This window comes from Protomyctophum parallelum (genome assembly GCF_964188405.1).
Source record: "Protomyctophum parallelum genome assembly, chromosome: 5".
NCBI classification, from domain to species: Eukaryota; Metazoa; Chordata; class Actinopteri; order Myctophiformes; family Myctophidae; genus Protomyctophum; species Protomyctophum parallelum.
Window position 1 is genome coordinate 19,020,541 of NC_139702.1, and position 144,179 is coordinate 19,164,719.

At 43.2% G+C, this 144,179-nt stretch overlaps 3 protein-coding genes across 5 annotated transcripts; 1 reads left to right on the top strand and 2 right to left on the bottom strand.

The window, feature by feature from the left end:
* The first annotated feature begins 19,620 nt into the window (after positions 1-19,620).
* Positions 19,621-67,496, top strand: fam193a (family with sequence similarity 193 member A). Of its 3 annotated transcripts, none has more exons than XM_083765836.1 (24): positions 19,621-20,045; positions 25,443-25,517; positions 26,149-26,394; positions 36,189-36,376; positions 37,475-37,642; positions 37,933-38,179; positions 39,507-39,631; positions 40,353-40,500; positions 42,526-42,600; positions 44,831-44,905; positions 48,476-48,588; positions 50,141-50,386; positions 51,818-51,965; positions 52,736-52,927; positions 53,189-53,518; positions 55,763-56,141; positions 56,496-56,792; positions 57,650-57,941; positions 60,633-60,819; positions 61,545-61,799; positions 62,428-63,001; positions 63,514-63,978; positions 64,494-64,575; positions 65,981-67,496. In XM_083765836.1, exons 1-24 carry the CDS (start codon positions 19,785-19,787, stop codon positions 66,072-66,074), a joined length of 5,262 nt encoding a protein of 1,753 aa, XP_083621962.1. In that variant the 5' UTR covers positions 19,621-19,784; the 3' UTR covers positions 66,075-67,496. The 3 variants fall into 3 exon arrangements, with proteins under 3 accessions (XP_083621962.1, XP_083621963.1, XP_083621964.1); XM_083765837.1 differs by having other exon boundaries at positions 52,778-52,927; XM_083765838.1 differs by lacking the exon at positions 44,831-44,905.
* Positions 67,497-84,347: 16,851 nt separating this feature from the next.
* Positions 84,348-90,962, bottom strand: tnip2 (TNFAIP3 interacting protein 2). The gene is made up of 6 exons (XM_083764990.1): positions 90,269-90,962; positions 88,083-88,382; positions 87,317-87,403; positions 85,752-86,042; positions 85,060-85,176; positions 84,348-84,822 (listed from the first exon to the last, which is right to left on the bottom strand). The coding sequence occupies exons 1-6, from the start codon at positions 90,635-90,637 to the stop codon at positions 84,514-84,516; spliced, it is 1,473 nt and encodes a 490-aa protein (XP_083621116.1). The 5' UTR covers positions 90,638-90,962; the 3' UTR covers positions 84,348-84,513.
* A 9,462-nt stretch (positions 90,963-100,424) lies between these two features.
* On the bottom strand, positions 100,425-103,813 carry sfrp2 (secreted frizzled-related protein 2). The gene is made up of 3 exons (XM_083765338.1): positions 103,101-103,813; positions 101,777-101,857; positions 100,425-100,922 (listed from the first exon to the last, which is right to left on the bottom strand). The coding sequence occupies exons 1-3, from the start codon at positions 103,597-103,599 to the stop codon at positions 100,618-100,620; spliced, it is 885 nt and encodes a 294-aa protein (XP_083621464.1). The 5' UTR covers positions 103,600-103,813; the 3' UTR covers positions 100,425-100,617.
* Between the last annotated feature and the right edge of the window lie 40,366 nt (positions 103,814-144,179).

Here is a 144,179-nt window from a genome sequence, read left to right on the forward strand (position 1 = left end):
TCAGTAACAGTGTTAAATAGATATTGTGACAGTAATCATTGCTATATTGTGTTAAATAGCTCTATATTGTGACAGTAATCATTGCTATAGTGTTTGTTCAGTAACAGAGGTCTCCCGGTCTCTCCAGCTTTTTGTTAAACAGAAAAAGCATTGTCTGAAACTGCAATTTTATCCAATCAGGAACGCAGTCAGGATACAGATTAAAGAAGTGGAATTGTAATGACTGTAACAGACAAAATTAGAACTGGAACATTATAAGCTCATAAATAGCTACTTTCTCCTGATTGGCTGAAAATGTGTCACCTACCTGATTTTTTTAAATATCGTCACCTTATTAAACTAATTGCCTTCAAGGTTTTCAGGAAACACAAAAAACTGTGCCAAATGTAGAATAGGCCTATATTATATTTCTAAAATTATTTCAATTCCAAAAAATATGACTTGACATACAAATAAAGGTGTATGTCAATCATGTAACATGTAAGGATAAAATGACTTAGGCCAATATCTGAACATGCCATTTTAACTTAGGCAAATATAAACGTTATTTAGGCCAAATTACTTCTGCAGTAAGTGACTTAGGCAAAAAAAAATATTCCAATTATTTTTAATAGACCATGGTTTAGGGTCAGCCTCAGAGTGTTTAAAATAATATCAGAGCACAAAGACATTTGACACTGAAGGGGAGTTAATGGGAGTGAATTTCGAGTGAATGGGACTGAAAGGGAGGTACTGTTACTATGGGAGTGATTGGGAGTTAATGGGACTGAATGGGAGGTACTGTTACTATGGGACTGATACTATGGGGGTGACAGTCCCATAGTAACAGTACCTCCCATTCAGTCCCATTCACTCTGAATGGGAGTGAGTGGGAGTGACAGTCCCATATAGTAACAGTACCTCCCATTCACTCCCTTTCACTCTGAATGGGAGTGACAGTCCCATCGTAACAGTACCTCTCATTCACTCCCATTCACTCCGATTCAGTCCCATTCACTCCCCATTCACTTTTATTCACTCCCATTCAGTCACATAGTAACAGTACACCCCATTCACTCCCAATTCAGTCTCATTCACTCCCATCGTATCGTCCCATATTAACAGTACCTCCCATTCAGTCCCATTCAGTCCCATTCACTCCCATAGTATCAGTCCCATAGTAACAATACCTCCCATTCACTCCCATTCAGTCCCATTCACTCCCATAGTATCAGTCCCATAGTAACAGTACCTCCCATTCACTCCCATTCAGTCCCATGTACTCCCATAGTATCAGTCCCATAGTAACAGTACCACCCATTCACTCCCATTCAGTCCCATGCACTCCCATAGTATCAGTCCCATAGTAACAGTACCTACCTTTCACTCCCATTCAGTCCCATTCACTCCCATTCTATCAGTCCCATGGTAACAGTACCTCCCATTCACTCCCATTCACTCCCATTTTGAAAGGTGTGTTAAAATGGCCTAAGTCACATTTTATTATGACTTAGGCAAAATAATATGGCCTAAGTCTCCCTCTTGACATAGGCCATTGTTTGAATAGGGTGTAACGGAAGGCCTTTTACATTAGGGCTTGGGCGATTTTACCAGAGGTGGCCAGCATCACCAGGTGGTGATTTAGGCCAAAAGATTACTTAGGCCATTCGTTTAATAAGGTGACGATATGATATATATGATATGGTACTTTATTGTCAGTTCAGAAATTTATCTTGCAACACAGCAGCCAAGTATGCAGAACACATATACACGCATTTGACATAACACAAACAACACAATTGACATACATAAAGACATGAAGACAAGAGCAATATCCACCGCTTAGATTATCCTGTGGCTACTACAACTCCTGATTAAACCCTTTTATATTTATTAAAGAGCTGGAGAGACAGGAATATTCCTGTTACTGAACACACACTATAGCAATTATTACTGTCACAATAACTTTGTACTTTTGCTACTGATGTTTGTGTGCAACATTTGAGCTGGTGTCAAGTCACCTTAATTCAAGTGATAGATTATATACAGGGGCATGCCATATGGTCTACCTGCACAGCCTTTGTGATCTACTGGTAGATCACAATGTACCTTTTGGGCACCCCTGCAATACAGGATTCCTGTCCAGAATTGTTTTTTTATTAAATATAGAGGGTTTAAGTGTAGGGTTTGTCATGTTGGTGTTCTCTATTACTTTTCGTCCTGGGCATGACGTTAAACTGTCCAGTGTAACTCCAAGTTACATGGGGTGGGTATGGTTTGAGAGTTTGTGATGCTCAGTTCTTTTTTTGCGTCTCGGTTCCTCAGGTGGAAGCTGCATAGTTGGGTTTTTGATGGGTTGGGTTTCAGGTGGTTGTATTGTAGTAGCTTGACATTTCTTGGAGGGCACTTTCAAGGACAGACTCAATCTTCTGGAAGTCTGCTTGTTGGGTCGTAATGCAGAGGTTGTCGGCGTAGATGAAACGCTGGCATTAGGCATTGGGTAGTGGCTGGTCGTTTGTGTAGATATTGAAAAGGAGGGGGGCGAGCACGCTACCTTGTGGGAGGCCGTTCTTTTGGGCTTTCCATTTACTCCTCTGGTCATTTAACTGGACATAGAAGCGCCTGTTGTTGAGGAGGCTTTTCCTGACCATTGTGCGGTGTTGGACAGTGTCGTAGGCAGCAGAGAGATCTCTGAATGCTGCTCCAGTTATTTGTTTCCCCTCAAACCCATCCTCAATGTGTTGGGTGAGGTTGAGCTCTGTCCAGCACAGGAGCGGCTGGGACGGAAACCAGCTTGGTCTTTAGTCAGCTTGGTATCTATGAGTGGCAACGAGGCGTTGGAGTAGCAGCTTCTCATATAGCCTTGTAGGTGATGCAGAGGGAAATGGGTCGGTAGCTCTTTGTGGATAATGGGTCTTTGCCAGGTTTAAGGATTGCAACCACTTTGGCCTTTTCCCAGACAGAAGGGATGGTTTTCTGTGCTATGCATGTGTTCAGCATCCCCACAAGCCAGGTCTTTGCGTTGGGTCCCAGGTTCTGTAACATTTCTGCCAGTAGGTCATCAATCCCTGCTGCTTTTCCGGGTTTCAACTTTCCCATTGCAGTTTCAAGTTCTTCTAGGTCGAAGGGTTTGGTTTGAGCGCTGGCTGATTGTGGTTGGTCTGATACCACTGTGCGATGGTATTCTCCTGTGGGTCGGTGGCGGTCTTGGTCACAACTGGTGGCCAACAGTTGTAACCAACACCGCCACCGACTCACATAGATTACCATCGCACAGTGGTATCAGACCAACCACAATCAGCCAGCCCTCAAACCAAACCCTTCGACTTAGAAGAACGTGAAACTGCAATGGGAAAGTTGAAACCCGGAAAAGCAGCAGGGATTGATGGCCTACTGGCAGAAATGATACAGCACCTGGGACCTAACGCAAGGACCTGGCTTGTGGGGATGCTGAACACATGCATAGCACAGAAAACCATCCCTTCTGTTTGGAAAAAGGCCGAAGTGGTTGCAATCCCTAAACCTGGCAAAGACCCATTATCCCCGAAGAGCTACCGACCCATTTCCCTCCTGCATCACCTACAAGCTCTATGAGAGGCACTACAATTTCTGAACAGACTATATTTACATCAATATGTCTGGGTCCCCACCTACTCACTCAGGGTTGACGTGTCACACCTGCAGTGATGGGAGGGGCACCAAAATGTGGTATTTTGATTGTTTAATGGGGGCACTCCCTTAGTATAAAAGTGTATGTTTTGTGTACACATGACCTGATGAAGATCAAATAGATCGAAACGTTGTCAGTATTTCAATAAAGAACGTCTTTCTTGTACCTGTGGTGTGCGGGCTCCATCCAATACCTACACCAGTTGTGATGCAACAGAGTTTGCTGTGACCGTTGTGAATTATGGGTGGTGTGGTTTTTGCCAAGACGGTGGATTGTGGCCCATGCCTTCCTGCTGTTATTTGTCATGTTGGTGTTCTCTATATCTTTTCGTCCTTGGCATGACGTTAAACTGTTCCGTTCGAGAGGACCAGCGACCCTCGAATGTAAACGGCCACGAAAGGAAATTATGTGTGTGTGAGGTGTTCTCTATAGGTTGGGTTTCAGGTGGTTGTATTGTAGTAGCTTGACATTTCTTGGAGGGCACTTTCAAGGACAGACTCAATCTTCTGGAAGTCTGCTTGTTGGGTCGTAATGCAGAGGTTGTCGGCGTAGATGAAACGCTGGCATTAGGCATTGGGTAGTGGCTGGTCGTTTGTGTAGATATTGAAAAGGAGGGGGGCGAGCACGCTACCTTGTTGGAGGCCGTTCTTTTGGGCTTTCTATTTACTCCTCTGGTCATTTAACTGGACATAGAAGCGCCTGTTGTTGAGGAGGCTTTTCCTGACCATTGTGCGGTGTTGGACAGTGTCGTAGGCAGCAGAGAGATCTCTGAATGCTGCTCCAGTTATTTGTTTCCCCTCAAACCCATCCTCAATGTGTTGGGTGAGGTTGAGCTCTGTCCAGCACAGGAGCGGCTGGGACGGAAACCAGCTTGGTCTTTAGTCAGCTTGGTATCTATGAGTGGCAACAAGGCGTTGGAGTAGCAGCTTCTCATATAGCCTTGTAGGTGATGCAGAGGGAAATGGGTCGGTAGCTCTTTGTGGATAATGGGTCTTTGCCAGGTTTAGGGATTGCAACCACTTTGGCCTTTTCCCAGACAGAAGGGATGGTTTTCTGTGCTATGCATGTGTTCAGCATCCCCACAAGCCAGGTCTTTGCGTTGGGTCCCAGGTTCTGTAACATTTCTGCCAGTAGGTCATCAATCCCTGCTGCTTTTCCGGGTTTCAACTTTCCCATTGCAGTTTCAAGTTCTTCTAGGTCGAAGGGTTTGGTTTGAGCGCTGGCTGATTGTGGTTGGTCTGATACCACTGTGCGATGGTATTCTCCTGTGGGTCGGTGGCGGTCTTGGTCACAACTGGTGGCCAACAGTTGTAACCAACACCGCCACCGACTCACATAGATTACCATCGCACAGTGGTATCAGACCAACCACAATCAGCCAGCCCTCAAACCAAACCCTTCGACTTAGAAGAACGTGAAACTGCAATGGGAAAGTTGAAACCCGGAAAAGCAGCAGGGATTGATGGCCTACTGGCAGAAATGATACAGCACCTGGGACCTAACGCAAGGACCTGGCTTGTGGGGATGCTGAACACATGCATAGCACAGAAAACCATCCCTTCTGTTTGGAAAAAGGCCGAAGTGGTTGCAATCCCTAAACCTGGCAAAGACCCATTATCCCCGAAGAGCTACTGACCCATTTCCCTCCTCTGCATCACCTACAAGCTCTATGAGAGGCACTACAATTTCTGAACAGACTATATTTACATCAATATGTCTGGGTCCCCACCTACTCACTCAGGGTTGACGTGTCACACCTGCAGTGATGGGAGGGGCACCAAAATGTGGTATTTTGATTGTTTAATGGGGGCACTCCCTTAGTATAAAAGTGTATGTTTTGTGTACACATGACCTGATGAAGATCAAATGGATCGAAACGCTGTCAGTATTTCAACAAAGAACGTCTTTCTTATACCTGTGGTGTGCGGGCTCCATCCAATACCTACACCAGTTGTGATGCAACAGAGTTTGCTGTGACCGTTGTGAATTATGGGTGGTGTGGTTTTTGCCAAGACGGTGGATTGTGGCCCATGCCTTCCTGCTGTTATTTGACATGTTGGTGTTCTCTATATCTTTTCGTCCTGGGCATGACGTTAAACTGTTCCGTTCGAGAGGACCAGCGACCCTCGAATGTAAACGGCCACGAAAGGAAATTATGTGTGTGTGAGGTGTTCTCTATAGGTTGGGTTTCAGGTGGTTGTATTGTAGTAGCTTGACATTTCTTGGAGGGCACTTTCAAGGACAGACTCAATCTTCTGGAAGTCTGCTTGTTGGGTCGTAATGCAGAGGTTGTCGGCGTAGATGAAACGCTGGCATTAGGCATTGGGTAGTGGCTGGTCGTTTGTGTAGATATTGAAAAGGAGGGGGGCGAGCACGCTACCTTGTTGGAGGCCGTTCTTTTGGGCTTTCTATTTACTCCTCTGGTCATTTAACTGGACATAGAAGCGCCTGTTGTTGAGGAGGCTTTTCCTGACCATTGTGCGGTGTTGGACAGTGTCGTAGGCAGCAGAGAGATCTCTGAATGCTGCTCCAGTTATTTGTTTCCCCTCAAACCCATCCTCAATGTGTTGGGTGAGGTTGAGCTCTGTCCAGCACAGGAGCGGCTGGGACGGAAACCAGCTTGGTCTTTAGTCAGCTTGGTATCTATGAGTGGCAACAAGGCGTTGGAGTAGCAGCTTCTCATATAGCCTTGTAGGTGATGCAGAGGGAAATGGGTCGGTAGCTCTTTGTGGATAATGGGTCTTTGCCAGGTTTAGGGATTGCAACCACTTTGGCCTTTTCCCAGACAGAAGGGATGGTTTTCTGTGCTATGCATGTGTTCAGCATCCCCACAAGCCAGGTCTTTGCGTTGGGTCCCAGGTGCTGTAACATTTCTGCCAGTAGGTCATCAATCCCTGCTGCTTTTCCGGGTTTCAACTTTCCCATTGCAGTTTCAAGTTCTTCTAGGTCGAAGGGTTTGGTTTGAGGGCTGGCTGATTGTGGTTGGTCTGATACCACTGTGCGATGGTATTCTCCTGTGGGTCGGTGGCGGTCTTGGTCACAACTGGTGGCCAACAGTTGTAACCAACACCGCCACCGACCCACATAGAATACCATCGCACAGTGGTATCAGACCAACCACAATCAGCCAGCCCTCAAACCAAACCCTTCGACTTAGAAGAACGTGAAACTGCAATGGGAAAGTTGAAACCCGGAAAAGCAGCAGGGATTGATGGCATACTGGCAGAAATGATACAGCACCTGGGACTTATCGCAAGGACCTGGCTTGTGGGGATGCTGAACACATGCATAGCACAGAAAACCATCCCTTCTGTTTGGAAAAAGGCTGGAGTAGTTGCAATCCCTAAACCTGGCAAAGACCCATTATCCCCGAAGAGCTACCGACCCATTTCCCTCCTCTGCATCACCTACAAGCTCTATGAGAGGCACTACAATTTCTGAACAGACTATATTTACATCAATATGTCTGGGTCCCCACCTACTCACTCAGGGTTGACGTGTCACACCTGCAGTGATGGGAGGGGCACCAAAATGTGGTATTTTGATTGTTTAATGGGGGCACTCCCTTAGTATAAAAGTGTATGTTTTGTGTACACATGACCTGATGAAGATCAAATGGATCGAAACGCTGTCAGTATTTCAACAAAGAACGTCTTTCTTATACCTGTGGTGTGCGGGCTCCATCCAATACCTACACCAGTTGTGATGCAACAGAGTTTGCTGTGACCGTTGTGAATTATGGGTGGTGTGGTTTTTGCCAAGACGGTGGATTGTGGCCCATGCCTTCCTGCTGTTATTTGACATGTTGGTGTTCTCTATATCTTTTCGTCCTGGGCATGACGTTAAACTGTTCCGTTCGAGAGGACCAGCGACCCTCGAATGTAAACGGCCACGAAAGGAAATTATGTGTGTGTGAGGTGTTCTCTATAGGTTGGGTTTCAGGTGGTTGTATTGTAGTAGCTTGACATTTCTTGGAGGGCACTTTCAAGGACAGACTCAATCTTCTGGAAGTCTGCTTGTTGGGTCGTAATGCAGAGGTTGTCGGCGTAGATGAAACGCTGGCATTAGGCATTGGGTAGTGGCTGGTCGTTTGTGTAGATATTGAAAAGGAGGGGGGCGAGCACGCCACCTTGTTGGAGGCCGTTCTTTTGGGCTTTCCATTTACTCCTCTGGTCATTTAACTGGACATAGAAGCGCCTGTTGTTGAGGAGGCTTTTCCTGACCATTGTGCGGTGTTGGACAGTGTCGTAGGCAGCAGAGAGATCTCTGAATGCTGCTCCAGTTATTTGTTTCCCCTCAAACCCATCCTCAATGTGTTGGGTGAGGTTGAGCTCTGTCCAGCACAGGAGCGGCTGGGACGGAAACCAGCTTGGTCTTTAGTCAGCTTGGTATCTATGAGTGGCAACAAGGCGTTGGAGTAGCAGCTTCTCATATAGCCTTGTAGGTGATGCAGAGGGAAATGGGTCGGTAGCTCTTTGTGGATAATGGGTCTTTGCCAGGTTTAGGGATTGCAACCACTTTGGCCTTTTCCCAGACAGAAGGGATGGTTTTCTGTGCTATGCATGTGTTCAGCATCCCCACAAGCCAGGTCTTTGCGTTGGGTCCCAGGTGCTGTAACATTTCTGCCAGTAGGTCATCAATCCCTGCTGCTTTTCCGGGTTTCAACTTTCCCATTGCAGTTTCAAGTTCTTCTAGGTCGAAGGGTTTGGTTTGAGGGCTGGCTGATTGTGGTTGGTCTGATACCACTGTGCGATGGTATTCTCCTGTGGGTCGGTGGCGGTCTTGGTCACAACTGGTGGCCAACAGTTGTAACCAACACCGCCACCGACCCACATAGAATACCATCGCACAGTGGTATCAGACCAACCACAATCAGCCAGCCCTCAAACCAAACCCTTCGACTTAGAAGAACGTGAAACTGCAATGGGAAAGTTGAAACCCGGAAAAGCAGCAGGGATTGATGGCATACTGGCAGAAATGATACAGCACCTGGGACCTATCGCAAGGACCTGGCTTGTGGGGATGCTGAACACATGCATAGCACAGAAAACCATCCCTTCTGTTTGGAAAAAGGCTGGAGTAGTTGCAATCCCTAAACCTGGCAAAGACCCATTATCCCCGAAGAGCTACCGACCCATTTCCCTCCTCTGCATCACGTCTTTCTTATACCTGTGGTGTGCGGGCTCCATCCAATACCTACACCAGTTGTGATGCAACAGAGTTTGCTGTGACCGTTGTGAATTATGGGTGGTGTGGTCTTTGCCAAGACGGTGGATTGTGGCCCATGCCTTCCTGCTGTTATTTGTCATTATGGTGTTCTCTATATCTTTTCGTCCTGGGCATGACGTTAAACTGTTCCGTTCGAGAGGACCGGCGACCCTCGAATGTAAACGGCCACGAAAGGAAACTGTGTGAGGTGTTCTCTATCATTTCATTCCAGACTTCACTGTCTATCTCCTGTGTTTTCCATTCATCTTGAGCGTTACACAGTCGTCTGATGTGCGGGGGGAGGTGCCGGCTAGCGCATAAAGGCACGGACGGGACAGGTGTTGTCTTGACCCATCCCGTGATGATGCGACAGGTGTCATTTAGGGCTGTGTCGACCAATTTGGTGTGACGTGATCGGCTCCAGCTTGAGCAGGCATACTCTGCTGTAGAGAAAGACAGGGCCATGGCAGTTGCACGGATTGTTTGTGGGTCTGCGCCCCACTTGGGAGTTCACTAGTTTTCACAGGATGTTATTGTGGGTGTTGACCGTGGCTTTTGTGCTCTCCAGGTGTTTTTTTGAAGAAGAGTGTCCTGTCCAGTGTAACTCCAAGATACATGGGGTGTGTATGGTTGGAGAGTTTGTGACCATCCCAAGTGACGCTCAGTTCTTTTCTCGCGTCTCGGTTCCTCAGGTGGAAGCTGCATAGTTGGGTTTGTGTGTCTTTCTTTTTCTGTCTTTCTTTATTAGGACGGAGATCAAGGTAGACGCCATAGGAAGGCTCAACACTAGCCGATGCCCCTAGAGATCCATCCCAAAGCTTCCCTCAGGGAGCACAGCAAGCCAGCTAGCCAGCAAGCCTGCCCAGTCAGCCAACGCAGCCAGTCAGCTCCGCCAGTCAGCCAGTGTAGAAAGTCAGGCTGCCAAGCCAGAGCATATCAGCCCTTGCAGTCAGCCATTGCAGCCATACCAGCCTTGCTCAGTCAGCTCAGCCAGGCCTCTCTTGAGGCCTGGCTCTCTGTCTGCCTGGCCCGGTCTGCCCTGCCCTGCCTTGCAGCAACAGAACCAGCCTTTCTGGAAAGCCAGCCAGCTCAGAATGCGAGCTGAGCAAGCCAGTGCAGCAGCAAGCCCAGACTAGGTTACCGCAGCCTTACTGTGCAGCCACAGCCACTCAGTCTAGACCAGCAGGAGCTGGCCAGGCTCCAACCCTTGCAGCGCAGCCTTAGGCCGGACAGTCCCCCTGCCTGCACTTTGTTGCCTTCCTGGCCTGTCTGCCTGCCTAGGCGCCTCGGTCTTCCTGTCTGTCTGCCTTGGCCTGCCAGTCTGAAACTGGTTTAGACTAACTGCGTGCTTGCCAGCTGCGCTGGCTTGCTGAGCTCGTATTCTGAGCTGGCTGGCTTGCCAGCAAGGCTGGTTCTGTTGCTGCAAGGCAGGGCGGGGCAGACCGGGCCAGGCAGACAGAGAGCCAGGCCTCGAGAGAGGCCTGGCTGAGCTGACTGAGCAAGGCTGGTATGGCTACAATGGTTGACTGCAAGGGCTGATGTGCGCTGGCTTGGCAGCCTGACTTTCTACACTGGCTGACTGGCGGAGCTGGCTGGCTGCGTTGGCTGACTGGGCGGGCTTGCTGGCTAGCTGGCTTGCTGGACTCCCTGAGGGAAGCTTTGGGATGGATCTCTAGGGGCATCGGCTTGTGTTGAGCCTTCCAACGGCGTCTACCTTGATCTTCGTCCTAAGAAAGAAAGACAGAAAAAGAAACACACACACAAACTCAACTATGCAGCTTCCACATGAGGAAGGCAGGCAGGCACGCAGGCAGGCACAAGCTGCCTGCGTGCTTGCTTTGCCCTCCAGTTGCTGCTCCAGTTATTTGTTTTCCCTCAAACCCATCCTCAATGTGTTGGGTGAGGTTGAGCTCTGTCCAGCACAGGACGGGACGGAAACCAGCTTGGTCTTTAGTCAGCTTGGTGTCTATGAGTGGTATGAGGCGTTGGAGTAGCAGCCTCTCTTGTAGGTGATGCAGAGGAGGGAAATGGGTCGGTAGCTCTTTGAGGATGATGGGTCTTTGCCAGGTTTGGGGATTGCAACCACTTTGGCTTTTCTCCAGACAGAAGGGATGGTTTTCTGTGCCATGCATGTGTTCAGCATCCCCACGAGCCAGGTCTTTGCGTTAGGTTCCAGGTGCTGTATAATTTCTGCCAGTATGTCATCAATCCCTGCTGCTTTTCCGGGTTTCAACTTTCCCATTGCAGTTTTGAGTTCTTCTAGGTCGAAGGGTTTGGTTTGAGGGCTGGCTGATTGTGGTTGGTCTGATACCACTGTGCGATGGTATTCTCCTGTGGGTCGTGGCGGTGTTGGTTACGACTGTTGGCCACCAGTTGTGATGCAACAGAGTTCGCTGTGACCGTTGTGAATTATGGGTGGCTCCCTGAGGTCCTTGATCGCCATTGGGTCCAACAGTGGTCATTGAAGCGTGCACACACATGCACACATGCACCTACACACACAGGGGCACATGCGTATGCACACCTGGACCTTTAAATGAACAACAACACAAAAACTAAGGCACTGGTGTCGGACTTCTGGTTTACCAGAACGGGGTTCAACTCCCTGCAGTGCCCTGCTCAATGTGTTGTATTTCATTCATTGGTCCATGGTCTCAGGTCATTGAGCGGCGCGCTATAGTGTGCGATTCTTCATCATTGTTGAGGATTTTTTAAAGGTGAAAATCAAGGAAAAGCAAAAGGCTATAGTCCATGGTCACGGACCGCATACTGGTCAAGGTCATTTATACTGGTGAAGATCATTTACTAGTCTTCTAAAGGTCATTTATACTGGTGAAGATCATTTACTAGTCTTCTAAAGGTCATTTATACTGGTCAAGGTCAATTACTAGTCTCATGAAGGTAATTTATACTGGTCACAGTCATATACTGGTCACGGTCATTTCTACTGGTGAAGGTCATTTATACTGGTCAAGGTCATTTGTACTTGTCAAGGTCATTTATACTGGTCAAGGTCATTTACTAGTCTTATTGAAGGTAATTTATACTGCTCAAGGTCATTGATATTGGTCAAGGTCATTAAGTGGCACGCTATAGTGCGCGATTCTTCATCATTGTTGAGGATTTGAAAAAAGGTTAAATTGCAGAAAAGCGAAAGGCTAAAGTCCATGGTCACGGAGGGCATACTATAGTATGTTGTTTTTCTTTTTTTTGGTGGTGTGCAGGCTCCATCCAATAACTACACCAGTTGTGATGCAATAGAGTTTGCTGTGACCGTTGTGAATTATGGGTGGTGTGGTCTTTGCCAAGACGGTGGATTGTGGCCCATGCCTTCCTGCTGTTATTTGTCATGTTGGTGTTCTCTATATCTTTTCGTCCTGGGCATGACGTTAAACTGTTCCGTTAGAGAGGACCGGCGACCCTCGAATGTAAACAGGTGTTGGGACAGGGTCAGGTGTTGTCTTGATGCATCCTATGATGATGCCACAGGTGTCATTTAGGGCTGTGTCGACCAATTTGGTGTGACGGGATAGGCTTGTAGGTGATGCAGAGGAGGGAAATGGGTCGGTAGCTCTTTGGGGATAATGGGTCTTTGCCAGGTTTAGGGATTGCAACTACTCCAGCCTTTCTCCAGACAGAAGGGATGGTTTTCTGTGCTATGCATGTGTTCAGCATCCCCACAAGCCAGGTCTTTCCGTTAGGTCCCAGGTGCTGTATAATTTCTGCCAGTATGTCATCAATCCCTGCTGCTTTTCCGGGTTTCAACTTCCCCATTGCAGTTTCAAGTTCTTCTAGGTCGAAGGGTTTGGTTTGAGGGCTGGCTGATTGTGGTTGGTCTGATACCACTGTGCGATGGTATTCTCCTGTGGGTCGGTGGCGGTGTTGGTCACAACTGGTGGCCAACAGTCGTAACCAACACCGCCACCGACCCACATAGAATACCATCGCACAGTGGTATCAGACCAACCACAATCAGCCAGCCCTCAAACCAAACCCTTCGACCTAGAAGAACTCGAAACTGCAATGGGAAGGTTGAAACCTGGAAAAGCAGCAGGGATTGATGACATACTGGCAGAAATTATACAGCACCTGGGACCCAACGCAAAGACCTGGCTTGTGGGGATGCTGAACACATGCATAGAACAGAAAACCATCCCTTCTGTCTGTAAAAAGGCCAAAGTGGTTGCAATCCCTAAACCTGGCAAAGACCCATTATCCCTGAAGAGCTACCGACCCATTTCCCTCCTCTGCATCACCTACAAGCTCTATGAGAGGCACTAACATTTCTGAACAGACTATATTTACATCAATATGTCTGGGTCCCCACCTACTCACTCAGGGTTGACGTGTCACACCTGCAGTGATGGGAGAGGCACCAAAATGTGGTGTTTTGATTGGTTAATGGGGGCACTCCCTTAGTATAAAAGTGTATGTTTTGTGTACACATGACCTGATGAAGATCAGAACGTCTTTCTTATACCTGTTGTGGTCTCAGGTCATTGAGTGGCGCGCTATAGTGCGCGATTCTTCATCATTGTTGAGGATTTAAAAAAAAGGTGAAAATCAAGGAAAAGTGAAAGGCTATAGTCCATGGTCACGGACCGCATACTGGTCAAGTTCATTTATACTGGTGAAGATCATTTACTAGTCTTATGAAGGTCATTTATACTGGTCAAGGTCATTTACTAGTCTCATGAAGGTAATTTATACTGGTCACAGTCATATACTGGTCACGGTCTTTTATACTGGTGAAGGTCATTTATACTGGTCAAGGTCATTTTGTACTTGTCAAGGTCATTTATACTGGTCAAGGTCATTTACTAGTCTTATTGAAGTTCATTTATACTGCTCAAGGTCATTTATACTGGTCAAGGTCATTTACTAGTCTTATTGAAGTTAATTTATACTGCTCAAGGTCATTTATACTGGTCAAGGTCATTTACTAGTCTTATTGAAGTTAATTTATACTGCTCAAGGTCATTTATACTGGTCAAGGTCATTTACTAGTCTTATTGAAGTTCATTTATACTGCTCAAGGTCATTTATACTGGTCAAGGTCATTTACTAGTCTTATTGAAGTTAATTTATACTGCTCAAGGTCATTGATATTGGTCAAGGTCATTAAGTGGCATGCTATAGTGCGCGATTCTTCATCATTGTTTAGGATTTGAAAAAAGGTGAAAATCACGGAAAAGCGAAAGGCTAAAGTCCATAGTCTCGGAGGGCATAAAAAAATGTGTGGTGCTATACAGGCCGTCCTGGAAAATTTGGGACAGAGGTTCATCGTTGGCATCCAGGGAGTGTGTGTGCAAAATTTGGCATCGACCGGGTTAATGGTGCCGGAGATTAGCTGTTAACAAACTGACGGACACACACACAGACACACACACACACACACACACACACTCAGAGTGCAAAACATACTCTCTCCCCATGGCTTTGGCCTGGTGCCATACCGTAATTAATCATTGCCTACAATGTAAATTGTGAAATTACTTTACTGTTAAAATGCAAAATTTACATTTCAACGAATGGACCTCGTAAAACAAAACAAAAACCAAGGCACTGGTTGTGGTCCTTCTGGTTTACCGGAATGGGGTTCAACTCCCTGCAGTGCTCTGCTCAATTTGTTGTATTTACATGGTTCATTTGATTCAAGGTTCATTAATGTGCTCAGTGGCGTAAAGTACATTAAAGTACACTTTTGAGGGAAATTGGACTTTTATACTGGAGGGTTTGCAATAGTTTTCACTACGTACATCTCAGAGACAAATATAGTAGGCCTACCTTTACTCCACGACAATTATTTGACAAATTTAGTTAGTTTACTTTGCAGATTTTTTATTATTATTACAAAACATACATTGACCACTTCAGCCCTTCAGTAAAATATACATTTTGGCCTTTTTAAAATACCGGACCTACAAATGCATTGTGAGCTTGTAGATCTGCTATTTTCAAAAGATTTGTACACATTGAATACATTTGAAAACTTGTAAAATGGGACTTTCTAATCTACAAAATGAGTATACTTTCCAAACTTTTGGCTCCACAGATGAACTTTGTTTTCATAGTCAGTAGACATGAATTATAACACAAACACTAGCATCTCTATATACCAGGGGGGCGAACATTCAACCAATTATAATACAAACACTAGAAAAAGTGCCCTTCTGGGCACAGGTCTCCACCAGGATGAGCAGATGTGAAGAATTCCAGGCAAAGGTTTTTCCTTGGCCTCTAGGGAGTTGGCATAGAAAGTTATCCACAGATCCGTGCAGTTAGAGGTAAAAACACTTTTCGGCCAGTTATAGCGCCACCTTAAGGCTGAGATGAAATTGTTCATGTGGCATTTTGTCCTCAGCCTAGTGGGAATGTGGGTGCACAATTTCACGGAAATCACGCGATGTGTTCATGATTTGCAGCATTTTGTTTGAAACTGAGCACTCCTGTGAACTTTGGAAGCCAATCTTAACCAATCAGGATGGAGTCTGAGAAATCTGAAAGACTGGTTTCGTTGAATGGCTCTAGAGAGACTGTGTACCAATTTGCGTGATGTTTGGACAAAATCTGTAGGTGTACTGTGCAAAAACTTGTTTTGCACAAAGCGGCCTCCTGGTGGCGCTATAAAGAGCAGATGTGAAAAATTCCAGGCAAAGGTTTTTCCTTGGCCTCTAGGGAGTTGGCATACAAAGTTATCCACAGATCCGTGCAGTTAGAGGTAAAAACACTTTTCGGCCAGTTATAGCGCCACCTTGAGGCTGAGTTGAAATTGTTTATGTGGCAATTCGTCCTCGGCCTAGTGGGAATGTGGGTGCACAATTTCACGGAAATCACGCGATGTGTTCATGATTTGCAGCATTTTGTTTGAAACTGAGCACTCCTGTGAACTTTGGAAGCCAATCTTAACCAATCAGGATGGAGTCTGAGAAATCTGAAAGACTGGTTTCGTTGAATGGCTCTAGAGAGACTGTGTACCAATTTGCGTGATGTTTGGACAAAATCTGTAAGTGTACTGTGCAAAAACTTGTTTTGCACAAAGCGGCCTCCTGGTGGCGCTATAACAGGCCGTTCTGGAAAGTTTGGGGCAGAGGTTCATCGTTGGCATCCAGGGAGTATGTGTGCAAAATTTGGCATCGACTGGGTTAACGGTGGCCGAGATTAGCTGCTCACGGACACACACACACACACACACACACACACACACACACACACGGACGGACGGACGGACGGACGGATGGAGTGCAAAACATACTCTCCCCCCATGCCTTCGGCCTGGTGGAGACAATTATACCACCACCTCATTTAAGTTCCACTCCTTGCATTTCCTGTTGACCAGGGCAATACAGATCCTTAAAAACAGTCAAGCACAGTGTTACGGACCACGGTCCTTTTGATTATTTGTTATTTGTTTATGTATAATTATTATTTATGGTGGCTATTAAATTGGGATAATAATTATAAGTTTGATATTTGTTATGATGTTTTATGGCATGTAACAAGTTGTATTTCTTTTGCTACAGTACTCAAGTGAATTGACAGACATGGCTCTGAGTGACAGGTCCCTGATTGGACCTGCCCCCTCTGTTCCTTATTGGTTCTCCCTGACAACACCAGTTTCCTGTTGGCTGGGCACTCTTCCTGTCTCTGTATAAAGTCTCAGTTGAACTCTTTCTCTGGAGGGGACAACAGCATTCAGCAGCAGAGAATCGATCCCTCTTGTCCTCTCTTGTGCCTGCCTTTTTATTTCGTTTGTTATTGTTTCTGGTTCATTGCCGTAAGTTATGATTTGTTTTGTTTAGTCCAGTTTTCGTTTGAAGTAATCTTTAATTTATTTATGAGTCTGTAAAACCAACTATTTATCCTTGTTTAAGAAGCCTGGTTCCTACCTCCACCATGTAGGGATGCCAGGTCTTTTCTTTTGTTAACTTATTGTAATTTTGGTTAGTTAGGGTAGTTAGGGATTTAGTATTGTAATTTTGTTTAACCTTCTGTTAGGGCCTTTAGGTAGGGGTAAACTTTTGATTTCTAGCACTCTGAAGCTAAAAAATGGAAGAACTGTGAACCAGAATTGTACAAATTGTCTCTCCAATTGAAAGAAAAGAGCCGCTCTAAATAAATTGAAGTTCTTTTCACCCTGTTTCCTCTCAAATTGTGTCATGTGTCGGTAAACAAAACCAAACAATCAGATTTGGTCAGTTTACTTCCAGCTCTAAAAGCCCCAATATAGATCCTACATTTGGGACACAGACTTGCTTTAAAATTAAAACCTGTTACGGTGCAGACCTGAAGAATTACCCTGTATTTCTTGAGAAAGAGGTGCTCATTCCTCCCTATGAGGTGTTCAAGATAAGGCCAATCAAAAAGAAAGGTATCATGAAAAAATGTAAAAAAGAAATTGCATTGGATAGTGTTGGGTATTTCAGCAATCTGAACTGCAACGCTGTAGGCGGTAGAGCCATAACCTAAGTCTCAAATGGAGTAAATGGTATGGTATGGTATAGAGCCAGACAGATAACACACTCATCCTGTTGACTAGAAGAACCCACCTAAAACGGGGCTCAACACTCACAATACCCTTTTGGTATATAGACCAAAGTTATTGTATAGTATTTAGGATGCATTATTGTCACTCTTATGCAAAGCTACTGCTATAGCATCTGCTTGTGTTGTTTCTGTTTATTGTCGTAGCAGTTGTAGCATTGAATACAAATTTTAAAAATAAAACAAAATCAAACTAGAAAAAGTGCCCTTCTGGGCACAGGTCTCCACCAGGTTATCCACAGATCCGTGCAGTTAGAGGTAAAAACACTTTTGGGCCAGTTATAGCGCCACCTTGAGGCTGAGTTGAAATTGTTGATGTGGCATTTTGTCCTCGGCCTAGTGGGAATGTGGGTGCACAATTTCACGGAAATCACGCGATGTGTTCATGATTTGCAGCATTTTGTTTGAAACTGAGCACTCCTGTGAACTTTGGAAGCCAATCTTAACCAATCAGGATGGAGTCTGAGAAATCTGAAAGACCCGTTTCGTTGAATGGCTCTAGAGAGACTGTGTACTAATTTGCGTGATGTTTGGACAAAATCTGTAGGTGTACTGTGAAAAAACTTGTTTTGCACAAAGCGGCCTCCTGGTGGCGCTATAACAGGCCGTTCTGGAAAGTTTGGGGCAGAGGTTCATGGTTGGCATCCAGGGAGTGTGTGTGCAAAATTTGGCATCGACCGGGTTAACGGTGGCTGAGATTAGCTGGTCACGGACGGACACACGGACACACGGACACACGGACACACGGACACACGGACGGACGGACGGAGTGCAAAACATACTCTCCCCATGCCTTCGGCTGGTGGAGACAATAAATGTGCTGCATAAACATATTTCAGGGTCTAAATGCTTAGTCCTTGTGCACATGGTCGTGTCTGTATTTCTTGTTCTATTTAAATTGATCACATGGCATGAATTAACAATTCGTGGCCACAATACTTTGATTCAAGAGGTTTTATTTGTTCAATCAGTTTACTGTGAAATGTTATGACATCACACAGACAGTATAGGCCTATTGCATAATGTAAATTTCCTCTTCTACCCTGGATTTGATCCGGTTTCCTGTGCAAGTGCTGACATTTTTACCATAAATATACAATAAATTCTATTTACATGCCAGATTACTCCTCAGATTACCATCTTTATCTGTGTTCATTTTACTTTTCTAGATGTGGCGCAAACATCTGACTCAAAGTCAAACACTCAGGAAGGACCGATACCTGAGAACGCGCCCACAGTCGGTAGCGTGGCATTGGTCCGACCTCCCGCTAGTCCGACCATTACTAACACTATACCCCAAATCCAAACCTAACCCTAAACTCACAGGAAGCCACAGGTGATTTGTAACCGCAGTACAGGCCAGATCAACGGGAGGTCTGATTTAAGGGTAGTCCCCCCCCCCCCATGGGCAAGAGCTGGATTGTGGTCAGCTTTTTCAAGCTACGCATCTGCACACGAGACCGCGGTGCCTATAAGAACACAGTTATTATATTACACGCAATCTAAGATTCCTCTATGGGATGTCAAGAGAAAAAATTACGCTGGGCATAGCACCCTCTAGTTCAGTGATGTCAGACTTCTGTGCTCTATTCACACCAAACTAGGCCAAACTAGGGTTTTCATTCATGATTCTGAACCCATTCCAAGCATTAGTTTTGGACGAAAACACTCCTTGGGCCAAAACTAATGCTTTTAGCCCAAGGCTTGGGCTAAATTCGGCCATATAGCCACTTGCCCAAAGGTGCTGACCAAAATGCGCATTATTTGTCTGTAGACCTGAAACATACCCTGAATGTTTCTACAAAAAATATAAGATAAGATGAGATATACTAGTACTGTAGGCTACTACAATTTTGAGACTAGTCATACTTCCATTTTTCAATATTGTTACACTTCTTATCCACTACATGCAGGGGAAATATTGTATTTGTTGCTAGGCCTACTTACTTTTAGTTTTGTACCAATCATGCATAAACCAATTATGCCTAATTATAGGCTACTTTTTCTATTTTCTTCTTCACGTGTCGCGGCTGTCGCCTTATATTATTAATTTACATTACAATTAAAATGTACTTTGTATTTTACTTTTGGGCGTTTCTACCGCCACAAAACTTCATTTCCCATAATCCCCGGGAGGGGAGGGGGCCGCACTTGCGCTGCAACGCAAGCTCTCGAGCCCGAAGAGTCCAGTCAGAGCCGGCCATATTGGAATCTATCAAGTCGGGCTTGCACTTTAGTAGCGAGTGTCTGTCGTTGTTTAGAGTCTAATAAAACCGCTATCCTCCGACTACGCGCGAGGATTCCGGCCAGACATTCCAGCCGAGACCCTGCCAACACCGGGCGGCGAGTTGTCTCCGTTGTTTTCGTTGGAGAAAACAAAAAGATGAGTCCGACCGACGCTAAGCGAGGAGCTAAGCGCAGGAAGAACAAGCGGGGCGGTGGCACCAGCGGCAGCAGCAGCGGCAGTGTGTCCGCTGTGTGCAGCACCGGCGCCGGCAAGGCCGGCGTCGGTGCCTCGGCCCTGCTGGTGGGGGGATCCGCAACGCCCGGTGCGTCCTCCTCCTCCGCAGTGAGCTTCCTGCCGCCGGCGGTCATCGCCGGGGGGAACGGGAGTGTGGGATCCCTCATGGGCCTTAACGGAGAGGTAAGAGCCCGGTGTGTGCGGGGCCGGTTGCGGTGCCACTACTGTGTGTGGTGTGTGTGCGCTGTGCGGGGCTTTGCAACACCCCGCACACAACGGCATGATAACAACACACACACACCACACACACACACACACACACCACACACACACACACACACACACACACACACACACACACACACACACACACACACACACTGATGCAGCCAAGCGGGCCTTGGGCTGAGGATACGACACGGAAAAATTGGCAAGGATAAGCCTGTGACGTCACACCACACCCGGTAGTTTGTGTAGGCCTAATGCCCGACTATAACTATGAATGTTATCAAGCAATAGGGGTAATGAACGAAGTTACTTACAACACTTATTATTACTGTTATAAGTATTATGAATTATTATTATTAAGCAACCGGTACGGGTCTTCCGATACATGACGCTTAGTTGTGACATCTCTGATACATCCTTGGTTGATATGCCAACAGCTGAGGTGGGATAGAGGCTAGAGCAGCCAGGGAGACGGCTAGCTAACCACCAAGATACTGGTTTATGTAGCAGTAGTAGTTGATTAATTTTACTTTAATGACTAGTATGTTAACCTGCTAGTTAATATGCAGTTACACCACGCTGGCTTTTGTCTAATCCCGTGGCTGTCGAGTTTATCCCTGGCCTAAAATGTTATGACTGCAGTCTTTAGCGACTGCAGCTAGCTGAAACCCAACACAACTTTACATTGTTCAGACGTTTACTTGTGTTTTTTATTAAACGAGCCAACGCCTTCGACATCATATGCGTCCCTTAATGGCCATTTAACCTTGTTATGATGTTCTAAATCAACGTCTGGTTCTGTAGAACCGGCCTACAGCCTGATACTGCTTGCACAGGGCAGGGAAAAAATACACAAAGCTAGCTTGTTGGCTACTAGTTAGTTGACGTTAATTCAGGCCTTTGCTTGTTTGGATCGTGTTCACCATGAACCACTATGAATGGTCCTGAACGGTCCGGTGTTTATTATAAACCTCAGGAACTCATCTAAGCTGTGTCATGTATTAGCCCAATCCGTGATTGTTAGTATATTTGTATAAATCATATTGGGGTTATAACAATTCACACACAGTGTAAGTTCTTAGAGTTAGATTTTTGGATGGAACATTAATAACCAATTTGCAAGTTTCTTACCCTCATCTTAAATACAAAAAACCTGGTCTGTTTTACTCCAATGTTTACAAACAGCACCACTGGCTGACTGCAGTGCTGAGGTATTTTAGACCAAGCTGATAATCAAACCCAGAAAGCATTCCTGAACTATGTCTGTCTTCAAGAGCCAGGCAGCTCTTATCCCAAACAATGACACAGAGCCATTTAAACCTCCCAAAAAGGGCTTGGTAATTGCACATCTGTAGCATATGGAACAAGATACACGACTTAAATAAGATGGTGTTGGCTAATTACATTCATATTGTGTTAGTTAGGGTCGTCGCGATACACTCTTGAGTCTTAACAATATGATACACAATATTTGCCTCAAAATAACGATGCGATGCAATATTATCAATATATCTCCCATCTTCCATTTGTTGTGGCTGAGTTAATAATAATTTTCATACATGTTATAAAGCACTCTTCAAAAACAACGTTACAAAGACATACACAATGAAATACACAAAAGTAACATGAAAGCAGAACCTCAAGCTCAAAATGTGTCACTATCTGCTATTTTGGAATTTGAACTCTGAAAAGTAACAGTTTTGGTTTCCACCCGACAGCGACGACATGATCACATCGATACTGCATTTAAGTATAAATCCCACTAGGCGTCTCTGTTCTTCTGTCTCTGACGGAGCTCCTCTGACACTCTGTCTGTCTCTGACGGAGCTCCTCTGAGACTCTGTCTGTCTCTGACGGAGCTCCTCTGAGACACTGTTCTGTCTCTGACGGAGCTCCTCTGACACTCTGTCTGTCTCTGACGGAGCTCCTCTGAGACTCTGTTCTGTCTCTGACGGAGCTCCTCTGACACTCTGTCTGTCTCTGATGGAGCTCCTCTGAGACTGTTCTGTCTCTGACGGAGCTCCTCTGACACTCTGTCTGTCTCTGACGGAGCTCCTCTGACACTCTGTCTGTCTCTGATGGAGCTCCTCTGAGACTGTTCTGTCTCTGACGGAGCTCCTCTGACACTCTGTCTGTCTCTGACGGAGCTCATCTGAGACTGTCTGTCTCTGACGGAGCTCCTCTGAGACACTGTTCTGTCTCTGACGGAGCTCCTCTGAGGCTAACGCTCCGGTTCGGTCTCTATCCTTTTATTACTCTATGATGCTAATGTACCGGGTGCTCAAATACAATTTCTTAACCTCCTGTAGGTTTTAGTGACCACAATATGGTTGCTGCAAAGACGTCTACAATTACTAAAGCAAGAGCCAAAGTTGTATATAGATTGCACCTACAAAATATTTGCTATTTTTGATAACTTGGTGGAGGATGTTGACTGAAATGGCGTGCACAGTGCTGCTGATGACCTAGTGGTTTCTTGAACTGCTTTCATGAATATATTCATGAAATAACACTGTACTGCAGCCTTTAAGTGTAATGCAATGGCACATCCAACAGCAAGGTCTTCATCCTCAGACTCAGAGTCTGATAAAGAGCCAGAAGGCCCTTTGCAAGCACCCCCAGTTGAATATGCACTAGGCCACACCTGCTACATAAAATATATATATTAAAACTGCTATAAGCAATAATATGTCAACATTTTAATTACCTTTTTTTTTATTTTATTCCGACAGCCAGCAATGGGTAGAACGCTCCCAACAAAGTTGTAGTCTCTGCAATCTGCATTAAAAGATTTTCCTAGAAGCTTTGTCATTGGTTGATTTGCCTGTCTGCTTCCTGATTGGTTAGTCATTGCAACCAGGTTCTTTTTCGACCAATGACAAAGCTTCTAGGAACATCTTTGAATGCAGATTGCATTCAAATGTGTCACAGAGACAAATGTTTTGGAGCGTAAATAAATAATCATTACAATTTTGACATTATTGCTTATAGCAGCTTTAATTTAACACTTGACAGTTTTACCAAATGTATGTGGGCAAATAGATCAATTGGTAGCAAACACTTCTCAGAGTTAGACGGTGTCCAATTTGGACCCCTGGTGGGCCCTCTGGCATCATTCCTGTTTTAATACCATGTGCCGTGAAAAATGAAGGTATACCAAATACCAATGTATGCTGACAATGGTTTTAGTTTGACTTTATTCTGTTTATTTGACAGTGACACAATTCAAACTTAAACCGTTTTGTTGCATTGTACAAAATTGAGCTCAAAGCTAATTTTCAACTGCAGTTCCTGGGCAGGTGTGCAATAATAAAACGGATGGAACAATCACACTACATGAAAACATAAAATAATACATTATTATGATACAGTTTGATCATGATGTTACATAATAGTGATGATGATGATGGGTACTTTTATAGGTAGTGATAAGTGAGCAAATTCACTCACTCAAATCAGTTTTTAGACTTTTTTTCCCCCCTCCGTAGCATAATGATACCAAATGATCTGGTTGGTGGAAAACTCGATCTGTCAAACTCTTTTCAGAATTCTAATTCAAAAATAGCAAAAGTAGCAGATCTACAAGCGCAAAAATTTGTTTCGAGCTTGTACATCTAATACGTTTGATGCTTTTGTGAGTTATTGTTATATCAAGTAGGGCATTCATTTACGACCCCCCCCCCCCCCCCACACACACACAAAGTTTAAATATGGATTAACGAGGTTTCTGCCCGACGGCAACAAAATGTACTTTTAGTGAGGAGTCTGAGGACTAAACTTAGCCCTGTCATGGTTTTCTTCATATGCTACAGCTTCCGCTAGGCTATTCTAACTGTGCTGATGTTTATGCATGACAGTCTTTTCTTCTGGTACCTATCTCTTATGATGTCTTTGCTGAAAGTAGCCAAGCATAATCTTGTATATCTGCGCTTTTTAGTGAATGTACACCTCAGAAGAGAGTGTACAAATGTCACCAGTCAGAGAAATCCCTGCCGTTCTCATGCATCATCATTTTCCGACAGCGGTCGAGATCATGGATTTCACAATGCCACGCCAGATTTTCCGGCCCTTCATTGCCGACAGTTTTCTACCTCTGGTCTGCTTTGAGGCAGGATTCCAGAGAAGAAGGGAAGATATAAGCTCATTGTCAGCGCTCTGTAGCAGTGGCCCGGTAAACTGTTCTTCTGGATCGGACTAGTGAAGAAACACGGGGAAGGTTGCCGTATATTAGATTAGTCGATGGGTGCGGGTGGCTCTTCCAAGACAGATTTTGCGCTCTCATTAGAAGGCGGGTGTAAGTTCCATCCAACCGTTCTCATGGTTCTTCTCATGCAGGGTAGCAGGCTCTGAGGAAGACGTCTGAAATCTGACAAATATTTAAAATGAAAGAAGATGGTGCTCTTTTGCATCGTAAAGTGTCATAACATTTATATAACGGCATCTTCAGAATTTAAAGTTGCCATTCAAAAGAAAATAAATATAATTTTGATTTGAGCCCCTTTTTAATTAAATTTGCTGATATCTATAAAGACAGTGAGACACTGCATCATATCAGTCTTTGTCAAAGTAGCATTCCCAGGATGTTGCATTGAAGCATTATTCATTCATTTATGCAACAACAGGACACTTTGTTATGTTTATTGACTATTTTATATATATATATTTTTTTGTTCTAAATCACAGGTTGACAAAGTAAACATAGCTAATGTCCTGGACACTTTATTTACGGTATTGCTGTATATTGTCTACCCGGAAATACCCGTTCATTCACAATCATTCAAACATTCTGATCTCTGGTCTATAGGAGTGACTATTCTGAACATGCTCCACTGATAACTCCCCAGTACAGCATAGAGAGACTTTAAACATTTATGGAATTCTGTAATTATCTCAGAAAGGGGTTGACGTGGGGTCTCAGACAAACTCTAATCAAACAGAGGTCTGTGGCCTATTGTGTATGAATGTGAGGGTCTGTGAAATTTAAACGTTTGAGAACCACTATCAAAACATTAAAGCATAATTGTTTGTTGACCAACGTTGTCAATACATCACCAGTTTCTAAATTCTGACCATATAGCTTTGACTACCCTACATTGCATTGCTATGACACTGCTGAACTCGGACCATTAAGCCACTATGTGGAATTTGACCTGCAGCTCAGCATAGGAGAAGTAGCCCCAAAATGAATGAAACGCAAGTTCACTGAGGCGAACTGTGTACTATTCCTAAATCATGACATACACTACCATGTTGTTATAATGGCTGACATTCCTGGGACAGATAATTGATCTGTTCCTTTGATGCTAATGTCTGTGCTGTGGTCTTACATGGAGTTGCGTGTGTCTCCCCCAGGTTCAGATGAACAGTAACGTTACGCCACAGTTTACGGAAGGGCCCGTCAATGCTGACTTCTCCGGTGTTCTGCAGGTAATCTATATTCCTTAACCACACATTAATCTTAATTTACTTAATTTTCTCTTTCATTTTCCCTGCCCTTGTTCACGTGCATGGTGTGATGTTTTATGGGCGTTATTCTGCTGCAAATGCAGTAATTCAAATGTGCAATGTCCAACTGTGGTATTATGGAGATAGATTGGCAAGATGCAGCGAAGCGATTAGCATTATGTATAATGCATGGATGTTATTATTTGATACATCTTATGTTATTATAGTCTCTCTAAACGGACTTGTTGGCTCACACAATATCGGAATGATTCTGCCGTACAGTCCTCTCCACGTTTTGTCTTTGCAGTCATGTAAATTCTACTGTAAACCAGATTAGTCAAAGTTTAGTTTGCTGCTTGGCATAAAAGGAAATATATTTTATTATATTTTGTAGAATATTTGGTCGGACTTGAGACTGCTTGTTTTGGAGTATTTCTTATCAATATTATTATATCGTTGCTGTCAGGCAGAAATCTTATCTCCATTTTTGTGTCTTTTCTTGAAGTAACGCCTTACTTGATCATTCTAAAGTGTCACACAAAAGTAACAAATACACAAGCTCAAAACATTCTGTCTCTCTCTCCGTCTCTCTGCGTCTATTCCATTCCCCTAGACTCCATTCACCTTTGGCCTGAACCAGCGGGCTCCATACACGGCCGGAGACCGCTGCCTCCTGTGCCGGTGTGAACGCAAAGACAGCATCCTTCAGGCAGACACCGGAGGGCTGCCCGGCCAGAACGGCTCGTCGCAGCCTGCCAAGACGCCCAGCGCCCTCCAGCTGCCCCTGTGGGTGTGCCCCGACTGCCGCCGCACTGTGGAGAAAGAGGATCGTCACGCCACACTGGAGCAGTCGCTGGGGGTGAGTGACTGGCTATAACTGGCCTGGGGAGGAGGGCTGCATCTGCCGTGAAATGTTCTTAGCAATTCCCTTGATTAGTGTTTTTGATGAATAGAAAAATATATTTTTTGGGGGTAGGGTCAGTGTGTACATTTACCACTTTGCTTGTCCGGGCACAAAGGTCACTTGTCTGGATACAAATGAGTCATTTCACATTCATTTATTATATATTTGTATTTATCACTAGAGATGGCCATGGTCAACTGTTTAAAGGTATATTCAGTGATTTCACTTAATTCAAATATCACTTATTTTTTTGTTTTGTTGTGATAATCCTCCCTACTATAGAGTGTGCTGGCCATATAAGGAGTTCCTCCCTGTCCCCAGTTAACCCCTGGGGGTCAAAAAACCTTAGGTTTCGTTTTTGACTCTCTATCCTGATTGGACGAAAGGCTGGGTCCCACAGCCAAAAACGAAACCTAAGGTTTTTTGAGTGAAATCACTGAATATACCTTTAACCAACATTAAAGGATCTTTGGCTAATTAGCCAGGCATGCCTTAATACATTATTATTGCCCTCTATAACTAAAGAAAACAACAAAACGAATATTTTATTTATTTTACAAATGGTTCATATTTTACTCGAGAGGGATAACGCCCATTCCAAGTTGATGATGTCATTTGTTCATGTGTTTTTAGTTATTGTTTGGCAATTATATTGTATTAAGACTTATCTGCCAGGGATCCTTGTAAGAAATTATTCCTACCGGATTGGATTATTTACTCGCCATCATCAAAGACTACATTTTCCAACATTTGACTATAGCTATTGTATAACTTTGTGATAGTTGTGTTGGAGATACACGTTTGAATGAGCTCCAGTGAGTGGAGACAAGATGTCACAGTAATATAGTAGGCTACCTCACCATTATACTAATTAATTAATTTGACTCTGCCACTTGCTGAAAATAGCCAATCTACAAGCTCACAACGTGAATTTATAGACTAAATCGGACATTTTGGAGAGCAACACATTTTAGTAAGAAAAGTATGACTGGATCAGGGTCCATTTGGTAAGCATGTACATTCTCATAGCGGATCAGTTTTTACATTTTTATCCTGTCTGGTGGTAGTGGGACAAACATTAATTTCTCCTGCCTTTAAAGGACAACTTTAGTTTTTTTCAACCAAGGTTCATGTTTTAGGTTGTTATTAGAGAAAGTAAAAGGTGAGTGTTTATTTTCTTTCATTTGATGCTTTCTTTCGTTTTAGGGATTTTAGCTGTTTTTGACAGGGGGGCGGGGGCATTCGAGCATGGGGCTAAATATGTATTTTTTTTACAACATTTTATGGTGATTTATTTTTGTATTATTTACTATAGTCCTAATACACCCCAGGAAATTACATCTGGCCACAGAAGATCACAGGATCTACTGAATGTGATCTACCTACATGGGGGAAGGCTTATACTTTGTGTATAGGCTCAATATGTCAGTTTGTCACATTCAATAGATCCTGTGATCTTTTGTGGTCAGATGTAATTTCTTGGGGTCTAGTAGGACTATAGTAAATAATAAAAATATAAATTGCCATCATATTTTGTAAAAAAATACATATTTAGCCCCATGCTCGAATGCCCCCGCCCCCTGTCAAAAACTGCTAAAATACCCAAAACAAAAGAAAGCAGCAAATGAAAGAAAATGAACACTCACCTTTTAGTTTCTCTAATAACAACCTAAAACATGAACCTTGGTTGAAAAAAACTAAAGTTGTCCTTTAATGAATGCCTTCTACTTTTGTGAGTAGCATTAACATATGGAGTGAACGGAATTCCTTTATACAAAGACTGAGTGCACTGTCCGATGGTTTACCATATCTTAATTAATTCATACGAGTCAGACCCATTGAAAGATTATAGATTATAGCTGCGCTTCACCTCAGAATATAGTCATGCATGTCACAGAGCCCTTTAGAATCTAGTATGTTATGTCTTGCAATCACACAGCTGTGTCCAGTCAGACAATGGACGAGACTGTATCCACTTGGCACCTTCGCCACTTCATGCCGCCCAATGAGCTTGTATTTCTGCCATTTATTTAATGCCCAAAAACGGACACAGATGCTTTCCTGATTTTAATGGGTTAAAGAAGCACTATACAGATGCGTGTACTGTAGGACATTGTGGTCATGTTGTTGCTATGAGACCACTGGAAAGGCCTCACTGTTGTAAGAAGTTGAATTGTTGCGTTACTGTTTTTGATACTCTGAGACCTAAAAACACACTTAAGCCCTCATTGCTGGCTGATACCAGGAACAGTCTGACCTTTCCATTGTAAACGACAAGAGACAGAGAGGGGAGACTCCTTTTAGGCTTTTATGTATGTATGGCTTGAACCTTTTATTTGTTGACTTGATGAGAGCAGGTGGCACAAAACGATAAGTGTTGACTCACCCGGCTCTATCATTTGGAATTGTATCATTCAAAATGTTGCTAAAATAAATAATGTTTACTGTAAGGTTGGTTAGATGAATGGTTTGGCGATGTATTTCATCCCGGGACTCATAGTAGGAGGATGATTCCCAAATAAAACATTTTGAAGCGTTTAACTCATGTTTGAGCTTATATGGTTATAATTAAAAGTATCTGATGGATTTTACAGGACATGGTGGTTAGATGAGTATTGCAAAAAAAAAAAAAAAATCTCTGACACATCTATCTCTCACTCACTCGCATACATACACAGCTGCAACAGAGCCATTGAGTCCTGCCGCCTACTTAATGATTAGTGCCTGCCTTCTCCTCCCTTGCCATCTTATTTTAAACAGATTGCACAGGTGCTACCACAAAGTAGCCTGTTCCATGTTGATGTCCCCCCTGGTCTTGCAATCAATGCTATTCTTAATGCTTACTAGACCTGTACGTGCCCGTCGGCCACCGGCCTACTTGAGAACGATGCCACTTGGGAACCTAATTATAATACCCGTTGTCAACTTGTCATAGCACCCGTTAACTATCTGTCTATGTCCCTTTTGTGCCCATATTGTATTATGGAGATCTCTGTAGTATGCAATACCTGGCGTCATAGCACCCATTGTAACTGTCTGTCTGTGTCCCACATGGAGATCTCTGTATCTGCCTGTCATGGAGATCTCTGTATCCTTGTCTACCTGTGTCTAAAGAGTGCAAACTGACTGAAAAGTGGACTGGTTAAGTAATCAATTGGCAGGTGTGGGGTTGCCATGGCAATCAATTGGCTGAGGCAGAGGCTGGGAATTGCACAGGTGAGCGCACTTGGGCTAATTAGGCCCACTGGCAGAGCCTGACCAGAGCCTTTTGTGGTGTTTGTGGACAACCGCGGGTCCGACCGACTCCATACCGGGCACTGCACTCCATGTGGGGTGAAAATGACTCCACTCTTTCAGTTCACACTTCAGCAGACCTCACAGATGGCGGAGCCGGGAACGGTTAAACACATTTTTTGTCTGTTTGTTTTGGGGTAAAGCTATTGTGGTGTAGCTAGAAGCCGTCGTGCAATCACATCAGAAGCTCTTTAGTTCACCTCCCGGTCCACCTAGGCTAGTATACTTGTCGAAGGGCCCCTGAGCATTAGCCATATGCTGGGTGACACTGCAACTTCATTTCTACAAGCTCGCTTCAAGGTGCCTCGCTTCAAGGTGCCTTGTAAGCTTGTAGAGTGACTATTTATTAATTTTTGCTACTGAATAAAAATCAAACCTCAATTCTATTAGAAATGATTATTCTTTATAGTCAAATTAAATTGATTAACTCTAAGCACTGCTTCCCAGACATTTTCAAGTCAAGAAGGACCACTAAATTGATATGTATTTGGCCACTGACCCTGATTTAGTTGGGGACCCTCTGGAACCCCCTCAAGGACCCCTGGGTGTTCCCTGTTGGGGACCCTCTGGAACCCCCTCAAGGACCCATGGGTGTTCCCTGTTGGGGACCCTCTGGAACCCCCTCGAGGACCCCTGGGTGTTCCCTGAACCCACTTGAGCTTTGTTTTATACTAGTAATCCAAGTCTATTCTCAGCATGTCTTCATAAGACCATGGCTAATTTAAGTGCAGACAAATCTTGTGATTCAACAGAAGGCAGTTTATCTCTTTCTTTTCCAGAACACAGACTTTCTTTTCTTTCTAGTGGTGTGCATGGAATGGTGTGGTTTTTGGCTGTGATTTGTTACACGCCCTGTGTGAGTAGAACTTGTGTCTTATCAACCTGCCCTTTTTATAGAAAAGAAGTGGTTGACTGACTGGGGCTTTGGTGACATGCCTTTGTATCGTTGAGGAGAGATCTCTTTCTCCGCCACACATATCGCGCACACGCACACGCGCACATGGACAGTATTAGAAGAAGAAAGAAAAGTTAAGTGCCGGTGGTGACAAACCATAGGCGATTTATTTTAAAATATGTTTTTAAAATATTTTTTGGTAGTCATTTTCTTAGCCATTGAGTTCTCACAGATGTGTACACAAGTTATTTTAGACTTGTGTCCCCCCCACCTCCCCAAATGTGTTTTGTACCCCTTTTTATAATTGCACCGCGCGCATGGGGCGGTGCATGCAAAAAACACTAAACGTAAACATGAAATATTATGCCGCAGTCCTCACACATACTGTACATTCCGTTGTCTCAGCAGCAACTAAGACTTTTCATATTTTCCAGAATTGTCTTCCTAAAATGAAGAGATAACCTGATTTGGTTTCATCATTAGACTGGAGGGCAGGCTTCCTTTTTTTAAATCAGATCAACGAGGCTGATATCACTGGAGAGATGAGGTCCAGGATGCGTCTCTGACACAGGGGTCATCAATAGTGTCCATGGCAAAGACTTGGTCTTGTCCGTGGCTATATTTAGTTTCTCGTTTTTATACACCATTATAATCTTATTTTGATCATAATACCCTATTCCTGAACGTGAACTCTCCATGTTTTCTTCTGAATATGTATGATGCTGATTTAAACTGACTACGACACTATGGCACATTAGCACATTAGTACTAGTGGTTCTCAAATGTTTTATTTGCAAGGACCCCTTAACTCAGAGTGTACATGGAATGGAACCAAATGGACCCTACACACTCAGCACATGGTGATGACCCCTGCACTCTGACGCATAGACATACGAGAAGCCCCATTACTGTGTACTCTGTAATACGCACCAAGTATTGCAGAGTTGCCGATTTGAACTATAAATTGTTCAATTAATAAAATGATGACATGATTTTGATATATAAACAAATGGATTAAGCACTTAATGGTGTGACAAAACAGTGGGAATGCTCACAAAGAGTCACGATACGATGTGTGCTGAGCTTGTAATGTAGATCTGAGATTTTCACCCCCTGCCGAGTAGTTAGGATATAATATGGTGCAGAACCGCCAATCCGACATATATGTGCATGCCATATATGGTCATATACGGATGACATCAGGGAATCAAGGACTGATGGATAGAGAGATCTCCATATAACACGGACACAGATTCTAAGTACAGTAAGAGCATAAAACCGACACGGGTAGACGGACAGACGGACAGATACAGAGATCTCCATATATGGGCACAAAAGGGACACAGACAAATGGGTACAGCTACTTTAAAAACGCCCCCGATACTATGACTCAGACATACGGGTCGGATCGGCGGTGCAACGTACGTAGATGTGACTCGGCCCAAACCTTTCGTTTATTAAATTATGGAAGATTTTCTTTGCTTATATTATAGATTAAATTGATTACCGGTAGTTGTATTAACTGTACTGTGGGAGGATGCATTGCAGACTGACCATCTCCTCTCTGAGCTTGTAGATGGACTGTTTTCAGCACATGACACCGTTATGCAATGGAATCATCTGAATGGCACCCCTGGCTGCTGGCGAAAATAAGTTCATCCTCCAGTCACCCATATTGGTTGACAAAAGCGGTGGGGATAAAAATAACTAGAAAAAGTGCCCTTCTGGGCACAGGTCTCCACCAGGAGGATAGGAGTGTGTGTGATGTTTGGCTAAATGTTTAGGAGTGATATAAACATGTTTTTTTGTTTGTTTTTGGTTTTTGCAACAATCTTCTTCATTTTGTTGAGGAAATGCAGAGCCAGATTACTCATAGCATCTCTGAGGATATAATTCTGGATGAGCATGCAGGACATGTGCAGCATTTTGTACAAAACGGGCCACCCCTGAAAACTTTGGAAGGCAATCTTAGCCAATCAAGTGTAGAATCTGACAAATCCAACAGACTCGTCTTGATCACATGACTACAGAGATCATGTGTACCGATTTGCGTGAGGTATAATTTTATGGAAATTGCACACTGTGCTTTGTGGCATTTTGTTCGAAACGGACCAATCGTGTGAGCTTTGGAAGCCAATCTTAGCCAATCAGGATGGAAGATGGGAAATGGTGCAGATCCGTGTTGATCACATGACTGGAGATGGTGTATACCGAATTGTGTGATGTATGGATAAAATGTGTACGAGTAATCTACATAAATGTGATGTCATGGAGCTACAGTTGTAGCTTTGCATCTGGAAGTTGAACCCAGCTCAACTTCAATTTGTATCTTTTGTAGCAGCTACAAACGTCAGATTTGCTTTGTAGATTCACGTTGCTGGCTTCCATTAAAAAAATAATGGTAGACAATTTCAATTCAATTCAATTCAAAGGGCTTTATTGGCATGAGAAAACATACGTTTACATTGCCAAAGCAGAAAGAACAATACAACAATACAGCAATACAATCAAAACAAAAATTATGTACTTTGTCAGAATCTTCAATAGATCAACTTCTATGTACCAAGATCACTCGATGCAGGTATAGTGCAGGAATATACACAATGATTAGTCTTTACGGTGGTTGTGTTCCATTTGATATCCTTCTCCTATCACAGCAACTCACAAATCTTGCTGCTGTGTTTGCACATTGTTGTACTTCACCCAGCAGATATGGGAGTTTTTTGTCATTGTCTCCACCAGGCCGAAGGCATGTGGGGAGAGTATGTTTTGCACTCCGTCCGTCCGTGTGTCCGTGTGTGTGTCCGTGAACAGCTAATCTCAGCCACCGTTAACCCGGTCGATGCCAAATTTTGCACACACACTCCCTGGATGCCAACCATGAACCTCTGCCCCAAACTTTCCAGAACGGCCTGTTATAGCGCCACCAGGAGGCCGCTTTGTGCAAAACAAGTTTTTCAATGCCATATTTTGCACACACACTCCCTGGATGCCAACCATGAACCTCTGCCCCAAACTTTCCAGAACGGCCTGTTATAGCGCCACCAGGAGGCCGCTTTGTGCAAAACAAGTTTTTGCACAGTACACCTACAGATTTTGTCCAAACATCACGCAAATTGGTACACAGTCTCTCTAGAGCCATTCAACGAAACGGGTCTTTCAGATTTATCAGACTCCATCCTGATTGGTTAAGATTGGCTTCCAAAGTTCACAGGAGTGCTCAGTTTCAAACAAAATGCTGCAAATCATGAACACATCGCGTGATTTCCGTGAAATTGTGCACCCACATTCCCACTAGGCCGAGGACGAAATGCCACATGAACAATTTCAACTCAGCCTCAAGGTGGCACTATAACTGGCCGAAAAGTGTTTTTACCTCTAACTGCACGGATCTGTGGATAACCTGGTGGAGACCTGTGCCCGGAAGGGCACTTTTTCTAGTTGGTCATGTTTTCAAAATCTCCGTGTGTGGTTGTAATCTGTGGGAAGTATGTGTCTCTGATGTCTTGGTACAATGGACAGATGGTTAGGAAGTGTAGCTCGGTTTCCACTTCATTTAGTGTGCAGTGGGTGCATAGTCTGTCTTCTCTCGGGATACAGGTCTGCCTATGACGGCCTTTCTCGATCGCGAGACTGCTCACTGAGTCTGTACCTAGTTAAGATTTTTCTTTGTTTTGGGTCGGTCACACTAGACTATCTTTGCATCTGCCTGTGTGAAGACAGCATAACTCGTATACATAAAATATGCATTCAAATACTAATCTTTGAAATTAATAATAATAAACTGTGCCATAATGTACAGATTATGTTCATGTCTCGTCCTTATTTCTCTGATTCTTTCTCTCACTCACGCACGCACGCACGCACTCACTCACTCACTCACTCATGCAAGTACACACACTACATTGCTGTGCTAAAAAGTCCTGCGATTTCTTCAGTAGCGAATGAGTCCACAGACAGAACAAGTGACTGAACGCAACTCATTACTTTAGGTGTAAAGACAGTGGAGGAAGTGGAGCAGACAGAATACAAGAACACAGCATGGACACAAAGACAGATGGGGGCTGCCGGTGCCTGTCTTCATGAGCGCTTGTCAGTGGTAGAAATGAACTAAGTACAAATTACAATTTAGAGTAGATATTTAGCAGGCACTCTTATCCAGAAGCTAGGTAATCACATACATATAATGCAGAGATGCATTGTAGTGCCTCAAACGAGGATCATAGAATGCAGAGATGCATTGTAGTGCCTCAAACGAGGATCACAGATAAACTAAGAAGCAAACAATATACAGTATTATCTTTTATTATCTTTTACTTTAAATAAACCATAATGGTCTTGTAAAATCCTCAATTTGTTGTACAATTGCTGCACTGCTGCTATATTGTTTCTAATTAAGCACTTTGTATCATTAGTAAGAAAGTTGATGGTAGTACTTTTACTTTGGTACTTTTAAACCCATTTCCCGCCAGCATTAATTAATCCCTCGATAGCATATTGCCAAGGTTTTATCGTGCGTAACACTTACTTTGAAGAGCTAAATATCCGTAATCGCATGTTCCTGTGACAAACTGCTGTGTAAAACTGTGCAAACTGTGTGTGGTGTCTTCACCGGCTGTTGTTCTCTCGGTCGATGGTGGATAAAGCCGACCACGAGTATCACAGTGCCTGCTACAGGCCGTTGAAAACGCTTGTCTGGGCCAGAAACTGCCCCTCAATGTCGTTTCTGAGATACAGGCCTTTGAAGGCAGGGCTTACAAATAATGCAAGTGGATGCGCACACACCTTCAGAATGGCCGCAACCAGTGTCCCACTCTGTGTTGATGTGTTAGCAAAATTAGCTACGATACGATTAAAACTTGGATTAAAGAATGTAAACCCTGGTTCACGAGACTCTCGTGTTTGGCGGGCTAGGGTACTAATTTACACCCTTGTGTTCCTCGTGTTAAGTATATGTTGATGCCAATACCTTTGCAGTTTTACTAAAGACACATTTTGAATACAGGACCATTACTTAATATAACAGAGTATTTTTTATATTGTGGTATCACTACATTGACTTTGTAAACTATCAGAGCACCACTGGCACTAGTAGTGCTCGTCTTCAAAGTGCCACACCCCACGTTCGAAGCCCTTTCAGTTTGGCCCGGCAGCACCTTGAGTAGAAAATAGTTCAACTTTTGAAGAGGTGTGTCAATTGGGTGTCCAACTTGTTTCAAGTCATGGGCCACATTGGGCAAACCCGTGCACAAGCCTTTACCATCGCCTTTACCTTTTCAACCTGTTGGTCTGCTTAACTACTTATACCTGTATTATACTTCACAACATGTCACGCTGCGACACACTGTGAGCTTGTCCAGCTGTTTCCACTAGTTTTCTTTTTTAAATCTAAATCGAGGTATACATATAAAATAATCTTGATAGTGAGTTGAAGTCCTGTCGCTCTGCCCTACTCGTGAGGTTATGAGAGACACTGGTTTGCTGCATTAAAATCAAAGTACAAACGTTTATGTTACTTAAAACTTGATGGATTAAATAACGTTTGCGTTTTGTCCAACAGAGCCAGGACTTCCTCTTGCACATGCCAGTGGCTAATGGAAGCCTGGGACAGGAGGCCACTGCAGGAGACCGAATGACCACCGCTCCACCTACATTACCCATGCTCCCCGGCGGCCCTGACCTCGCCACCCAATTGACCACCACCGCCACCGAGACGGTGTGCAGCTGTGAGGCCTGCAATGAGAGAAGGTCAGTCAAGACCCAGTAACACAGGACACTGGTTCTCAAAGTTGGCTCTGGAGACCACAAGGGGTCCTAGAGAGAGTTCCAGGGGTCCCTGGCAACAGTTTTCAACTATTTGAAAATGGCTTGTGTGATAAGCTACTTTTGTAAAATATTATCTAATGTTGACAAATGTTCTCTTATGAGGGACCCTGGCACAACATCTTCTCACATGGGGATCCATGGCCAAATCATCATCATCATACTATAATTGGCTCAATGTCTGTCTGAATGTGTCAGAAACACTGTCGTAGCACCTCACTGCCTACACCAATCACTCCCACTTTGTTGACCACCTGTTGAATACCCCTGTTTTAAACAAACATTTTGTAGTCACTTACAGCACATTTTAAGCACTATGCAGTTCATTCAACGAATGGCGATAATAGTTTTAATATTTTTGGAAAATGTGAGAAATTTGCATGGAGACGCCTCCCTACATTGGAGGAGACAGTTGCACAATCTTTTGTGTATGATGGAAGTTTGAATGTTATTGTGACCTTCATGAGTTCATGACTAGGGCCACAAGATTATACTTAATCCTGCTGTTCATTTCGTCGCATGTGGTCATTACCATTATTTATCATACATTATATTTGTACACTCTGGGTGTAATCAATAAAGCCCTTCTGCAAATCTGCACACATAGAGAAGAACAGTCAACATAGAGAACAGATATACAGTAGGTCCCACACATCTTGTCTTCACTTACATGAATGTATTTAAAGAAACAACCTTTTGGTTTAATTAATAAAATAACAAATTACAAATTTCATTCGATCCTGATGATACCTACATTCTGTTGGCAATACACATCGTCTTTGTTTTCATTTTGTGTTTCAATTACCATAAACAGTCGTTTATGGATGGTAATGTTTTGTAGTAGTTGAATAGGAAAATGAATAGGAAAATTAATACAGTTAAGTCTTTTCAAAAGTTAAATTACACTAAAGACCTACCGGTAATAAAATAAAAAAAGTTTTCATTGCCATCATTTAGCTGCTTGTACCTGTACCTGTATGTATGAGTGCCAGATGAACCCTCTTGATTGTTTCCGTCTTACAGGGAGGTTTCAGCAGAGTCAGAGCGGGAGTCTCAGCAGCTGCAGAACCACTGGTCGGAGGTTCGATACCTGGTGCGGTGTATCTACCGGCAGACGGGCACTCCCCTGGCAGACGACCACGACCAACCGCTGGAGAGGGACAGGGAGGGCATGAAGGAACTGGTGGACAGGTGAGGAACCCTGGGGCCTTGCACCATTTAACTTTTTTTTAATGATTTATTCTAGGCTAACAGGAGCATAGTCTCATGCCATTTTCTGTCTCCAGCCCAGCCTTGTACCTTTTCTTCCGGTATGCCTGGTTGGAAAAAGGACTCCCAGAGATACATACTGTGTGTACATAAAAACATGGCTTTTACTGTAAGCTCTGTGAATTGTGCATGACTACTTCACAAGGGTCACAAGTACTCATCTTTTGTAATTGATGCACTGTGTGCGTGTGTCTCCCTCCCTCTCTCTCCAGGCTCTGTGAGAAAGACCCCTACCAACTGTATCAGCGGTTGGAGCAGCAGGCTCGCGAGTACGTTCTGGAGATGAAGGTGCGACTGCTGAAGCATCTGTCGTCGGGCTCCAAGGCCGGGGGCCCGGTGGGGGCCGTGGTGGGGGGCCAGGGGCCCCCCCAGGCCCACCAGTTCATCTCTCTGCTGCTGGAGGAGTATAGCGCCCTCTGTCAGGCTGCACGCACCATCAGTAGCTTCCTGCTCACGCTGGTCAGTCCACACGCAAAAAACTACTACACTTTCTATTAGGGATGTCCCGATACACTTTTTTCGTTTCCAATCCCGATACCACAATTTCTGTGTTAGCCGATACCGAATACCGATACCAATTTTGTGATCTTGTGTTGTGTTTATAGCTATCATCTAGCTATATATCTCGTGTTGTATTTATAGCGGACTCCTCACTCAAATGTGCACTTGCAGTTTGGGCAACTCCAAAGCAAACTCCACATGCCACAACATTTTATATACTTGCCATAGTGTCAACCCCTTACCCCTGTGTCTGATCGGTGGTTAGACTGGCATATTCGCCGATACCGATATGACCCGATATGTCAAATAAGCGCCGATACAGTATCGGGACATCTCTACTTTCTACCAATGCACACTTGTTATTCATGCATAATAATGTGGGTGCTGGGGGGAGCTTTGTCGAGCATACGAACACAATTGGCCCATGTTCGGGGGAGCGAAGCTGAGCCAGGGAGGGTGTTATTTGTCATTGCATGTACTCCTACGGGCTGGGGGCAGGGAGTCAGCAGGGAGTGTTGTGGGGCGAGAGGACTAGGGCCACGGCTCTACGTCCTCCTGCTGGGGGCTCCTCACTGGTATGTGAGTCAGTAGGATACAACAGTATGCCCTCCCGCTAGGGGCTCCTCACTGGGAGGTGAGTCAGTAGGATACAACAGTATGTCCTCCCGCTAGAGGCTCCTCACTGGTAGGTGAGTCAGTAGGATACAACAGTATGTCCTCCCGCTAGAGGCTCCTCACTGGTAGGTGAGTCAGTAGGATACAACAGTATGTCCTCCCGCTAGAGGCTCCTCACAGTCAGTAGGATACAACAGCAGTGACAACACACAAATGTGTGTGAAGAGGAATTCATTGGCATACTTACTGAATTGGGGAGACAAAGGGGTAAAAAGCAAAAATATAAATAAAGTAAAAAATGGTGTGCTTTCTACCTTTCTAAATGAAATTGCATTATTTAGATATTTCCCAAATATATATGTGATATCTGATTATTCATGATTAATTGTGCTGCCCAACATGGTCTTAAAATGTTGGCAAGAAAATGTTGTCCTTGACAGGTCTTCCAAGTGGTCCCCAGACTGACAATAGGAACCAAATGGACCCTTATGGGTCTCTAACTCTGAGCGTGTACAAATGGAAGCAAAATGCAGTTCGGTCCATTTGTGTAAATTAACACTAGAGGATTTTACAGTGTGGACTGGGGTCCCAAATATTAAACAAATCTTATCAAAAGGGGTTGAAATGCAAAAACCACTGTCAGTAAGCCCTCTAACCCTCTGGCCTCCAGGAGAATGAGCACCTCCAGAAGTTCCAGGTGACGTGGGAGCTGCACAATAAGCACCTTTTTGAGAACCTGGTGTTCTCTGAACCCATCTTGCACAGCAGTTTACCTGCATTGGTTTCACAACTCAAGTAAGACACTTAACTTTACTTTCCACACTGTCCCAAAGCATAATAATAATAAACGCTTAAATAAACTGCAATATGGATGTTGTTGCTGTTGGACAGAAACCTCTTATCTCCATATTCTAACTTCATGCCCTACTTTATCATACTACAGCGTCACACAAAAGCATCAAATGTAGCAGTTCCACAAGCTCGTAACATCATTTAATTTCAACTCTGAAAAGTAACAGTTTTGGACGATATAGGTACCCAAGTCAAGGATATTTTTCTGTTGCAACAATGCTTTTAGGTAATAACTTGTATCAGGCAGGTCAGTATGTGGGGGAGAAAAACAAAGCTTGTAGATCAAATGAGTGTCTTTGTAATGTGGCCCAGAGCCAGCCGTATGAAGGCTTGGCAGTCTTCATCCGCTGCTGTTGTCATCCGGTCTGCTCATGCACGCCACCACATACCGTGACTCATACAGCCAGGACATGAGGTACAGGACGTTATTGGACATCTAATAATGATCAAGTTCAACGTTTGATACTTTTGTGTGCCGCTGTAGTATGATCAAGTAGGTAGGGCGTTAATTTGTGAAAAAACACAAATTAGAATATAGGGATAAGTTCGATATGTTCAAACTTCCGATGTCCAGTGCCCAAAAAATTGATAATTGCAAATAATGATTTAATCAAGTACAATGTCATGATGGTGACAACCCTAACTGTCAACCCTGTGTTCTCAGGCACGGCACGACGTCACATGACTCATACAGCGAGGACATGTACAGGACGTTACTGGACGGCTACCTGCAGCTGCAGCAGGAGATGGCTGCCGTGGCCGCAGAGTGGCAGGAGTGTGAGAAGAGGATCGACAACTACGTAGATGAACAGGTAAGACCCACACCTCCTGATCCCCACAGTACTCAGCCCTCCTGGGAATAAGGTCCAAGTGTCTTTGAGCAAGACACTTAGGCCCTCATTTATCAATCGGGTGTAAAATCTGCCACAGATTCGAGTGCAGGTTTCGTAGTACACCCACGTCGCCACGGCATTTATAAAGTGATCGCAAACAGCTGATCCTTCCTTTATTTTGTTCTCACGTTAATAAATGTCACGGCTGAATTTGATCTGGCACGCCCTAAGAAATCAAGCCTCGCCCTCGTTTTTGCGACATGAACAACGGCAATACGTTTCCTGAAACCATGGTTACATGAAAAAATAGGTTTCTCCCGTGCCTTGCTGCCCGCCTCACCCCCCTCTCTCATACACACGCACAGCACGCACACGCAACTTGCAAGCCCAACTAACTGGTGTGTTGTTAAACAAATAAAGAACGAACACCTGCATGAATTAAATAAAGTTGTAGGCCTACCCTGTCTGTTTCACTCTCACCTCGCTTGCCTTGCTGTCATGCACGCACGCATCTACATGACACATTAAAATAAAGCTGTCTGTTTCTCCTCTCGCTTCGCTTCCCTTGCTGCCCGCCTCACCCCCCGCACGCACGCACGCACATATCGCCATTTGCAACTTTCACTGTGTGTTGTTAGTTGTATATTAAATTATTAAAGTATTTTTAATTTAATATACAACAAGATATATTAGTGAACGAAAACCTGAACCTGTGAACCATAATTAAATAACAAATAGGCACACACACGTGACACGCTGCTGTTTTGCAGCTGCTCCTCCTGTCCTGTCTGTCTGTCTGTCTGTCTGTCTGTCTCTCTCTATCACAGTGGTCCGTCCGTGACCAACTGACCATGCACGTTCCGACGTTCGACAGTCTATTTAGATTGCCTCGCAGACGTCGTTAGTCACTGCAGTGGCCGGGCTGTCAACTGTCATTATATGAATGTGCAGCCAAAACAGTATATAGCCTCATGTGGCTGGTGGTGGGCAGCGTGGGCTGGCTGGGTAATATACCTATATCTCCGATGCAGTTCCCACTTGCGCTGGGAGCCTGGCACGGTACATTTGGCATTCGAGCGACGCGTCGGGTTTATTATATTGCACATAGGCCTACCGTAAGAAAGACATCGGCCTTCATGCTGTAGATTAGGCTACAGTAGGCTATAGCCTACCTGCACGTTGGGACTCTCTGCAGCTGAGCTGCAGCACTGCTAAACTATAGCCTACTCTCCAACGTCCCGTCATGGAAATATTTCAGGTTTCAGCACAGACAGCCCAAATCCTCGCATGTATGCGCTGATGCAAAACACTGTTTAAATGGCTTAAGCATCTCTTGCAACATTGTTTTTAATTGCGCGATTTTATCTCCTACTAATTTCATATGACACATGTATTCCTTAACATTTTTATTTATTTATTTTTTACATGTAGCCCATATACATTATACATACCTTTTATATAAACATTTTAGGAGTGAATACATATATGTTTAGATGCCTGTGACAGCCTCTCAGCAGTTCAGACAAGGCTGCTCCGCTTGTGTAAGACAGAAAAACAGCCAAGGACAAAGCGTACGCCAGGTCCCGACCAGACGTGACTATTTGTCCTACTCAAGTTCAATTTCAAGCTTTGCCGGAAATGATAAATGCCGAAAATGTCGGCAATTTCGGCGTGCGCCCATATTTTGGCGTACGCACGGTTGATAAATGAGGGCCTTAAAACCCTAAAGCTGAATTCTATTATGCTGCTTTCCCCCCCCCCCATTAAATGGGTGTGTCCGAGGTAATGACTGATATCCTCGTAAATTTACGAGCTGGTCCGGTGTGCGCTCCGCTGCTCCAAGTGACTCGATGCCAGCGGCGGGCAAGAGAGCTTTTTACATAATGATACTATGCAAAAACGACTAGTACCTTGAAATTAGTTTTGATATAATTCTGACATTTGGTGGATATATGATGATCTGGGATGCCATATGAATTTCTTTGTTTGTTTTTTGTTTTCCAGCTGCTTTTTAAGGTTGAGGGTCAGAATCTATCCAATCAACGAACAGAGCCACACAAGTCTCTGATTAGTAAAAATGTAAGTAATTTACACTTACTGTATATGCATATTTTTAAGCACAGCATCACATCCGTGCACCGAGTTGACCGCTCATTCACCAATCACTTTCAAAGTCTATGACACGGAGGGGGGGGGGGGCACACGGTACGGTGGCGCAGTCGGTAGCGCTGTAGCCTCACAGCTAGAAGGTCCTGGGTTCGATTCCCGGTCCCGTTGTGGGCGTGTTCTCTCCTCCGCTTCATCTGTGCCCATACCCTAGTTGGGGTTGGCAAAAAGACCTTTCTGATGGAAGGGAAAGGAACTGGTTGGAATAGCGTGTTCCTTCCACGTGCTACATCCAACCGGGGAAACTCCCGCCTACCGGGTGAAAAGAAGCGGCTTGTTGGACTCCTCATGCATACGGAGGCATGAGGTCAGTCCGTTGCTCTCCCCAGGTTGGAAGAGGGAGTGTAGCGCTCAGGATTACATTAGATAATTGACACAGGGTGAAAAAATGGTTTGTAAAAATTGTGGGATAAAAATGTAATTGGAAAAAAAAGAGTCAATGACATGGCCATTTATGGCATATTCTATATAAAGACGTGTTACACACAGCATGCTGTAGCATGAATTTCATGTCTGTGTGTGCTGTATGTGTGTGCAGTGGTGTCATGGTGATTGTTTTACTGGTACCACGGAACGACACACACGCACATGCGTGCATGTGCGCATCATGGATTCGCGGCATGCACACAGAACAGCTGCATAGCCTAAAATCATATTGTTAAATAGTGTATTAAAATGGTCAGACACACTTCTTTGTCTTTGTGCTTTACTGCACACTAGCGAAACTAAAAAGTTTGCTTTGGACGATTGAATCTGTAACTGTTCTTTGATGGAGGAGAACATCACACAGCAGCAGTAGCCTACTGGAGCCATAGCAGTCCACACTGCTGTAAATCAAGTGTGCATGCTTACCGTATAGGCTACGTGCGCTCACAGTCACCGCTCAGGTATAAACAGTTAAAGCTGCTGTTATGCAAAGTGGTAGCCATTTGAATTCGGCACGGTACTTGACACGGTGTAAAAATAGGGGGAGGTGGGCGCCAGTAAACCACTGGGTATGGTGCGTCTTGGTGGACACTTCTGAATGTTATCTGATAGACATCACAGAAATAACTACTAATAGTTATAATAGGACACTCAATAAACTGACCTTTTATGTTCAATAATGGACTGTACGCGCCCGTGTGAAGCTGAAATCATGCATTTCTATCGTAAAGGCGTGCTGGAGTGCTCCTCTTCCCAAACATAATTGTGGCAAATGTTATTGTGATTAACAATTGTATTGTAAATGCCACTTGAACCCCCAGCATCCCTATTCTGGGGGGAAACACTCGCAATCAATAGCAGATCTACAATCTCACAATGAGCTTGTAGATCTGCTATTTCTGGCGAATCGATTTGTGTAGAGTGAAATAAGAGCTTACCAAATGCAGCTCAACAAAAACTAATTCAAAAAAATTTTAATCTGCGATACGATTATTAAACGGGGACTACCCATAGATCCGAAGTGCACTGCTCCCGTGCTTGTGGTTAAGTTTAGGTTAGGGGAGATAGGGACAGTAATTTCGGAACAATGAAACTTCTGACTGAACCTTCTGACTAATGACACGGCACCGATAAACGATCCTCGCGATTATCGGCCCACTTCCCAGGTTCAGTGCTCTGTGTCCAGCTTCTATTGGCAGAGCGGGCTGAGTGCTTCAAGCAGAAAATAGAGAGGGGCACCGCTCATTTGATCCTCCTGGCTGTGTCTTGACAACCCGTTCATTTACAACCTGCCGTTGAATCGTTAACTTACCACAACCATGTTTACGTTATTTGTCTCAACCACTTAAAAACCAAGCATCCATATTGTGGGGAAAGCTTTCGCAGGAAAATAGCAGAACGACAAGCTCGCAACGTGTGATAACAGAAAATGGAAAATACACTAGTATAGAGCCCTGAGGGACTCTGGTCAACTATATAGGGTTTAAGACAAGTGGTTAATGGCGCAGATGGAGTAATCAGTGATGCATTGCGACGCATCATGGCCTGCCAAAATACATTTTAGTTGACAAAAATTTGACTAAAACAAAAATTTAACTGTGTTCAAATGTCTGACTAAAACTAAATCAGAATTTGCTGTAAATTAATTAACACTGCATGACACGCTTTCTGTGGACGATGGCCCCCTCATGGTCTTATTTTCTTCCCCCATTTACAGACTTTGAAAACCAAACAGCGAATGCTGAAAGAGGATTGGGAGTTCTTTAAGCAGAGGAGGTTTATAGAAGAGCAGGTAGTGTTTTCTGAAATACTTTCATATTGTTCCTCACAGTGGGATCTGGTCCCCAAGCAAAATTAGTAATGTTAATATGTCCATTAACCAGCATGTAGAGGCAAAAATAAATCTTTCACTAGTGCGCTGTAGCTCTGAGCGGGGAGGAGGGGTTTATCAGCCGCTCGCCTTTACGGAAGCCCATTTGGAACAAAACTCTGTGGTCACATCTCCTACATTATGAAAGACAAACAAACAACACAACTCTGTGGACACATCTCCTACATTATGAAAGACAAACAAACAACACAACTCTGTGGACACATCTCCTACATTATGAAAGAAACAAACACAACTCTGTGGACACATCTCCTACATTATGAAAGACAAACAAACAACTCTGTGGACACATCTCCTACATTATGAAAGACAAACAAACACAACTCTGTGGACACATCTCCTACATTATGAAAGACAAACAAACACAACTCTGTGGACACATCTCCTACATTATGAAAGACAAACAAACAACTCTGTGGACACATCTCCTACATTATGAAAGACAAACAAACACAACTCTGTGGACACATCTCCTACATTATGAAAGACAAACAAACACAACTCTGTGGACACATCTCCTACATTATGAAAGACAAACAAACACAACTCTGTGGACACATCTCCTACATTATGAAAGACAAACAAACAACTCTGTGGACACATCTCCTACATTATGAAAGACAAACAAACAACACAACTCTGTGGACACATCTCCTACATTATGAAAGACAAACAAACACAACTCTGTAGACACATCTCCTACATTATGAAAGACAAACAAACAAACACAACTCTGTGGACACATCTCCTACATTATGAAAGACAAACAAACACAACTCTGTGGACACATCTCCTACATTATGAAAGACAAACAAACACAACTCTGTAGACACATCTCCTACATTATGAAAGACAAACAAACACAACTCTGTGGACACATCTCCTACATTATGAAAGACAAACAAACACAACTCTGTAGACACATCTCCTACATTATGAAAGACAAACAAACACAACTCTGTAGACACATCTCCTACATTATGAAAGACAAACAAACACAACTCTGTAGACACATATCCTACATTATGAAAGACAAACAAACACAACTCTGTGGACACATCTCCTACATTATGAAAGACAAACAAACAACACAACTCTGTGGACACATCTCCTACATTATGAAAGACAAACAAACACAACTCTGTGGACACATCTCCTACATTATGAAAGACAAACAAACACAACTCTGTAGACACATCTCCTACATTATGAAAGACAAACAAACAACTCTGTGGACACATCTCCTACATTATGAAAGACAAACAAACACAACTCTGTGGACACATCTCCTACAGTATGAAAGACAAACAAACACAACTCTGTAGACACATCTCCTACATTATAAAAGACAAACAAACACAACTCTGTAGACACATCTCCTACATTATGAAAGACAAACAAACAAACACAACTCTGTGGACACATCTCCTACATTATGAAAGACAAACAAACACAACTCTGTGGACACATCTCCTACATTATGAAAGACAAACAAACACAACTCTGTAGACACATCTCCTACATTATAAAAGACAAACAAACACAACTCTGTAGACACATCTCCTACATTATGAAAGACAAACAAACAAACACAACTCTGTGGACACATCTCCTACATTATGAAAGACAAACAAACACAACTCTGTGGACACATCTCCTACATTATGAAAGACAAACAAACACAACTCTGTGGACACATCTCCTACATTATGAAAGACAAACAAACACAACTCTGTGGACACATCTCCTACATTATGAAAGACAAACAAACACAACTCTGTGGACACATCTCCTACATTATGAAAGACAAACAAACAAACACAACTCTGTGGACACATCTCCTACATTATGAAAGACAAACAAACAAACACAACTCTGTAGACACATCTCCTACATTATGAAAGACAAACAAACACAACTCTGTAGACACATCTCCTACATTATGAAAGACAAACAAACACAACTCTGTGGACACATCTCCTACATTATGAAAGACAAACAAACACAACTCTGTGGACCCATCTCCTACATTATAAAAGACAAACAAACACAACTCTGTAGACACATCTCCTACATTATGAAAGACAAACAAACACAACTCTGTGGACACATCTCCTACATTATGAAAGACAAACAAACAAACACAACTCTGTAGACACATCTCCTACATTATGAAAGACAAACAAACAAACACAACTCTGTAGACACATCTCCTACATTATGAAAGACAAACAAACACAACTCTGTAGACACATCTCCTACATTATGAAAGACAAACAAACACAACTCTGTGGACACATCTCCTACATTATGAAAGACAAACAAACACAACTCTGTGGACACATCTCCTACATTATGAAAGGCAAACAAACACAACTCTGTAGACACATCTCCTACATTATGAAAGGCAAACAAACACAACTCTGTAGACACATCTCCTACATTATAAGAGACAAACAAACAAAAAAGAATAGTCGAGCGATCAAAATAAGCAATGGATTATTATATTATATATTTTCTTTGCCTCTACCACTGGTTAATGGATATACTGACATCAGAATTCGGTAAGAAAGTTCTCCTTTAACATAATGAGAGAATGCCAATAGGTTTCATCTCCCCACCACCCACAGGGGTACCCTGGCACAACATGAAACTTGACATGAAAGTGTTTTTACTGTAGTACAGTGGTTCTCAATTTCTTTTGGCTTCTGAATCTGTACTCCAGTTTCCGTGTTTTTGAATCAAAGTTCCTCCTTTACCCAACTACAACATTTTAAGAAGATATAACCATAGCTAGCATAGCGTTGTTGTTGGTCAGAAACCTCATTTTGGGCTTGTAGATCTGCTACTTTTGTTTTTGAATTTTAATCCTGAAAAGTTACAATTCGGGACATTTCGGTTTCCACCGATATGATGGTATGAATGAAAGATAGCTCACCTTTTGAAGAATATAACATTACAAATGCGGTTTGATGTCAATGTGTTCACAATAAGCCAGCATAATTGCAAATTAGTAGGCATATTGCTTTCTAGTCAATAACAGTTGTGCTACTACAGATCAGCAGGTTCACACAAAGTTGATCAATGTTACAGCTAAATTATTCTATTCAATATTCTACTTTCTCTCACGTAGACCCTTTAGTTCCTATAACCCTTTTTGGGCGGGAACCCCTTTTGGTGTTAGCATTATGTTATGCTTTAGCTATTGAAAAATAGCAGATCTACAAGCTCATAGCGCGCCACCGAGTGGCGCGCTACGAGCTTGTAGGTCTGCTATTTCTTTTTAATCGAAGAACGACTGACATAGAAACATAGCTTTTTCAGAAAACTGTCAGGATGTAGTAGACATTTTTAGAATCTGATCTCAGGTCAAAATGGGATAATATACCCCTGCATGTGAGGAACTCTGCTGTAGAAGATCTGATCTCAGTGTTAAGCTGACATGATGTATGCTTTTTCCTCTGTTTGTAGTTAACCAGCACTAAGAAGTCTATCCCCGGAGATAACAACTTCACAGAGACCATGAGGATGCTGTCCTCTCGACTCAGCGTTCCAGACTGTCCAAACTGCAACTACCGAAGGAGGTCAGTTTATAGGAATGATGGTTACTAGGGCACATATGCCAGGGCAGCAAGACCATGAAATGACAGTGATTTCAGGTCGCCAGAAATAATGAATTGAACCTAAGGTTTAAGAGATATTTGACATGGTATGAAATAAATACATTTAAAGGATGTTATTTTTCATAACAGTGGCCGTGAAGTTCCTGCCCTGGTACATGCTGTCTCCGTTGTACACACAAACCTGTCAGTACAATCTTCAATGTAGTTTTGTGATCTCTTTTACACGGAGCCATATTAGTGCTTGTTATAAGAAAGTCGTCTAGTTCAACATTCTCTTCCTTTTCTGGTATTTTGTAATCATCCATTACTAATGAGGCTTGCCTATTGTGTATTTTAAACTTGTTTTTGTGAGCCCATGTTCTGACATCGGGAACAATGTCGCAATTATGTGAACAACACAAGGAAATTATGAATTATTTTTATCAATGCTTATTCTTATGAATTATTATTTCTACAACTGTCGGTGAGTAAATAATGTTGACCAAAAAGGATACAGAATCTCAACAAAAGATACTGGTAGTATAAAAACTGTATTGACCGGAAAGAGGCAGAGGAGTGTGGGCAGTGCATCAAGGCCACTGTAGCTTCAGGCCATATGTTTATTTGAGGGGCAGAAGGCCCACGGCCTTCATAGCCTCTGTGAAATTCCTGCCCTCGATACAAGGACTGACGGCCAAGCTACACCAGGCAATTTTGCGCGCGTGCGTATGCGTTTACTGCGCGCGTACACTAGGACCAATATATGTCAATGATACCAGCTACACCAGACGCACGGATACCGCGGGCCATCCTACGCGTGCTCTAAAAATAGGATCGGTTCAATTTTTTTTACGTGCGTATGCCCCATACGCGCGTATCTATATATCCTCCCGGAAGGTCCCGCACAAATCTGCCGCACGCCACAGATCTGGTGTAGCCAGGGCATTTCGCACGCATACTTTGTGCGTGCAGTGCGCTTACGTCAAACGCACACATGCCCGGTGTAGCTCGGCCGTGAGGAGTGCTAGTAGGGAAGTGAGGCAGAGCATGATAAGGCCAGTTTTCAGGCTGTGTCAGACTATGGGGAGTGTGTCTGCAGGGAAGGGAGGGACAGAGACAGCGTCTGCTTAAAGTGTACACAGGTACTGCATGGTGTAAGGGCTGATCATGTCCTAAAGGTAAGGAGCTGCTATGCCCTGCATGTCTGCTTAAAGTGTACACAGGTACTGGTGTAAGGGCTGATCATGTCCTGAAGGTAAGGAGCTGCTATGCCCTGCATGTAGGCAGCAACCAGAATCTAGTGAAGCAAAGTAAAGAGGGCAGAGGTGAACATTCAGAGAGGGTGAAGACCAGACGCTCTGCGGGCATTCTGGATCAGTTGAAGGGGTTTAACTGTGCATGCCGGGAGACCAGTAAGGAGGGAGTTAGTTGTCAAGCGTTGACTGAGGCCTGGATAAGGAGCTGGGAGAGACTCCTTGGTGAGGAAGTCTGGGATTTAAAAAAAAAATCTCCCCCCCCCCACCCCACACTCCAGGTGCACCTGTGACGACTGCAGTCTCTCGCACATCCTGACGTGTGGCATCATGGACTCTCCCATCGCGGAGGACCTGCACATCAAGCTGCCCATGCAGGGGGAGGGGCCTCCCAGGGACTACCTGACAGAGGTGCATCCTCCCAGCCTGTCCTCTGGAAGCTCAGCCTCTGGCTCCAACTCCAGCTCCCCCATCACCATCCAACAACACCCCCGACTCATTCTGCCCGACGGAGACGTTAACAACTTGTAAGTACAGATTATGGCTGCAAATCGTCTGCCGGGTTGGAAACCTCACATGTCCAAAACGGTTACCTTTCAGGATTAAAATAATAATAATAACAGTAGCACAAATCTAGTTTCGAGCTTGTGGATCTGATACTTTGGTGCTTTAGTGTGAGGTTGTAGTTTGATCAAGTAGGCCGTTAATTTATTCTGCCCTAACAAAATATAGATTTTCTTAGTGATTATTCTGTTGGTAACCTTTTCGCATAATCAACATTAAATCAAGTATGTGTTTTTACATATTGTTTTAAATATTATATTATATTTTGTTATATTTAATTATTTATCTGCTAGCTGTTATCATAAATGAACAGCTATGCTGGATTCCGACTTATGGAGGTTTGAAAATCCTGCTTGTAACCGAGATCCGATTTAACGTCCCATAGCTGGTGGTGACTTTATATATATACAAAGAATACACATACACATACACACACACAAGCACGGACATAGCAAATAATGTCCCCTAGCGGTGGGGTACGTACTGTATATGTACAGACTTGACGGAACAATAATTAATGTTCAGTAAGGGATATTGCCAGTAATCAGAAATTGCATTTTCGTGTCAGGATATTTTATCCAATCAGAAGAGAGAACTTATTCAGGATAAACTGAAATTGGAAGTGATGACACAAAGATCTGAGCAGACTCGTGTAGATGCCTCTGTTACTCAACAAACACTATACAGCAGCAAGGATTGCTATCAGAATATAGAGCTTTAACGTTTTGAACCATAAAATATCACTTGCCCTGCCTAAATGATTTGGCTGGGGACTCTCTGGAACCCCCTCGCTGCCTAAATTATTTGGCTGGGGACCCTCTGGAACCCCCTCGCTAGGCTGGGGACCCTCTGGAACCCCCTCGCTAGGCTGGGGACCCTCTGGAACCCCCTCGCTAGGCTGGGGACCCTCTGGAACCCCCTCGCTAGGCTGGGGACCCTCTGGAACCCCCTCGCTAGGCTGGGGGCCCTCTGGAACCCCCTCGCTAGGCTGGGGGCCCTCTGGAACCCCCTGCCTAAATGATTTGGCTGGGGACCCTCTGGAACCCCCTCGCTAGGCTGGGGACCCTATGGAACCCCCTCGCTAGGCTGGGGACCCTCTGGAACCCCCTCGCTAGGAACCCCCTCGCTAGGCTGGGGACCCTCTGGAACCCCCTCACTAGGCTGGGGACCCTCTGGAACCCCCTCACTAGGCTGGGGACCCTCTGGAACCCCCTCGCTAGGCTGGGGACCCTCTGGAACCCCCTCACTAGGCTGGGGACCCTCTGGAACCCCCTCGCTAGGCTGGGGACCCTCTGGAACCCCCTCGCTAGGCTGGGGACCCTCTGGAACCCCCTCGCTTTGAGAACCACAGTACACAGTAGATGAATCTTTCTCCGTTTCTCTCTCTCTCTCAGTATTAGTGATGATGATGAAGTGCCTCCGCTGTCATCTAAGTTTGGGGACATGTATCCCATGGGTGGCTACGAAGACCCTGGCGTCGTCACGGCTACAGTCAACGGTCGGCACGCCAACCTGAACGGGGGAGGGCCACTAAAGGACGGGGTGAGTTTCTACTGGTCACACACCAAATGCCAGAGAGAATTGTGCCCCATCCGTCCTAGCCCACGATTACCAATGAAAATGTTATAATCAATTTTAAGAAGAAGAAATTATGTCTCTTTTAAATTAAATATTATTCTTCACTTATTCTTCTGTACAATCTAAAGCCAGAGTTATACTTGGTTGCACACTGGTGTGGTGTGTGATACGTTTTTGACTATTTTCAGTGTGCAACACCCGTGCACAGCCAAGTATACGTCAGGAATTTTACAGGAAGTGTAGAGATGCAACTATTGATTCTTTCCAAAGTAATTATTTTATTTTACATTATACATAATATACATTATTATATTTCAACTGAACGATTAGCCACTTAAGCCCTGTTTCATTCTTATTTGCACAACAGGATTTTCATGAATTAGCCAATCTACAAGGTCACAGCTCGTTGATTGTCTATTTCCACCATTCCACCATATTCTTGACTGCCACCTCATGTAGCAGCCAAGTCCATGGACCCCCTGTGATGTAAAAAAGCTAAAAAAATAAAAAAAGGTTCAGCTACAGTTCATCACAAGGTTTTGTGGTGCAGTCTCTACAGGGCATCATAACAGTGTTTTGTGGTACAGTCTTTAGTCTACAGGGCATCATAACAGTGTTTTGTGGTACAGTCTCTAGTCTACAGGGCATCATAACAGTGTTATGTGGTACAGTCTCTAGCCTACAGGGCATGTGGTACAGTCTCTACAGTGCATCATAAGGGTGTTTGTGTACAGTCTCTAGTCTACAGGGCATCATACCGGAGTTCTGTGGTACAGTCTCTACAGGGCATTAGCAGCAGTAGCAGTTCATCAGACGGTGATGAGGAGGAAGCTGACGCAGATAGTGGTGGAGATCCTCCGGCGCAGCTGGAGGAGCTACATTCACGAAACAATAACAGTCCTCCACCATCCTACCACCACCAACAGGTAACGGTAGGCTCAGGCTACGGGGCGCACACTCTTAACAAAAGAAAAAGTCGTATTTCCCCCTCGCACCTTTGTGTTTACGTAATGTTTGTGTTTACACACACCCTCAAAGCTGGACATAGGAGGTGCTAACGCCTCTCAAAAGTAGCAGATCAATATGCATTTGTGAGGCTCGTGGATCTGCTACTTTTGATACTTTTGTGTGACGCTGTAGTATGATCAAGTAATAATAAAAGTGGTTATTGTGTGTGTCGTCTTCAGGTGGAACAGGTGCAGCATGCGTGTGAATGTCATGTGTGCAACCAGGAGCCCAGCTCCGCCTCCCTGACCCCTCCCCCGGGTCGCCTCCACGGCGCCATCATCGCCGCTCCGCCTCCTCCCCCTCCCCCGCCCGCCATGGGACACCAGATCTTCGCGCCCCCCTCCCCGGACAGCTGCGGCGGAAAGACGCCCAACACCTCCCACCCGGCCCTGCACCTCTACCCGCACATCCACGGCCACATGCCCCTGCACAACCTGTCTCACCTCCCCAGACCCCTGCTGCACCCCACGCTCTACCCTCCCAGCCCCCCGCTCAGCGCACACAACAAGGTGAGACGGCTGCGCGCACACACATACACACACTCACACGCAGGAAGGTGGAACCGGGTCACCGTATGTCACCTGGGCACAGGGAGTTCCCAAACTCTTCCATGCCAAGGAACGACCCCCAAATAGCCATATCTTTTCCCTCCCAAAATGGCTTTAAAAAATAAATTTTGCTCATTTGTAGATGGGCTATTGTACGTATTTTAAAAAATATATATTTTTATGTTAACACCACGAACGCCCAGGTTTTTTAGGACCATTAAATCAGAGCGCCCAGAGTTTTGCATCAACGGAGTACATTTAGCGACTAACGCAACTAGCGATGGGCCGTCTAAAATATAATCTTTGATTAAAATTGGACGGATTGATTTAGAGTTATTCACGTTTTGAGATTTTTGATCTGATCCGCTAAAATGGGGGGGGAACATTTTAGATGACGTCCCAACCGGAAATGACATTGAATGTTGCCCAACAGCCCTGTGGAGCGATGCGATCGGTTTTGATATCATTAAATCTCCGTCCTTTTATTAATCTCAGTCCTGAGCGCTGGGCGCTACTATTTGTTAGAAGACGGAGAACTCAGTTTATGCCGCTCAGGGTGTTGGGAAGTTGGGTTGTAAGTGGTTAGATTGGCACAATAATCAAGTGAATCGAATTATATACACATATTTATATATAATTACTGTCCACTATACCATGATTTAAGAAACTCTTTATTTGAAAAAATTCAGGATAAGAACCCAGATTAGTTTTGGATGTCTGAATGTTTTATGTTAAATTGGTTGTTCAGTAATGAAGTTTTTGTTTTAGGAACATTCATACAGTAGAGATGGCATGGCAATTACGTTGGAAAAGGATGTATCCATAAGTAACTGTCTATGTATTTTGTGTACCGGTATATGTATCACGATGTGTACAATTTTGTGAGTGTCTTGTAAGCCTGGGCATTTTATGATGTAGGACACTTTAATAAAAACTCTATCTATCTATACATTATAAAAGTAAGCTCTATCTACTATACATTATACAAATAAGCAATTGGAATTTTGTCACACTATTCCAGCACTCATGCCAGGGTGGTACTTTTCTCCATTTTCCCCAATGGTACTGGAACAGAACGTGAGGTAGTTTGGGGTAGTTTTCTATCTGGGAAAGATGACACTTTCATTTCCTTGTCTTTGGGGAGATTTGCATTGTGTTCCAGGAAGCATGATTCAGTTTTGGTTTGATTAGGTTTCATGTGCTGTAACTGTGCTTCCCTGCCACTAGGGGTCGCCCTGTACCCAGTATAGAGTCCAATCAGTTAATTTCATATATCAACAAAGTTGAGGCTGTTTCATTTTTACCAATGAATATTGACAGACTTTTTGCATATTGGCATTATTGAAACCTTTTTTTAAACTTTGCTCTCCCACTGGAATTGTAAATGATTAAGACTAATGCATTATTACAATTCTGATTCGGAAAATTTGCAATTCTTCAACTATAGAAAAAGGTTCAAGGCTATTCAACTCTTTGAGTGTGTGAGACATGACGTGACCGTTTCAAAGGACCAATGAATGTCTATTTTTTTTATCACTTAAAAATGTATACATTTTTGAACAATGACAAAAGAAAGAAAAGACAACTACAGAAGAAAACGAACAGTACAAACAAACATGAAAAAACAAAAATAACCAAAAATAAAAAAATAAAATCGACGATGTTTGGAAAGTATGAAAAAAAATTGTCGGTTCCTTTATGTCAGATTCAAAACAGCAAGTCGATTTGAAGAATTGTGACAACCCAAATCACCGTAACCACTAGCAAACTTCATAACATAAATCCATGAACAGTCGATCTACAAGCCGACAATGTGTCATGGCGCGTTGTGAGCTTGTAGATGGGCTATTTTTGAACAATTCTAAAGGTAAAATAAATCGTGACACATCACCTGCATAATAAAAAAATAACAAAAATACGAAAATAAATATCAATAAATTAATTCAATTTACCTTATACCTTAGTTACGTCACCAATAATAGTGGTCCCATATTACCAACAGGCAGCCGATTTGCTCAGGCACATATGACTTAAATTCTCCATTCATTGTCGATGGCATTTAATGTTTGTGTTCAGACATAATCTACACTATAGCTGTTTATAGGAGGCTCTAGTGCCCCTCAAAGAAGTCAAATAATGACCCACATGTTGGCCAAAGCAATACATCGGTGGAACTCTAATCGCCTTGGCTCCTGTCCTCCTCAGCCTCTCCCTCCAACCCCGACGTCCAACCACTCTGCAGCCAAGCAGCCGGCCTTCAGCCCCTCTCTACCGGACCACGTCCACTCTGCAGCCAAGCAGCCGGCCTTCAGCCCCTCTCTACCGGACCACGTCCACTCTGCAGCCAAGCAGCCGGCCTTCAGCCCCTCTCTACCGGACCACGTCCACTCTGCAGCCAAGCAGCCGGCCTTCAGCCCCTCTCTACCGGACCACGTCTACCAGAACTGTTTCGGCGGGCCGACGGGCGGCTCTGGGGACTGGAACAACTCACTGCAGTGCCTCTCACTCAAGTTTGAGAACCTGTGTGACGCTGCTATGATGAAGAGCTGGAACCCTTCTGTGCTGCTGCCTGAGTCACTGCCTGGTGAGGGCTTAATGGATGTTTTTGTTTTGTTTGTTTGTTTGTATTAGTTTGTGCAACAGAAAACAATATGCATGTACATAATGTACATCTTGCTGGTGAGGTACAGTAACATTACATTGTATTCATAACATGAGAAAAGAAAGAAAATAGTGTATGTCGATATGTATTGTATGTCGTTTGGAAACTTAACTTTTCAGGATTCAAATTCCAAAACGGCAAAAGTAGCAGATCTACAAGCTCTCATTTCGAGCTTGTCCATCTGCTAAATCGATTATTTAATTGTAATGGATCATTTGTTATAGTCAATTAAATTGATTTGTTTTGATGAGCACCCCTTAAATTCTTTCCCACCAGGTGACATGCTGGGCCCGCCCCTCCCCGATGTGCCCCTCCCTCCCACCACGTCCATCGGCCCCCACGGGGGGGAGCACCCCTGCTCCCTCCCCACCCCTCTCACCCCTCCCTCCTCCGCCTCTTCCTCCTCCACCACCTCCTCCTCGCCGGAAGCCAAGGAGCAGAAGAAGAGCGGCGCCAAGAAGAAGTGTCTGTACAACTTCCAGGATGCCTTCATGGAGAGCAGTCGTGTGGTGATGGCCTCCACGTCCGCCTCCACCTCCTCCGTGTCCTGCACGCCTACCACTGTCCAGTCTAGTAAGAGCCCTCTTTCTAAAACACTGTCCAGTCTAGTAAGAGCCCTCCTTCTAAAACACTGTCCAGTCTAGTAAGAGCCCTCCTTCTAAAACACTGTCCAGTCTAGTAAGAGCCCTCCTTCTAAAACACTGTCCAGTCTAGTAAGAGCCCTCCTTCTAAAACACTGTCCAGTCTAGTAAGAGCCCTCCACCTAAAACACTGTCCAGTCTAGTAAGAGCCCTCCTTCTAAAACACTGTCCAGTCTAGTAAGAGCCCTCCTTCTAAAACACTGTCCAGTCTAGTAAGAGCCCTCCACCTAAAACACTGTCCAGTCTAGTAAGAGCCCTCCATCGAAAACACTGTCCAGTCTAGTAAGAGCCCTCCACTCTTTGGGAATCACTGGTTCCCATACTTTCACTCGCGGCCCGAAAGAGAAAATAGACGTTTGCCTGCGACCCAAAATTGTGAGAAATAGTGGGCTAAGCTGAGCTCACCAAGTCTAGACCACTAGGTTTAACCAAGGTATTGCCACGGAAACGGTTGCCACGGAAACTGTTGACAGCGTGACGTCACAGCATGACGCCACATAGCCTTTATATAGAGGCGACGCACACATTGGTATTAGTACATAATATTGTGAGCATACGAAGGAGGTGCCTGACTAAATCTCAGGCTCAAGCTGTACTGACCAGCTCCCTCCTAGCCATCTAAGATGACAGAGTCCCATAAGGCCATAGGGCTTCCTCAAATGGGAAACCTCAGTCTCTCTGACGGCAACCCTGCAATTATAGGAAGCCTCAGTTATACAAAGATTATTAAATACTCTCTCTGTCGTCAGTGTTCTCATCCACCGTTGCCTCGTTTCTCTGTCCTTCCAGATGACGTTTTTCACAGCCTAGGTAAAGAGGACCACCATCGGCAGTCCACGGTCCCGGGTGTCCCCAGGAACAGCCCCACAGGGCTGGCCTCCCTTCCCCCTCTCTCAGGCCCTGCGTTACCCCCAGCACCCGCCTCGCACCTCCCCACCATGGGATCCCCACAGCCCTTCCCAAAGATGGCCACCCCGGCCCCGGGTTTCATGGACTCCCACCAGGGTCTGTGCCTGCCCCCCGCGGAGCCCCCGGCCCCCTCGGCTGATGGTCCCGTCAGCGCCCCACCCAGTGTCTGCAGGTTGGTCTACTTAGTGTTAACAAAACAATGGCTTGGGAGTGGGACCCATTTTGGGGGTCACATACACGTTTTTATGGGTCGCGAGCAGTGTTGGTAAAAGTAACACATTACTGCAATTTCCGTATACCTTGGCAGACTTGGTGCTTGTAGTGTAATTTGGGTCTCCACCAAAGAGAGCTACAAGGCTTGTTATCCTGTAAAGGTGCTTGTAAATATTAGGGTTGGGTGAAGATACGAATACATTGTCAATCGCGAATATACGAATCCAATCGCCGAATATTTTTATTAGGCGATTTCTCTGGACGATTTAGCCCAATTAACCTGTAAAGTGTGAGCAACATGTGAATCAATTTGGCCCAGCAAAGTAGTAACAGCGGAGCGCCTCCTCCGTTATAATGTATGCTCCCACAGTCCCCGCACTCAGCAGCATCGGGCACCGGGGCACGGCACTTACGGCAGCCGCCAGCCAAAGTAAAGGCTGGGAGACTGGGAGGTGAGGGAGGCTGTAGCCTTCATGTTGTTTAAGCTCCGGAGTCCAGACCCATGCAGTTTAATAATATACAGTCACAACAGAATACACACTGCTGTCTCGTGTCTAATCACAATCCCAATGCCTCACCCGTGAAGTCGGGGGGGGGGGGGGGGGGGGGGGGGAAATAAAAAAACTGTCTACTAGTGTTAGTGTATAGGCTCGGGGATCATAATAGCGCTTAGCTTAGCGTTAGCTTAGCATGTAGCCCCTACTGGTGCTGCAACCCACTGATTGAACTTCATATCCGCCTGTAATCTAAGTTATTTTTATTGACAACGTGAACGAACACCGACACCAGCGCTGCAAAAATAGACAGATCTACAAGCTCTCAACGCATAGCGAACGGCACTGCAAAAACAGGCAGGACGCGATGCCTTGAGAGCTTGTAGATCAGCAGCAGCCCGGCCGCAGCAGCTTGTGGGCTCCGCTGCTCCGCGCTGAGCCTCCGACTGACCGGTGCGGGGAGGCAAGGGAGCAAGTTACCCTGGCTGCGCAGCTGCGCTGCAGAAACGGACTGATCTACAAGCTCTCAACACCTAGCGAACGGAGCTGCAAAAACAGGCAGGACGCTGCGCCTTGAGAGCTTGTAGATCTGGCTTTTTTGCGACCTGCAGTGAGCTGTTCTCACTTTACTTTTATGACACGAATACATCGTTAATCGGCGAATATTTGTCAGACGATGGGCGGAAAAAAATTGGCATATCGCCAAACCTTAGTAAATATTCATAGTTGTGGGTTGCCTTTGTTTCTGATGTGTATGTAGTTGCTTGTTTGGGCTAGCTTTCAAGAGTCTTTTTGAAAATAGCTGATGTAATGGGGCCGAAGTGGTGAAACCGGTCCCTTCTTCTGGGATTGTTTTCGTAGACCAGTTCGCTTGTGTCACCGTGTCAATCGAATATTTGAAGCCAAAACAGATTTGAGGAGCTAGGCTTAAATTAGGAAAAGATTCAGGTTGGGGTTAAGATTAGGCATTTAGAGGTTAAGTTTAGGTGTTGAAGTTAAAGTATGACGTATACTTGGTTGTGCGGCGATGTCACACGCTGTAATACAGCCGGTCTATTGCTCAATGTTGATGTAGTACAGGAATACAAACTGTTAATTTCATTGACTAAAACCATGACAGTTTTTTTTCGTTGACTACCTTTTTCACGAAAAAAGGTAGGTAGACAAAAACTAAATAAATACTAAGCTATGTTGACCAATACTAAATATATTGACAATTTTGTCAACAAAACAAAAATGCTAGGGATGGACTAGTGTAGAAGAGATAACTACACTACTCGGGTGTTGCACTCTGAAAATAGAAGATCTACAACCTCACAAGGTGTCACGCCATTTTCAGCATTCAACCAAGCGTAAAATCCGAACTTACGACGCCATCAAGGCCTGCCAAATTGCATTTTTGTTGACGAAATCAACTGTAGATTTAGTCGACTTCTTATGATATTTAGGCGACTAAAACAAAATTTCATTTTATTCCTAAAACTAATAACAAAATCAAAATTTGCTGTCAAAATTAACCGTTTCCGTCCATCCGACGTGTCCACACGTCATAGGGAATCCAATCGACGGATGCATTGGACGTGTGTACACGTCCTACCATGTCCTCAATGATATCAGGCGAGGGGAGAATATTCTGAATTTTTTCCTTAAAAAAATTAATAATAATGTTTGAGTCGGACTCTCGGCCACCGTACACTTCGCTCTACGGTCATATTAGCTTCCCGTTCACTAGCCTGTTAGCGCGTGAGAAAGAATGCCTCGTCTCTCCTAATCCAGGGTGCTCTCCTTGGTTTTGATCTGATGGATATACTAGCACTTCATTTCTGCTCCTCATCTGCCTCTCTTTCAAATTATGAACGCTTTTTGGATCATTGGGGGGTGTTCACAGTAAAAGCGGCCATGTCTTTCCGGCACCCCAGAGCTCCTATTTTGAAGGAATCCCGGCGCTGATTGTGTGTGTGTGTGTGTGTGTGTGTGTGTGTGTGTGTGTCAGCTGTACTGTATGTAACGATGCTTTGCCGTCCATGCACGTTGTAACTGGCTGCTCTCCCACTGTCAAACTGCACTGGCAGTGTTTATGTCCTTTGTACAAGGTATTCCTGTACTTCTCATTATGTGGAGATAAATAAACATTTCAAATGTGTTTGTGTGTGTAGTGACCCAGACTGCGAGGGCCACCGGTGCGACGGCAGCGGGGCGTACTCTCACCAGGCGTACGACGGAGAGGAGAGCCAGGACGAGGACAGCTGCTCGGAGCACAGCTCCTCCACATCCACCTCCACCAACCAGAAGGAAGGAAAGTACTGTGACTGCTGCTACTGCGAGTTCTTCGGACACGGCGGGGTGAGGACACACCATATCTTGTTTTTTGTTTGTTTCTTAGATTTGTGGTTCTAAGACCGCTGGTTCCCCAAACTGTAGCTTGACTCGAGAGAAATTTGATAGCAAATCTACAAGATCACAATGCGTTCAAAATGCGTTGCTGGCCTCATGGATTAAAGTTTTCATTCGCCACAACATTATTTCACTCATTTGGATTCTATTGAAGCCAGCATGGAAGCCTGTCACGCAGAATAGGTTAAGCTTACAATGAGTCTTTGAAGTGGCCAAAATAGCCATAGAGTTCAGAAAATGTGTGTCGCCACCAAAACCAAAATCATAACCGTACTGTACATATTGTGCTAATTGATTATGAAACAGAGTGCTAGTTTGTCGGTGCTCCTTTTCCCGCTGTTTCACAAATCTCAAGACAATTTTTCAGTCATGATATTTTATTTAGCTTTCATCCAGTGGTTCTCAACCAGGTTCTCAACCAGCTAAATTATCGAGTTGGTAACCTTATAGATCTTTACTAGTTCATTTGTTTTCATTTTACACTCATTCCAGGCTAACGACTTATTTAACGCCTCTTTAATGAAATCCCACACCAACGATGCCAACCGTGCCATTAACGTGTTATTTAGCCATTTATTTAATGATAAACCTATAAAGTTGGCTTACCGCTAATCTAGCGGCCTATACTTTTGAATGGTAAACTGACCCTCCATCCATCCCTCCATGTGTCTCAGCCCCCCGCAGCTCCCACCAGCCGTAACTATGCAGAGATGAGGGAGAAGCTGCGTCTACGGCTGACCAAGCGGAAGGAGGAGCAGCAGCCCAAGCGGGAGGAGCCCGCGGCGCTGCCGGAGAGAGACGTGACCGTCGGAGGAGGGGTGGAGGACCACCGGCGGGTGGAGGACCTGCTGCAGTTCATCAACAGCGCCGAAACCAAGCCCGCCTCCAGCTCCAAGGCTGCCAAACGGGCCAGGCACAAACAGAAGAAGGTGACAGTTTTTAAATTGCTTGATTCTTGATTTAGATATTCATTTTGCTGCCCCGCCCCCTTCCTATACAAACCCATTGTAGCTTCAAACTCCATTTTAACCATGTCTGATTCATTAAAATCACCCGTCCTTTTTTTATGTTGACTGATACTGCCCTCCTAATATGTGTTTTTTCATTTAAAAATTTGTGTCCTGGCCTACTCCTTATTCTTTTCCCAAAACATTATTAAAAATATATGAAAACAGTAAATGAAAAAACACGGCCCCCTCACATAGTTGGCGGATGAATATACTATCATGGTTAAAATGGAGTTAGAAGTTAACATGGGTTTGTACATGGACAGGATTATGACTATGACAATTATGCAAAAGATTATTGTAATTATCTCTATATTGCGATCAGCTGTTGTCGAGGGGCGGGTCATGTGGGTGATGCACACTATGACATAAAAATAAATGTTTGTTTTAATCATTTATTTGTTGTGCTTCAGATGAGATTATAAGCAAGTGATCTGTGCTAAAAATTACAAAGGCATTAAGGGAAAATAATGCATTCTGCGCAGTTCAAGGCATGGTCGAGTCACGAGAACACGCATTCATTTCATCATAGCGTGTTCTGTGTTTTCAGACGGAGGAGAAGGCTCGCCTGGAGGCGGAGGCGCGTGAACGCGAGGAGCAGCAGCAGCAGCAGGAGGAGGAGGAGCGCAGTCGGAGGCGTGCGGAGGAGGAAGCCGCGCTCCAGCGGGAGCTCCTCCGCCTGCAGGAGCTGCAGCACCTCCGCCAGGCCGCCAAGAAGAAGAAGAAGGAGCGCTCCAAGGAGAACGCCGCTCCTCCCCCCTCCGCCGCCGCGCCTCCTCCCCAGAGCAACAACCCCCAGCCCCTGCGGCAGACGGCCCAGAATGTTCTGGAGAAAAACCTCCACCACGGCAGGACCTCCACGCAGCTCCTCCACTCCCTCATCCGCATCAACCCCGACCGCCAAGAGCAGCACCAGCCGCTTCCTCCTCCTCCTCCTCCCCGGACCAACGGAGAGGCGGCGCCACCGCGCCACACGCAGCCTCAGCACAGCCCCAAGAACGCCAGGGAGAAACACACCCCCGCCACCCCTATGCCCACCACACCCACCAAACCAAACTACCACCTCCAACCCCCGGTCAGCCTCTTCAACGGCATGTCGACCACGCCTCAGTCCGAGGTCAAAGGTACATGGATTGACCCGTTAAAGACCAGAGGCCTACAAATTCCTTCTAAATCAGTAGTTGTCACACATTTATTTTTATTTTTAAAGCAGTGTACAATATCTGAGCGTATAGATCTGCTATTTTCAACGCATTTTTTTATTGGTATATAGAATATAGATGTTCAAAATAATCTCCCATAAAAGCCCTAATGATCTCAGATATGTTATAAAAACATAAATCCCTAATGATCTCATGTCATGAAAGCAAAGGTTAAAAGTAAAACGCCTAAATCTGGTGGGATGCATGTATAGGAGCAGGAACATATATTTGGCAACACTGACGGCACCGAAACATAACTGTTCATATTTTGCTAATAGTTTATAGTGCGCTAGTGAGGTGTTTAGAGCGCTAGTGAGGAGGCTTTCTTTCACACATCTTGCACAAATTGCAGATTGGTCCTAAGAATTCAGTCATCATGAGAGAGTATTCATTAATTCATTCATTCATTTATTTTTATTTTTTCATCCCTGAAGGTAGGGCCAAGCATTTGGCCAAGATGGCCACCAGCACCGACACTGTGGTCAAGAAAGCGGAAGAGGTTCCCAGAGGCTCAGAGCTGCTGGGAAAGATGGTTAACAGCACCTCCATCACCACCTCCACCAACACACAAGACACCAAAGCAACCGGAGGCAGGCTTCCCGCCGAGGCCCCGGCGCCGCTCATCGCCATCCCCGAGACCCCCAGAAAAGAGGAGAGGAACGGAACCCACCACCACCACGTCTCTGTCGGGAAGAGGCAGCACCCGAAGGAGGAGAGGAGAAGCCCTCCAGTGGTGACCTCGTCCTCCTCTCCGTCTCCACCTCCTCCTCCACCCTCCTACACCACCACCTCCTCCCAGCCTCAGGAGCAGCAGAACGGGAAGGCCGAGTCACCGCAGCCCAAGAGCAAGACCAAGAAGAACAAGAAGAAGAAAGGAGACAAGACGAACACCTCCATAGGTCGGTGTCTTTGTTTTTATTTCACAGTCTCATCAAATCACCTAGTTTCCTACATAGCCTGTCCAGCCCGTGCCAGCTTTTTGAGCAGTTTTACTTATCTTTCAAGACCCACAGAACATTTCGTTCTATGACGATGTAAACACCAAATATCTCAAAAGAAAACAAGAGAGTCTCTACGTTCATTGAGTCTCCTACCAGAAAGTAGTACTCCGGCGGTCATAAAAATATTGGCTCAGTAAGGAGACAAAAACAAAACAAATCTCCATGAATTCAAGGCTTCATGGGGCCATGTGTACTTCGGCTAGTTGGAACTATTTTAAAATCTTTTTAAAACTAGTAAAATGTGGCTAATAACTTTAGGGGTAAGGTAAGATCGATCCCGCAGTACCTTTTTACTTGAAGGATAAGCCCCTTGAGATATGCATCATCTTGTTTTAATACAGTTCAAAGGAACAATATTGTTAAGGGCTACACTAAAGGATGCCATTTGTATTCATATACCATGTTGCTTGCAGATGATGTGTTCCTTCCCAAAGACATCGATCTGGACAGCACTGAAATGGACGAGACTGAAAGAGAAGTCGAATATTTCAAAAGGTATGTACAGTATAGTGTGTTGTCACCATGACGGGCGGTATCTTCCACTAGTTATGGATACAGCAAAGATGTCATACATATTGGTGCTGTCGATATTGTTGACAGTTCTCTTCACTGCTGAGTCAAACAAAAGTAACAACTATACACCCACAGCATAACATAAATTAATAATTTGACCCAAAACACAATATTCCATAAGTTTACACTGGCTGCGTCTGCCCAGCTGCAGGGTTGGAGCACTGTCGGAAAACGAGGAAGTGAGTTGATCGAATAGAATCCATTTTTGGTTACTGCTTTGTCTATTTCTCGCTCAAATGTTTTCAAAAACATTTTTGAGAGCAATGTTTATATGTAAATGATATTGTGTGTCAGTGTGTGTGTGTGTTTACATGGCTGTCATGTTAGAAACGGCAGTAAATCAAGTGGGGCGCAGCTGGTGCTCAGAGGATTTGATTAGGCAGCGGTCTGTAGAGCGGAGCGGTCATTATCAAGACATAACTCACCGCTGAATTCAGCGATTGACCAATCAGAATCAAGCATTCAACCAAGCAATGTAATAAATATTGTTGAGACCTGAGGCAGATTTTTTTTGAGTGGTGCAACCACTCCTACAACCAGGAATGTCCTAGCGTATGCGCACATGTGTATCTGAGCACGAGTATATGACTTATTAGTACCAGTAGGGGGAGCCGAGAGAGAGAGAGAGAGAGAGAGCATGGGTGTGATCACATCTACAAGCTCGCAGCGCTAAAATCTAGTATGACACTCATGCTTTTAATGGCTTAACCAATAGCATGTATTACATTGGCTCTATTAGAAAAAGAAAAAAAATTCCCTGAAAAGTTACATTTTTCCAATCTTCTAGAGAGGATCTTTGTCAGTTTATGCTTCATTTAGCTAGTAGACTAGATAGACACTATAGGGTAGAGAGACAGGACACAGAGGGCAGAGCATAGCAGATGTGAACTTGGGTCCTGGTGACTCACACAGCATGTGTTTAATGGACTAACTGTTATTGCAAGAATTCCCTGTAAAGTTACTACTAGAGTTACTGGTAAACTCAGTGTCACTAAAGTTACTACTAGTTGTACTGCTATGTTACCACTAAAATCATACAAACTGTCTTCTCCATGTGTATCTTCATCTCTCTAAACATAATCAGCTGCATAACAGCAACATAACGCTGATAGCCGACGTTTAAAAAAAATGAAAATCATCACTGTCAGGCAGAAACCGTAACATGTTTTTGTTTATTTTTTCATAAATTAACACAGCTACTTGATACTCCAGCGTTACATCAAAGTAGCAGATCTGCAACCTCGAAACACTCGAAACAAAGATCTGACCTTTAGCTATTTCTTTTTTTATTTGAATCCTGAACGGCAAGTCTTCCGTCTCTCATCAGGTTCTGTTTAGACTCGGCCCGGCAGACCCGCCAGCGATTGTCCATCAACTGGTCCAACTTCAGCCTGAAGAGAGGCACCTTCGCTGCACATTGAAGAGTGGGCGTGGTCTACTGGTGTGACTGACTGACTGACTGACTGACAGAGCGTGGCAGGAAGCAATCAGCCCCCAAATCTGACAAATCCATCATCCCCAAAACAATGTCGTCGTCGTCCTTTTCCCGGTGTTCTCCTGCTCTTTGCCCAAAACCACCTTACACCAATGGATCTAAAAGTTTGGAATGCATTAGGCTACGGACCCACACAACTCTTTAGAATGCACAAATGGAACCAAATGTGCCCGTACAAGGGTCAGTTTGTTTGCGCTACAGTTGCCGACCTGTAAGTGTCCACTTGGTTCCAATTTGTGTATACACTCGGCAGTTACAGACCTGTAAGGGTCCATTTGGTTCCTAACTATCAATCATATTTAAGCTGGAGACCCCCTGGAACCCCCTCAAGGACCCCACTTTGAGAACCACTGACCCACAGCCACGTATAACTGTTGCCCTACCATGCATCCCCACTCTGCTGTTCCCACAATCTGTCCCATGATGCCTTGCTTTGCTCTCGTCTGTGTATGGTTCCAACCACAAAACCCCCGCCCGGACTGAATGAACCCTTCTCGCAGAATCTATGAGAAAGTAAATGAATAAATAAATGAATAAATAAATATCACACAGACACGCTACACGTGGAAAAATCACCAAAATTGCTACTTCTCACTGATTTAATGGTCCTTTGTGTGCTTCATGAGTTTGAGTCAGTGCGTCGTTTTTCTCTCTTGACTGAAGAGGAACCAGTGATCTCTCCACCATTTGCCCCCCCACCCCCCCAAAAAGACACGTTTGTACATTTGGATGGAGTTAACATCCAAACGAGAGGAAGAACGAAAGGAGGATGATGATTATCTGGATAAAACAGAAGAAAGAAAAACATGAAAAGACAAATGTTATGAAAAACAAAAAAGAAAAAAAAAACTACAGCTGTACAATTGAGTTATTGTGGCTTTACAATCCTGTCGTTATCCAACTGAGCACGGCCTCTCATCGATGAAAAATGACATGGGAATGGGCTTGGTCAGCTGGTCACCCAAACCCCTACCATCCCCCCATCCTCCTACAACTTAAACTGACTTCACCGCAAGGAAGAAGCATAATACTTGACAATGTTCTCTTTTTTTTTCCTCAGTTATTTTTAACAAAATGTTGAGTAAAAGTGTACCAGTTACAGATTATTATTATTATTATTATAATTATTATTATATTATTATTATTTTTGTTTTCTTTTTGACTTGTAGCCGGCTTGTATCAGAATACTTTCAGAATGAAATTGAGAAAACAAAGAACAGTACTCACACCATGGATCTGTTATAGAGTGTATATTGTATTAACACTGAAGCCAAACTGGCTACTTTTTAACATATTGTTAAGTAATATTAAAATCTTGTCTTTCTTTTTTGAAAGATGGAATACAGTAGTATGGCAGGAGGCGTGTCTTGTGTCTAAACTTATTTTTCCTTGCAGGCAGTAGACAAAAACACCCCCAAGAAAAGAGGCATGTCAGGTTTGTAACCTTAAAATAGTATCCCTATTTTGGCCATGTATATATAGGTGACATTTTTCAAAATCTTCTCGAATATTTTCACAAAGTGACTGATCTACAACCTCACAATGTGCCATATGATGACGACTTGTGCGCTTGTAGATTGTCTATTTTCAAATAGCTGAAGTTTTTTAGATGAGACGCAGCTAGAAAAGATATAAAGGGACAATGTATCTGTCAACGTTTACTCAAAAGTGTACAAATTGACCCGTACCATTTGTACACTCAAAGAGTTAAACACCCATAAAGGGCCATTATGAACCCCCTCAAGGAACCGCGAGGGTAACTGAGACCACACATTAAGACCCACTGGTGTTTCCAGTGAGCCAACGTGCACACTCAGCAGTGGCACCCTGACTGTTTGACGAGAATGGAACAGCCTTATCCTACTATAAATGCACCATGTCTCTGTATGTCACGTGTGTGTACGTCTGTAATCCACATATCTCAAGAACCGTTTGCACCACAGACATCAGATTTGACACACACACACACACACACATGTTACACACCACCACAGGGAGTACATTGCCATGGCAACCCCACACCTGCCATTTGATTACTTAACCAGTCCACTTTTCACTGTTTGCACTCTTCAGACACAGGCAGACGGAGAACTCCATATGAGACACAGATTGACTGTTACGAGTGCTACTGTATGTCAACGGGTATTTCATATTACGTTCCCAACTTGCATCGTTCCCAAGTAGGCCGGTGGCCGACGATCACAGGTCTAGTTAGTATAATTGAAGTGGCCCAATACAGCCCCTACAGAGAGAGAGTAAGCTTTGCCGAGCCATGAGGCCCATAGGGGCAGGAGCCTCCTGTAGCTGTAGCTTGAGGCAGCTTGATGTAGGCCTACCCCTGGACTTGGTACTAGTATGTCACAGGCCTACAAGTACACCCCCTGGACATGGCACTAGTTTGTCACAGGGACTTACCCCAATCCAACCCTTGATGCTGAGTGCCAAGCATAGAGGCACTGGGTCCCATTTTTTTTTGGTATGCCCCGGCTGGGGATTGAACCCTGACAATCGCACCACGAGTCCACTGAACTGGACATGAAGAGAAGGTGAGTGGAAATGTTTAACACTTGGCCATTCATTTTGTAGCTGCAGTTTAAGCCAGCTCACTTTGGATTGAAGCTTCTTGAAGTTTGTTGTTGTGAGGTTAGATTCTGTAGCAGCTATAAACATCGGGCGTTGCTTTGTATCTTCATGTCGCAAGGGACCCAAACTTATGAATCAACCACTATGTCCCTATTTCAAAACATTAGGGTTAACTGGAACTTTTTATTTATTTTTATTTTTACTTTGTAATTTGTAAGTTTAATATATTTCTTAAAGCCTGTGCTGTGGAGTTCTTTTGAAATTTAAAAAAATCATGTACTCCAGTGTCAAATTTGACAGAAACATTAGCCGAGTATAATATTTGTTAATATTGACCAGGACTATCTATACTTTGGCTCAAGCAGGATACTGGGGCTGACCCGGCTGAGTGATCTAAATGCAGAACAAAGTCACATGAGAGTTTCATCATCACCCCTTCCAGGTTTGTGTGTGCGCGTGCGTGTGTGTGGTGGGGGGTGTTGGGGTTGTGACCCTAAGGCTGTGGTGAATAACATTTACTGGTGGTGGTGATGCAGACCATATACAATGACATTGACATCACTGCTGTCTCTCTTTCTGTGTGTGCCTTGCTCGCAGGTGCCGGGCGCACAAGGCTAGAGTGAGTCATATCCAGGCCGTGTGAGTGAGTGAGTGCCTTCTGGGAAATCAAACCCTCCACAGTCGCAACGTTCAGTCCAAGGTTGCAGTAACTGAGTCGAGTGGAGCCCAAGGTTAGAGGTTATGTTTCTCTGATGGCTGATGGGAATACACTGTGTAGGGTTTCCCAAATGTCTTCAGCTACAGATCTAAAACTGAAATTTGGCATTTTCTCCGGGGACTCAAACTTATTAGTTAATCATGTAAGCCCTATTTCAATAATAGTGAAACTAGCTGATCTACAATTAGCTTTTTAAAAATTATTGTATCTTTATTTATTTATTTTCCTAAACAATTTTTCATGAAGAAGAAGAAAAATATATATAGTTATAGTTTTTTACTGCTTTGCCTGTACGGCACTTTGGTCAACTTTGTTGTTTTAAATGTTCTCTATAAATAAAGTTGGAATAGTTGGACTGGGGAATAATATCTAATTTACTCGTGTTGACCCATAAAAGCACGTCTGCGACCCAGGGTTTGATAAACGTTGTACTATGCCTTCATCAGCCCACTAGGGGCTCTTGCCGGTACTGTGCGTATGTGTGAAACTGTAGAGCTAAGCCCTGTGAGGCTATTATGAAATCAAGTGCTTTCCCCACTGCTCCTCCAGTGGTGTGATGTGAGTGACATGAGCTCATAGTGTGACCTCAGCGCATAGAGATAGATGGATTACACCATATAAAGTGTTCATTCAATAACATCGCCAGACTCGCCACAAATACACTGTGGATCCGTCCATAGCTCTAACCAAATGAAAGAAAATGTAATAATGATGTGTGTCTCATATGTGCTATTTAAATTCAAATGTGGTGTAAATGTGATTTTGTGTTTGTTTTTTTTTCCAGTCCTCATTGGATCCTCTTTGGATAACATTTGAACCCACCTGACTTTTTTTAAATTACATTACATGTATTAAAAAGCTGGTGAGACAAGGATACCTCTGTGACTGAAAAATGCTACAGCAACGATTGTGAGAATATAGAGCTTCTTTACAAACAACTATCGCACCATTAAAGTGAAAAATATACTTGGCATTGCACATTTTCAAATTAAAGTCATAAAGGTTCTTTAACGGCACCATAAAAGGAAGTCAGAATGAAACCAGCACTAATGTAGTGAATACAAGACACACTATAGAATATATAAAAATGTAAATATGATACTGACACTTCTCAGAAACATACTGTACATCATAACCCCCATTATCACCTGACCTGACATGCTCCCCTGTGTCGTAAAAAACACCTGACTGTCATCTCTGAACCCTTTCTTTTTTCAATATAGCATATACTTTGAACTCCACGGCCAAAGTCTGGCTTTACCACCATGCACGGGGGAGAAGTACTTTTACTTAAAGGGATATTTCACTTTCAAAAAAACGTTTATTGTCTACTCGGGCTACCTCAGACAGTTTTTAATTTGTTTGATTCAGTATTTAGATGTTTGATATTCATTGTAGCCGCCCCGCCCCCTTATTATACAAACCCATTGTAACTGCAAATTCCATTTCAACCATCAAAAACACCCGTCTTTTTTCTTGTGACTCATACTGCCCACCTAATACGTGAGGGAGCTGTGTTTTTTTTAATAACGTTTTTCATTTATTTTTAATAATTATTTGGGGTTTTTTGTCTCCTCTGGAGATTCCTCACCCTCATTATTTTCCAAAATGAATTATTAAAAATAAAAATCACACTGACACCAGTGTGAAGTGAGGTGCGATCTTATCATTGTACATCATCATACTTCATCTCATTCCGGCCAATCAGAATTTGCGTCCTCACCTTTGTCTTCAATGTTTGTGTTTACACAAACACTAAAAATTGTCCATTCATTGTCAATGGGATTTAATGTTTGTGTAGGACAAAGTTGCGCGTGCGCACACACACACACACACACACACACACACACACACACACACACCAATAGCTGGAGATAGGAAGGGCTATCGCCCCTCAAATATAAATTAAAAAACTAATTAAAAACACGGCCCCTCACATAAGTTTATCAGTCACCAGAAAAAGGACAGGTGTTTTTGATCAATCTAACATGGTTAAAATGGAGTTAGAAGTTACAATTGGTTTGTATAGACCTACAATAAATATCAAATGTCTAAATTCTGAATCAAGCAATTTAAAAACTGTCTGCAGTGTTCACATAAGCCTGAGTAGAGGATGAATAGACCAAAAGTTTTTTTGAAAGTGAAAAGTATTTTACTTTGCTTTGGTTTTACTTGAGCAAAAGTACAAAAGTAATGGCATCACCAAAAGTGAAAGAACTTAATATGCAGAATGTGCCTTTCACAATTGTTTTTCAAAAGTATGCAACATTTGCATCTTGTGTCGTATTGCATTGCAAAGTAACTTGCAACTAAACTACTAAAGTGTTCATTTATATAATTGTAGTGGAGTAAAACGTAACTCACCAGTGGTGAGTTGAGGTATAATGCATTGGGGGGGTTGAGTATTAAGTAAAAGTACCTCAGAATGTAACTAAGTACAGAATTGTACTAAATGTAGTTAGTTACTTTCCATCACTGCGTTTACCATCAGCTTGCAGTGGTTTCTGTATAACATTTCCATGCTCTTACTTAGAGCATGTGAATGAGGTTAGATGATGGCTGCTGATAGTAGAGCAGCTACACTTCCTGCATGTGGCGTTTCACATCTATGTATGTACAGTATACGCTTTCGCTCTGACTGATCGCCAACGTGGCTGAAATACAGTGGCGTGCACAGACATTTAGAGGGGCAGGTGCTCAAGTGAAAAAAGGGCACCTTGTGCAGCGCGTGGAACCGGCCGGTTGCCTTAATAGTGTGAGATTTATAGATTTTGTGGCCTAAATAATAAATTAGAAGCTTTTTTTTAATCAAGAATTGATCAATGCCACCATGGTCCACATACTGTACAGTGTACACTTTCTTTTTTTCAAAAGGGCAGGGGGTGCTCTAGCATCCCCTAGTGTATCTGTGCACGCCACTGCTGATATTAACAGCAGTGCGTTAACAGTTGTTACACACTATTTTTGCAGACTTTAGTCAAACTAGACAACAAGCTCACAACGCAACACACCGCGACACTTTGTGAGCTTGAAAAACTCCTCAATTTGATAATAGTCACATTTTATAACGAGGAATAACTTGGTAAGGATCATGCTTGTAATAACTAGTAGTAACTAGTAAGGATCATGGAACGTGCTGTCAGGATGCTCAAAACGAGAGTGATAACCAACATTTTGTGAGATTTTGTCAAATTGTTTGGGAGCGCTACCCACACGTTTAGATGTGTTGCTCTTTCCCCAAGTTAGAGCTCGTAAAGGTGACCAATCAGTGAAGGGGAGAAATAATTGGCCAAAGTTACTTTTCCAAACCTTTTTTTAGTAGTCTAGATCTGCCATTTGTGATGATCTGATGTGGGTTATGGTCTGTGCTCCCCAAAAATAATTCCCTTTGAGCCAGGGCTGTCGTGTTGGTACGGACTACCCATAAACCTGCTAAAATCTTTATCCAGCTATTTAGTATATCATGTTTTATTACAACTTGTGGCGACTGGGCTACAAGATTCAGCATTATTGTGAGGGGAAGGATTGCGATACAGACATTAGTAACTGGTCAGTTCAGACTGAGGACGACCTAGAGAGGAGTTCAGAATGAAAACCAGGCTTTCTTTTCCACCATGTGGAAAGACTGGTGACGCGAGCAAGGTTAAGTAATATGACAAAGTACAGTATATAAGTTAATTATTGCTTTGTCTTTTTTATTGCAGCTACAAATAGGTCATCATCAGAACAGGTAAAGTACAAGAGGAAGTGAGATTAAACAATGTCCAGAAAGATTAGACTCCTTCCTCTTATTTATTTCAGAACTGGTGGGAGAGGGAGAAATACCATTCTTACAAACATGGAGAATGAGCGTGCTGTGAGAAATGTATACTGTATAATATGTCTGAAGGAGACAACCGTCCTGCCGAGGGCAGAGCATATAATGACTCATGGTTTATTTCAGGTATGAGTGATTGTCTGACATTGTGTTGCTGGCTGTCACGCTGAGGTCGGAGCTTCCCTGTCTGGTGCAGGGCCTCCTTGTGTGCCGCTGAATGTACAATACATACATACTGTGCATGGTCAAAAGTAGGGATGTCTTGATACACTTTTTTCATTTCCGATCCCCATACCACAATTTCTGTGCTAGCCGATACCAATACCAGAGAATAATATATATATATATATAATTATAAAAATAAACATCTTAATTTGAAGTCCACCAACTGGGAATAGTGTTTATAGCTACAGTATCTAGCTATATACTGTATCTTGTGTTGTCTTTATAGCAGACTCCTCACTCAAATGTGCACTTGCAGTTTGGGCAACTCGAAAGCAAACTCCACATGCCCCAACATTTTATTTACCTGCCATAGTGTCAACACCTTACCCCTGTGTCGGATCGGTGGTTCGGCCATATTTGCCGATACCGATATGCCCAAATAAGGGCCGATTTGATACTTGTCCGATTCCGATACAGTATCTGGACATCTCTAGTCAAACGTATGTAAACCTGGGGTTATTCTGGGTCGAACATTGACAAAAAACAGCCAATTGACATGCAAGCTTGTAGATTGGCTGTTTTCGTCAAAAAGAGTTGGTGATGAGGCGAGAAAAGGATGGGTCCTAGTAGACCTTGGGGAGATTATGGTCAATGAAGACTTTTGATATCGTCGCTGTTGGGTGTCCAAAACTGTTAATTTTCAGGATTCAAAATATATATTTGAGCAAAAGTGGCAGATCTACAAGCTCAAAACGCACCACAAACAATTTCGAGCTTTAATTTACGAAAAATCCACAAACATTAGAATATGGAGATGGAGAGGTTTCTGCCTGACAGCAACAACATGTAGGTTTTAAAGTGATTAAGCCATGACTCTTCGTCATGCAACTATTAAGGAAAATAGCTCGTCTACAAGCACTTTGCAAGCTTACAGGTCTGCTATTTTCCCCTATTTGTTGGTTATGAAGAGATAAACCACTGAAATCCCAGCATCCGTATTATGAGGAAAGCTTTCGCAGGAAAATAGCAGATTGACAAGTTCATGCGTCGTGAGCTAACAGAAAACACTAGTATAGACTAGAGGCCTGAGGGACTACTCAACCATAATGGGGTTTAAGAAAATATCCAAATGCCATTTGGACAATAGTTGGGCTCAGTTTAAAAAAAAAGGGATCCACAGGGGCTTTCGAGGCCTGGAGACGAAGAAAAACGAGCCCGTTGTGCCAGGTTTGGATGGTTTCGTGATGAAGCCAGCCAATGCCTTGTGGGCCCGCAGACTAGGGACAAACCCCAGCGCTGCTGATGTGCGTCGGTCGGTGCCATGCTGTCCCGCACCGTTGCACGGGGGCAGGTCCCTGTACAATGACAGGGGACGGCGCTGAGCACCAATGGGCCCCATTAAGAAGGGATCAGAGCTGCCCCTAGCTTGTAATCAGTAAGGGAATCTTTTCATTGTCAACCTTGCCTGCAGCGCTTCAGGATCACATGCACACACTGCTCACACACGCACAGAGCAGGGAAAACCCCCCGACACACACACACACACACACACACACACACACATCCCTGCACACCCCTACAACAAACACCCCATCCCCCTGTCCTCAAACATGGAGGCACTGGTGTTTTGTGACTGCCAGTGGGCCAAGTAAGGACTTCTATACAGGGGTGGGATGTACAGTTGTACACAACGTTTCTGTCGGACAGAAACCTGTTATTTTTATTTTTTATTAACGCCCTAATTGATTATACTACAGCATGACACAAGCATCAAGAGTAGCCGATCTGCAAGCTCGTTTGTAGATCTGCTGCTTTGGCAGTTTTAGATTTAGAGGATTTGAATCCTGAAAATATTTTTGGACATGAGGTTTCCACCCGACTGACAAGCACTGTGCATTTGATGTACTTTTACTTTGCTTGTGTATGTACATAACCCAATACGCTTCTACTCCACTACATCTCAGAGGCAATTTGTGTACACCACTACAGTTATTTGCAAAAAATTGTTAGAAGTTACTTTGTAGATTTATATTATTTATTATTACAAAATATGCATTAACCAATTACTCTGTCTATTCGAAAGATCTATTTGTGAATACAAAATGTATTGTGAGAACCTGGGGGCAAAATGAGCATTTGTATATGCAAACGTTGTCAGTTTATAATAGAACCCACCACCCCCATCCGCAACCCCCCCCCCCCACCCCACCCCACCCCACCCCACCCCACCCCTGTGCGTATGTATAAAGTTAAAATAATCACCTCACTTCACTCCAGTGTCTGTGCTGTACTTTCAAGTCGACCAGAGAGCGTCTGTCTGCGTTGTTTTGTTGGGAATTCCCTTGTGATGACGGGGAAATTCCCATTCTTTTCAGATACGCACACAGATTAAAGGCCCCTGATCTATCCATCCATTCTGTGTGTCTGTCTGGATGGCTTGTCACCGAGGCTATGCTTTTGCCAATGTGTTTGAGAAGATTTTTGACGTCCATTTTAGAAGAGCCATATCTTATCTAACATTCATTCATTCAACCTATACAGCTCCATCCCATGTAATTAGAATATTTTGTAAAAGTTAATGTTCTTCCGTAATATAATTCAAAAAGTGAAACTTTCATATATTCTCAATTCATTGAGTATTTAAAACCCTTTTTTGTTTTAATCTTGATGATTATGGCGTACAGTTCATGAAAATCAAAAAATCCTATCCCAATGAATTAGAATATTTCACGAGACTAAAAAATGATTTTTTTAGACGAGAAATGTCGACCATCTGAAAAGTATATTAATGTATGCAGTTAATGGGAAAAATGGTTTGATTATACTACTGAACAACAGGTGAGCTAGGAACCAGAATGTTTGGCTTTTGTTTTGCTTTGTTTTTTGTTCTTTTTCTCCGAATGTAAACAAAATATATGATCCTTGAATCCTTGACACAAATACTCATGTTTATGATACATAGATGCTTATATTTCTAGAGGGTGACCCCATAGATGGGATGGTAACTGTTCTATTTATTTTCTTTATATACGGTACTTTACTGTCCAATATTATTGTGTGTGGGTGTGTGTATGACTGTGAGAGTGTGTGGGGGTGTATGCGTGGGGGTGTGAGTGTGTGTGTGTGTCTGTGTGTGTGTGCGTGTACGCTCACATATTGTTTGCATTTTATTATTATCCTGTCTGTGTGTGATCTCCTACAGTTATAGCATTTATCTGCTGTTTTTACTTTTTATTTACTGAGTTGGCAACACATACTGTAATGTTCAATTGTTTGTCTTTTTGCTTTCTGTATGTCCTTGTCTATTTCTGTTCATGAAAAATGAATAAAATTTAAAGGTATATTCAGTGATTTCACTCAAAAAACCTTAGGTTTCGTTTTTGGCTGGGACCTAAGCCTTTCATCCAATCAGGATAGAGAGCCAAAAACGAAACCTAAGGTTTTTTGACCCCCAGGGGTTAACTGGGGACAGGGAGGAACTCCTTATATGGTCAGCACACACTATAGTAGAGAGGATTATCACAAAACAAAAAAAAACAAAAAGGTGATATTTGAATTAAGTGAAATCACTGAATATACCTTTAAGTTGAAAACAAATGCAATTAATACTTTGTCTGGGCTACTTTTGAACAAATCATTTCATCAATTGTTATCAAAGCAAACCTGGGCTTCCATAACACCTCAACAGTGCCACTGGCTGATCACCTCCATGCCACGCCCCATTGATGAATTGATTTGTTCAAATGTAGCCCAGACCAAGTATTAACTCTTTTATTTTTGTGGTCTAGTAAAATATTAAAATTCATTGGGCTAGGATTGTTTTGATTTTCATGAGCTGTACGCCATAATCAAGATTAAAACAAAAAAAGGTTTTAAATAATTCACTTTATGCACAATTAATTGAGAATATATGAAAGTTTCACTTTTTGAATTATATTACAGAAGAAAATGAACTTTTACAAAATATTCGAATTACATGGGATGGAGCTTTATATAAAATTATCTGAGAGATTAAGGGAGACCCTAATTTACAATGACGCCGAGATTACACATAAATAACATAAGAACAATAAAGAAAAACAATGTTAACAGCAATCAGTTAAAACGGTTGCATACATGATAATTAAGTAAGTTCCCAAAATGGCCAATAGATGCTAGGGTATTCAGTTTAAAGGGACACTTCACCCTTTTTGCAAAAAAATATATGTTAATGACGTTTAGAAGCTTTAGATCACTTTCCTGGGGGTATTTATGTGTGTAATATGTGGTTTTAGTTATTTTAGATTGTAGCAGTGAGCCTGTTGTCTCTGATGTCATGGACACTGGTCTCACTACCTTCCTGGACTACAATTCCCATAATTCTTTGGTGCACTGCTCCTCCTTGCGGATAGGGGGAGAGCTGTCTTACTGAGACAACATGTAGTCCAGGAAGGAAGTGAGCCCAGTGTCCATGACATCAGAGACAACAGGCTCACTGCTACAATCTAAAATAACTAAAACCACATATTACACACATAAATACCCCCAGGAAAGTTATCTAAAGCTTCTAAACGTCATTAACATAAATTTTTTTGCAAAAAGGGTGAAGTGTCCCTTTAAGGTAGGGGTCATCCCTATGTTCCCCAGGTTCTATGTTCCCCACTTACCTTAGGGTTTAGGGTTAGCGTTAGGTTTCTGGTTAAAGGACTTCAGTGTTTTGTACTATACAATTGTATGTATAAGTACAGAACAAAGAATGTTTGTTTTTGCCATCTTTATTGAAGAGTCTGAGCAATTATGTTTTCGTTTATTTTACGCCAGTGTTAATTTTTGTTGGCTAAGATAGATAGTTTAAGTAGCCTAGGCAGGCCTAAAGTTCAATGGATCTCTTCAAAGATTGAGCTTAAATCAGAATTTGCTACTAAAAGTAACACTAAGACGGCGGTAAGTTGCTAAAACACTTTTAGTCTTACTAGAATTTAAAAAGTACTAGGTTAGGTTTCTGGTTTATTCTAAGTGGGGAACAAAGAACCTTTTTTGCATGGTGGGGAACATAGAACCTGGGGAACATGGGTACGCTCCCTTAAGGTCTTGTTGCAAGAGGTTCAAAGAATTAGGTTCACCAATGCTGAAATCAGTCAGCATTGTTGGGGTTTCCAAGGGGATCCTCAGCTTAAAGGACTTAATACAGCGTCACAATAATTGGATCACTTTATCCATTTATACATTGGCTATTGAAAATAGATCTACAAGCTTACAGCGCGTCACTTTGTGCTGTGTTGCGAGCTTGTACAGTTGCTACATCTTGTACATCTGCATTTGAAAATGTGTCCCTGGCCCATAACATTTTCAGATGGCGGTCCATGGCCTCTATTTGTTGTTTCAGACCAGAGCTGTCAGTTTGACAAGTTATACATCCAGACAGTGGAGGAAAGGAACTATAAGTACCTTACCTTTATTCAAGTACTGTACTTGGGTACAATTTTGAGGTACATTTTTTGCTGTCGGCCTAAACGTCTTATTTATTTAATATTTATATGTATTTATTATGTATTTTTTTCGTAAATGAATGCCCTACTTAATCATAGTACTACAGCATCACAGAGAAGCATCAAAAGAGATATGCAAGCTCGAAACGCGGTGTGAAGCGACGTGTTTTTAGCTTGTCTATCTGCTACTTTTGAATGTGAATCTTGACTACTAGGTAACCTCAGAGGCAAGGCCTTTGACTACTACACCTCAGAGGCAAGGCTAATATTGTACTTTTTTTTCTCCTCCACTACAATTATGTGTTTAGTTCCTAGTCACTTAGTTTTAGATTATTACAAAAAACATTTAAGCAAATGTTTTATACTTCGGCTATTCAAAGATAAGTCTACAAGCTCACAACACGTCACATCGTGGCACATTGTGAGCTTGCGATTGTGAGCATGCATGTGCTTATGGATCGGCTATTTTCAAAACGTTTGACAAATCTACAATTTACAATTTAGGCATATTTAGAAATATCTAGAAAGCATTTGTTTGTATTGGTAATGTGCGTGTATTTTGATGCACAGGGTATTTATATATAGGCCTAGTGTCATTGCTAATTTTACATAGGTTTAAAAAAAAGCCCCTTCCCCGTTCAGAAAGGGACCGGCCGCTATCATCACCATCATCTGACTTCATTTATCTTACACCCGCCTCTCATTAAGATGTGTCTTTTGTTACAGACAAAGGGTTTTTAACCATAGTGAGGGAATGTTTTGATCTACGTAATTCTTTCCACTCTACACGTGTGTGTGTGTGTGTGTGTGTGTGTGTGTGTGTGTGTGTGTGTGTGTGTGTGTGTGTGCGCAAACTGTGCTATTGTAAATGTGTAGGTGTGTTTTGGCGTGGGGAGAATCCCTTGCCAGCCCACTAATAGCTTTTTGTGAGGCCATCATGTGAGTAGCCAAAAAGCTGCACTTAAGTAAATGTGTTGTTGCTTTAAAAAATAATGACTAAAAGTAGTCTAATCCAAATAATGACTTGAGTAAGACAGTATCTAGTTGAAAGATTACTCATTCATTACCCCATTCATATTATCAGATGTATTGTTTAAATAATCAGAATGTAATGCTATACGTGCTTGTCCAATAGAAATATAGCTTAAATCTCTGAGAGAATATAATTATGTAAGTTCAGTTTATAAATGGAACAATTAGTTTTTCTCCACCCTGTTGTATATTTGTATCTCTGACGATTTTGTGCACTTTTATTTGTGTTTTTTGTTATGTTATGTAAAGCACTTCAAATCTGTTGTTTTTAAATGTGCTCTATAAATAAAGTTGGATTGGATTGGACTATCTCAGAGGCAAATACTGTTCCCTGTCTCTGTTGGGTAGAAACGGTTACATTTCAGGATTCAAATAAAAAAATGGCAAACTATCAGATGTACAAGCTGTGTTTCGAGCTTGTCGATCTGCTACTGATACATTTGTGTGATGCTGTAGTATGAAAGTAAGGTGTTAAATTTACAAAAATAACATTTAAAATAATTATGGACAGTGGCGGCTTGTTATTCCACTATTATGGGAAAACCTTACACTTACCTTAGATATCACTATTCTAAAGTATTATGGAAAAAAAGGATATCAATGAAAGTAAAGGTGCCTCACATTTGTGCTCAAGACAATACTTGAGTAAACATAGCCTACTTGGTTACTTTCCGCCAGGGTTGTAAGGAGATCAAGGCAGGAAAGAAGAACGTTTGAGCGCTTTTACCACAAAAAAGGGTTTCAGATATTTAGGAGCTTGTTCCACAAACGGCACACTCGTAGGGTTTCTCTTAGCTTATTTACAAAACAAGTAAGGGGTTTTCAGATGTGTACAAGCAAAGGGTGGCTAAGGCCACCCCACACACCAAAACTTTTTTCAGAATCCGAATTGAGTGTGTAAAATTATTATCGTTTCCATAATAATCAAATGTTTCTGATGGGAGATATAGTGAGAAATATATTAATATATAGCATAATTCATAACATGAGGTTAAAAGTAGCAGCAGATGTGTTGTAGTTATGGTGCAGTAATGGAACAATATAATAGATGTAAAACACACTGTAGGCCTCTTTGCCAAAAATAGCTACTTTCGCAGAATGTTCACCACAGAATAGAAACTATGAGTTTCATGTGGTTAAACTGTTCTGTCTCTTCACTGCCGAGTCTCGTGGGAGTTAGTTGGGTACACTTTGCTGCAGTAAATGGTGCATTTATATCACCACCTTTATCCAAAGCACAATTACCGGTATATGCGTTATTACATTCTCCCATTCAAACGCACATAACGGAGGAACCCATGCAAGGCACTAACCTGCTCATCACGAGCTGTTTTGGGTCTCTGAATGTTACAGTATAGAGGCAGGGACTACACATCCCCCAAAAGCTGTCATCTGTTCGTCGTTTTGTCCTTTTGTAATAAGCAGCCAGCGATATATGCTTTGATTATTTTGATTCATATTAGGACATATTTGCACAACTGTAAAGACGAAACGGAAGCGGGGTCACGTCCATTTTATCCTCTGATCATTTCCGGAGCTTCCGTGCTCAAAAGACCAGAGGTAGGCCTATTGAACCTCTGGTCTGTTGTGCCTTGCTCAAGGATACGCTAACACAGGGGGAGCCGGGGAATCGAACCGGGAACCTTCCGATTCCCAAGCTCTTACCTCCTCATCCACTGCCACTTAAGACTGGAAAAAGTAGTGCAAATCTAAAGGTTTTCAAATAATTGTAGGGGAGTAAAAAGTGCAATATTTACCTCTGAGATGTAAAGGAGTAGAAGTATAACAAAATTGAAAAAAGTATCTCAATAATATACTTGAGTAAATTGACTTGGTTACTTCTGCCACTGTGGTTTAGAGCTATAGTACATTTGAATTGAGTTGATCTAGTGGAGTCATTGTGTAATTTACATACCAAAAACATGATCACATGATAAAGTGTAATTTCCTTGTATGAAGGTGAACAAACAATGGTGGCATGATGGCCAAGCGCACGTACTGTACTGTAGTACCAACAAAAGACTTGTTTGATCTGCACGCCCTCTGTAACGCCCTACTTCCTGTTCGGCAGGGGATGTCCATACGCACACACGTACTCGTGCACACAGCTCTCTAGGGCTGCGACCATACTATTTACTTTATCCATAAATCAAATAATTCAATTGTTTTATGTATGTGTGCTATTTGATACATCATCATAAAACGGTGTCACACTAGTTTCACTATTTAGAAATCTCAATGTCATTACTTTGTATAAAAAAGTAAATTATATATATATATATATATACACACACACACACACACACACAGTTCAATTAACTGTTGCACCCTACAACAGCTATCTCCTTCTATCGCCTCTGTTGGGTGGAAACCTCATATGTCCAAAACTGTCACTTTAGTAGACACAAGATACTGCAGATCTTCTACTTTTGATGCTTTTGTGTGACTCTTTTAGTATGATCAAGTAGGGTGTTCATTTATAAAACAATATGGAGATAAGAGGTTTCTGCCCGAAAGATATATTCAAACCCGGTTGTATTAGTTAGTTACTAGTTAGGCTAGTCTAACTGTAACCAGAGCTTCAGTTCAGTACGCGTTCACTTCAGACACAACAGCTGGGAATCTGGCAGTCACACACTAACAGCATGCCCATTCAGGCTGAGTTCAGAAGGGGTTTTCCACTGTGTACACATGTATGTCCACACACATATACAGACACAGACACACACACACACCACACACACACGTGACACACACGGACACAGTCGCGTACACACTTTGGCTATGGTCAACATTTTCGTGGTTTGTAGGGGTTTGCGTTCAGAATTTCAGGTCGACAACTAATTACAAATCTCTGTTACATCTTTGTTTTGTTTTACAGTTCATAAATCACCACAATATGATGCATAATGTAGTAAACAATATTATTTTTATTATAAAAATAATTCTTTGCCAGCTCAAGATTGTAATGGGGGGGAAATGTCAGATCGAAGCCAAAGTCTCAATTCAGATGTTGTTTTTTTTCCCCAAAAATGTGTTTTAAAAAAAAGAAAACATTCTAAACTCACTTCCCTTTTTTGTCCCACAATGCTTGCTTTACCAGTTAGAAAAGGAACAACCTATTTTTGGGTGACAGAAAAAGGCCAAATATTGCACTAATAATGATCTTTTTTCTAAAATGTATGTTTATATTAAGAGAATAAATATTAAGATAATACTGTGATATATATTTAATTATGTTTCTCAGAATATATAATATTTAGACCTCCAAAAATAGAGATCAATCGGTAAGTAAACAATAGCACCATATTCTTAAACTAGACATTTTAGAATCAGAAGCTTATGCGTTACAAATCTCTAAATCCTAACCTCTACTTTAAAGGTGGTGAATGTGATGTTTTTGGTTAAAACAAGCACACAACAAAGTGTAAAAGTTAAAGCCCTATATTCTGATTGTAATCATTACAATAGAGTAGGGGTGTGACAGTCTCTCCAACGCTTTAGTAAACATAAAACACATTTTCTGGTGGTCACCAATTTCATCTAATCAGAAAAGAGAACCCAATTTATCCGTTTTAAATTGTAGTGTTCCAACTCTACTTTGGTCTTCTCATTATTAGTCTTAGAGTTGACTCTCTTCCAATTTCACTCGTTAATCCTTAGATTAGGTACCCCGACCTAAACATGTATTTTTCTGTTTTTACTAATCAGCCAGAGAGATGGGAAAGACGCCTGTTACGGAAACAAACACATTATACCAATTATTACTATCATAATAGAGGTATTTAACACAATTTTAACAACAAAAATGACTTGCTCCCACGCTTTAGGTTTGTTGGCCAACACGTCAAGAAAGTGCAACAAGGTTTACGTAGAATTTGATAAATTGAGGTATGTGGCAATAATAAATTGCATTGGCATCCACTGTCCAACAATGAAGGCAACACCCGGCCATGTGACAGACACTGGAACCCGGCCCGATGGCAGATATTTGTGTCCGATGGCGATCCCGATTTTGTCCTAGTCCTAGAACACCAGTTAGCTGATGTTTTGAACCATATCTTATCAAAAAAGTGCAGAAATAAATTCTAATCTATTTAATATAACGGGTGGAAACCTCAAATGTCCAAAACTGTTACATACAGTATATGATCGGCCTAGCTCTACCCAGTACTCCCGCTGTGACACCCAAAACTCTCGGACTGCAGTTTCACCGTCTCTCCATCCCATCTGTCATCAAGGACAACGTAATCCCTCTGGGCGTGACATGTAGTGCTGTTCAGTGCTGTTCAGTGCTCAGGATTTGTCAGAGAGAGTTACTGTCGAAGTGTCCTTGAGCAAGACACTGAACCCCTAATTGCTCCCGATGTGCTAGTTGGTGCATTGCATGGTTTCCACTGCCATCGGTGTATGAATGTGTGTGTGAATGGGTGAATGTAATGCACAATCTCTGTAAAGCGCATTGGATAAAGGCGCTATATAAATGCACCATTTACCATTTACCATTTGTCAGAAGGGGCTTGTGTGCCTGGGGGTTAACCTCAACGGTGACTTTCGAGTGCCCATAGCTTGTTTTGAGTGATCATAGCTTGGCACACTCCTCGCAGTGGTTCAGGTACTCCGCTGCATCATTCTCGTCGAACGTGGTGAGGCACCGCGGGCACTGTAGGTCTGACAGGCCCCGGCATTCTGTCCAGTTGGGGCTGGGGGGCACCGCCGTGGCCGTTAGCGCCGGACGCCCTGCGCTAACGCCCTGTCGTCGGGGAGGGTCTGCCGCGCTCCTCTGGAACTGTTCAGTAGAGTCCTTGTTGTGCCGCCGCGTTGAGATCCTGTGTCCGATGTGGACGCGACACACCGGAGCCATGTCTCTGTTGTCTCTTCCTCCCGCTCCCTGAAAAACCATGAAATCCAACGTTATCATCAGTTTAAGTCATAGACTTTCTCCAGGCATAAAGTCATCACTTGATCGATCAATGTGTCACGCGTGCGTCACCTGTCCCAAAAATGGCACTGACAAAACTCATGGGAGTTGCAGTTCTACAAGGTACAAAAACCAAAGGACGTTTTAACTTATAAAACCATTCTGAGAGCAATGTCTTTGGTATTGGTGAAGAGACAGTGGTCTGACCTGTTTGTGTAGCTGTTGTTGTAGTCTGGAGATCTCCTCCTTCAGGTCGTTGACTCTGCCCTGTGCTCTCTCTCTGTCCGCACGCTCTGACTTAAAGTCCTCTGTGTAGATGAGCACCTGAGGAGAGCACAGAAACGCTGTTTAGTCACGGGCTGCTAAATGTTATATAAATACAAACTATGTGTGTGTGTGTGTGTGTGTGTGTGTGTGTGTGCGTGTGCGCACACGTGCCAGCATGCGTGTACATGTATTACTGTGAGGAGTGAGGACCAAATGCCCCCACAAATATAGTAGAAGTTGAGAAATAGAGAGGACACGTGTCCTGGTAATCACAAGAGAAATGGTTGTTTTAAGGTTTTTGGAGTTTACAGTTACAATTAGGACAATATTCAGGTTGGGGTTAAGAAACCGATATACAAGCACATGCTGCAACATGTTGTGAGCTTGGTGTGTTGCTTGGTATTTTTGTTTGAAAATGCGCAAAGGGAAGTACTGTAAACTGTAATAAGCAGCATCCACGCACATAGCCAAACACCCCTACCTCCATATTTACGCACTTTGCATATAAAGACGGCAAACACAAACACACTTAATGCATAGATATATGTGCATATACTGTATATACACATAAAAATTTCACACACACACACACACAGAGAGAGAGAGAGAGAGAGCAATGCGCACTAGTCTACCTGCTGTTCCAGTGTCTGGATGCGTTCCTGGTCTCGTCTCCTCACATCTTCCATGTCTCGGCCCATCCTCGTTGCCTCTCTCATCTTCTCCTCCAGCAGACCGTTGAGCCTGGCGATCTCCTGGTGCAGCAGAGCGGGGGCCCCCAGAACGGACCTGATGGGCCCCTGGGGGCCGGAGGAGGAAATACCCCCCTGGAGGCTCCCGGACTCCTTCAGCCTCTGGCACAGACCCCTGACATACTCCTCCCTGCTGGAGTCGTACTTCTGCCATTTAGAGTTCAGGCCTTCCACCTGAAAAGATAGTTTCAGTATTGATTATCTTTTATTAAAATTGTCGGACGGGCAGACCATAATGTATCAGACCATAAATAATCGCTATACGGTTGTAACCTCTGTGCCCAAAGTCACATTGTTTCAATTTTCATGTATTTTATTATTTTCTACCAATCCGCTGCTCTATGAAATTTTCCTATTTATCTGCTGGACTATATGCTACAAGAAGCCAGTGAGATGCATGTGTTGCTAGGGCAACAAGCCGTGATTGAGAGACCCCGCCCACAGCTCACCTGGCTGCCTGGCTGATGGAGTGATGGGCAATCACAATGTTTGGGCCACCTGGAGAGTTTGACTCTGTCAGTCCAGAGTGGAGGTGAATATAGAGACAGACAGGCTACTGGAGAAGCAAGAGGAATATTTCCCAAGTCTTGCCATATTTCCTTTCTGGAGTACTTTCCGGAATATTGGATTCTACCATTGGATTTAGAGAGCTTCTTTTAGTTTTTGGAGTTTGGATTTCGATTGAGGACGGACTTTGCGGAACAGTGTAAAGGGTGGTAAGAGGAGACTTACCACTACACAGCATTGACTGGGTTCCATTTGGATTTATTTATAAGAGGAGACTTACCACTACACAGCATTGACTGGGTTCCATTTGGATTTATTTATAAGAGGAGACTTACCACTACACAGCATTGACTGGGTTCCATTTGGATTTATTTTTTGGACATTTAAGTTTAGTTTTGGACAGTGCCAGGACACTTGAGCTTTACACCCTTCCCTTTTGAGGCAGTTTAATTTTATTTTGATTTCATTAAGTGAACTTTTGCTATTGAAAACTTTATTTTGTTTTGATTTAATAAATTACAGTTAAACTTATTTAATGATTTCTTTAGTTATTCTTATTCTGAACTGACCCACAACCTCCCTCATTTTTCCTATAATTGGTTCCTTAATTGTTATTGTTGCAACCGTTATACGGTCATATATACTGTAGGCAGTACCTAACCAGGGCCATGTCACTATAACTCAGACATACTCTGACAAAGCCCCTGACACCATGACTCGGATATCGGTCGGATCGGCCGTAGGTGTGAAGGCTGTGTAGTGACCTCTAGTTTTATGAAAGTAGAACTACAAGCTTGGTCTATGAGCTTTTAAATTATAGCTCTTTAATAAACAGAATGCATTTTCAGGACACCAATTTTATGCAATCAGGAGAGCTCATACAGGATACAAGATACTGTACATTGGAAGTTAAAAAGGAAATGTTCCATCGTTCCACTTACATATGACACTCTTTGCTTGAGCTGATGATTCTCCTGCTCCAGTTGGCGTATCTGGGTGTTGGCGACTACGTCAGGAGACTCTGTCATCTGGAACACAATGAATGATGAAGGATGAAACAACAGGCACCGTAAAACCTTTCCAAACCAAAATTACAATATAACTCTTGTTTTTAATCATGAGACAGAGTGGGACATTCCAGAAGTAGAGAGTTCCCCTCCACACACTGCACACATCATCCAAAGCAGAGGCATTAAGTGAAAAACCACAAATCGTCCCCGCTATTACCAAAGCAAATAAACGCGTAAACATAGCAATTATCGCTAAGTCACTGCACATACTGTACAGTCATTACAACACAACCAATGGTGGAAGAAGCACACTTATTTTTTTACTTTAGTAAAAGTAGCATTACTAATATTAATACTTTAGTTAGTTTAGTTAGTTAGTTATAGTTACAAGTAAAAGTCCTATATTCCAATTTTTACTAAACGTACTTGCAATCAAATCATAAAGTACCACAATTAAATGTACTCATTATGTAGAAATTGTTTCATGGGTTTTTCCAAAAGTTCTCAATGTGTCAGACTCTTTCCGAGATAGATTGTAGAATGTAGATCGGCTATTTTTGACCAGAAGAAGGATTATAAATGGCAAATGGTGCATTTATATAGGGCCTTTATCCAAGGCGCTTTACATACATTGTCCATTGTAATACATTAAACCATTCACACACATTCATACACCAATGGCGGAGGAAACACAAACCTCCTTAGACTCCTGCTGTCGAGACATCTCCGTATTCGCTCCACTTTTGTTATCCTTCTCCAGTCTCCCCAGCAGCTCTTGGCACACCCTGACTGTGGCGTCTAGTTGTCGCCTCAGCTGGTCGGCCTCCTCGGCCAAGGAGCTGCAGAGGACGGCCCTGGTGGCCTGGACACGGTCCCTCTCCTCCAGGGCCGAGCGCAGCCGCTCGATCTCCTGGTCCTTCTGGTGGTCTGGCTGGCACCGCACGACCTCCAGCTCTCGCTCCTTCTCGCCCAGCTGTACGCGTAACCTCTGGATCTCCTGAGGGGGTTCGAAGAACAGTAGGTTCTCAAACTGTTTCCACGTCAAGGACCATCCAAATTGATGTGTATTTTAATTCATATTATCAATCTGATAATGTTTTGTGCCATGGGACCCCCAGAAGAGAACATTTATGTAACAAACTAAAAACTAAAAACATAAAAAAGCAGATGTACACGCTTGCACTGTGAGCTTGTGGATCTTATTATTTAGATTATAACTCCCCCGGCGGGATCACCACCTTATCATGGTGGGGTGATTTGCGCGTCTCCATGACCCGTACAACTATGTCAGCAAGAGTATTCTGGCAGGGTCACCCATGCCGAACAGGTCAAAGGGTAGAGATAAGACAAAGAGCAATTCCACTGGCCATCCAGGTCACATTATTACAGAAACCAGAAGCAGAGCAAAGTCACCAAATCTGGGGAACGCTGTTGCCAGTCCTCACAACAGGAGAGACGCCATGATGCGCAGGGCAGGATGGAAAATGGAAATCCTGGTTTGAAGTGAGGACTGCAGCAGCTGACCGTGAAAGGTGGAAGTGCTCTGTGAAGGCCTTATGTGCCACAATGCACAAAGTGGATAGGTAAGGTATACTGCCGCCAACATATAAATGGATAAAACAATTAAAATTATTGTGATTCAGTGATGCTACATTAATAATGATGTCCCAATTTTTCCCCACATGCCCCAACATTGTTATTTACCTGCCATAGTGTCAACTCCTTACCCCTGTGTCGGATCAGTCACCCGATGTGACAAATAAGGGCCGATACAGTATCAGGACATTATAATTAACAATGGAAGATCCATATTAGGACTGGCATGATATTTATTCAAATCAATATCATGATTTATTTCTTTTTAAATTGACTGGAGTACGATAAATGAAGGACGTCTTATTTAATAGCTTTATTATCTTCTAATAAAAAGATGATCACTGTGGTTCCCTTTTCCAGAAGGTGACATAAACATACCCTGCTCCGAGTCACTTTCAGATTGGCTCAGCAGCAGATTTGAACTGGAAGGTGTCATGTGTTTTTGGTTAAGAAATGCTGCTGATCCAATATCATATGGGCAACAACTTAATGGTTGCTGTAATTAAGCATTAATTCATAGTTCACCCGATGTATGCTTATTGACCTTAGTATGTTAATAAGATGATATACAGCAATGGTGGTGGTCATAATGGCATGTAAACATGTTTTTTAACAGTTATTAAGAACAAAGCCTCATGCGTTTCTAAATATTACTAAGCCTGATCTAGATTGTTTGCATGTTAATAGTGTAAATGCATACATTGAATAATATAAATGATCATGATGATGATGATGTATGATGAGTAACCACAGTAACCATGTTAATTGCTACCGTTAGACCCATACCCTGTAGGCTATAGATTACACAGTAAAGATTATACAGTAACCACAGCATACTACTAATAGACACAAGTTACACAAATGGCCACATGTTGGAGCAGTTTAAAAACAATAATAACCTTTGACATGTTAAATGTGACATTCTGCCTAATGAATAGACATACTTTCACTTTTGGTAGGCCTACAAGTATATTCTATGCCAATACTTTTGTACTTTATGACAACATTTTTGCATACTGGTAGGCTACCGTAGGCCTATGTCTACATTATGTTATTGTTGCAAACTGTTTATTATGTTATAGGCAAACTGTCCACCACTGACTCCCTGGAGTTCATGTATAGTAGTAGCCTACAGTTACACAACACAACACAACACACACACACACACACACACACACACACACACACACACACACGTGACCAAATGGACCCATTTGGCATTTGGTCATTTGTGTGGGAGATGAATTAAGTGTGTGGGGTTCTTTAACAGCGTTGATATTAACTCACTTGCTGGCTTGTCTCCGCCTGTCGTGTGGCTCTAACCTCAGCCTCGTTCCTCCTCTGTTTGAGCTTGCAGATCTCCTTGCACAGACTCTCCAGCAGGGACCGGGATGGTCCTACCAGCACGGAGGGAGAAGACTCTCCTTGGTTCTCCTTGTCCTCCTCCTGCAGGAGATCCACGTTGATGTAGATCCTCTCGTACCGGGCCAGACGCGCCCTCAGGTCCGTGATTGCTGCGTCCCTCTTGCAGATCTCCCGGTTCAACGCCTCGATCTCCTGCCGGGTCTCGTGGTAGAGAGTGTTCAAAGTGCTAAAACTCCGCAGTTTGTCTTTAATCGCGTCCTGGTCGCTCACGCTGAAACTATGATGATCCATCGCGGTGTATGTGTGTTGTTGGCTTCGATCGATCGATGGACTGTATCGATTCCCCGATACTCCCGATAAGTAGGCTATAGAATTTTGTTTAGCCGGATAAAACAGGAGTTAATTCCAGCATTGAGAGGTTGTTATGAAGTGTGTAATATTATGCTCTCTACGGCTTGCGGAGTGGAAGTGTTTAGCAGGACTGAAGTGGAGGGAGGGTCGCATAAATCATGTAGTTTTTCACAGGGGGGTTTCCTCAGTACGGGGACTTCCCCAAAGTAGTAGTACGCGGAATTTTTTACTGGTATACTTGCAACCATCCCACTGCCCGGACGACTGAGCTATCATTGGTTAAAGGCCCCGGGGCGTTGTCACGGCGACCACATGAACTACAATATATTTATTTATTTAAACTAAAAACGTAGTATCAATTCATTAAACACGTATTGTTGTTGTTGTTGTTGTTAAAAAAGTATTATTATATTTTTAATAGTAGTAGTAGGCCTGCAATTATTCCTGTATTGATTTATCCAACAATAGGCCTATAAAAGGAAATCATTTTACGTTCATATCAACACAGATCAAGGGAGGGTGTGTGGCGTATTGATTGAAGTATTTATTAACAGTTTGCAGAATTACAGTACATTTCAAGCACAATTCCACACAAAAGTATAAAGAGGGTGAATATTAAAACAATATAAAGTAGGAAAGGGTATTCTTAAACCCAATAACAGCGTGGCTGGCCTCCAGGCGATGGGATATCTAAACTGTGGGGTTAATAGAGTTGAACCACCTTGCCTTTTCTCTACACACATCACGGATGATTCGACCGACGTTGCCCGTTATCAGCCATTGATCATTATCATGCAAATATTGTTTAATAGCGTGGAACAATGAGTTTTCTGTAGCCTGTATATTATGCTTCATCTACTGACATGCTGACATATTTAATTCTTGTCCTTCCTAAACCTCGCGTCATCATGCAGGCTATGTCCTTCCCAGAAATTGTGAAATGGTTTAAAACTACAATAGCTAGCTGTGTGTTTTTTAAAATGTTGTAATTCGTCAATGAGGCAAATATGTTCCTGTAAGTAAGTAGCATTATGTTCCTTACGGCCTATTGGCGTAAATTGCGCAAGCTGTTGCATTGTCCGAGGTGGGAAATAACATAGCCTGCTATCCTATTACTGTTCTTTCACTTCTGTGTCATCTGTGAAGGTACGTCTAAAAATAAAAGGTAAAAAATGCAAGGGTGAAAAAGCAGTTTTATTTTAAATGTCTACATACAGACAGGACAATATGAGGGGCCTATTGGTAGTAATGGTATTCACTATTCTATATGTTTATTTGAGCCTTGGACAATATGGTGTTCTAGTGATTCTCAGCTCAATCTTTTTTTGACCCATATGAATTAGTCCACAGATTCAAGCCCAATCTAATGTAGGTTTAAACTAATTCAACTCTGAGAGTTATGTATAGTTATAGGCCTATACTGTCTGTAGCTATAGACCTACTACACTCAGTTACATTACAGACCCGTATCGATTTGGACCGCTGGTGGTGGTGGTCTCCGGACCAGACGTTGCTATAAGCTCAGCCATAGGACAACATACAAATTGTACTTTTGATACAATTTCTATTTAGATTTTGGATCAGACAGCAGCGTCAAAGGAAGTAGGCCTAATGATGGGTTATAGTGCTACCTGGTGGACAACTTTTAACACAGATTATGCCATCAATACATGTAGCCTATGCATCAAACCTTATTCACGAAAATACTGTAGTGTAGATTAGGCATATATAATAGTATTAATGATTTTTCTTTTTTAAATGAAGTAGATTTTGGAGTTTAATGAATCGATACTTGCCCGGTTTTCCTCCCGGAATGTTCCCTAGTGAGCCTGGATAACTTGTAATATGCTATTGGCTGTTTGTATTCTTTTGGGAAAAATATAAAAAGATACTCCTATGGAAAGGCTATATTATTACTTGCGCAAGCAGAGCGCGCAAGTAATGTTTTCGCCCGGTCTCTTCCGCCGTGACAGCTGTCCCGCCATTCGATGTTTATGCAGAAAAACATCAAATCTGTGCCTGTTTTGCTGGGACCAAATTACCACAAATGACCATATTTCTTACGTCATTTAGAGCTAGTCATACGTATACTATATACATAATCAGTAAAAAATAAAATGGCAAATTGTGCCTGATCTGCTGGGACCAGAGTACGTGGTGTGTATATGTATGACTAGCTCTTCACCCAAACTTATATAGATAGAAACTTGAATCATACTTAATAATACTAAAATAATCTAAAAATTATACATTTCAAACGTTCCTTCACAGAGATACTGAGATTTGACAGTTTACAGCGGTCGAAAGGACTTGCGCGCTCTGCTTGCGCACTAGTTGGCCATTTATGTACTACATACAAGCAAGTATGCACTCGACAGAGTTCTAGTTCTCTACAATTTAGTATAATTTAGTATATGTAAGGTTTTGCCCACTCAAATGGTACTTCCTCAGATAATCCCAAGCCTACAACAACTTCTGTGAACGACTTCACTCAGTAAAAGTTAAAACTTTTGGGGTAATTTTGATCATGCCGGTTGGTTTGGTTCTGTTTTGTTTTAGGTTGGCGGATTTGTAATGTCTCAATCTCTGCAATGCAGGCGGAGAGAGAAGAATGGTGTTGCAACATTCTGAGAAGTGTATTCTGGTGGCTTGATTGATTGATTGAAATATGTATTAACAGTTTGTAGAATTACAGTACATTTTAAGCACAAACTCAATACTGTGAGTGGACGACCCAATTAAGCATTACACTTGTTTACAACAGGGTCCACATTGTTCAATTCATCAAAACATTTTGAGACATACAAATAGACACTTCTATGTAGTTAAAGAACAGAACAGGAATTCATCATATAGGAAGCAAAAAGGGAAAGGATACATATATGTATCCTTTCCCTTTTTGCTTCCTATATGTATATATACAGTGAGGGGAAAGGGGGGGGCGGTGGGTTGGGATTCAGATTTTACAGAGGCCAGTTTCGAATTGCAGCCATCCGTAGGTGCCCTTTGAGAGCGGTTTTGAAGGAGTCAAGGGATTCACATGTGTTAATGACTGTTGGTAGGGCGTTCCACATTTTGGTGGCATAGGAGCGAAAATAATTTAGTCCCTTGTTTGTGCCGAATCTGGGTTGTACATGGTTTGTTGCACTCCCTCTGGTGTTGTGGGTGTGGACTTCGTTTACATTAAGGAAGTATTTTGACAGGTACATGGGTATCTTGGTGGTGTATCGAATCTTGTGGACCAGACCCATTGCAAGATGCTGTACTCTGTCGTCGACCCTAAGCCATCCCAGCCTGTCAAAGTGGGCAGGGGTGAGGTGGGTTCGGGGGGTGAGGCCAAGTAGGAGCCTGACCAGTTTGTTTTGGGAGGTCTGGAGCCTTGTTTTAAGGGCCTTTGAGGTGCTGTGGTACCAAGAGGTGGATGCATAGTCAAAGAAACCTTGTACGAGGGCTCCTGTTAAGGTCTTCAAGGTGTTTTTGTTGACCAGTGAGGAGATCCTGTAAAGGAATCTTGTTCTTTGATTGACTTTTTTGATTACGTTGGTGGCCATTTTATCACCGGAAAGATTGGCCTCCAGGATGGAACCTAGGTAGGTAATTTCATCTTTTCGTTCTCGCTTCAGCGAGAGACCTTCGCCTCTACCGTGGTAAGTGTGACCATGGGGATTGGGGAGGGAGAGGAAACTCTTACGTCCCATGGTTTGACATTTCCGTGGGGAGGGTGGGGGAGGTTCTCATTTGTGTTGGGTGGGGGACTCAACAGAGTCTTAGGCAGCTGGCCCTCCACTTAGGTGACGCTCCAAGAAAGGAGTTAAGGCTAGAGCTGATTATCGGCGCAGCTACACCTTAGCACACCAGCTGTCTATAAAGCCGGAATGACGTCGGGCGTCAGCTTCTTCTGTCCGCGGCTGTGCGCTAAGGTGTGCCCCGGCCCTATGTGTACAAGCGCCCTAGCTAACACTTCCACTCCTAATTTGGATTTGAGTGTGATTTGGTGTGTATTCTGCTGCTATTGCAGTATAAATTGGTGGGGAATGCTGCACAGAATTATAATTTGTTCCTGGGTAAATCTGCCAACCAAATGGTTACAATTGGTTTTGGTGTCTATTTTTGTGTTCAGGCCACTGATTAGCTCCTGTCATGTGTGCTGAGAAGGACTCACATGACAGAACCTTTGTGTCTGTCAGTAGTCGTGTATCCGACTGTTTATTGTGTCTGCCAGTAGTCGTGTATCCGACTGTTTGTGTCTGCCAGTAGTCGTGTATCCGACTGTTTATTGTGTCTGCCAGTAGTTATGTATCTGACTGTTTAGTAGTTTTGTGTCTGCCAGTAGTCATGTATCTGACTGTTTAGTAGTTTAATGTCTGCCAGTGGCCATTTATCCGACTGTGTGTTGTGTGAATATGTTCAAGTCAATACAATTAAAAAAAAAAGTATTTTAGCCCCACAAGCCAAGTTGAATTGTCATTTAGATCCGGACGATTTTTGATTAATTCAGACAGGTGAAAGGTTAATTGGCTGTTCAATTACATTGTGAGATTACAGTTTCAGTTAATCCAATGGTGTATATGCAGTAAGTCTACACTGTTATGCCACTTGGGAGTCATAATGCCCCTGCGAGGCTGGGTGCACTTAATTCGGTTATCATTGAGTATGATGCAGGTTGAGAATATTTACACACTATGAGATGATTTGAGAGTGAGAATTGTGACTTTTAAATGGTCAGCTTGGATGTGCAAAGTAAAAAAGTCTGATTTGGCCTTTAGGGTGAGAACTTCATGGGAAGTTTTCTTCTATGAATGTATTTGTTAAATGTGAGAATAGATCTATGATATTTTGCCATGGTATTTTGTGAAAAGTGAATTAATGAAATTGCTGATAACATTTGGTGAAAACTTCAGGAGAGAAGTTTTCTTTTAGGAAGGGGGGTGTTACGGCCAGCCATAATTAGGTTATTTTGTATTATCTGTTTCCTGTGTCCTATGACACCAGCAGTGGATTGGGTGGTGGCCACACCCAATCTACTATAAAGATCAGTCGCAAACAACTCTGTTCAGAGGACTGTGCAGCTTCAGGGCAGCAGGGAATCGGTCGATCCCCCTGTCCTCTCACCACAACCTGCGACCATCCTGTCCAGTTCTTTATTTGGGATAAGTTCTGTTTTTTTTTTATCCCACGATTTTGTAACCCAGTTTTCTTTTCACCCAGTGCCAATTATCTAATGTAATCCTTCACTTCCTCTGCCAACCTGGGGGGGCAGCGGACTGACCTCATGCCTCCTTCTATGCATGACGAGTCCAAGCTGCTTCTTTTCACCTGACAGAGGGGAATTTCCCCGGCCGGACGTAGCGCGTGGAAGGGACACGTTATTCCGACCAGTTCCTTTCCCCTCCATCAGGCGCCCCGGCTGGCCAGGGGGAGGTAGTTTTAGAGACCAGGATTACGGCATGTTTTTGTGAGGGTAATCTACCCTAGGGGACACGGGGAGAACATGCAAACTCCAGACAGAAAGACCCTATCGCCAACCCCCGCCTCGGGTATGGGCACTGATGACGCGGAGGAGGGAACACGCGACAGCACTACCAACTGTGCCACCGTGCCCCTGAGAGAGATTCTGTTCTGTTTTGTGTTTGCAATGTTTGAAGTTGTGTTTTTTTAGATTTGGGTTATTGTATATTGTTGTAAATATTCCTGATTTCGGGCTGTAAATAAATGCACATTCCGTTTTATTGCAATTGTCTTTCTACATTTTATGTTGCTTCCCCTAACCCTAGACTAGGGTGCGTAACACCTTTTCATAAATTACATTTGTACTTAGGCTGTCTGCTGCCGTGAAAGTTTATAGAGAAATTCAAAGTAGGCTACCAGCCAGAGCTATCTGCCGTCCTGCCTCTCCCACCCCTCAGGGGACAATTCCGGGAGGGAAACGGAACATGGGTGAGTTGTCCTGTTACGGTAGGCTACTGTCTTGGTTCTAGTGAGTGACTGATATTGTCCATTACCTTTTTATATTTTCTTTGTTTATTTTTTTTATTGAAAGTGAAATAGCCGAATATTGCTTTGGTGTTTAGCATTCCTACTTAATGTTAACTCTAAACAGTGGTGAGCTGGTGGTAGGGCTGTCCAGGGCGCCGCCCCAGTAGTTCAGACACCACACGCACCGTTGCACGCCCCCCACATACAGCTATATACTGTAGGCAGGCGGCAGCATATAGGCTACTGATGTATTCTTCATGTAGTCTGGTTTTGAGAGGAAACCGGCCAATCGGTGCATTGGAAAACAAGTGGAAATCAACTTCAAAGACTCATAGAAAACTCCAATGGATTTGTTCCCCCTCTCTTATGAATGGAAATGACATTCATATCAGACAGTGATATGGATAGTCCACTAGATGGCGATGTTTGATCATTTATCTCTTTCTGGTTCAAACTTAAATGGTTTGGGGCCAGCAAGTGCAACAAACTGATCGATTTTAGAAAATAATCGTCTCTGGGCTATATTCGTATAGGCTATATTTGGCCTATATTTTTGTAGGCCTCAAGCACTTTGCGCTGCATTTGTATGTCATGAAAGGTGCTCTATAAGTGTGTGTGTGTGTGTGTGTGTGTGTGTGTGTGTGTGTGTGTACCTCAGAGCGTGCGCGCGCGATCTGATGTCGGGCAGAAACCTCAAAATTGTTCATTTTTATGAAAATTAAAAATATAATTTATTTTTTCAGGAAATAAAGAATACCTTCTATTTTGAAAACAAAGCAATACCTCATCATCAAAATTGGTGTTGTGACTATTGTCAATTACTTGCATGAGAGGTGGTGGAGTTAGCTGTTTTAGGGGTCCAATGGATTTAAGAGGTTTTGTCAGAAGCGCTTTTTACTTTTTCATTTGTTCAACATTTTTGAGGGGCGGCCCAGCTATCCGGGGTTGTGTAAACACAAACATTGTAAATGTCACACGGGTGTGATTTATTTTTAACCAACACGTAAAGGGTGTTCAATAACACTGATTTATATTTTTTTTATGAAAAACAAAAATGGAGTTATAGATGGTTTCCTCCCGACAGCAACATAAAAGCTCACAATGCCACCACCACACATTATGAGCTTGTAGATCTGCTGTTTTCAATTATATGATTAATCGAAATAGTAATCAATATAATTACAGCTAAGAATATAATAGATAGTTACAGCCCCGTTGGCAAAGTCGATTTATGCTCACAGACATTGATGTAAATGTGTATGTCATTTATTTCACTGTTTTTGGTTTGCACTTTGCATATAGTAAAAATACGAATACGGCTTTATGAGTGTATTCCCTGCAAGTTTGTGTCAAATATCTTGTGCCAGGGACCCCCAGAAGAGAAGATTTGTGTTACTTGTTGTATTAACTAATTAAAAAATGTCCAAAGGCTAAATTTCAAATAACAGATGCAGCAAAGCTTGCACAAAGGGACGTGCTGTGAGCTTGTATCTGATATTTTTGAATATCCAACGTATAATTATTGATTATTATAATTATGATACTGTATTAACACATTTTGCTGGAACCCCCCCTCCCCCAAGGGCCCCTGGGGATCTCCGGACCAAACTTTGAGAACCACTGGCTTACAGAGCAAAATTGAATGTGTCTACAAACCGTGACATTTATCTCTGAAGACTATGTACAAAGCATAATAACAACCATATTTGATATTTACAGAGTAATATTGCAAAATAATACTTTACAATACACACATACACACCAGTGGGAATATCTGCATTTTCCAAGTCGTTGGACTTTAACAAAGAACAATCATTATCAGCCCTAATATACAATTCTGATGCTCTTAGTTTTAGTTGAAACATAGTTAAAAGCAGGAAACATAATCGTCGCTGTCGGACTGTAACCGTGTATGTCCAAAGCTGTTACTTTTCAGGAATAAAAACAAAAGCTGTGATCCAATGTTGTTATTTAGTCACAAACTCTTTCCATTATAGTTAAATATGAATTCCATACAATCCAGACAAGCTTGTAGATCAGCTATTTTCATACTTTTGCATAACACTCAAAAAACAAGACACATAAGTAGTTTGAAATATGGAGATAGGCCTACAAGGTTTCTGTCCGACAGCTATGACACCAACATGGTCAAAAGTTGCAGACCCAAAATAATATAATCAATGTTAAAGGGAAATATTAAAACTAGAACAATATTCCATTTATTACACTGTGGGGTAGAAAAGTAACGTTATACAGTGCAGTATTGAGGCTCAAGTATATAAAAAATAATGACCAACAATATCTCTGTTCAATAGTTGAACAGGCAGAGAATATAGCCAGCTATCTCTCGTTTTGCTAGAGAAAAGGGGGGAAGAAAAAAATATGCACGCACACACACAAATCACTTTGTTTTGTCTCTTGATATCATCAGGCACACAGGTCTCACAAATTCACTCATTGATACTTTATTGATACTCATTGAACTAAATATCTGTATGTATAGCTATATTAGAAATGGCTATGTATTGGATACAAATATTGCCTATGTACTGACAAGGTTCTGTACACAAAAGCTTATTTTCTTCTTCTTCTTCTTTTGTCTGATGTGGTGAAGACCGGAAACATTTTCTGTTGATGGACTGTCTGAAAGTTTGTGCCAAGAGTTGACTCCCTGCTGGCATTTCGACTCTCCTTCGCACACTCTTAGGTGGATAGAAGAGTGGCTTATCGTTTTCCCACTACAGAATCCTACTCGCCTTCACCCACTCATACACTGGAGGGTCTCCACTCTCCAGTTCCTGCCCAGGTGGTGGAGTGTAGCGGGGCAGGGGTGCACGGTAGGGTTGAGGTGGCTGGGTTGACTGTGTGTGGCTGTGTGTTTTGAGTCTGTGTGGAACTAGTACTTTAACAGTGCTTCTGAGCACCATAGGGAGCTAAAGACCAACATAATTAAGGAGCTACAGTGTACCATAGGGGGCTACAGAGAACCATAGCAGGCTACAGACTACCATAGGTGGGTAGTGAAGGGGGAGTGGGATTCCGCCAGGGAGTCAAATTTCGGCAAACACCAGGTCTGTATAGCTGCTAGTGTAGCCTCGGAGACCACAGGCATATTACTGCTAGTGTGATTAGTTCCCAATGCCAGAATTGAAGTTGGATGAAGAATAGCTTGAGTCCATGGGAGGCACATTGCTCACAGAGTCTCATGAAGGAAGCTCTGGTGAGTAGACAGCCTACTGTTGCTGTTCTCTTCGAGAACTTTTTTTTAATTTCGTATTCATAATTAGCACTTGATGTTGCTGTTTTCTAACCAACACAGTCAAAACCCCTGAGAGGTTATCTAATGCAGTGTTTCTCAACCTATGTACCGCGGCACTTTACTGTGCCTTTGAAATCTCCAGGTGTGCCTCGAGATTTTGACCGAAAGTAACACTAGCCCTCCCCCGAAAGCGATAGCTAGGCGTCCTATTGTTGCGTCGTTGTTGTTGTCACACGTCTAAATAGACGTCCGAAAACAACATGACGACGGAACAATAGACTCTTAACGACCATCGGCCATAGAAATGTTAATCGCCTGGTGGTGTCAATCCCTCCAGAAAGACACCACCAGAACCCGACAGCAGCACACACAGCGCCGCCGAGTCACCTCCACCTGACGACGGCACAGCAACATGCAGCAACAACGGCGGCTACTATTTTTAGGCTATGAAAAGTGTGCCCCGGGACAAAAAAGGTTGAGAGACACTGATCTAATGGACCTGTGGTCGATTTTAACCGTCTCTCTGTTAAACACCCAGGAGATATGAGTAGGTCTATGTTTAGGCATCAGCCAATAGAACACCTGTTTAATGGTCATGAAAGAGTCGAACGGGAGCAATGGACGGAAATGGGAGGGTGTCTGACATTCGAACAGAACAAATCTCTCTCTCTCTATCTCTCCGTTCTTAGCACTGCAGCTTACGGATGCTCCGGGAGATCCTCTTGAACTCGCGCTGCCCTCGCTGCCAGCGCTTCAGCGAGGTGATGACCAGGTGGCCGTCCATCTTCTGGCCCATGACCAGGTAGGCGGCGTTGATGTCGTTCATCTCCTCGCAGACACACTGCAGGCCGTCCTTCAGCCACAGCACGGTCTTCCGCAGGTCGCGCTCCGTCACGCCGTTCAGCTTGTAGATGGTCTTGCTCTTGGTCTCCGGGACGATCTTGGTGTCTCCATTGATGTAGGAGATCTCCTTGACTTTGATCTTCAGAGCTGGACAGGGACGGGAGATGATGTGAATGAACAAAGATGAAAACATTCATCCTTCGTGTTTTGGATAAATTGTAGTTAGGCAGTTTGCCAGAATTTTGGGTTCGATATTTATTTTGGAATGTCCTAGAGTACCGGATTACTGATATTTTGACCCATGTTTTATCCAAAAATTGAAAAACTTTAGTTTGAAGTTCAAAAGCTTAATTATGGTTCATATGCTTGTACATCTGCTGTTTTTAATCTTGTACGCCTTGTAGATCTTGTACATTTCTAAATTTTCTGGATACTTTTTTATGTTTAAAAACGGTTGAACATTTCCACCTACAATGAATGACATGTCCAAATAGGGAAGCCAAGTTGAAAGTTGTAACTGCTAATACCGGACGATGTAGTAAACGAGAACGGCTCAGTCATAATTTGCAGCTGCAGCAAGCTCTCATTTATGAACATCACGGCTTCACATTGCAGCGTTCAGAGCATGCAGCCAATACAGATTCAAGTTGCAGCGTTCAAAGTATGGGTTTATGGGTAAGTCTCCCATTGGCTTAGAGGCGGCCAATCATGAAAGTCCACTATGGTTGCTACTAGACTAGAGGTACTAACTAGTAAATGTTGTCCAGACGCTTTTCAAGCAGCTGGCAAAAGGGTCAATTTATTGTCAATGTCTGCCAAACCCATGGGTCTGACTCTAGTGGACAGTGGTTCCTGTGTGCAGTGTCTGCTCTCAACACGAAGTGATTGTTGTATAGCAAAAACATTGATCTGGATTGAGTAGTTTCAATTGATGCCCATTTCTTTCCAGTGGTATACATTATGTTTGCGTAGTGGTGGTGGTGTTATAAATGAAGACTTACCAAAGTCGTTTTTGCAGAGGTTGTCTACAATTTCATTGTCATTTTCATCCGTCTCCTTACAGGCGTCGCACACCCTAGGCACTAAAACAAAATAAACCACTTAAAGGATTAACCGCCAATTTTAGACATGTTCAGTGATGAAAATTGCAGATCTATAAGCTCACAACACATGACTTTTGGAACTTGTAGATCTGCTATTTTCAAATATTATTAATTATTTGACATTTATTTTCATCTAATGAACATGCCAGGTTTGAAAGTGGTTACTGTTAATGCCAAGTGAAAGGACGCAAGAACATATTTAGCAAAATATAGAAAATTATTGGTATTCTGTAGGTATACAACATATTGCATCAAAAGTAGCATATTTTCAAGCTCGAAACCTGTCGCTAAGCACCACATTTTGAGCTTGCAGATCTGCTACTTTTGAATGATGCTTTTGTGTGATGCTGTGGTATGATCAAGTAGGAGGACATTCATTTACAAAAACACTATGGAGATAAGGGGTTTCTGCTCGACAGCAACAATATCCTACAGAATAATAGTATTGTTCTAATTACACTTAGGCCTACATTTTACTGTATTCGATCAATGACAAGTCAAGCTCAATTAATTCTAACCATCACTAACTGGTCCCAATTGTGTACGTGCTATTGACTCATCCCCATCAGTGGAAGAAAGTAACCAATACAAATTAGAGATCTTTCTGTTTTTATTTTTTACTTTACGTGAGTAGGCCTATTTATTTTTTATACTTCACTTCTACTCCACCACATGACACCTTTAGTAAACTTATAAGTTACAAAACATGTATAAACCACTTAAGATTGTATATACATAGTAAATAAATATTACATATCCGATCTACAAGCTCACAACACATAGTAATGCACTTTTACTTTTAACATTTTGAATACATGCAGCTATAGTGGTTCTTCCACCACCCCATGTAGGCTAATGTTAGAACTTAGACTAAATCATCCAGGGTCCAGGGAGCGGGTTCCAAATGGACCCTTACAGTTTACAGGTCTGTATCTGAGAGAGAACCATTGACTTTAGTAGATTTTCTTTGAAAACTTTTGAAAGGACTTGTGCTATATGGGACATTCGGCATAATGACGGGCTGTGTGGGTAGCCTTTTACTCAGGCTACACACTGCACAGTACAGGACTTACAGTTAGAACAATACAACAGAGTACCCTACATATTGTTGGATTGCTACTTATATAGCCTATAAGTAGGCTATAGCAAATAATAGACTACATCGGAGTAGCCTAGATACTTTGTTGAGTTCCACCACACACGTTTCTAACGCCACCCTTACCCTCCTGGGTGACCGGCACCAGGTTATCGACGCCCGCCGGTGGGATGCACAGGTCGTTGTCCAGCGGGAAGCGGCTGCAGTCCAGCATGTCCGGCCAAGGGAAGCCGAACGCGTTCATGACCGGCGCGCAGCCCTGCTTGACGGCCTCGCACAGCGACCGGCACGGCTGGATGGGCTCGTCCAGGTCGTCCAGGCACACCGGGGCGAACAGCGAGCACAGGAACTTTCTGGTGTCCGGGTGGCACTGCTTCTGAACCAGCGGAATCCAGGAGGACGCCTGCTGCAGCGCCTCGTTCATGGTCTCGTGGCCAAGCAGGTTGGGCAGCCGCATCTCGGTGTACTCGATGTCGTGACACAGCAGCAGGTTGGCAGGTATGGGCTTGCAGTTATTCTTTTTGTAGAACAGTTCGGGCTGGCCGAAGTTGTACAATCCGTGGATGGCTTCCATAGACGGTAATGTTGTCAGCACCCACATCGCTGTCAGGAGGAAGCCACGCATTTTGATGCGATTATAGAGAATATAGGACGCTGTTGTATATGTTTGGGGGGGGTTATTGTCTATTGAGGTGGACGGTGGTCCAGTGCCTGTAGAGAGGTTGGTTGTCAGTGACTGTGTGTCAACTCCACTGTACCACTGCTTTTTCTTCCAAGCATGTTAGGGAGGAGTTTGAAGGAAGACCACTATTTGGTACGCACTACGCACCCAGGGTTTCCAAAACGTATATGGTCGCGCGCGGCGCACCCATATGGGCGCACACCGTGTGGTCGCGGATTCATGTTTATGGGCCGGCGGGGCCGCGAGTAAATATATATTTTTTCCTACCCTTTTTATAGTCATGTTGTTATCTTAAAATGATCCATTCCCTGGCTGGCTGGCTAGTAGGCCTAATAAGACTTGTATGCTTTAACATTTGATTTGCCCTAGCTCTGGTCCAGCCATAGAACCATAGCTCTAATAAATCCCTTTGCTGCCTTTGGCTAGAGGCTCTAAGCCAAAGTTAGAGCTATGCTACTTTTCTTTTCCTGCGCTGAAATGCAGAACGCATTGTCTGTAGCGAAAACCGTGTGAACTGTGAACCGAGTGGTGCAACTCCCCTCTCTCCCCCCCAGTGTTGGGGAAGTTACTTTGAAAGCGTAGCTTGTAAAGCTACAAGTAGCTCACCATGGCAGTAGCTTGATCAAGCTACATAGCTACCCCTGGAGAAATGCAGCTTGTAAAGCTACAGCTACATAGGCAAAAGTAGCTCAGCTACTTTTTATTTTTCAGCGTTAAATTGAGAATGTACATGCGGGAGACCCCTCCTCCCCTCTGGGAGACCCCTGCTCCCCTTTGGGAGACCTCTGCTCCCCTTTGGGAGACCTCTGCTCCCCTCTGGGAGACCCCTCCCACCCTCCTCCCCTCTGGGAGACCCCTCCTCCCCTCTGGGAGACCCCTGCTCCCCTTTGGTAGACCCCTGCTCCCCTCTGGGAGACCCCTCCCACCCTGCTCCCCTCTGGGAGACCCCTCCTCCCACCTTGCTCCCCTCTGGGAGACCCCTCCCCACCCTGCTCCCCACTGGGAGACCCCTCCCACCCTGCTCCCCTCTGGGAGACCCCTCCTCACCCTGCTCTCCTCTGGGAGACCCCCCCACCCTGCTCCCCTCTGGGAGACCCCTCCTCCCCCTGCTCCCCTCTGGGAGACCCCTCCTCCCCTCTGGGAGACCCCTGCTCCCCTCTGGGAGACCCCTGCTCCCCAAAATTGTAGCTTGTAACTTGAGTAGCTAAGCTACAAAAAATGACCCAAAATGTAGCTGAGCTACTTGACGAGGTACACAAATATGAATGTAGCTAAAATACCACAAGCTACAGCAAAATGTAGCTAAGCTACGTAGCTCAGCTACATGTAGCTTAATACTCCCCAACACTGCCCCCCCCCCCCCCCCCCCCTCTCTCTCTCTCTCTCTCTCTCTCTCTCTCTCTTATTAGTAGGCAACAGTGCAGCACTGTCTCTCTCTCTCTGTTTCTGCATGGCACAACAGTGCCCCTACTGGTACTCATACTGGTGCTCATACATACATAGGTGAACACATACATAGGTGAACACATACCGGTACATAGGTGTACACGGACATTGCTGGTTGTAGGAGTGGTTGCACCACTCAAAAATAACGTTTTCACTACTCGCCAATATAAGGCGGCTTGTGTTATTAGAAAGCCTACTTTCCTTGGTGGACGCACTCTTCCCCCCACCACATGTATAAAATGCACCTTTTGGCCAGAAAGGGATTTGTTTTCACCGGAAGTATTTTTTTTGTCTATGGGGTTTTCTCTTGGCAATATCAGTAGGCCTACAGGTCGCAGTGGAGTAACAAAGTATTTTTCTTCTGGTGATTTGCCCTATAATTCAAATGTATGTTTGTAGATAATGTTTTTTGAGCGTGCCGCTCCAACATGTGACTTTGTGTGTCGTCTATGTGGGTGTATATTAGTCGAGCTGCAGCACTGTGTCACTGTCTATAGATCTTCATCATCCTCATCATCATGATAAAATCTGCTGCTCACTCACTCATTTTTCAGCACGCACACAGGTTAAATATTCGTCATATTAACCATATCTGCCAGTGCCAGACATAACAGCCCAACCCCTTGCATCCAGCAGCCCATGCCACCCAGTAGTCACTTTGAGTGGCTCCACAGTGACAGACCGCACATCAGTGACGTAGACTCTGGGGGGGGTGGCGGGGCTCGAGCCCCCATGAGGAATTAGACCTGAATATATCATTACTCTATGGAATATATATTCGCCTCGGTCCGTCCCGTTTGTACCGCGCCGCGTCCGTTCGCGCAATTCTCGTCTTTGCATTGACTTTGTATGTAATCGCGCCACTCTAACCATCCAAGTCTGAACGCACCTTAACACCTCTTTTGTCCTGGCCAGGGGGCAGGGGGTGTTGGGGGGTGGACCGCGTTGCCTGTCCACTTGTACACATGCAGATCAGGCATTCAAATGCAAATCTGGTGGCTTGTTTTCACCTGCCAGGTAGGGTATGCATAGTAATATACTGTAATATGCTACTTCTGTTTATAACACTGACACGTTTAAAAAGTGTTACAAATAAGTGTTTAGAACCTAAACCGCCTGGGTTTAGTGTGGGGGTATATAAGCGGGGGGAGGGGGCGGGCCCCCATGACTAGCCTATTATAAAAACATTTAGTCTCTGCCGCACATGGAAGCCACGGTGAGTCTTAACCACGTATAGGCTATGTCGTATACTAACCCAAACCCTAACCTCAGTTTTAACCAGCCATATGTATGTCGGACTCTGTCGCCAAAGTCTTAACCGGCCATGTATGTTGGACTCCGTTGCGGTCTAAAACACTTGATCTGCAAAAAAGGTTGTTTGCGGTTGGCACAAAAATTGTGGCGCAAACAGGATTCAAAGGGGGATATAATGTACAGGGAGTCTAATGACTATAGCGAGGCATGCTACTGAGCTGGCTGCCAGAATAGATTTTCAGGCTGTGTTAGAATATGACAATGCCCAATGCATGTAAAAAGAAAGAAACCCTGTCAGGAGCCCCACCCAGTAGGGGCTTATTTCTGGCAGAAGGCCCTTGATGCATGATTTCAACATTCTGTGATTTTTCACTCAATAGGGGCCTCTCCCTTCGCAAGTTGATCATCAACGTGCGGTCCAGCACCATGGAATGCATATGCAACTTAATACTTTCTAAGAATCTACGGTTAACAGTTTGACTGTTTTTTACGATTAACCCGCATTTTAATCAACCCCCCTTCACTGCCGAGATTGTTGTATTACCTTTAGAGCATACGCTGAATTATTTGGGCTTTTAATCCGCGAAAATCCATCAAAAAAAGCTCCCGTGGTTTGTTATGATCTGTGTGTAGCATCCACCATCTTGGTGCACCCGGAAGACGCACACAAGATTGGTTTCAATGAGGCGTTGCAACCAATGCATTTCCATTGGCCTCAATTTCCCAGAAGCCCTAGCAGCCCACAGCATGTGACGATTTCCGGTTTCGTCATCAAAGCGAAGCCATCCAGTCTCATACTCCGCGACGAAGACGGATTTTCTTTTGATTCATTACATTACGGCGGATTAAACACATAAAACAAAAGGCGGGTATGTCCGATACGGCAGCGACATTAACCTGGAGTAATCCATTCGCGGCACGGAAACTGTTAATATGAGCATCAAAGCAATATTTTCAATTATTTGTATTAACACATTTTATTAGCAGCACAGTCCGTAGGGCTAGACCACACATGGGCAAATTACATCTTCATTTTCACTCTTATTAGCCAGGGATTCTTTAAAAAAACTAAACATTTCAGAAATAATAAAAACATGCCAGATAAACAAGCTCAGAATGCTATGAGCTTATAGATTTGCTGTTTTCAATATTTTCCTTCACCCTTCCTTCATCACTTCACCCATTTTCAAGCTATCTTGATATATTTGGTCCTCACTAATACATTATTATTGTAATATGGTATTTCTGTCTACTCAGTCTGTGTCTCAGATGAGGGCTGTGGACTGATCAGAAACCTGTCTACCAGTGACATCATCAGCAGGCAGTTTTGGTAATTTCAAACTAGATTTAAAACTTTTTATTTTATTTTTCATTGATGATGATGATTGATGTATTCTAACTTTCGAGAAAGAGAAAGGCTTTAGTGTCTATTAGCTCTATATGAAATCTCCATCGATGATGTCACTGGTAGGCAGGTTTCTCAACTGTCTCAACTGAGTAGACAAAAGAAGTGAGTACCATATGAAGATAGGTTGAAAAAGGGTGAAGTGGTCCTTTAAGCGATTAATTCATAACATATTTTGTTATGTATCCCGGGGAGATATCTCTTTTTAGAGTCCGGACTTGAAAAGGTTTGACCTTTGCTATAGCATATAGGTCAAACTTGTAGACAAACCAAAACACATATATATCCACTGATAGGCCCCTGTTTTTCTTCAGATTTCCCCCCCCCCATACAAAAACCGGTTATATTTTTATAACACAAAACCGAGCGAAACAATGCACCATTTTCCTTGGGCCTACCACTCATCGCTGCACTGTGCTCTCCTGTGTTTATGGAAATCATAACAAAATGTCTTAGCATTTTTCTTCGGCCTCCCTCCGTCCCGATATAATTGATCTCTTGGGCTCGTTTGACTGCCGCGTGCCCAAAACAACAGACATATATCAGTGAAAATGAACCCCCCCTACAAGTTATTCTTTGTAGACTCAGGCCGGTAAGTAGTTTTGAAAGCGCTCTGAAAAGAGGCATTCACTCAATTCATTCGTGCATCAATTTATCATCATTAGGGGAAGTGAAAAGCAGCGAGTTGCTCTTGCAGGTTCATGTAGCACATGGTGAAATACAGTTTGTCCCTGGAGGGGGAAGCAGGCCTCCATTCACAGGACCCATGGGGAGAAACTAAATCTAGCATTGCAGGCCCTGGATCCTATCTCCCTTCCATGCACGCACGCGCAAGCACGCACACACACACATACACATGCAAATTCTAACTTTGTGTTTTTTGGTAAATGAATGCCCTACTTGATCACACTAAAGCATTAAATGTAGCAGATCTACAAGTTAGTTTGAAACGGGGCACGTAGCGATGTGTTTCTAGCTTGTATATCTGCTACTTTTGCCGTTTTTGAATTTGAAACCCTGAAAAGGAACAGTTTTGGACACATGAGGCACCCGACAGAGACGTTGTATAATTTGCTACACTTGTGAGGACATCAACAGGAAAGCATTTTATTAATGGCATTTTTACCATTTTTAACCCAAACCATGAAGCCGAAGTTAGTTGCGTGCCTGTGTCGTCGTACACCGAAAGTTGCAGATCTACAAGCTCACAATGCAATCCTGCTGGGACGTGTGGTGAGCTTGTAGATCTGCAATCTTTGGTACACGACCCTCGTGCGCAACTATGTATAAATCAGGCGTAAAACATACTACTAAACCTGACCTCTAAATGCCTAATCCTAGCCGTCATTTCTCAAATTCTACGTTTGGCCCTCACAAGTATATAGTAACACAAGTGCACATACGCGCACGCACGCACGCGCACTGCAGACACACAGACACAGACAGACACTGCACGCACGCACATGCACACGCACACATGTCTGGTCGACAGACAGCCAAATGGTTTCTCTCAGCGCTGAGGTTATGCCCTTCCCTCAGAGAGAAAATATGAGTGGATATTTCAATCTCACGTTGATGTGTGTTAATGTTTGTGTAATTAATTTTCCTCAGTCTGTAATGTTAGCCTGTGGGTTGTTCAATAATGTATTTAAGGAAGGTTGGAAGTCTACAGAGAATCAGGTTTTTTAGTTCAGGTTCCGAACCAACTTGTAGGGTTCTGAACCAATTTATGTTCAGTGGAAACACTCTGAACTGGTTCAATATTAGACAGGAAAGAATAACTGAACCGGTTCAACCCCGGTGGAAATGGGCCTGAACAAAAGAGCGTACAAATGGAACCAAATGGACCCTAACAGGTCCAGTTGGTTTCATATTTACACTCACAGAGTTATGGCAGTCTTTGAAATTAAAAAGTTTGAAAACCACTCAAACTGGTTCCGGAAACAGTCCCAAATGTGATGGAACCGATTCCAGTTCCTCTGGTTCGGGATCCCAACCCTATTGCCACTCATGTCCCCAAGCCAAAAGCTTTTTTACTTAAGTAAATAACAATACCACAATGAATGTCTTGTATACAAGTTTTTTTCTTAGTTATTTGCATAATTTCAGTATTATAATTAAAGTATCAAAAGTAAGAGGGTAATTGAGTATTAATTATATAGAATGAGTCACATTTTGACAGCATGACACCAGCCTGGCAAGCAGCAGTGCCTTGCCAATGGACACCTGGGCAGTAGGAGGTATGGGGCATTGTGTTCCCATTCCAGCATCTTGTTTTTGGTTACCATAGTAAACAATAACTGGCCATATGCACCAAGACATTTTTATTTTCTTCTCCTGAGCGCAGCGTCTGTTTTGAATTGGTTATATCTTGCCGCATTTTTGTAAACCCCAGCAGCTTGACAAGGTGCTGAGCGTTTATTTTGCACATGCTTGTTCACATGTGGTGCTTTTATCTGCCTGCTGAAAGCTGAAATATTATCAACTCGGGTGATGGGAAGCGTTTTTCAGCCGAAATATCTCTGTCGACATGGACCATTAGAGCCCAACCGATATATGATTTGGTTCTAGTACAGTGATTCTAAAAATGTTGCCAGTTTAGTGTAAAATACTTTGTCTTTTCCTAACTATCAATCATTTAGCTGCATTGGACCCCCCTGGAACCCCCTCAAGGCCCCCCGGGGGTCCTCCAACCCCACATTGAGAATGATATTGCTATAGTAAACACACAAGGATCCCTACCACTGCTCATGCTGCCTTCATTGTGCCAGTCGGCTGCTGCACAGATCAACTTCGACATTCTCACAGGCTGACGTTTAATGGAGGATGAAATTACGTTATCTGGGAATGTTTTTCTGAACTCATTTTCTGTGCCGATCCTTTGCCCCTGTGTCCTCGTGTGACATCGCTTCTATTAAATCATTCAATTTGGTTTGTCATGATACTGGAGCTGAAGCTTTAGCAATACTAATGTTGACGTGCTTCTTTTCCACAGAACAGGACATATAAGCACAACCAGTGTGGAGGTGTGGAGGAGTTTTTTACTTCAGGAAAAGTGTCAATATCACAATATAGAAATACTCTGCTACAAGTAAAACGAAAATAGTAGATCTAACAAGCTCACAACATGTCGTGTTATGTTTGCCAATTTTCAAATAGACATAAAATAGGGCTTATTTTCTATCAATTACACACCCCATGAAGCCTTGAATTCATGGAGACTGTTTTGTTTTTGTCGTATTCTTGAGCAAATAATTTGACTCTACTCAGTCTACTACTCCTTTAAGTGCAGGTTAATGTATGTATGTTTTGTAATAGGATAATGATCTAAATCTACAAAGTAGATAACTAAAGTTGTCAGTATTTACAGTATTGAATAATGGAAATACTCAAGTAAAGAAAAATTACCTAAACATTTCTTGAGTAAATTGTCTCTGTCGGGTGGAAACCTATGTCAAACTGTTACTTTTCATGATTCAAATTCAAAAGCATCAAAAGTAGCCGATCCACAGCGTGTTGCTTCACGCTGCGTTTCGAGATTGCAGATCTGCTACTTTTTATGCTTTTGTGTGACTGTGCTATGCTCACATATGGGCGTTAATTTACGAAATTACACAAAGAATTGGACTAAAGAGATGATGGTTGGTTTCTGCCCGACAGCAACAACATGCACTTAGTTACTTTCCGCCCCTGCTTTTCATGGAGCAGGACATAAGCACAACAAAGCCAAGCTGGGCTGCATTACCACGATGTTTCAGAATGACCAACTTCATTCCATTCCGTTTTGTCCGCAGCATGAAGAAATTCAGAATCGTGAATTTGGCAGTAACCGTTGACTTGAATTGTGAATTGATGAACAATATAGAGCTATGGAACATTTGTGAAAAAGGGTAAAAGACACGCACACATCCCATAGCTATTAGGTCGGGCTGCTGGATCAAAAACAAGAGTACGTCAAATAAACAAGAATAAATCCACACGTTAACTCATTTAGCAGGATTTCATTGTTTGTGAGTAACATTTCGAGCCACTCAAGACTTGCCAGAAGTCTGAGGTGAGGAAGGCTCAAAACGTTACTCACAGATAAATACATTCTGCAAATGGGAATTAACGTTTGGTGTGCAGATTTATTCTCTTTATTTGGCATAGATAATTTTGTTGCTGTCTGGCAGAAACCTCTTATCTCCATACTCCATATAATGCGCTGTGTTGTTTCGTAAATTAATGCCCTACAGTGTCACACAGAAGTATCAAAAGCAGAAGATTGAAGTCTCGAAATGTGTTTCGTGGTAGTACTGTAGATCTGCTACTTTTGCTGGTTTTGAATTAGAATCTTGAAAAGTAACAGTTTTGGACATACAGTATGATGTTTCCACCAGACAGCGACAATTTACATCATTGGGAACAGGGCCTTTTTGCTCAGCTTCACATTTTTCACATTTATTTAATCGCGACACATTGTGAGTTTGTAGATTGGCTATATTGTTGATATAGCCGATGTAGATTTTTTTTTTATTTTTTTTTATTTTTATTTTTTTAAGATTTTTTTTTTTGCGGCTTACGCCTTTATTGATTTTTTAAGGGATAGAAAGTAGGCTGACAGGAAACGGGAGAGAGATGGGGGGATGACATGCGGTAAAGGCCGTGTCGGGTCCGGGAGTCGAACCCGCGGCACACCGCGACTGGATCACCAGTCCGGTGCCCAGACCGTTACGCTACGGCCTGGGCCGCCGATGTAGATTTTGATGCAGTCTATTAAACATATTTTGCTGGGGATCCCACTTTGAGAACCATAGCTTTTATTGATGACTAATTCAACGCCAAAAGCTGTCATCGGGTGCAGGACATTTTCTTTGCAAGCGAGACATCTCAACCCGACTTTTAACCTTCTCACTGCGTTGAAGCTGCCTCACATCTGAGAAGTTGATAGCCTACAAGTCAAAATAGTTTAGTTTAGTGCTGAAACTATTTCAATTGAAAACACTGTTGTACTTTATTGTGTCTCAATTAAACCTATCATAAAGTTTATGGTCTCAAAGTGTTCGCAGTGAAGGATAAAGAGGATAAAGTTGGCAAGCGGGCTCACCGATTAATTTGTTTCTTTCCCCAGTGGTGGAAGAACCACTTAAACTTTTTGTACTAAAAGTAACAATTTGAAAATACTGTTTTAAAAGTAAAGGCCTGTATTCAACATTTGATTTGAGTTAAAGTACAAACTAATTGGCATGAAATATATTTACATTACCAAACTAAAAGTAAACAAATGTGTCAAACGTCGCAATGCAACGCGTTGTGAGCTTGTAGAATGTATAAAACATTTCAATGTATGTTTGTATCCATATCTGTAAAGTAACTAAAGATTTCAACTAACTGTAGTGTAGTAAAAAGTACAATATAAAGACTATACAATTTTTCTTATCACATAAGTAAACGTACAGTAGCCTACCTGTAAATTATAGGCTACTTAAGTAAAGTACTGGAGTAAATGTACTTTAGTTACTTTCCACCACCGGTTTCTTTCCACTGTAAAACAAGACAGGACTTATATAAATGGCGAGAGGACTTGGCATGAATAAACAGTGTTTCATAGGTAATTTACTGCTCCCGTAAATTAAGTGCTAGATTGTTTCACTAGCGAGGGGGAGAATGCCCCGTTTATCCAGGAAAAGAACCTCTCTTCATGACTGATTGGGCATTCCTCTCGCTGACTCATGCATTTAATCACAGTGGAATTATAGACCTCGTATTGACAACTACGTGTGACGCTGCAGTTTAATGTTTTACACCGTCTCGACAATTTATCTAAGCACCTTTCAGAAGGCACTAATACCTCACTGGGTGATGCTGCGCAGTCGCATGGTGACATTGTTAATCGTTCAAGTTTTACTCTGAGATTGTAAAATGCGTGCTGTGTAGGGGAAGGTACACGTCTAAACACATTACTAGCACTTGCTATGACTGCTATTATTTGTATGCAGGGCTACTTGCCCAAATGTGCCCAAAATGTGCTGACCTGACATTTGTGATGACGGCTATGTGCAAAACTAATGCTTGGAATGGATTCAGAATCATGAAAACCCCCTAGTTTGACACGTCACATGCTACTTAAAGCAACAATTTTGTCATTTTTTCCTTAAATAGGTTGTTAATGGTATGGTCACATAAACCCCTATAAAAGAAATTGCTCAATACAGACAGCCGTTCAGCAAGTGGATTCATGAATGTATACATGTATATAGACAATATGTTTGGCCAATAAAAAAGAATAAAATTAAAGAAAAACAGACTGTAACAGTTCCAGCAGAGAATCCCACACTTATAATAACCAGTAGGACACCCTGAGGGCCCTAAAGGGCAAGTGCACACATCTGCCTGGGTGACGGCAGACTGCTGGGTGAGCGCTGGGGCTTTGGCATGGGGGGTCAGATCAACATATGAAATTAATTCTGTCCTGGCCATATATGGAGCGTGTCTTGAGTGTACACTGTACAGGGTTTGATATATATGGGGAAGGGCCCCTGGCGATGTCATCTACGTCACGACTACATCATCTTCATTGGCATCCGTCAGTCTCGAGAGACTATGGAGTAACGCTCTGGAAAGGGGTTCTTCGGCTTTTGGTTCAGCATTCAGTGTGTCTGAGTAGACCAATGCGGGATTCACACTCCCTTCCGCACTTCACACAGGGAAAGACTGATGCTGGTCTGTTTGGTTGGTTTTGGGCCTTATTCTTTCACCTCGGTCTCTTTGCCACGGACTGCTGGGCGAGCGTTTCTTCAAACCTGGAGGAACGCCTTTGATGATCAGTCTCCAAGCTGTTCGATCGAATGCTGCAGCTTCCCAGCATTTATCAGCATTTATCCAGATCGATGTTCAAGGCCTTCAGGTCTCGCTCGCAAATGTCCAGTTTTGGTCTGCCTACATATATGGAGATCCCTAATGATGTCAATTTGTGCCGATCAGCACGTGCATGCATCCGCCTGGGTGACGGCAGACTGCTGGGCGAGTGCTGTCGCTTTGGCATGGGATCAACTTTGACTAAAGAATGCACAATGAAAAACGGGTATGGCCAGGGTTCATGGCCATATATAGCGTGTCTTGAGTGTAGAGGGTTTGATGATGTCAGACTCACATAATGATGCACTGACAACCATATACAGTATGGAGATCTAAGGGTATCCATGATGTCACGAGGTCAGATCCATATATGGAGATTTAAGTGTCTCCATGATGACACGAGATGTCACGTGGCACGATACCATATATGGAGACGTGGGTGACTGACTAACTAACAGACGGGAGATGCACGTTTTCATAATAAGCGCGATCTTTGGTCGAAAATAAGTCCTGTGGCCTCCTCACGGTGGGATGATGCTTCCTGATCGCTCAGGAAGCATCCATATACCAGACTCCCAAACCAAACAAAGCTCATTTCCAAGTGAAGGAGCAGCGGCTCTACTCTGAGTCTCTCCCAAGTGACTGAACTCTTTAGCCTATATAAAGGTCTCTTTCCACCAAACCGATTACAGACTGGTAGATCGTGGCAGTCGAATGAAGCCTCACTACAACTTGCGACACGACACCCACCAACCATTCAACAGCAAACACATCTTGGCCAAATCTTCTGATATGGCGCTCCTTGGGGCCAATTGGATGGAAGAATCATATGTGCAAAACTGTTACTTTTCAGGATTAGAATTCCAAAATAGCAAAACGATTTAAATTTGGCATGAAAAAAGAAGAAAAAATGTTTGAGGAACCACTGTACTGAGGGCCAGGGTCCAGAAGACATGGTTTAATTTTAGCTTCTGTGCTTTGGTCTTCTTCACAGTGTATCTCTTCCTCTCCTCAGTGCCCTTTTCCCTTTCCCTATGTGTGTTGATTCCATTCAGGCCTGTTCAGGATTGACCCCTACGGTCATTTTAAGTGTTAAAGTCCCCTATTAACCTGCAACTGGACTCCCCCTGGCCCCGGCACTCTATAACAGACCCAGTAGGTCAGCTGGGCTGGGGCTGCGGGCTGCCTGTGGTGTGTTGGGTCACATGCTAACCTCTGTAGCATGAAATATACCTCCTCATGTAGAGAACACTCTGTTGCCCTGTGGGCCAGCTCTGCTTCTTCTGTGCACTGGTGGACACGGGACAGTAACAACAAAGTACTACTAGTATTACTTGAGTTGAGGACTGTACTGATTTATTGATTCAATATACTTTATTTTGTAATCAGCACGTGGTCCAGTCAGACATTAAGGCTAAACACAAAAAGTCCTGGGGACTTGTTTCCCTTTTGGTCCCATGTATTCATTTAATCAAATAGCATTAAAAATGTACATGAAAAAAATACATGTAACAAACGGTGGCAGTCAATGGCACCTCCTTTTGATGGGAATATACATTTACTTGTGGTATCAGGAGCTGATAGATGTTCTTTCAGCTTAAGCACATTTTGGGGGTATCTGTACTTTTATTTCTGGAAGCTTATGACTTTCAGTAGGCTATGCTTCATTTGTCAAGGTCTGGCTCTCCACAGAGCGTGTCAGCCCTGGCCACTCCCACTTTCCCTTCCACTCTGCAGTCCCATTCTCTCACCTGTCTCCAACTCCCCCATCAGCCCACCTGTGAACACCTGCTCTCTATATAACTGGACTCCTTACAAACACTCACTGTCAGAACATTTGTCATTTTCCCTGAGCTATCCCTTGATGTTCCAGGTTCCTTGTTTCTGTGCTCTTGAGGTTTGAATTTTTGACTTTATGATTTACTGCCTTGTACTCTACAGTTTGCCTTTTTGGACTTCCTAGTTTATTTTTGTACTTTTGATAGTTTGGCCTTTTGGCTCTCCTGAGTTTCCTGAGCATACAGCTGCTAGTACTCATTTGTTTGTTTACCCTTTTCTGCCTTGGACTTAAATAAATCTTGATTTTCCTGTTTGTGGCTTTGCATATTGGGTTCAGTCATCCTGCTATCCTTACACATTTAAAAGACAAATATTACACTTTTGACATTTCTAAGAAGGTACCCAAGACCCAGACTTGCATAAATACAATTAACCACTTATTTGTCCTATTTAAATAGTGACATTGGCGTTGAACCTCATGACATCCTCTTGCATCGCAACTTGTGTGAGTTTGTAGACCTATTATTATTATTAGTAGTAGTAGTAGTATTTAAATTAAACATTTTGTTTGAAGTATCTACACTCCTTTTGGGCTGCATGGAAACCCTAAGACAGACAGTATGGTAACCATATGTAAAATGTACAGTAATGTGTTGTATTATGTAAAACATACAGTATACGTTGTATTATGTAAAACGTCTAGTATACTTTGCATTATGTAAAATGCGGTTAAGAAGTCAAAGCAGTGCATCACAGAGGCTTCACATTGCGGCAGCTTGCAAGCTGGCAAGCTGCAACATATCAAAGCTCAAAGAGGGGTTAAAGAATCCAAAAATGGGACTGGCTCACGGTGGCGTCTTCTGGGCTGCGACCAAACACAGCAGGGAAAAAAGTACGGATTTATGATAACCTATCTCCCAGAACACATAATGATAACTAACTACATGCAGTAGTACAGTACATCACTATACAGTACTTGAGTAAAAGTTTGAGCTAATATCAAGCACAGCTGAACTGATCGACATAAAACTTTGCACTCACCATTTCAAATCGGCCTGCTATAGTGCCACCATGAGGCAGATTTTTGCAAAACATTTTGTTTTTTGTTTTGTCCAAACCTTATGCAAATCAGTACACATTGGTTTTACACACATCTGTCAGATTTACCGATTTCCAGTCCAATTGGCTTCCAAAGTTTGTGGGGGTGGCACAATCCCACAAATCACGAACGCAGTGTCCATTTGGCGTGAAACTTTGCACGCACATCCCTAGTGAAACATGGGAAATCAGCAAACTCAAATGTTTCAAATCAACCTCATGGTAGTGCTATAAAAGGCCACAACCCAGCCCAGGTTAGGCAACCTGGCCGGGCAGGGATCAATGCTCTGATAGCTACTATAGTTCCATTAGTATTACAAAACATACATTAATTAACCAACTTAAGACTTATTTTATACATTTCTTTAATACATGTTTGTACTTCTGCCTTGTAATTTTAATACTTTTACTTTTACTCGAGTGCATTGTGACATTGCTACTTTTTACTTCACAGATGTGAGTAGTTCTTCCAAGCAGCACTGCATGTGGTCCAGTGGCCTGCTCCACAGACAGGGAAGGTTAAAGGCTGCTGGATTGAGGTAAGCTGATCCAAGGTCTGTTCTTAAAGACAGACCAGCGGCTTCTTATTACAACCCTGTCTGTGTGAAAATCAAACACAGCTTGTCGGCCTTAACCGTCCATCTGTAGACCGCTAGGAACCCCTACCATTCTTTCTTTTTTTTTTTTTTTTAGTTTTTGTCTGAAACGAAAGGCTATGTGTTTCTGAATGTAGCTCCGCTCCGTTACAAGTCAGAGACAGATGGGCAGCAAAGCATGCAGCTACTACGTGGCTTATTTCTAACATATAATGTTAGGTTACATATTTTAGCGAGACATATTTTAATGAGATTAAAATGAGATTAGTTCTGACTTTATGCTACTACTCCTAATAATTCTGTCCATACCGTACACGGTACATATTTATCTCTGGAGTCATGTGATCAAGATGTAGAAGTCAGATTTCACAGAAAGGATAGAGACTGAACCGGAGCGATGTCAGTGGAAGTTGCTCAGTGGCGTTTTGAAGCACCCGGAAGAACCGTCTACTACATGCACCAAATGTTGGTGGTCAAATGCGGAAGTGCAAACGAGTGCTCGATGTTAAAGCCCAGCTGCATGGGGTTTCCCGGTCATGAATCGACGTGTCAGCCTGCAGTTCACGCTCTAACCACTAGGGCTGAGTGCTTCAACGCTGGAGAGCCTCCCTGGGGGCTTGGTGAATTGGCTATGACTGCCTTCCAAACCTAGTAGTCCACTTGCCAGAATGTGAACCCAGGCATGTTGAGTACACCAACGTTTATGTTAGAAATGTTGAGTATGGGTCCCCAGCATGGAGAAACTGCCGGATGCTAAAATTGCATATGTTGAGCAATTTTTTTGGCATGTGACCATGAGCGGACGTAGAATACGCACATCGGCAGGCTGGGTGCTGGGCTAAAGAAACTTTAGCAGATAATGGATGGAGCCCGCACACCACAGTTACAAGAAAGACGTTCTTTATTGAGAATTCTGACAACGTTTTGATCTATTTGATCTTCATCAGGTCATGTGAACATACACAAAAGTTTGTACTTTTATAATAAGGGAGTATTTTCCAATCAAAACACCACATTTTGGTGCCCCACACACTACAGGTGTGACACGTCAACCCTGAGTGACTTTTTCATTTAATCTGTTGAGAAATGTCAGTGCACACCAATTAAAAACATTTAAAAAAACATAATAAAAAAAACCATACATATGTATACCTATTATATGGTTACTCATTTCACCGATACATCAAATCAAGAATGTCACAAATCTCACAAGTCAAACCTGTCTACTAGGTCTGTGGACTTTTATATTTACAATGTTTTTATTTTTGTTGTATTGCCAAATCAGGCAAACTCTGGCAACAAAACAGAAGAACCGAAAGATACAAATAATAAAGAACAATCAAGAGAACAAAGTTGTGTGTGTGTGTGTGTGTGTGTGTGTGTGTGTGTGTGTGTGTGTGTGTGTGTGTGTGTGTGTGTGTGTGTGTGTGTGTGTGTGTGTGTGTGTGTGTGTGTGTGTGTGTGTGTGTGTGTGTGTGTGTGTGTGTGTGTGTGTGTGTGTGTGTGTGTGTGTGTGTGTATTAGACCCGTTGTTGACCTGTCTGTCTAGCATCAAATGCTGGATGAGTGAGAACTTTCTCAAGCTAAATGAGGATAAGACAGAAGTTCTCATCTGTTATAGTGACTGTAGAAAGTAACACTACAGTAAAGAACTTGGGGGTCATTATTGTTTCTGAATTGAATTTTAATTCACACATTAATCATGTTTCCAAGATTGCCTTTTTTCACCTTAGAAATATTGCACGAATCAGAGCCATTTTTCATTGGACGATGCAAAAACGCTAATCCATGCATTTGTTTTTTCTCGGCTTGATTACTGCAATGCACTTTTTTCTGGACTGCCTAAGAAAACGACTATGGCTATGGCCATTTTTAGCCCAATTAGTGTTTTCTTTGCAAAACTAGTGCTTGGAATGGATTCAGCATCATGAAAAACCCCTAGATTGACATGTCACATGCTACATAAAGCATGATGAAACTTTGAACACAAATTCAAAGTGTTCTGAATCTTCTAAACATGTGTCCCTTTAAAACCAACACAAACAAACCTTTTTGAGCAATATTCCTTCTGAATGAATCCATTCCCTTAAGCAGCAGACATTATTATACAGGGTATGAGTGTGACATCATCATCATACCCGGAAGTTATGCATGAACGCAGGCTGAGTGAGTGGCAAAAAAATACTTCCTGGCCATGACAGCCCATATACATCCAAACACAAAAGTCCTATCTGATTGCATTAAACAACGTTAAACAACAGTGACTCACATTGCCACTCGATTTGTCATTTGTCAAAATGGATGCAAAATCAGGATGCAAATGAAAAAAAAAAGTAGCAGATTGACGAGCTCAAAACGTGTAGCACCACGTTTCCAGCTTGCAGAACTGCTACTTTTGATGTGTCGAATGTAGAATGTAGAATGAATCAACACAAAAAGTTAGAACATGCAGATAAGATGGTTTCTGCCCGACAGCGACAATAAATAATATTTGAAGTAGTGATGGGGGAAAGTAGACCCTTTAAGCAGTTACCATTACTTTTATGAGTGTGCAGCTGAGCTGCATGCAAGGTCACTCAGTGAGATTCCTATATAGCGGCTGAGAGCAGAGTGACACGTCAGAATTCTCCAGGACAGACTAACCCTCTGGCCTGCGCTTCGCGGGGCCCCCAAATCTGTGGACTGATATGATCGAATCCGAATTCGTGATGTAACAGGTCGTATTTGCTTTCATATATGTCTTTGCTGTTCATATGTATATCACATGACCATTCAATTTGGGATAATTGTGGGCAATCAATAAATGCCAGATCTTGTGAATCCATAATTTTAAGTGTACAGCCTGTTTATTGGACTATTAGATAACCCTCTCACAGGATGGCGCATCAGCCGCAGCGTGTCTTTGTCCGGTTGGGGGCCCCCAGGCGCCCAGCAGAGGCTCTGAATGGGCCCCTGACGTGCAACATGGAGACCGGTGGTTGTGTAATGAGCTTGTTACCCTCAATCAACCGCTCCCTACGTTGACGTTTTCGGTGGAGGGAGGGATGGCATGCATTCATCCCCATCTGAAGAGGAATTAATCTCGTTAGAGTCTCGGCAGTCGTAGAGATTATGCCTGCTTGGCGTAATTCATGAAATGTTCCTATTGTAAAGCTCTAATTGACTCAGTATGGGGCGGACTGCAGAGCTGTCTGACACATACGCTATACTCTCCCAGACTCTGGTTGCATTATAATCGCAAATCGTTGCTGTCGGAGCAGAAACCTCTTTACTCTGTATTATTTTTCTTTTTTTGTAAATAAATGCCCTACTTGATCATGCTACAGCGTCAGACAAAAAAAAGCATCAAAAGTAGCAGATTTACAGGCTCGAAGTGCGGCATGAAGCGACGCATTTTGAGCTTGTCGATATGCTGTTTTTGAATTTTAATCCTTTTGGACATATGAGCTTTCCACCAAAGAAGAAAGCCTACATGCTTGTCTGGAGGAGTACGCATGTAAATGTTAATTTAACTCTGGAAGGGTACAGATGGAAGCAAATGGACCATTTTGCGTTTAATTTTGTTGACAGGTTGAGCCCATTAAAAGATAGCTTGCAGATATCAAGCTCATGCCACACTATGAGCTTGTATCTGCTATAACAATCGTGAACATTTGTCTTTTAGAAAAATGCATCTCTCATCAATTGGATGTATTTCTACAGAACAATAATGTGCACAACAAATTCCAATCTGGCTTTAGGAAAGGGCACAGCACAGAAACAGCACTTGTAAAAGTAATGAATGATCTTAGGGTGTCTGCTGACAAGAAACATGTATCCGTTCTCTTACTTCTAGATTTAACGGCTGCATTTGACACGATTGATCATTCAATTTTAATACAGCGTTTGGAGCACTGGATAGGCCTGTCTGGTACGGCCCTGTCCTGGTTCACCTCCTACCTATCAAACAGAAGTTACTTTGTCAATCTAGCCGAGTTTGACTCAGACAAACACAACATCAGTTCTGGTATTCCACAGGGCTCGAATTCTTGGTCCTCTGCTTTTCTCCTTGTACATTCTGCCATTGGGCGAACTCATTACCAATCACGGAGTCAATTTTCATTTCTATGCTGATGATACCCAACTATATCTTTCTGTGGCCCCAGATGATCCCTGTGCTTTAGACCCGCTGTTGACCTGTCTGTCTAGCATCAAATGTTGGATGAGTGAGAACTTTCTCAAGCTAAATGAGGATAAGACAGAAGTTCTCATAATCGGTTCTAGCGAGCAGAAAGAATCAATAATAAGCAGACTTGGCAACCTGACTGTAGAAAGTAACAGTACAGTAAAGAACCTGGGGGTTATTATTGATTCTGAATTGAATTTTAATTCACACATTAATCATGTTACCAAGACTGCCTTTTTTCACCTTAGAAATATTGCACGAATCAGAGCCTATTTGTCCTTGGACGATGCAAAAACGCTAATCCACGCCTTTGTTTTTTCTCGGCTTGACTACTGCAATGCACTCTTTTCAGGACTGCCTAAGAAAACGACTGACAGATTACAACTTGTCCAAAATGCAGCAGCTAGAGTTTTAACTAGAACTAAGATGAGAGAACATATTACTCCAGTTTTGGCATCACTGCACTGGCTTCCGGTTGTTTTTAGGATTGATTTTAAAATTATTTTACTTGTCTATAAAGCTCTCAATGGTCTCTCACCTCCGTACCTCCGTGACTGCCTACCTAGATATGTCCCTAACCGCGCCCTCAGGTCCTCCAATGCTGGCCTACTTGAAGTGCCTAAAAGAATGTGCACAAAAAAATATGGTGAGGCAGCTTTTTGCTTCTACGGCCCAACAGCCTGGAATAAACTTCCATTCGAGCTCAGACAAGCACCCTCCTGTAGACATTTTTAAATCTCAACTCAAGACTCACCTCTTCACTCTTGCTTTTAGTTGAGTTTTACTATGCACGTTCCTACCCTGCCCTGACTGATTTGCTGCATGTAGTGTTTTTATTTGTTTTAATTTATTTTATGTTCTTATATTCAATTTTGTTCTTTGCTCTTGCTCTTTGTTCTATCATTTTAACTACATGTGTTTTATTGTATGATATTTTTGTGTCCTGCCCTGTGAAGCACTTTGAGCTGCATTTATGTATGAAAGGTGCTATACAAATAAAGTTTATTATTATTATTATTATTAATCTTATATACAGTGTATATATTTTAAAGCCTTTTTTCTTTGCTTTGGGGAACAACATATTTTGAGATTGGGATCCGCAGCCAATCTCAAAATTTGCTGCGGATATAATTTTGGGGATCCTTGAAATTAAAATGTTTGAGCACCACTGATATAGCAATATCGTTTATTGTATTATTTTGTAGAATCAGCCTCGGGTTTTAAGAGAAACCAAAGTGAAAGATTTCTAGTGTGATGTTTCACAGCAGTGTGCATGCGTCATGACAGCATGAAGCACATGCCATGCAGGGCTTGCAGGCCTATAGTAGGGTTTATGTAAGCAAGATGTCCACGGGAGCCCGGCGACAAGGGGATGCTTCCGTACGTGTGGAGGCTTCTAACTCCTAACCTCCTGACTGACACTCTAGCTGGAAGTCTCACACTGTGAGGGGGTCTCGGTCACGGCGCAGGGGGATTCTTTTTTTTATGACTTCAGAAGACCAAAGTACAGGCAGCTCTCTGCTTGTTCCAGCAGTGTCTCTAAAAGGTGACCCAGACCTGATCTCAACCCCATACAGAGAAGGGCATCTCAATCCCCCAGCCCAACCCCACCCCCCCCCCTGACTGAGACACATTCCATACCAGAAGGAAGGTAGCCGTTTCAAACCAAGTCAGTCAGTCCTTCAGCAAGAGAGCGGAGTATTAAAATGCATTTCAGTGCTTTGTCTTATGAGAAAAGGGACTGGCATGGGAACATAATTTTAATCCTGAAAAGGAACAGTTTTGGACATATGAAGTTTCCACCCAACAGAGACGATTTAAATGATTAATTCAGTGAAAGTGACACTTTGACAGTAACAATGGGGGAGCACGGGATCGAACTGGAAACCTTGTGGTCCCCATGATGCATCCGGCTGCTCTACTGGCCACTCTTCCCTGAGCCACTTCCACTCGTGTGTGTGTGTGTGTGTGTGTGTGTGTGTGTGTGTGTGTGTTAAAACACGCACCCCCCCCAGCACCCCCCTCCCCCCACACACACACACATACACTAAAACATTATTATTGTCTAATTTTGAGACACATTACACTGGCATCAGGGAAAAAAAAGAAAAAAGCGATGATAAATGCTGGCAGCTGAAAGTGTGAAATAACACGGCATTTAATTGCAGCTGCGTGTTATTCCAGTCTCAGGAAAATCATTAATTTAAACGGGAGTCGTTTTTGAGACGTGAACAAACGACCTCTCTCCGGCTTCAAGTCAAGGATCATTTGACGTTTGGCGGTTTTGTGTTGTGAAATACAATCTCACATAGCTTCATCGCCGGAATCTGGGGGTTAGGAGGCGAGTTAAAAAAAAACCCCACCCTGCTTAATTTTAGCTACAGTGGCTGCAGGGTCACTGGTTCTCAACATCAGGTCCGTGGGACCAATGGGGGTCCAGAAGGACCCGTTACGGGACTGTAACTCTGATAAATGAAACCAAATGGACCCATTTGGCCTAATCATGCATCAAATATGGATCATTTAAAATAAAATGATTGAGAATTACTGTTCTAAATTGCACTCCTCGAGTCCTCTGTGTTAATTAATTGAACTCTGAGAGTGTACAAATCCAACAGAGTTACAGACCCTCATGAGGGTCCATTTGGACCTGATGGTGGTGTCCAGGCCTGATGTTGAGAACCAGTTGGGTGTAGGTCAAGCCCAACACACACTGTCTGTGAAGCGGGTGCGCAGTGCAGCGTCATAGCCGCACAGCAACACCCACAGGACGCGGCGCGCTACCGCGCGGCTGGCCAGCCACACCCACGGATTCCCGGATGGAGGCCGCGCGGCAACGCCTGGAAAATAGAACAGCGGCGTATCGGAGCGTCAGGCGAGGCGTGAACGCGCGCCAGCGCGTGTCTGACGCCGCCGGTGTGGGATAGGTTCATTGAAAATAACGGAGGCAGCTGTTTTGCCGCACGGCAATCACAGACGGTGTGTGTTGGGCTTTAGCCAGTCACCTGATGTGATCCCAACAATATTCGATGGAGGGCCGAGTTGTAAATACAGCTTTGGCCTTCATTCACAGTTGCGGCAACAGTTTTGGACATATATGAGGTTTCCACCGACAGACGATTTGGAGTGGGCACTGGGTAAAAACTGTACTCAAGTATATTGTTACTTCAAAATAATGACTCAGGGAGAAGAGTAGACACCCCCTGCCAAAATCTCGCCGGCTGTTTGCAATAAACAAGTCAAACAACACATTTTTAATAGCTCAACGCAGCTAATATTACAAGTGGTTTCTGCAAATTCTACACACTTTCAATGACTGCATGCGGTCTCAAAATTATTCGGCCCCTTCATGGCAAGCGTCTTTAGTAGAAGCACCCTTGTTGCTGTTATGACCTGCCGCAAACATGATGCATGGCCAGACACCAGATTCTGGAAGTGTTCCAGAGGAATCTTAGTCTGTGCAATGGCCTCCAGGCTCACTAATATTCTTGGGTTTTGCGATTTGCAGCCGTCTTATTCAATTCCCACCAGAGATTCTACTATGGTCAGGAGACTGTGTGTTCCACCCGAGATGTTCCAGGACTTTGTCTGCCAATCAAGATTTAGTAATAAAATAATAATATTAGATCCAATTCATATAGCGCTTTTTTGCGACTCAAAGTAGCTTTACAAAACAAGAAACAAAAACAACAAATAAAATCACTAGTTAAAAGGCTAAATACTAAGCAAACAAAATCATTAAAATTAAAGGCAAAAAGGGGGATTAGAATTAGGTAGGGAATACGAGTCTGTAGACTCCCATTGGTGGGTTTTGAGGGAATTAAGTTTTGAACAGGGCAAGGGGATGGGGGCTTTGATGTGAGCTGAGTTTGAGTTCCAAAGGGAGAGGGGGCTGAGAAGGCCCTGTCACCCCAGGTTCCTAGTTTTGTCATGGGGACTTCCAGGAGGCTGGCATCACTACACCTAAGGGAACGGGAGGGGGGCGTGGTGGTGAAGGAGGTCAGAGAGGTAGGGGGAGCTTGGTGGTTGTGGAGGGCCTTGTGAGCAGGTGTGGAGGTGGTGAGCAGTACTTTGAACCGGGAGGCGTGAATTCCGTTTGTGTCCGAGCATAGGCATGGTAACACCCCGCCTGCCTGAGATTGGCCTACCGACACTGCCCGTCTTGATTGTCTTCCGAGGTGGATATGCTGGATGCCTGGATAGTCTGATGCGAGGTTACTCCGTGGTGGGAAATAATACAATTAGTATGGTATGATACAAGAGAACGCTAACTTGTACGTTTTATTTTTGTATAGGCAAACTAATATTGTTTATGCCTTTTGCTTTGATGGAATAATTGATTGAATGCATGCACGCCATAATATGATTTGATTTGGGTGTGTTCTAAAATAAAGTGTAATTATTATGATTATTGTGTAATTTGTATGTGTAAACTTGAAACATTATTGTACTATAAAAAGGTCTATTTTCCCTTCATCTTATCCTTTTTAGTGTAATAGTATTAGTTTACTATACTTAGATTAATACACGATAATCAACACTAACTTTATTTAGAACACACCTAGCCTGAGCTAACGTGTTAGGTTTCTGGTCTAGAGGGGCGGGTCGCGGCTCAGATTTGTGCACGCCATGATTGGATCTCATCGATCTGTCCGTCACCCCCGGCCCCTCCTCTCCCCCCCTAGTGCAGCGCTACGTCACATCATTTGGAGCGACACCCACCCGGAAGGGTTGACTCACACTTTTAGACCAGAGCGGCCAATGCGTTCCTCCAGGCTTTCAATTTTTGCACCACCAAAAATGAAAGCCTGGTACCGAGGCTAGAACACACCCAAATCAAATCGTGTTCAATCAATTATTCAATCAAAGCAAACGGCATAAACAAGTCTGCCTCTTCTACAAAAATAAAGCTTACAAGTTAGTTACAAGGCTGCATTCTGTCGCGTGTGCCAAGCTGTCATTCTCTTGTAGCCTATTATTTCTTTCTCAATCTCACCACGGAGTAACCTTGCGTCTCGGAGGACAGTCAACACGGGCAGTGTCAATAGACCAATCACAGGCAGGTGGGGCGTTACCATGCCTCAGTCATGCCTAAGCTCGGACACAAACGTGATTCACGCAACCGGGAGCCAGTGAAGGTGTGGGAGGACTGGTGTGATGTTGTCTCTGGATGGCGTTCTGGTGAGCAGGCAGGCTTGTATAGTATAGGTTGCAGGCTGTGGATAGATAGGTTTGATAGGTTTGGTTTCCAAACCTCTCAACAACCTCTCATCAACCAACCAACCACTCAACCTCTCAACTTTGAACACAAATATAATTGCCGTGCCATAAATCACTACTGCAGTCTGTCCCCTTTTCCAAGAATAGGATGAAATTATTAAATACTTATACACTTAATTGACTGGGGTCACCCAGGGTTCTATCCTTGGCCCCCTTCATTTTCCCTCCACACTGATATAGCCAATCAACAAAAACTTGACAGTCTACAAAGGGAGATATTCATGTGGTTTAAATACAATTATTTTTGCATAACGTGTACAGCCCAAAAATCCAACTTTCCCAAGGTAATTATCGTTTTTAAATGTAATTTTCCAGATGTATGCGATATGGTGTTTTTGCTTTTAAATTGTCTGGAGTTTCTCTTATAGTGTGTTAATCAGTGCGATAACTGCGTTCAACTTAAGTAAATACAATTTAGGGTAATTTGATCCAGATAACGCTGATTGTATATAAAGAAACGCGAGTAAACAGTGAATTCAAAGTCACGCAGAATGTAAGCAACCAATCAAGATAGAGATCTGAGGGAGGAGAGGCTGGCCACAATATCACACAAACTGTTTTCATGTCGTCTCTGTGTCGGGTGGAAACCATGTCCAAAAATGTTACTTTTCAGGATTTGAATAAAAAAATAACAAAAGTACTACTTTTGATGCTTTTGTGTGCCACTGCAGTATGATCAAGGACAGATCAAGGACGCCTGATGGAGGGGAAAGGAACTGGTCGGAATAACGTGTCCCTTCCACACGCTACGTCCGGCCGGGGAAATTCCCCTCTGTCAGGTGAAAAGAAGCAGTTTGGACTCCTCATGCATAGAAGGAGGCATGAGGTCAGTCCGCTGCCCCCCCAGGTTGGCAGAGGAAGTGTAGCGCCCAGGATTACATTAGATAATTGGCACTGGGTGAAAAGAAAACTGGGTTACAAAAAAAACAAAACTGTTCAAATAAAAAAACATGATAAAGGGCCTATGCGTTACAATGAATCCAGTGTAGTTATTATTTAGTCACAAGCTATTTTTTTTTTTTTTTTTTTATCCCACGAGTTTTCTTTTCACCCAGTGCCAATTATCTAATGTAATCCTGGGCGCTACACTTCCTCTGCCAACCTGGGGGGGGGGCAGCGGACTGACCTCATGCCTCCTTCTATGCATGAGGAGTCCAAGCTGCTTCTTTTCATCTGACAGAGGGGAATTTCCCCGGCCGGACATAGCGCGTGGAAGGGACACGTTATTCCGACCAGTTCCTTTCCCCTCCATCAGGCGCCTCGGCTGGCCAGGCGGAGGTAGTTTTAGAGACCAGGATTACTGCATGTTTTTGTGAGGGTATCTACCCTAGGGGACACGGGGAGAACATGCAAACTCCACACAGAAAGGCCCTTTCGCCAACCCCCGCCTCGGGTATGGGCACTGATGACGCGGAGGAGGGAACACGCCGCCAGTGCCCACAGCGTCCCCAGCGGGAATCGAACCCAGGACCTTCAAGCTCTTGTTAATACTTTCCATTGGTTCAATATAAAACCCACAGACACACTTAAGCTCTTTCAACAGTAAAAATGGCAGAACCCAGCCTTGTCATTGGTATAGGCAGCAGGTTTCTGAACTCTCCACAGCCCCCATCTGAGACACAGACATTATTATGGTGCCATCGTATAATGAACATGAGTGAGTGAGGACCAAATATATGTCAAGTCAAGGTTGAAAATCAAGTGTCGCTTTAAAACTATCCTTTATTTAAACTGAAATAGTGTATGAGTCAGTGTGTCAGTGTTGTGTGCCATTTTAACGTTGATGGCTAAATGTGTGATTATAGAAGTACGGTACAAGGTAATAATGGTAGTATCACCACCATAGGAATGCCATTTAGTTGAGAAGGTTGTTATTCTAGTGAACTGGGCCATTTCTGACCCTCATTTGTCGACACATACACTCTGACAAAAATGGTAACCAGATGCCCAAGACTTTGGCTTATGACATCACTCGCACAAGTACAACGCCACATAATACATCTCCTTCAATGACCATACGCACATTCTTTACAAGAAGCTAGCTACCGGTAGTTCCTATTCTGGCAGGGCAGACACTCTGCAAAAGTAACAGATGTACAACCCTAACGTTATTTATATCGAAGACATTTTTGGTGTAAAGAGAAATAGCATACTGGTAGTCATTTAAGTATATCGGTTTTAAAGGACCACTCCACCACTTTTCAACCTATCTTCATATAATAGGTCCTCACTAATAGTCATGAATAAATGGCGCAATTTGTTTTCTACTCGGTCTGTGTCTCATAGGAGGGCAGTTCAGAAACCATCCTCCAGTGACATCATCGATGGGGAATACAAGCTAATAGAAACTGCAGGCTTTCTAGTCCTGAAAAGTTGCAATGTGAAAATGGAAGCCATCGTTCTCACTAATAATCATGATAAAATGGCACGATTTCTTTCTACTCAGTCTGTGTCTCAGAGGAGGGCTGAGGGCAGTTCAGAAACACGTCCACCAGTGACATCATCGTTAGGCAGATTTTTTTTTAAAGAATATTCCGATTTGTATTATCGTGAGAACGATGGCTTCCATTTTCGCATTGCAACTTTTCAGGAATAAAAAAGCCTGCAGTTTCTATTAGCTTGGATTCCCCATCAATGATGTCACTGGTGGACAGGTTCCTGAACTGCCCACAGCCCTCCTATGAGACATAGACTGAGTAGAAAGAAATTGTGGAATTTTATCATGAACATTAGTGAGGACCAATTATATGAATGTAGGTTGAAAAGTGGTGAAGTGGTCCTTTAAGTGGTTAAGACTATCAACTGCAACAGAGATTTAATGTAGCTTCCCCACATACAGGTTGGTAACAGTGCAAGGATGTACCAGTGGGTTGGTACCAGTGCAGAGATGTAAACTATTGGATAGGTACCAGTGTAGAGGGGTACCAGTGTAGAGGGGTACCAGTATTAGATAGGTACCAGTGTAGAAGGGTACCTGTATTAGATAGGTACCAGTGTAGAAGAGTACCTGTATTAGATAGGTACCAGTGTAGAGGGGTACCTGTATTAGATAGGTACCAGTGTAGAAGGGTACCAGTAATAGATAGGTACCAGTGTAGAAGGGTACCAGTATTAGATAGATACCAGTGTAGAGGGGTACCAGTATTAGATAGGTACCAGTGTAGAAGGGTACCAGTATTAGATAGGTACCAGTGTAGAGGGGTACCAGTATTAGATAGGTACCACTACCAGTGTAGAAGGGTACCAGTATTAGATAGGTACCAGTGTAGAGGGGTACCAGTATTAGATAGGTACCAGTGTAGAAGGGTACCAGTATTAGATAGGTACCAGTGTAGAAGGGTACCAGTATTAGATAGGTACCAGTGTAGAAGGGTACCAGTATTAGAGAGGTACCAGTGCAGAGATGTATCAGTATTAGACAGATTAGGTGCCATTGCAGAGATGTACCAGTATTGGATAGGTTAGGTACCAGTACAGATATCCATTTGTTCTCTATAGCCATTTGTTCTATAGCCATTTGTTCTGTAGCCATTTGTGCTATAGCCATTTGTTCTATAGCCATTTGTGCTATAGCTATTTGTTCTCTATAGCCATTTGTGCTATAGCCATTTGTTTTATGCCATTTGTTCCATTTGTGCTATAGCCAATTGTGCTATAGCCATTTGTTCTATAGCCATTTGTGCTATAGCCATTTGTTCTATAGCCATTTGTGCTATAGCCATTTGTGCTATAGCCATTTGTGCTATAGCCATTTGTTCTATAGCCATTTGTTCTATAGCCATTTGTGCTATAGCCATTTGTGCTATAGCCATTTGTGCTATAGCCTTTTGTTCTATAATTTGTTATATAGCCATTTGTGCTATAGCCATTTGTTCTATAGCCATTTGTGCTATAGCCATTTGTTCTATGGCCATTTGTGCTATAGCCATTTGTGCTATAGCCATTTGTTCTATAGCCATTTGTGCTATAGCCATTTGTGCTATAGCCATTTGTGCTATAGCCATTTGTTCTATAGCCATTTGTGCTATAGCCATTTGTTCTATACCAGTATTGGATAGGTACCAGTGCAGAGATGTACCATTATACCATTATTGGATAGGTACCTATTAGATAGGTACCAGTGCAGAGGGGATAACGTAGTTGGAGCACTTCAGTCTATTTCAGTCAGCTCCCTGTGGAGAGCAGATTACATTAACATACTAACTTCAGTGTGTGTGTGTGTGTGTGTGTGTGTGTGTGTGTGTGTGTGTGTGTGTGTGTGTGTGTGTGTGTGCGTGTGTGTGTTTGTTTGCATAAAGGCGAGTGGAACAGGCCCAAGGCGGTGCACATTAAACCTGAAGCGTCGTGCTGGGAGGAGGAAAAGTCCCAGTATTATCTTAACCTCATAGGGGAGACCCATCACCCGCACGCACACACACACACACAAACCTGCCAGTACGTACCTTAAACCGCGGCCTCTCCATTAACTCCAACCTCAAATACCTGAGCCAGACCACCTCTCTCCATGACCCTCTCCTCTTAAAAGTTTCACGTCCTGGAGTTGTTGGGATGGAACTTCCATCGAGAAGTGGATCTCAGAACCTTTTAATTTCAATCTTTTTTTTATTTTATTTCAAGCAATTGCATCAGGACTCCCTTTTCATATCGTCGCCGCCGGACAGAAATCTCTGATCTCCATATTTTAACTTAATTTTAAACCTGCTATATCTCCATTGTGGGCAGCTGAACCAGGAGGCATACTATCATCCGACAGAGCATTGCTCCGAGGTGTGCTGCGGGTCGGGAGAGGGTTGCGGTTAGGTTTATAGGTGTCTGCCCCGGGGGAGGTTAGCGTTAGGGTGAGGGAGGAGGTAGGTTGTCGTTCGGACCAATGCTCCGTCGGATGAAAGTACTGCACTCAGCTGAACCACAATATTGAACCATGCACCGCCACAGAGGCCATAGATTGTGTTCGAACGTCAGACGCTATGTGAGACGAGGCATTTCCCTGCACAAGATGTCAGTATAAGTGAAATGTAAACATGGCCCATGCAGCTCACTGTATCTCTTAACCGTGGCGCTAAATTAAATATTCCTCCCAATTCTCTCCACGACAGGTGGACCTGGCTTATCCACCGCCAGACAGCCTGACGTACGTACAGCCTCTCACATGACATGAGCAGAAAACTCTTATATCCTTATCCCTTTCTGTCATGATCTGTCACTCCACAGACCATGTCTCCTCCCTGGCCACTCCCTCATTCCATTCCCTCACACTGCACACCTGTCACCAACTCTCATCAGCCCTGCAGTGCTTCCCATTACACACCTGTGAACCCTTTGCCATTATCCTGCTGCCTATAAATACTGGACTCATTGCACACACAAACTGTCAGTAGCCTACATAAAATCATTGTCCGGTGCTCCTCTTGGTGTTCCTCTGTCCCTGGAAATCCTTGTTCTCCTTCAGTAAGGTTTTTGCATTTCTGGACTTCCTATGTTTTTGCCTTGTGCTTTGTTTAGTTTTGGATTTTGTCTTGTTTAGTTTTACCTTTTGGATTTTTGTTTGTACTTTGGAAATGTTTGGACTTTGGGCTTCCCTGAGTAGATACTTGCTTTCCTATTTTTGATTGTAAGCTAATCTGCCTTTTCTGCTTTAATAAAACAGTTCTTGAAACTACTCTGCTTGTGGCTCTGCATTTTGGGTTCAGACATTCTGCTACCGTGACACTTTCCCGTAAATTAACGTCCTGCTGGATCATACTACAGCGTCACACAAAAGCATCAGAAGTAGCAGATCCGCAAGCTTGTCGATCAGCTACTTGAACTAGTTTTTAATTTGAAAAGCACCTATGAGGTTTCCACCTGACAGAGACGATACACAAACTACAGGATCCATGCACGCCGCCTGAATGCGTTTCAGGGCTGCTATCTCTGACACAAGTGACAAACTCAGTCACTGTCAAAGATACGTGGGACTCTATTTGGTTTGCTGACGGAATGATGGTCCGCGAGACCCCCCCAAAATGCAGTGCCCTGACGGAGGAGATTCTGTCTGTCCGTCCATCTATCCGTTTGTGTGTGTGTGCGTGCGCGAGACATTTTTTCCAGGTAAAGCGAGGTGAAGTGAGGAGTCAATTAAACACAACCATTCAAAAGTAGACAGCCAGGTTGAGAGACAGTTTGACAGTCAGACAGGGTGACTGACAGACAGGCTGTCATGTTCAAGGTTCAGCTATCATGACACGAACGCAGAGGTTGGAAAAACTTGACCCCCCCCTCCAGTGCTCCGCATAGCCCTATGGACTATAATGGATACTGCCATTCCTGCGTCAAAGATCTTCGTAGCCTAGTTAACCACTCCCCCTTGAAATCGCATTTTCATTAATTTGTGTGGAGTCTCGACTCTGCTAATGAATGGTTGGCTGTGGGAGTACAGCGTTGACAGACAACCCCTTCAACCAGACCCTGTGAAGAGAGTGGCTTTTATGTTTTGACCCCGTCTTATCACTGCTTGCAGCTATATTTATTATTTCTATTAGTGTGGTTGCAGGAGGCAACCATGACTATATAGTTATTGCCCGACTTTATTCTACAGTAGATAATTATTCTGTATACCTTTTGTGACGTCATGTGGCGGTCTGCCATGATGTGACGCCATGTGGCGTCATGTGGTGGTCTGCCATGATGTGACATCATTTGACGTCATGTGGCGGTCTGCCATGATGTGACATCATGTGGGTCAATGCATCGTCATCATGCATACTGTAGCGAGCTGCCCGAGGGAAATTGCAACCGCACTTGCATTTCCCCAGAATGTCAGTTTTTCTAGTTTATTTTATTTTTTCCTAAATGGCATTCAGAGAAAAACATATACAGATGTCCTCACAAGTACAGTTAATACAAACGTGTGCGTGAGTGTGTTGGGGAGGGGGGGGGGGGGGGGGGGGGTTTGATTGTCACCTTGTCTGCTGTGGTCATTTGAACCTGAGGTTGGGGGACATAAATCTCCAGGCAAGGGGGGGGTAGCCTTGACATTCTGTTCCCCAGATGGTGCCTTCCCTTCCCTGCTGGGTCACCTAACCCCCCCCCCCCCCAAGCACCCGGGGTCCCCAAGGTATATCCAACCCACACCCATCCATCACAGTGGCCATAACTGCAAGAGGCAAACTAAAAGTCACCCAAAAGCATCAAATGTAGCAGATCCACAAGCTCGAAATGCGGCCCGAAATACGGCTTGAAATGCGCAGCACGAAGCGACACTTTTTGAGCTTGTAGATCTGCTACTTTTGATGTTATTTTTTTCCTGAAAAGTATAATAGTTTTGGACATATAAGGTTTCCACCCGACTGAGACCGTTATAATTAAGGGTACCAAAAGTTAAGGTTGCTCATTATGCAGAATGTCTCATTTCACAATTTTAGTTTTTTCAAAAGTTGTCGAATTTTGACGAAATCTTTATGTTTTAGACGTACTATAGCTCACAACATGTCACTTTGTCACGATGTGTCGTGAGCTGATTTGCTGTTTTTTTAACAGACAACATTGTACTAGTAGTATAGTATTTCAGTAAATGTACTTTCAGTTTCAATGTACTTTCAGTCTCAGCATAAGGTCATCCAGAAGGGAATATACCTGACCTGGGGATCTCATCTTGTTACTTGCGCAAGCAGAGTGCGCAAGTAATAGTTTTCGTCCAGTGCTTCGATGCGTATGTCGCCGTTTGATGTGTATGTGCCGTGCCAGCGTATGACGTAATGACTACTTGTGCTTGATATGACAGTGGTGTCAGATTACATACATAGGGGCATTACCTCTAATCATGGTCAGAGTAATATAGGTGTCAGTTCTAGTTTTTTTTGTTTTTTGCTTTGAAGGGTGCCAGCCCCTCAGGCTATATTCAGCTATTAGTGTATAGATTTCCGTCTTACACAAATATTAAATTTTTATTGACAATGAATGGAGAATTTACGTCATATGTATCTGAATAAATCTGTATTTTTGTCTTACACAAACATTCAATTCCCATTGACAATGAATGGAGAATGTACGTCATATGTGGACGAGCAAAGACACGTTATGTCATAATGTTGTACGATGATAAGAGCGTCCCTCACTTCACACAGGTGTGATTTTTTTAGCAGATGTACAATATGGCAGCACGGCTCTATGTGACGTGATGCAAGCTTGTATCTGCTATTTTTGAATAGCCAACATAAATGGATAAAGTGGTTAAAATGAGTGTGATGCGGCTGCCTGTGTAACCCATATGGAATATGGTGTCACTAATTAATTACATTCTGTCATTTTATGGTTTCACCAATTCATGTTGCTAAATACTGTAGCTGGGGACCCCCTCAAGGACCACTGGTCTACAGCAGGGCTTCCCTCAAGGACCTCTGGTCTACAGCAGGGCATCCCTCAGGGACCTCTGGTCTACAGCAGGGCTTCCCTCAAGGACCTCTGGTCTACAGCAGGGCATCCCTCAAGGACCTCTGGTCTACAGCAGGGCATCCCTCAAGGACCTCTGGTCTACAGCAGGGCATCCCTCAGGGACCTCTGGTCTACAGCAGGGCATCCATCAAGAACCTCTGGTCTACAGCAGGGCTTCCCTCAAGGACCTCTGGTCTACAGCAGGGCTTCCCTCAAGGACCTCTGGTCTACAGCAGGGCATCCCTCAAGGACCTCTGGTCTACAGCAGGGCATCCCTCAAGGACCTCTGGTCTACAGCAGGGCATCCCTCAGGGACCTCTGGTCTACAGCAGGGCTTCCCTCAAGGACCTCTGGTCTACAGCAGGGCTTCCCAACCCTTTTCCTTAGATCCTGTTCAGTTCACACTTGAGAACTAGTCAACAAAAACAATTAACTATAGTTATAGTTGGTATAGTTGTAGTGCTTGATGTGAAAGGCACGCACGCACAAACAATTTACAATTTACAATTGGGTTAGGGTTACTAGTACAATTTACGCACTCACACAAGCACTTGTGTTTTCCAAACCGCTATAGCCTATATATGCTTACTCTACGACGGATACAGTATATTAGCCAATCTACATATTCTCTGCTATTTTCCTGCTATTTTGTAACTTTTTAAGTTGGGACTGATTGAATGGATGAAAGAGACATGGAATCACCCCTCCCCATCTCCTCCTCACCCCCTGATCTTTGCCCCCCCTCCCCTCCCTCAGGTTGACAACCAGGGGTCAGAGGTAGTTGGAGTGGTGTCAGAGGACTCTTCGCGCTTCTAAAGGCGGCATTCTGCAATCCGAGTCAGCAGAGGTAATCTGTCAGCTCTGTGTGTGACAGACGCTGCCCAGCAGTGCATGGTGGAAATCCCTGGTTCCCAAACACTGGTATTTGTATGGGTCCCTTTATTATTATCTTTCCTACATTTTGTTTTTAATTATAGTCATTTCAAATTTTTGTGCAAACTGTTGATAAAGTATTCAATCAATTAAAGTTATGTTATGAATGCGAGCGCAAAAGGGCCACACATAACGCCAGACAACATGCTCTGGTCTTTTAAGAATGCACAAAATATTCCGCATCAGAGTAAAAAAAAAGAAAATGGATTACACGCTTTTACAGTGATCATCTCCAAATGGCGCACTGTCACTTTAAATAGAAAGAGATTAATGAGTTTGTTGATTATTTTGCAATACCATCTTGCTACCATATTGTCGCTGTCGGGTGGAAACCATGTATGTCCAAAAACTGTTGGTTTTCAGGCGAGGGGGAAAGAAAGGACCTGCTGTTCCAATGGATCCAATGTAGTCGCAATTTCTGAATTGAGTTGAAAATCATTTATAAATTACTCACAAACAAAAAAACAACAAACAAAAAGTCTCTGTCGAGTGGAAACCTCGACAGAGGTGTGTCCAAAACTGTTGCTTTTCAGGATTCAAATAAAACAATGGCAAAAGATCTACAATCTCAAATCGCTTTTGTTTAGAGCTTGCAGATCTGCTACTTTTGATGTGTTTGTGTGACACTGTAGTATGAACAAGTATGGCATTAATTTACAAAAAACAGCAATTAAATTAAGTAAAAATATGGACATGAGAGGTTTCTGCCCATACAGCGACTAAAAGCTGATCCACAAGTTCACAAGACAACGCGTTGTGAGCTTGTGCATCGTCTATTTCAGCTACTTTTGCAACAAAACAAACAAACATCAAAAGTAGAAATGTGGAGATACAAGGTTTCTGCCGGACAGCAACGATTATAAAACACAGGACCAGAACAGGGTGCTTTGGGAGAAAGAAAGAAAAGCTGCTGCAAAGTGGAGCTCAAAGATCGGAGGACTGTTTCACTCAAGACCCCCACCTCTCTCTCTCTCTGACTCTATCTCTCTCTCTCACTCCCTCCCTCCAATTGTTGGTCCATCTGTTTTATATATAGGCCAAAAAACATCACTGGCTGTGATTGGACCCAAATGTTGACGCTCGCGGCTCCTCTGTGCATCTAAAGTACTGGTTGACCCTCTGTCTGTCTGTCTGTCTGTCTGTCTGTCTGTCTGTCTGTCTGTCTGTCTGATCTCCCTCCCCCCCTCTCTCTCTCTCTCTCTCTCTCTCTCTCTCTCTCTATCTCCTCTCTTTCTCTCTCTCCCTTTCTCTCTTCAGGATGTGTGTGTGTGTGTGTGTGTGTGTGTGTGTGTGTGTGTGTGTGTGTGTGTGTGTGTGTGTGTGTGTGTGTGTGTGTGTGTGTGTGTGTGTGTGTGTGCGTGCGTGCATGCACCTCTCTCTAGGGTGGGTAGGATGAGAGTGTGTGTGATTTTGGGGGTCCTGACCCTTTCAGTTGTGTGTGTGTGTGTGTGTGTGGTGGGGGGGGGGGGGCTGGCTCTTCCAGGGCAATGGAAGGCCCTCCACCGTAACGTCTGGCTTATCATCAGAGTCCAGATCTGGGCCACGCAGCGCGTTCTGAAGGTGTGACCTTTAGTAGCGCAGCACCAGTGTGGTTTTCGTTGACTACAACTAAGACGAAAAATGTTCGTCGACTACCTTTTTCCACTGATGAAAACTAAATGGAAACTAAATGAAAACTAATTAAGCTATGATGACTAAACTAAGACTAAATATACTGACGATTTCCGTCAACAAATAAAAAGTAGACTAAAATGTTAGGAAAGGACTAGTTAGTGGATAAGAGGTCCAGTACAAGTCATTTTACACTTGGTTGCATGCTGAAAATAGCTAAATCTACAAGCTCACGACTGAAAAAAACAGTCATTACGGCGAAATCAAGGCCCGCCAAAACTAGACTAACACTAAAACATTCCAGGTGACTAAAATGTGACTGAAACTAAATGAAAACTATAAAGAGACTATGACTAAAACTAAAATCAAAATTTGCTGCCAAAAACAACACTGTGCAGCACCTAGCCTTACGCTAAGGACTGAACCACTTACAGGCATAGTTCACCCCCAAAACCCATTATTCACCCCATGGAGACATTGGGTCGCATTCCTATAAGCCAATCATTTGATGACCAGCTCGGCAGCTCCCTCTACTCCCACTGCAGGGAACCGCTGCTGGTCATCAAATTATTAGCTATAGGAATGCGACAAAAACAAAGAAATATCTATTGATAGATATAGATCTCCCCCAAGTCTCCATGGGGGAGATCTATAAGCTTATATTTGTGTGAGTAGGCTACTTGCTATTTTTGTAGAGTCAAGTATATTTAAAGTGGTTAAAATGATTGACGCTATATATAAACTCATTTGATTCAAGCTTGTATATCGGCTGTTTTCACTATTAGGCTATATATTTTTTCATGAATGCAACAATAAGCAAAGTTTATGGTCATGTCATGAAAAGAAACACAACCAATCCAACTCAGAAATGCATTGTGAGCTTGTATATCTGCTATTTGTTTGCTATCATATAGTTCTATTAACGAAAGCCAACAAGCTTTCATTAATAAACCCAGTTCCTGGTGTGATTGTACGCCGACTCTTTTTTAAATGCACAACTCTTTCTCTTTCGCAGCTATAGCACAGGCACCGCTGGGCTACAGTTCTCTCTGCTCGGCGATCCCCATCGCGTCTGTATTAATTTCCATCAGGGGAGCGCTGGGTCCTGCCAGGCGCTCTGGCATGCATCTCCACACACGTTGAGGTCCTCCACATCTGAAACGCATAGCGAGGGGGATGATGTTCCACATGGTTCTGATCATCATGCTACAGAGGTAAGCTGTGGTCGCACTACACAGGCCAGCTCCGCTCATTTAAAGATTCCTCCTCCTCCTCTGTTCTTGCGTTCGCTTGTGATGAATGGGCTATGTAAATGTGAATGCACGTCGTTGTGATTCACGAGCGAGGGGCTCGTAGAAGGAGAAATGTTCCACATGAATTTTGCGATAAGACGTAATCTAAAGCAGTGGTTCAAACTTCAAACTGTTATTTTTTACTATTACTATGTCAAAAGTAACCAAAAACTATACTATGAAAATGGTCAAACATTGGCCAAATTGTCAAATAAATATACCTGTAAGCCTGTAGATCGACTATTTTCACAACATCTATCAGTGGAAACGATTCAAATAAAATGTAATGTAACTCCTACAATTACAGTCAGTTTGAGGACCACTCATCTAAAGCATGTATTTGTGTATGTGTAATTCAACCTCATTATGCATAATAGTTGGTGTAGAGGGAAAAAGGAAAGGGCCATGGATAGAAGCCTGGGGGTTAGGGGGTCAATCGATGAAGTAGTAGTAGGGTTTATAGTGACATTGTAGACCTGAGTTCTTTGCGATATATTCTATTCTCTTCAGTTATCAACATGCCAATTAATTATACGCTCTGAAAACATCAGCATTTTTGCAGCGATATTGGACTAAATCGGATTTTCACTTTATATTTCCATGCTGTCGGGCTAACCTTTTGTGGGGTTTTTATTATTTATTTATTTTTCATACTTCAACGTGTACAAAAGCATCAAAAGTGGCAGATCTGCAAGCTCGTTTTGAGCTCGATCTGCTATACTTTTGAAATTGAATCCTGAAAAGTAACAGTTTTGGCCATATGACAGACAATTATCTTCTACTGTATAGTCAACAGAGATTGAAAAAATGTGTGAAGTGAGTGGTGCAACACCGTGTGGGGGTCTCGGGGGGGGGGGGTACCATGTGGGGGTCCCTCTACTGTACCCTCTACTGTACTGTTCTGTACTGTACTGGCACACCCGAAAGCATAATATATACAGTTAATATGTGCGTATGTGTTTGTGTGTGCGTTAGGTTGCGCACAGGTGGTGAAAAACAACCATGTTGTTTTCGTGCTCATACCCAGACACCCAGCCACCCAGCTACCCACACACATAGCTCCGTAAGGGAGTGGTTGCACCACTCAAAAAAGGGTGCATCTTCCACGCTTCCATTCTGACGCACACAGCATACTTTCAAAGACGTGACAATATTTATATACGGTTTGCAATGCGCGAGGGCCTATAACGTAAGCTAACCGGCAAGAATTAGGGCAAACATGTTGAGACTGCACCATGTGCTTGGTTGACTGAAGTTAAAGCTCCGCAGTGTGGGTGATTTATGAAGGAAGAAACCATAATTGACTACAACTGCACTGATAGACGCAAATTACAAGTTGTGCTTGTGAGACTGAGCCAAAACTTCCAACGCAGCTTCATATGATTATGAAACTCCACCCTGTATCTATACTCTGAATAATGAGTCACATGAAAACAGCAAAGCATGCTGGTTAATTCTGTGTCCAAACAGTGTTTACAATAGGGGGAGACTGAGGGGGGATACATACTGCAACTACAGTACAGTATCGATTATTTTCTTTCCTATGCACATTTATCAAGAAATGGGCATAGTATTGTATATAACCTTATGTCTCTGTTGGTTGGAAACCTCATATGTCCAAAACTGTTACTTTTCAGGATTCAAATCCAACCATAGAGCAAAAGTAGCAGAGCTCAAAGCTCGAAACGTGTCACTTTGAGCTTGCAGATCTGCTACACTTGATGCTTTTGTGTGACATCAAGTAGGCCATTAGTTTACGAAAAAACATGGAGATAAGACGTTTCTGCCCAACAGCAACGATATAAATTAGTTGAATTGATTAGTTTGATCAACCACATCTAACCCTGTTTGGAACTTCACCCTCCACTATTAGCTCCGAGAAGAGCTCCAGAGTCTTGAGCTCTCCCGGCAGAGGTAGGCCTACTTGGTAGAGCCCATCTAAGTGCAATGAAGGTCACCCTTTTCGCAATATCGTATCCAAAAAGTAATGGTATTCCCAGAGAACTACAGATGTTAGATTTTTTTCTGGATTTTTTTATTCCGGGGTGAAACAACCTCTTAAATCGCTACATTTACATTTCGGTCTGTGCCATGTTAGCCCACTGTAGCCAAATCGGGAGCAGTAGTAGGCTGGCCTGCCGTGGAGGGATCTTCCGGTTTGAATGGGAAAACAAACTAAATTTAGCGATTTAAGCGGCTGTTTCACCCTGGACAAAAAAAACTACTTTCCAGGAAAAAAAATCTAACATCTGTAGTTATTTTTTGAGTGGTGCAACCACTCCCTTACGGAGCTATGTGTGTGGCTGGGTGGGTGGCTGGGTGCCTGGGTACCTAACACACACACAAACACACACGCACATATTAACTGTATATATGATGATTTCGGGTGTGCCAGTACAGTACAGTGACAGCACAGTACAGTATACTAGAGGGTACAGTAGAGGGAGCCCCACATGGTAACTCTGTCATTTCTCAACCATTTCGGACGCAGGGTGGCTCGCCAAAATCAGCCCCGCCCCCTGGGTCCGTTCCTGGGGGTCTGGATGTTCCGGGGACCACCCCCAGGGACTCCGCGGGGACCCCCAGAGACCCCCACATGGTAACTCTGTCATTTCTCTACCGTTTCGGATGTGGGGCGGCTCGCCGGAACCGGGCCGGTACCCTGGCCGTGATCCTGCTGGTCTGGAACTACCGGGGACCCCCAGGGACCCCCACACGTAGTTGCACCACTCACTTCACACGTGTGTGATTTTTCTTTTTGGATACGATATCGCGAAAAGGGTTTTCTTCACTGCACTTGGACAGGCTCTACCGCTGCCGGGAGAGCTCCAGACTTCTCAGAGCTAATAGCGGAGGGTAATGGCTTTTAAACAGCCTGTTTTAGGCTACACTTACATCTTACAATTGTGTAAAGATCTGCAAACAAACACCCCAATTGTATAAGTTATATTGTATTGACGTACCCTATACAGATTTGGACCAAATTCAATTCTATTCATTCAATAAAAGTGAAGTAGTGCCATTTTAAATTGCACTAGATGCATTTGTTTTCTTCTTCAAGCTCTTCAGCAGCTGAGAACTATAAGGCTCCTAACGAGGCTGTGGTCCACCATCTGTCCATCCACTTATTGTTGTTGTCGCATGTGTCACACAACACACGTGTTGTTGCTGGCAGCCCCCGGCTGTAGTGGAAAGTGACTACAAGTACATTTACTCAAGGACTGTATTTAAGTACAAATTTTGTACTTTTACTTTCCTTGGGTACATCTCATAGGCAAATATTGTACTATTCCCCCCTCCACTACAATTATTGGAAAACTGTAGTTACTTTTGCCGTTTTTATTTCAAAACATGCATTAGCCATTTAAGCCCTATATCGCATACTTTGTTTATTGATAAACAGCAGAACTATACGAGTTCACATCATGTTGTGAGCTTGTTAGATCTGCTATTTCTGGGGCACGGTGGCACAGTTGGTAGTTCTGTCGCCTCACAGCTAGAAGGTCCTGGGTTCGATTCCCGCTTGGGACGCTGTGGGTGCTGGCGGCGTGTTTCCTCCTCTGCGTCGTCAGTGCTCATACCCGAAGGCGGGGTTGGCGAAAGGGCCTTTCTGTGTGGAGTTTGCATGTTCTCCCCGTGTCCCCTAGGGTAGGTACCCTCACAAAAAACATGCAGTAATCCTGGTCACTAAACTGCCTCCCCCTGGCCAGCCGGGGCGCCTGATGGAGGGAAAGGAACTGGTTGGAATAACGTGTTCCTTCCACGAGCTACGTCCAACCAGGGAAAATCCCCCCTGTCAGGTGTAAAGGAGCAACTTGGACACAGGCATGAAGGAAGCATGAGTTCAAGTCCGTTGCTCTCCCCTTGTCCCCCATATATGGGGACTAGGTTGGTGGAGGGTGTGTAGAGCCCAGGATCACATTAGATGATTGACACAGGGGTGAAAAATGGGTTACAAAATCGTGGGATAAAAAATATATAAAAAAAAAAAAGATCTGCTATTTCTGAAAGACTTTGAAAAGCTTATTGTCTCTGTCGGGGGAAACATCATGTTCAAAACCTTTCAGGATCCAAATTACCAAAAAAGAAATGTTTTGAGCTCGACAGATTGTTGCTTTTGTGTGACGCAGTAGTACGATAAAATTTGCAAAAAACAAAACAAAAAAACCCACAAAAAGATTTCTGCCTCAACAGCAGCAACATATAACTTGCGTACTTATTATAGGTACTGTATATTTTGATTAGGAATGTCCCTTTTTTCGCTTCCGATCCGATCCCGATACCACAATTTCTGTGTTAGCCGATACCGATACCGAATACCGATACCAGTGTCGTGATCTCACGTTGTGTTTCACTCAAATGTGCACTTGCAGTTTGGGCAACTCCAAAGCAAACTCCACATATCCCAACATATT

Bases quoted from the DNA above. Each gene is read 5' to 3' on its own strand.
- fam193a (XM_083765836.1), top strand. From the start codon at position 19,785: ATGAGTCCGACCGACGCTAAGCGAGGAGCTAAGCGCAGGAAGAACAAG. The intron at 38,180-39,506 runs GTCAGTCCACAC...TCTGGCCTCCAG, and splicing joins GTAGCTTCCTGCTCACGCTG to GAGAATGAGCACCTCCAGAA. The intron at 51,966-52,735 runs GTGAGTTTCTAC...GTTTGTGTACAG, and splicing joins GAGGGCCACTAAAGGACGGG to TCTCTAGTCTACAGGGCATC.
- tnip2 (XM_083764990.1), bottom strand. From the start codon at position 90,637: ATGGATCATCATAGTTTCAGCGTGAGCGACCAGGACGCGATTAAAGAC. The intron at 87,404-88,082 runs GTTTGTGTTTCC...ATTGTGTTCCAG, and splicing joins GACAGCAGGAGTCTAAGGAG to ATGACAGAGTCTCCTGACGT. The intron at 85,177-85,751 runs GTAGACTAGTGC...TGCTCTCCTCAG, and splicing joins TCCAGACACTGGAACAGCAG to GTGCTCATCTACACAGAGGA.
- sfrp2 (XM_083765338.1), bottom strand. From the start codon at position 103,599: ATGCGTGGCTTCCTCCTGACAGCGATGTGGGTGCTGACAACATTACCG. The intron at 101,858-103,100 runs GTAAGGGTGGCG...ATTTTGTTTTAG, and splicing joins GGTGCCGGTCACCCAGGAGG to TGCCTAGGGTGTGCGACGCC. The intron at 100,923-101,776 runs GTAAGTCTTCAT...GTCCCTGTCCAG, and splicing joins CCTCTGCAAAAACGACTTTG to CTCTGAAGATCAAAGTCAAG.